The following is a 105,086-nucleotide window of genomic DNA, read 5'->3' on the forward strand; positions in this document are numbered from 1 at the left end:
CTCTATGTTGCGCTGGGGGCGACCGCCTGTGCCGCCATTGCGGCTTTGGTGATCTGGCGGCGCTCGACTGTTGGGTCGTCTGGCTGAGTCCAGGGAAAATATCGAATGAACGCAATACTTGGAGCTAAGTGAGAATGCCAACGGGATGCGACTGTTCTGTAGGCCAAATGGCCGAGCAGTCTAGAGAAAAGGACAGGCTCGGGGACAAACACGGGATAGTTTGAGCGATAGGACCAGTATCCTTGGACAGTTTTAGGCTCTTTGCCATACTGGGTGTTGGGCTGGGGATCATTATGGGCATAGCTTGGAGTCAGGAAGAGGATTTATTTCAATCAAGATGGGCTCAACTGGGAACGCAACTTACATCTGGAAGTTTATCAAAGAGTCTAAAATCTTTCAGATTGTGTCCATGCCGAGTGGCCCAGTAGTACATGTGATTAAATTTGGGTGAAGTAAAGGGAAATGTCAAATCAGACAGACAAGCCTGCCTCGCTCGAGTGTTTGCAACTCATCTACAGTATGTAGATCATACATACCTAGGTAGTTTAGACAGTGCTCAGCGCCGAACCTCTTGAAGGGCGAATCTATTTGTCGCATTACCCTCCATTCAACAACTGTCAGGGCCATGGGCTGAACGCCCGCAGGACCAACCAGTGGGTCCGTGCACTCTGCTTATCTTATCAGCCCAAGTGGCCTCCATACCTCTCGCGACGCGGGATTGCAGCTTCGCTGCCTCCCCCATACTATTCCTTAGGCAACTCTAGTTTTGAATCAACAATTCTTCGCAGACAATTTGAGCCTTCTTTTGCCATAGGTCGCGAGGACCGTCTCAACAACCTTCTACATGTGAGGCTTTCGCACAAACGTCTCCTGTATATAGCATCCTACGAGAAATAAATAACCACAGAATATTGTCTTACGAGGTAGTGTCCCGCAGGATACCTCAGAAGAGGTAGCGTCGCGTGTGGCTCTGCTCTGGCTTCCTGTACGATCAGATAAGGGGGGTACAATTGCGGCCAGCGTGGTCATCGGAAGCTGTTAAGTGTCTTGATCAGGATGCAACCAAGTAATCTGGCGTTCCCGTGCCGTGTCCTCGGGACGCAGTGGGAGAGTTGACATGTACAGGATGAAGGCATTCGCTTGGTTAAAAAATAGTGTGGGTATCATTATGTTTTGGTCTCTGTCGAAACCAAGTGACAGGTCCAAGACCCTGGCTCCCATTGAGCTAAGCTATGGTCTCATCATCAGAGTCAACGAAGCCGCCTCGGCGACGCTCTGTCTTGACCCTCTTGGCCGTGCTCGCGCGGCTGATGCGTGAGTTTCCTTCCTCGTCCTCGTCGTCCTCCTCGCCCTCATCGTCCTCCTCGCCCTCATCATCCTCCTGATCCGAGGACCGCGCCGCCGCTTCCCTCTCAGCCTGCTCGGCGCGCTTGATCCTGCGCAGTAGCACGTCATCGAAGTAGAAGTCATCAAGCGTGATTTGCTGGCAGAACGTGTCAGTCACCTCCACGGAGAGGGGGCGATGTATAGCGAGCGACAAGAGTGGACTTACCTCCACATTGCATCCAGGCACGGGGCACTTGGCCACCCGGCCTCTGCCGTTAGGCCCCCTGATGTACTCCGTGATGGCGCTCTTCTCGAACGAGTGCTTGCAGTTCCTGCAGGTGAACGGCTCCCGCATGATGGCGAGCGACAGCGGGCACCTAAACGACCTCTTCTCGCGCGCGATCTGTATCTCATCATCATCCTCCTCATCGCCGTCCTGGTCCCCATCCTCGTCAGCACCCTCGGCCCCTTGCCCGTCATCCTTGCGCGCCTCGAGCCTCGGGCGCCCGTCCCGGTCGAACCACCTCGTCGGGTCGGGCAGCGGGATGTCATCCGGGTTGTCGTACAGGCCCTCGTGCCACGACTGCCTGAAGTTGATGTATTTGTTGTTGACCGCGTACTTATCGTAAGGGCTGAGCCTGTCGTACTCGGCGGCCTTGGCGTCGCACGCCTCCTTGAGGACGTCCAGCGTGGAGATCCCCGCGACCTCGGGCGGGTCGGCGTCCCCTCCCTCGCCGGCCGCCTCCCGGTCCCGCTGTGCCTGCTCCGCCAGGTCCTGCTGCCGCGCTGTGACCAGCTCCGGCAGGTTCTTCAGCGTGTTCTTCTCGTCCTCCACCGTGGCCTGCATGTCGATCACCTCCCTCATGGCCTCCTCGATCCGAGTGGCCAACTCAAGAGTCTCCTCCTCCAGCTCACGCGCCGCGGTCTCGGCGGCCTCGGCGACGGCGGCGGCCTCGTCGGCCTCCCCGTCCTCGGCGCCGTGCTTCCTCTTGGCGGCCCTCGCGGCGACCTGGGCCGCCAGCTTCCTGCGGTTGGTCACCCGCTCATTGATCCGTAAGACACTCTTTGCGAGGAGCACCTCGGACTTGGCTATTTGTTTCTCGTATGTGTCGTTGACGCGGCCAGTGCACAAGTCGTTCAGCTCGCGCATATATTCCGGCGTGAGAGGACACGTCGGCGGCTCGTACGGTGGGAGGTCCAGGGAGTCCTGCTGGTTGTGCCGGGGTTGTTGCCGCGACCGGTTGCTCGCTGAGCTGCGCCCGGCGCGACGTTGGGAGCCCAGCATTGTGAGGTGTGAATCGGTGGGATGGCAGTTGGACGGCTTTGTGGTGGGCGACAGTGCAGCTTTCTCTGCGTCAAAATCTCGCCTTCCACAATTTGTCGCAGATTGATTCTTTGAGCGACAAAGGGACGGCTTCAGGAGGAAGATGCGATCTGGTTGAGCGTACAGTGCCACATTAGCCAGGTATCGCGGTGTTTCTCTATGTCAAGGCCGATTCATTCATGGGGCAGACGCGTCGGTCGCGTGGGTTGCATTAAAATGTAAGCACGTGTCGGCTGAGCAGGGATCTGGAGTTCATTGCCCGCAGGAGACGTCCCGCAGGAGCTCCCTAGCCTGTCCACCAGTACCTGGGCAGCTTTTTGAGTGGGTATGACATCAAGCGCCCAACTGTGGCTGTTGCAGCTAATCAAAGCCGTCTTTGTCGAAACTGCAACAGGCTTTGCCTGTGGGCATCAAGAACAGCCGGTCCATTCAGGAACAAGAGCTGCTGCCGTACCCTGCAGATAGACGCCAGGGGCTATTCTTAATGATAATGGTTTAGAGATTGACCGCTTTCAAGCGATCCATTCATTCACTGCCTTTGCACAGGTGCCACCAGTAGAACCAACCGTTTTATATCAACCGTGCAGCCATCTTTGCAAACATTTGTCCTCAGCCACAACTTCAACTAACAGCTAACCACTCTCCATACCAGCCTTAGCAACACCGCTCAGGATCAACAAGATGGCCAAAGCAACCTCAAATAAGCAGAACAACCGGGCGGACCCACTGTCCAAGAAGGACAAGAAGGTTGCCTCCAAGAAGGATGTCTCTAAGGAGGCAGAGGAAGCAGAGCCCTCGAAGGACCCGAAGTCGTCCCACTTGTGTAAGTGCGCCTCACCACATGTACAGACTGGGCTTCAGTCCGTATCGGAGCAAAGCATATACTTGCATACCAAGAACAGTCGCTAATCCTTAATTCGGAATAGACACCGATGACAACCCGGAGACCACGCTCAAGGGGACGGGCTTTAAAGATGTGGAGACGGCAAACAAGACCATCGAACTTGTCTCCAAGAGGAGCCTGACTTGTAAGCATCCCTCTCTTTCATTGGCCTTTCAACCTGTCAGCCTGTCAAGCGCAGATGGCATATACTTTTTCACCGTTGAACTATCCCACCCCGTGGCGGCCGCCTGGCCAGGCCGGGTGGTATGCATCTTGGATGGTCCCACTATCTGTGTCTATGTCTGTGTGTGGATTAGCCCCAAAGGTGTATAATGTCATTATCATGATGGGGGGATCTGAGGGATGGAGAGGCACAGCCCGCTAACCAGAAGCGCCGTAGACCAGCGCCAGACCATCAATACCATGTTCAACCGGGCCAAGCACCACCCCAAGAAGACGGATGATATCAAGGCAGCCCAGGCCGTGTTTGACAAGTGGCTCAGGGAGACGTACCCCAAGGCCAGGTCCGAGCAGCGCGAGTTCAAGCCCGTGCTCGCGAAGAAGACCATGGAGGAGGTGCTCCCGCTGCTGAAGCAGGCCAAGGGCGTCGACACCAAATTTGCCGAATTGTATGTTGCGCTTGAGCCCAGGAAGCGCCTCGCCAACACACTGGTGGACGAGAGCCAGCCGGGAGAAGCCGACTGGGACAAGGCGAGGGTTACCGCCCTGAGCGAGCTGGTGCCCGAGGGGAAGGATGTCATTGCTGAGGAGAGGCTGTGGGGTGAGGATGGGAAGCCGTCTACGTACCACTTGAGCCTCATTGCTTGGGCCTGGTCGCCCGCGACGGAGTATAAGCTCCTGAAGGCAGTTCGAGAGTGAGGGGCTCTGGGGTTGTTGGGTGGCACCGCTCCGAAAAGCAACAAGATGTGGGTGATGGCGGCTTGTTCCAGGAGTATGGAGTTGCGGACAGCCCGGGACAGAAACGACTCAGTAGCAGGCCTCGGGAGGACATGGGCGGCCATACTATCTTGGGTGAGCAGCCATGTATACTAGTACTATACTCGGTACACTACAGCATCTCGCTACACAGTACCCCCAAGCAACCCACCCATGTACCCAGCCAGCTGGGCGCCAGGCCACATGCAGCATGCAGGAATGTGTCTTTCTTTTTCCTGACAGCCGGAACGGTCGCGAGATGTGGCTTTGTTTGGATCAGATGAGGCGTGATTGCTTTGTCTCGTGTACCACATAACAACAACAGATATCAGAGTGGCCTGAATTGCCTGAGTGGCGCCCACGATGCGGGAGGCTGGGCAGTGGCGACCGTTGGTGGTCGATCGGGGTTGACATCTGTGTTCTATCTGGTACTGTGTGCATCCTACTCAGCACTGTGACCCCACTATTGTACCTGACCTGCGGTTCAGATCGCCCCTTCCAAACCCCAGTCCCAGCCTAGGGCCGCCCAGCCAGGCAGACTACACTACTCGGTACAGCAGTAGCTCCAGATCTGGACGACGTCTGCTCTCCATGACGATCGTCACCCATCGATCCCCCGCCAGCGACGGACCACGCTGCCACGATGTCAATCGATCCGTTTCCGAGGGGCATTCCGGCGGGCCCGTCCTTCGGTCAATGCTTTATACACCTGACGCTGTAATCAGCTCACTTTTCTTCTCCCCCTGCCCTGACTAATTCCGCGAATCCAGGCGGAACCACGGGAGAGACGACGAGTGATGAAATTGTTGGTCGTGTCCATCGAGCCCTTCGAAGCCCGCAGCACGAGACACGCACGTCCCTGCACAGTCTTCTGCAAATAGTGTGCTGCTCGCCATGCACGGCACAAATCAGCAGGCAAATTCCGCATAGTAGTGGATGCAGGAGGGAATTAATTAGGGAGCTGGGGAGGCACAAGGCGACTCTGCTACCGAGAGCTAGCCAGTTGGGCTGTTAGGCTGGTGGGCTGGTAGGCTGGCAGGCTGGCAAGCGTAGGCAGGAGGCAGGAGGTAGGCAGGAGGTAGGGTAGGCTGGCTCGCAGGCCGGGCCTTGCTGCGTGCCAGCCTAGCGTGGAGGTGGTAGAAGTGATTGTTCCATGTCTGCTGCTACGGCCCCGATCGCCCGGCCTACAGCACCTTGCTGCGATCATGGCCTATGCCCTTCACCGTCCGGCCATCGAAATGCGATCGCATTCCCGGACCCATTTCGCCTGCTGCTGTTCGACTTTCCCATCCCGTCGGCTGCCTGCATCCGTCCACCACACGTGCACTTGTACACACCCGTCCCACACGTCCGCCCGATTACCAGACGAAGCTCTAGCCCGGTCCACGATCACTTGTCTCGCCCGTATCTTCTCCTTTCTGTTCTCCCCTTTGGATCTGCTCTTCAAACTCTTAGAGTTGCGGGTACCGAAATGGCCTTGGCCTGTGATCTCGATCTCTTACGTGCACTACTCCTAAAGACTGGCCAGTTGCCTACCAAATGGTTCCCAATGTCTTCGTAGATTCTCTCCACGATCACTGCCTCCCCTTCGTCTTTCACCAACTTCAACCATTTTCACCGTATTGAAATCTGGAAGATGCTGTGCCGCCCCGAACAGGTCCCTTCTTCCTCCCCGACCCCTGGTTCCCAGTCCACAACCATGAACCCCTGGGAATCATGTGCTCTCGAGGTGGGTTTAGCGGCTTCTATTCATGGCACATGTGTGTGTATTAACACAAGTATCTAGTACCGCTTCACGCAGCAGAATGGCAGGTCAAGAGAGGCACAAGTTGCACAGTGCACCGAGGCATCCACAACCTCTGATCCTCTGATTTACCCCGGGCTCTACGCCCCGAGCGGCCTGGACGTCATGTCAGTCCTGTTCCGCATCTACGCCAGGCCGAACCCGCAAATCGACCTGGGCCCTATCGACTGCTCCGTCGCCCTCCTCGTCTGTGACCTGGCACTGCCCGACGCCCCCATCGTCTACGCCTCAGACCCCTTCATGGAGATGACCGGCTACCGCATGAGCGACATCAAGGGGAAGAATTGCCGCTTCCTGCAGGCCCCCGGCGGAAACGTCAAACCACACTCGTCCCGGAAGTACGTCGACCACAAGACCATCAAGGGGATGCGCGAGGCTGTCAAGGCCAACAAGGAGCACCAGACCGAGATCACCAACTTCAAGAAGGACGGCAAACCCTTCGTCAACATTCTCACCATCATCCCCATCCAGTGGGATACCCAAGAGTACCGTTACTCGGTTGGGTTCCAGCACCAGAAGGAGTAGGACAGCACACACAAAAACATGTCCTTTCTGATTCACATTCATCACATGCACGCCACGAGACACGAGCCTCTTCTCCTACCTCACTCCGAGTTTTTTTTTCTACACACCATTTCGGTGTCGGTGTCAAGCAGATTGGATAAACAAGGCAACAAAAACAGGTCGTCATTTTTCAACGGAAAGCATCCACAACGGCGTTACTGCTTCACCAACAGCTGCTCAGGCAGTTTGACCTTATGGAGGTAAACAAATAAAGGCAACAATGGAGTTTCAAGCGGGCGCATCTGCTCTGAGGCAGTTCTCAGCATCACAGCATACCACAACAGCATTCACGGGAGTTTACTAGGCAGGCCTATTGGGGTCACAGCATTTCGGTTGTTCCCATCTGACGGGACGGAGGCATCATTTTCTTTGCTCTTAGGCATAGTGCTATTAGGCTCCAACGATACCCATCTTTGTCAAATTTTTCACATCGTGTTAAATTGCTCGCGTGTAAAAGAAAAAGCGCGAGGCAACATGAAGTTTCATGGCGATGGCTTGACATCGGCACACGTCATCATCCGAGCTCTCAGATTGTAGGGATCAGATACATATATACAATTATCTACTTCTGTCAAAGATCCACAAAAAAACAAATATAGCTCGGGAAAAGCCATAGTCGCAATAGATTTCAACGGACGTGTCTGGGCAGGCTCTTAGACTAGCCACAAAAGTACAAACAACCTCTTAGACGGACCTTATCCCGAAAATCTATATATTTCTTCGGCGGGTCACACCACCGCGATGTGGTTCAAAGTCTCCAACGACGTGAATCGAGAGGTCTCAGGAGTCAGGATAATGATGAAGGTGCCGAGACAATTCGTGTCAACATTTGTCCCGCAAGTGGGTTGAGTCCCAACCCGGGCAGGGCTTGTTCAAACCTCCCCCCCTCCGATAAAGTTCGCAGCGGAGACGGTGTCGACATCACGGTGGATACAACACGGGGGCTTTCCGGTCCCAGCTCCCGCCGAGCCCTCCTGGACCGATTTGATGGATCGTGTAAGTGCGCGTGAAGTCTACACGAGATCTGATCCCCCACACCCCCTGAGGATGTGCCGTGTCGGCTCTTCCACCTGACACGTCGGGTAGGATCACAAATCATTGGCCGCCATCCGGCCACGGGTGCTCTTTTGCCCCGTTATCGCCCGCAGAACATGTGGCCCAGGACGCCGCGAGATCTGTCGGGCGTCGCAAGCCGCTTCCGTAATAAAGGGGCTCCGATAATCTACCTGTCGTGTATCGATGCGGCTGCTGGTCCGGCCTCCCATGAATCGTCGTGGCGCCTCAGCCACCGGATGCAACTTATTGCTGCGCCTATGATAACTGGCCATTCTGCCTGACTGCCTGCCTGCTTGTACATCATCCAGCGTAGAGCTCACGAGCATCATTGTTTTTCCTGACCCAGCCAAGGAATACTCGGCAGATCAGGGCGCTCAGGCGTTCGACGGAACCCCAGTGCATGGCCGCCTCTGCTGTCTTGCTCTCCGAACCCCATGGATAACACTCAAGTAGACTTCCGCGACCTCGTTAAAGTCATGCCGGGTCTCCAGACTGTTGCTTTTTGTCGGGGTGGGGGGAGCGCCATGCTCGCAGATCCAAAGCCTTGTCGCCGCCGGCGTTTTCACAAGGAGCCAGAGCCCAAGAAAGAGCCCCTGCTTCACCAGCACGTGCGTTTCTCTTGTCCACGGGTCCCCAAGATAAACTCGTACGGTATGCGACCATTAAGGTTTCGCTTGCTCACTTCAGAACAAATCTGACATCGGCTCTTTCGAATATGTCGAGTGCTGCGGAACGGACGGCATATATAGTTGCCGGACTTATACGGCCGGCTAAACAACCTCCTGCATCACTCTGCCGTCTATAACGTTGCGCGCATCTCCTCTCGTATCAGAGACAATCTGCTATACAATTACCAACAAAGGAATTTTGAGCAATGCCAAACCACTACACAGTATCATGTAGGCCCGCTATGGGAAGAGCGACGTCATCTCTCACTAGACATATGCGGAATACCACAGGTCAAGTCAAAGCGCAGGTTACCATCCGAGCGGTCGGACGAAACAACTCGCATGCATATGTAACCAGGGGAGAGGAGACAAGCAGGGGCAACTCGTACATGCACAACCGCGCACACCACCGAGCGAGCTACACAATGCACAACTAAGACAACAGCCCATAGTAAACTTTTTTTTCAGTTCCGAAGTCACAAGCCATAAATCCTCCGGCCCCCCTATTCGCCCCCTTGCTTACAGCTATCAGCTGTCTTGTCTTGGCCAGGATGCCCGCCAACCGCGGCCCGGTGCCCGTGAAGCTCTTCCGCAGGGAGGACGCCGAGGTCCTCACGCTGGGTCCCATTACCTGCTATGTCTTTGAGGACGGGTCTCGCACCGACAACCGCGTCGGCGCGGTGCTCTTGATGATCCCGCCGGGGGCCAAGGGCCCGCCTATGCACTGGCACCGCTTCCACGATGAGCTGTTCTTCGTGACGAAAGGTGTGGGGCCACTTGATGCTGCTTCGGGATGGGGACGTTGTCTAATATAAAGTGTGGCTTAGGGACGGTCCGCTTCATCGTCCCCGACGGTAGCATGGATGGTATGTGACCAGAAGCCCCTTGTGTAAGAGGACCCTTGAAGGACACGGATTGCTAATGTGGTTCCAGTCTCCCCGGGTGACGTGATGGTCGTCCCTCCCCGGGCCATCCACACCTTCGAGAACGCCTCGGGCACCGAGGAGGCTGAGCTCTATATGACTTCCACACCTGGACACTACATCGATTGTAAGTATCTGGCGTGAAATAGACAACATTGTACTTGAGTACCCTAGGGTAAGAGGCTAAATGACTGTAGATTTCCGTATGATGAGCCAGGCGACGGAAAACGATGAGAAACTGGATGAGGCGGATCAGTTCTATCTCATGGCACAGTTCGGTACTTTCCCGCCGGATATCCCATCAGAACCCTAATCTGTGGATCTCTGATCACCGGGGTCGCAACTTATTCGGTTGTCTCATATCCCGGGCCTAATGATACATGTTCTCTAAGACAAAGCTTATTACATGTGCGTCGAAGTCCAAGATGAAGCCATACGAGGACTCTGAATCCATCATGAAGGGGAAAGGGTGACAAGTCAGATCGGTCATAGGGCGAGGCAGCTCTGCCAATCGTGGTGAGCGTTTAGATTTCGAGCCGGGAGAGTGGATGCGTGAGAGGATAGCACACTGTAGACTTGGCCAGCCTAGCCCAGCCCCATTCGTCAGCTTCGATCCACAGATCAATTCTATCCCCAACTCTATCTAGGGCACGAATACACGAGTCACAGATCTCACAAATCTCTTGTACCGGCCCTGGTCGAAAACCTTCAGAAAGTATGACGAAACTCGGTGTTCGATGGTACACGTCCTCTCCTGGGAGAAGTATCTCATCAGCCAGAGGGTCGACCCGATTCTTAGGCACCTCTGCTAAGTCTCGCCGATCGTCGCCTGCCTGTGTCCTCCTCCACCGCCGAGCCATTCTTTTTCTTATTGGTCTTTGACTTGGAAGCCGAAGGTTCTGTCTTTACGTCATTGTTCTTCACCTTGCTCTTCTTCCGCGGCCGCTGATCCTCGTCGTCGTCATCATCAGCAGCGTCGGTATTGGACTTCCTGGCCTTAGACTTCTTCACAGGGTCTGGGACCTCGTCAGGCTCCTGCGCCTTCGTCATTTTGCCCCTCGGTTTCTTCGGTTTCTCCTCCGAGTCGCCGTTCTCAAGTGGCTCCTCTTTGATGCCTGGCGCGACGTTGCCGGTCTTCTTCTGTAGGCTTGGCGCGTAGCAGCTAGTCCGCCCTCCGACCGTGATGAAAGCCAGCTTCTCTCCGTTGGGAAGCGCGCTCGCGGTCTTCTTGCCCTTTCCCCATCGGTGGTTGAACAGCCAGTCATCGGGGAACTCGTCCGAGTCGGCGAGCAAGTCACAAGCTGTCTGACAGACATTCGTGATGGAATCGTGAAGCCGCTTGATCTCCTCGTCTGTGAAGTCGTCGCTGTACTGTTCTGGGTGAAGCCTTGCGTGGTACAGACTCTCATCGGCAACCCAGTTGCCTATGCCACTGATCATTGCTTGATCCAAGATGAAAGCCTTGAGAGGGACATGCTTCTTGCGCATCTTCTCCCTCAGATACTGCTCCGTGAACACGTCTTTGTTGACTACCGGGTCAGGTCCGTTCTCCACGAGAGGACTGGTCTTGCGAATTTGGTCACCGGGACAGTCGACGAGACGGACTCGCCCAAACCTAAATATGTCAACGGCCGTGTATACATGGTGGAACTTGTGTTGGAGAAAGCCAGGTGTGAAGATGCTGATGCGCACAGCATCCATTGGTCCGGATATTGTACATTGGATCACGAGCGGGTGGAATGCATAGCAAATCTGCCTGCTCTTCTTGCACTGGCGATCGCCCTGGATATATGCTTACCGTCTGGGATCGGTGAATGCTACGCGGACTGCCGGGCTGCCCTCAGTCTCAATCTGGAACTTCCAGTATTTCGGTGGCCACTGTTCTTCTTCCTCTGGGTTCATTTTCTTGTAGTAGTTGGTGTACGCGGTCCGATCATTCTGGATGTGGACCCAGCCTATGACTGTCAACAGGATTCTTCCTTGCTCAGTACTGTACCTGTTCTGTCACTTACCCGTCATGCCCAGGTGCATCACAGGGTGTGGCGCTTGATCAAGCTCAAGCCAGAAATATTTCCCTTGAGTACCAGCCGCCCGGACCTATGTGAGACTTAGCACCTTATCTGCGTGAACGGCATCGTGGCTCGCTCCCTTACCGTACGGCCCTTCAAGGCTTTCTCGAACTCTGGGCCGGACGTACCGACCTTGCCGAATACATTATTGTCATCGACGGCGGTGACCTTGGAGATTCTCTTTCCAACCAGATGCTGGCGGAGGAAATGTACACATCTCGCGACTAAACATCTCTGTTAGCAAATTTTGGAAATTCTATAGGACCAGAATTACTTGCCTTCGGCAATCTCAGGCATAGTGACGGTGGCGTCCTGGTGTTGTGGTTCTCAAGCCAGATTGATGTAAGCCTCATTCACAGGGGCCGACGCGGTTGGAGCGCGGCTTAGTGATGCATTGATATGGAGTCGGGTGGTCGCGGCCAAACGCCAACTCAGCTGACCGGCGCCCCACAAAAGCGGCTAGGGAGCTTGGGCCACCTTGGCTCCGCCGTCTTGCTTCAAAACGGCAAGAAAAAAAAAGTCTCTGCAATGGACCTTTTCCTTTCCCAACATCAAACCACGCGCATCGCGTGCGAAACTCGAGGTAAGCCAGCATTTTTCTTCTACCCCCCCGCCGTCTTCCTGATGACAACACCAAAACCGCAAACTAGAGTCTTCGACCTAAATGGAATGAGACCGAAATTGTAACGTCAGTCTGAACTTTCAGCACGACTTGCGCATTCATCAAACCACACTGCCAGTCTGCAGCATCAAGCTAACGCCTTGAAAGTTAGTGCTCGAGTTATCCTCCACGTCGACATGCCTCCGTGATCGTAGAACCTGCCTGCGTCGGGCCTTCGTCGAGACGGTATGTGGATGTTTTACTTTCCCCACGATCCTTTTATCTGATGAACATTTACTTTGCTTCGGCAAGTTGGAATTACCGACTGAGAATTCTTTGACGACAAAAATGGCTGTTTCTGATTACTGTCTTGGGATATGATCTTCTGTTTGGTTCTTGTTCTCGCGCGTCGTGCTAACTTGGAACCTCAGGCCCGACTGCCATTGCTTGTATGGTACGACCATCTCCTCTTCCTTCCTCAACATTCATCCTGATGAAACGGCACTGGGCTCCGAAATATTTTCATGAGCAGATATGCCATTTTTGCGACAGGCCTAGAAAACCTCGTCCACTGATTCGAATCGACACCATGGGCTGAAGCGACCGCGGAGCGTCCACCTTTGCTAACTTGGGTCAACACCCAGATCTCTGACAATGTCGGGCATGAATAGCCGTGGGCCGACGTGGGGATACTTGATGAGCCTCGTGCAACGGTTTCGTCCGGGCACTTGGGGCTCGCGAGGCCTTGACGAGGCATGATCTCAGTTACTAAAGACAGTACGTACATGCTTCCTTTCTTCCACATCTGTGACCCTTCTCCGTTTCCCTGATGATTTTAGATGACGAGTCTTATTCGGGTTTCCGATGCAGACAACATATTTAACCTACCATTCATGCATTTCCTGACAGAGACACTCAACTCGCACCTTTTGCACCCATACCTTCAAGGCGCAGCTTGCTGACATTCCTTGAAGCAGATAGTGTTTTTGCTCCCGCCTCTTCAGCTCCCAGATGATTTCATATGGTAGGTTCATCAATCTCTGTTTCCTTGTCGCCCAAGCCAAAGAGCTAGCCACTCTCTACACCTTAATGATGACCTGACAAAAAACAATGACAAGCATATGTCAGAGCTTTCGAGCGCAGATGATAACAGTCACTGCTGAACACCAGGCGCAACCTCATCTTTCTCACATGCACTGGATTAGATGGGCGCTAACAATCTCATCAGAAACAGTGATAATCTGGTGCATGCTGGCATCTATGTGAAGCTCTTGACATGTTGACTATGGTAAGCGACTACTTCTCTATACATCTCCCTCCCACCCCTGCGACAAAATGATGATCATAAAATTTTATCACGACGGTCTTCATAGCAAAATGCCTTGATGAAATCGCCTTTGACAGAGGCTCCACGAACTGATATCGCCACCTTCTACGTTCTCAGTCATTGTTGAAGCATATCCCTTGGGCACATGGCTGACAGAAACAGATCTAGGTACCACTAGTACGGGACATACCGCCCTCGTCTAGACACGAGTCCATAGGCGATTCTACGGCTGTCGAAAGCTTGTAGATATGTTGGGGCTGATTTTGACGTAAACACTCGTTGGCATGACGTGCTGGTTGCAGTCATCATCGCCGAGACTTGACTAGACTTAGAGAGAAAAAATTGAACATTTTCTGACTTGAACCTCTGACCTTCGCTGCAATCACATCTTCCTGGGCTAAGCAGACCCCCCCCCCCCCCAAAAACCGTCCCAACTCAAGCTGGCGACCACATAAACCTGGAATTCCACCTGAAATCATCCGGCAAAGTAGCGCATTGGGTAGGAGCGAAGTTTCGACTTACGGCGCTGTAAATCCCGTGTTCAGGTCAAACTGAGTCGGCAACCAGTAAAACATCAGCGATGGTCTGCAAAAGACGGAGGTGTTTTCTGACTCTTCGGAGGGTCTTTTTGCATTTTTTAATCTCTTTTTGCATTTTTTCCCTTCCACTCTCCACGATATAAATGCAATCGTAGCAGAAAGCAGGACCTGCAGCAGTGATCAAAGGCACTCACCCCTAAATCTTGCAAGAGTCTTCTTGACTGTCAGTGACTAACTACTACGGCATTTTGCACAGTTGGACGTATGTTGGCTGGCCCTGGGGCCTGTCCAAATTGACATTTTGAGCGACTGCTGAACGCTGGAAGAGACACTCTATCATTGTATTCCATAATTAAAGTTGTCTCTAGAGGATGTTGATTATGTACAAAATGCCTTGGAAGAGTTTGAAGGCCATCCGGCCATTCCTGTTTAATCTACGCCGTTTGCAATGCCAGAAAATCATGAAGAACGCTGCCCACCGCGTTTCCACATAGGTATACCCTAATCATCAATCATGTACAACCTACTCCCCCCAAAAGCCGTGTCACCACCACCCTCGTCTTTGCTCCCGACTAGTACGTCTCAGGCAGACCTGGAGACCAATTCGGGATCTGTGTCGAGTTGCAGTGGAACGTCCGGTCGTAGGCCTTCTGGGGCAGGATGCCGGCCTGCATCCCCCGCTTGTAGCTCCACTGCCAGTTGCCCTGGCTGGTCCACCAGGTCCAGTAGAACCAGCCCCAGCCCTTCTCGAAGCTGTCCATCTGCGCCTCGGCAAAGTAGAGCAGGAACTGCTTGTACTCGTCGCTGTAGTCGCTCGGGTTGGCGTTGGCGCTGGCGCAGGAGCAGGAGCCGTCCTGGGTCGGGCACTTGGGCGTCAGGGCGTTGTTGGGGTCGCTCGCGTTGCCGGTGTCGTATGTCCCCGTCCAGCGGTTGCCCCAGCCGACGTTGGTGAGGTACAGGGCGCAGTCCGTGTCGGCCTGCGACCACTCTGCCACCATCGTGGGGCCGAACCCGGTGCTCGTGTCCATGGACTGCTCCGTCTGCTCCGTCCAGCCGCGGCAGGCGTACTCGACCTTCTCGCTGTGGTTGAACACGATCTGCTGGCTGTTGAAGATGACGTACTGGTGCACATCAAGCACCATGTTGTCCCCGTAGCCCGTCATTTCCCCTTGCCAGTTGCCGAGCCCGCGGAAGCCGTCGCCAAACACCACGATGGCGTTCTTGACGCCGTTGGCGCGCACCATGCTGTACACCGACTCGGTCCATTCTATCACGTCGGGCGTGGATATCACCGTCATCTTGGGCTCGTTGGCCAGCCCGTAGTGCGAGATGATGTTATGGTACCGCTCCTGCCCGAAGAACTTGGACAGCCGGTCATGCACGTCCACCGACCGCTGGACGTTCTGTGCGCTGTTGGTCCCGTTGAACCAGCCTATCGCCCCTAGACGCCCGCTATGGTTCCACCCGTTCTGGCTCCCAGGGACGCCGTGCAAGTCGAGATTGACGCGGAGGCCGTACTTTCGCGCCCACTCGATCCCACGGAGAAGGTACCGCCATGACGTGCGGAAGACGTACGGGTCGTCGTCGTAGGTCTGGACAGCCCAGTAGGAGAAGGGTATGCGGACGTGGTCGAGACCTGCGTCAGCAATTTCGGCAAAGGTCGATTCGGTGACGAAGGATGAGTAGTGCTTCTCTAGGGTAGAAGCACAACTCGAGCCCAGGTGTTGGCAGAGGGTGTATTCATCCACAATCCCTAGTGTCTGAGGATAGTTGAACATATCCGGTGTGATCCAAGGCTCGAGCGAGAGCCAGCCTCCAACGTTGACGCCGCGAGCGGGTCGGTCTGCGTAGGATCCCCATTTCTCATTCAGAGCCGGCACAAGCTCGTTCGGGGCCTTTGAGTCGTCCCATTCCGAGTTCAAGCCTATGATGGGCAGATCGCCCACGAGGACATCTGTGTAGGTGACATTGAAATCGATGGTATCGTACCATTGAAATGGATCCAAGTAGTCCGGAGCACCACTGGGTACGCTGCCTTTCTCCGGTAAATTGCATTTTAGGCAGCTGGTGCTGGACCCGGAGCCCGAGCCAGACCCAGAGCCCCCGGAGCTTTTCTTGCTGACCACTACTGCAGCGATGACGATAATGAGGACAATGATGAATGATAACGCGGCAGCAATCACTGATCATGTTAGTCACGTAGGTAAGCATAACACAGGGGCGGACTTACATATTCGTTTTCTGGTCCAGAACCGCTTTTTGGGCCGCTCATCATCATATGCACCCTCTTTGTCGTTGTAGCCGAGATAACTGCTTGAGGTATTCGTTCCGCCGCCGCGGAGGTTGTGCCAGAATCCACCGGGCTTTGGCTGAGCCGCCGCGGGTGGTGCAGCGCTGGCAACCACTCTCTTTTGTCGTTTGCGTTCCCTGCGTTCCTGCCGATATCTCTCCTCATCGTCGTCATCTTCTTGACGACCGTCCCGTGGTGGCGCATATGTCCTGGAAGAGCGATGTTTCCTCCTTTCCCCCGAGTCTCTGTGGTGCCTCGAGTCGACTTCCCTTTCCTCATAAGGTGGAGGTGGCGGCTGAGAAGACCTGGATGCTCGTGTCCGGTGCCCTCGCGGGCTATCTGGCTCGACAAGTTGGTACTCATCCCTCGCGGCGCTGGCACGCTGCTCTCGTTTTCGCCTCTCGCGGCGCTCATGACGCTCCTGGCGCCGTCTTCTCTCGGCCTCCTCCTCGGCATCCCGGTTGGCGAAACCCTGGGTGTTGGCCTCGTTCAGTGCGGCTAGGGCATCCATCGACAAGGCCTGGCGGGAGCTATTGCCAGACCTTGTGCCATCTGAACCGGAGGCATGCTGGTGGGACCTGGAGTGACGGCTCTTGTGTCTCCTCTCACCAGACTCGCGGTGCTTGGAAGACCGCTCTGGAGCCATGGTTCGAGCACTGAAGAATGTGGCGTATACTCAAGTTACTTAAGTACTTGGTAGCTTTGCTGGAGAAAGTGTGCGGGGACTCGGTTAGCCGTCGGGAATGTAGGTCGACGGTCTACAGCAGTGGGTAGGAGGTAAGGTAGTGTTGCTGGTGTAGCAGTGCCAGCCCACCAAAACTGTCAGTGGCAGATCAACACATGCAACACCTGCAGCTGCAGCATGGCACATACAACTCAGATCTAATGTGGAACAGCACGGATGACGGACAGAAGGGAAGCGTGTGCTGAAAAATTAAATCCATTGACTGCCTACGGAGTGCTGTGGGATTTGCCTGGCTAAGCCTTGTGCTGTTTACGGGTGGCTGGTCTCCCAGGTAACTCTTGGATATTTAAAGAGGCTGGGAGCACCCAGATAGGTAGGCCAAGACCCACTGTGCATGTCATGCTGCAGCTGCCGAGCTCCGGGCCTGTCAGGCTGGCTGGCCGGGCCAGGTACCCCGGGTACGTACCTTCTCCAACAGCTAGGTGCTGCAAGGATGCGCCCCAGGAGCGACTTTCTGACCCGTCTGGGGATGCCAGGGACAAGGCCATATTGAACCCCAGATCGACTTAACCCGTATCTTTGAACCGCGGTTTGCCGAACCCTCGACCTCCAACGACACAGAGCCGCCACAATCCCGTCCATGATGGCGGACACGATCCTTCTTGGTAGATGCCAGGAGATTATGTCCACCCGTCATCTTCCTTTACATGTGCTGACGCGCCAGGACTTCTGCGAAAACGCTCTGACTGCTTTTCTCCCACAGCATTTGACACGATGAGGGGTCACTTGCCTCGACACTTGTTCACAAGGGCCGCGACTGTAGCGGCGGCTCCCTCGCGGAGCTGCAAGCCTTCATCGCCGAGCCATGTCCTCCCACAGAGGAGGTACTCGACTCACCCTCCCAATGCGAAGCTCAACCTACCGATTGACTACTCAACAACGCCTCTCCTGGCTCACACATCGCAGTCGGCCCTCAACAACCCGGAGTTGCCGCCCGAGGTTCGCGGGGGCACGACCAAGAAGATGAACCTGTTCCAGTCCATAAACGACGCTCTGTCAATAGCCTTGGCAGAGGACGAGAATGTGCTCTTGTTTGGCGAAGATGTGGCATTTGGCGGTGTCTTCCGCTGTTCCATGAAGTTGGCCGAGACCTACGGCGGCGATCGCGTCTTCAACACGCCTCTGTCGGAACAGGGCATCATGGGCTTCGCCATCGGATGTGCTGCCGAGGGCATGAGGCCTGTCGCGGAGATCCAATTTGCAGACTACGTCTTCCCGGCATTCGATCAGATGGTCAACGAGGCGGCCAAATATCGGTACAGGGACGGAGCATGTGGGAGACACGTCGGAGGCCTTACCGTCCGCATGCCGTGTGGAGCGGTGGGCCACGGTGCTCTGTACCACACGCAATCGCCAGAGAGCTTGTTCACCCACATTCCTGGCTTCCGAGTGATTGTCCCGCGCTCACCTCTGCAGGCCAAGGGGTTATTGTTAGCGGCAATCCGAAGCAATGACCCTTGCATCTTCATGGAGCCAAAAGTCCTGTACCGGGCAGCGGTCGAGCAAGTTCCCGTTGCGCCGTTCGAGCTGCCTTTGTCCAAGGCTGAGATCCTGAAAGAGGGCAAGGACTTGACCATCATCTCTTATGGCCAGCCACTGTACATCTGCCAGAGTGCCATCAAACAGGCCGAGCAGGATCTGGGCATCAGCATCGAGCTGGTTGACCTGCGGACTGTGTATCCTTGGGACAAGGACACAGTCTTCAATAGCGTTCAGAAGACAGGGCGGTGCATGGTCGTACACGAGTCCATGGTCAATGCTGGTGTTGGCGCCGAGGTAGCAGCAGCCATCCAAGAGGACCCGTCCACCTTCATCCGGCTGGAGGCGCCTGTCATTCGTGTTGCTGGCTGGAGCACACCCACCCCTTTGATTTTCGAGAAATTTAACCTGCCAGATGTTGCCAGTACGTCCCCCCCCCCCCAAGAAGACCAAGTCAATGATGCGGTTGGAAAAGCGGCTAACAATTATCAGGGGTATACGACAACATAAAGAAGGTCTTGGAATATTAGCATCTCTTGAGCAGCGGGGGCTTTGCTCCTTGGCCTGGGGGCTGGCATTTCTGGGCAAAAGCGCAATGCAGGACGGTTAATGGCAGCGCCTCGGTATAACTTAAGGAATTCAACCAAAAAAAGTAAATAAATAATGAAAATGTTCCAAATTCGACAGTCAAAATTGACAGGCTGATTCGAGGTGACAAGTGTGGGGATGCTGTGCCTGTCTTAGATCAGGTTTGGAGACGCTCGAGGAGAGCAGACAGTTCCCACCAGGCTACCCAGGTACCCCGCCACACGCGGATAGCACCCCACTTCAAGGGGCCAAGCGCGGCTGGGTGTCGTCAACGCAACAACGTCCTTACCCCTGAAACCAACCTGTCGCCTCCGAACGATAACAGCTCTTCTTCGCGCAGATACCGCACCATCGACTTTGGGTGCAGCTGTAAAGCCTGACATTCGTACTTTGTATCCCACAAAGTGGTCATCACATCCCCCCAACCGCCCATGTCTGAGAGTCTAGAGTGGGTGTCTTCCTTCGTTGGAGACGCTCCTCCGGGAGAGGTATGCCTCGCCATGTCCCTACGGTGCCATTGATATCCCGCTGACTTCTTGAAGCTTTCAGATGTCATCGCCGGCAAGTTGATGCCCTCGAACCCGCCCCGCGAGTGCCCGACACTAACGTGCCCGGTCTAGACATCAAGGCCCTGACCGTCTCCGAGCCCAGCATCATCAAGGAGCTCGGGCCGGCCTTCCAAAAGTATAACGAGGAGCAGTTCATCACAGCCAAGCTTCCGGGAAGCAGCGAGCCGGTCATCGTCAGCTCGCACAATTCCCTGGGGGACGGCCGATACTACGACGTCGAGAGCTCCACCAGCTTCGAATTCGACCATGCCACGCAGAAAGCTAGCGGTGCCCAGAGCCATTCTCTCGAGAGCGCGCACTCTGATCTTGTGTATGTGTTGGTAGCCACCTCGGTCGCAGGGCTGTGTGCTAATATGTCGCGGCCCGCAGCAAGTCGACCTTGAAGAGCTTGGGATCATACGTCAAGGAGCACTTCCCTAACGCAGCCTACGGGGTTTACCCCATCGAGAACGACTCGAAGCTGGCTGTTATCGTCGTGGCCAGCAAATACAGCCCCAACAACTTCTGGTGAATATTGCCTCTTCGACACGAGGCCAGGAAATAATGAAGACTAATGGAGAACAGGAACGGCCGATGGCGATCTCTCTACGTCTTCGACCCATCTGACAGCTCTCTGGAAGGCTCGATCAAGGTCGACGTTCACTACTACGAGGACGGCAACGTGCGTCTTCTGACCAACAAGGCAGTCACGGCATCTGTCTCCTCGGGTACCGGCAGCGGCATCGCCAAGGAGATTTCCACGGCGGAGAAGAAGTACCAGGAGGAGCTGAACAAGGGCTTCACGAGTCTGAGCGAGGGCGCATTCAAGAGCCTCAGAAGACAACTGCCGGTTACGAGGCAGAAGATCGAGTGGGACAAGGTCGCCAGCTACCGGTTAGGACAGGATATCGGCGGCGGCAGCTCCAGGCGGTGAGCGTGGAGCAGTTGTTGGGCCGAATGCAGTCCTCTGTCAACCTCTAGGCTCAGTATGGGATGTCCGGAATGGGCGTGCTAGATGTTCAAAACCGCACTTGGCTGTAGTTGGCGTGAGAACTATAGTTCGCCCTAGGCATCATAGAGAGCATCACAAGCGAGCTGGTTTGTTTGGGGAGCACTGCGACGCTGACAGGCGCTGCGTCGAATATCTAGGCAGGTGTGGTGATACGAATACGATCCCGAACTCGACTGCTCAGTTTCACGACTCAGCATTGCCTGCGCTTCGAGGTCTTGAAATTGTGGAATTGTGAAAGGGGGTTGTTCGGGGACTTAATACTGATGTCGTAAGCAAGTGGTCAAGTGTCAGCCGTGGTGCACGGCAGCATTTGTGGACGGCGATTGTCATCGGCCCCGTCAGCCTCGGGTCTCAACAAGGTGCCGTTGCCGCGACGGAGGAGCTCCTGTGGAGAAATGTCATGCCCAAACGGAGGGGGCTCGGGAGCCAAACGGGCAGGGTACGGTTCGTTCTGGATAAGAAAGGTTGATGAGTTGCCGTGTCTGGCCAACCAGCGTGGCTTGATTTGATGCCCGGGGCCCGCGATGCACCAGTGGGGAGCCCCAGGGTCCCTGGCCTGTGGACAGCTCACAGTTCCCATTTGTTAAGCTCAGGCTCCAGGGTTGGCATAGCGGACCCTTTCCCACTGGCCAGGCTGGCTTGGCTGGCTGCCGGATTGCGAACTGCCCCCCCTTCCACCGCTGGTCTAGAGGGTGGTCAAAACGGTGATAGTCTCCGTTCCGTCGCCGCCGGGAGACAGATTGAGCACTCCGAGAAGTAGAACCTACATTATCTTTCGATTCCCCATTCCCGTCCGCCTGCTCGGCCTAATCCACCTCACCGTCCTCGAGTTTTCTTTGCAGTCCCTGCAGTCTGTCGTCGCAGCTTCACCCCCGGACCTTCCCATTGGCGTTCTTCTCCAACCCCCTCTGCTGCTACCTGCTTGCCCGTCGCACCAGCTGGCCGTGTCGAGTTTCTCTCAACTGACCTTACCCCGACCTGTCGACGCAACCCTCCGAACTTTCTCCCACTCCAGCAGGTACCACCACAACAAACCTACCAAAATGGCCGACAAGGAGTTCACCTACCAGGATGTTGCCGAGCACAACACCAAGAAGGACCTGTTCGTCGTCATCCACGACAAGGTCTACGACTGCGCAAAGTTCATCGATGAGCACCCGTGAGTTCTAACCGTCCAATGTTGCCCGCGGCTCGGCCGCCGGTTCCCCCTCCCCCGGAACCCCCCAATGCCTCGGCACCACCGGCAGCTCAGGCTGACACGTGCTCTTGCGCGACACACAGCGGTGGTGAGGAGGTCATGCTGGATGTCGCCGGACAGGACGCAACCGAGGCCTTTGAGGACGTCGGCCACAGCGACGAGGCGCGCGAGACGCTCGACCAGCTCTACGCCGGCAAGCTGAAGAGACAGGTACGTCTGGACGATATCGACACACGGGGGAGGGCGAAGAGTCCCCTCCTCCGAGTCAGGTCTGGTCATCTGCTGACGAGTAATTGCTATCGTGCAGCCCGGCGACCCATCCCCCAAGGCCCCCAAGCCCGGTGCGGTCACCCCTGCGACGACGGGCGATGCCACCGGCCTCGGCATCGGTGTCTACGCCATCGTGCTCATCGGTGGTGCCGCTGCCTACTTCGCCTACCAGTACCTCCAGGCCCAGCAGGCCCAGCAGGCAGGCCAGTAGACGGGGTGCGAGTTGGAGGGGCGTTGGCGGTGTGAAGAGGTCCTGGACACAAAGTCCTGCCGCCGTGTGTGTGCCAATCCCTGGGGCGTGCTTTCACCGGTGGTATCTGTCTTATATACACTTGTGTTATTTTGGGTTCTCCTTGCAGGTAGACAGAATTCAGCCTCGACAATTTCGACGTTACGCCTTTCCTTTTAAGGGTGTTCTCCTACACTTCTGGGCTCTTCCTCAATATGTGACGGGATTGATCTGACTCAAGTCGCAATACGCGTTGTCATAGTGATGATGCCTCTTCAACAGGGACTGGAATTTGAACTAGGCTTTCACCAACACATATATGCAGTTGCCATAATACTTCAGGTGGGTGGAATACATCAAAACTTATATACTGCAATTGGAAAGATGCGTGCCTGCAGTCCTAATAATTCTTGGTTGTCTGCCTGTCTGTCCTATTGTTGCTGCCAATACTTACATGCCGCATTGGCCCACAAACCGTCTCTAGTACCAGGCCACGTATAGCCCCGACTTGCATGATGAACCATAATTTATGAAAAGTCACCATTCTACCACATAATTTCCTTACATATCTCCGACGCCATCAAGCCGGGTGGTCGCCAATCTTTTGTCGATCTCTCAGGTGCTGGCACCCACAACCAAACAGCAGCCCGCCAACGGAGCTAGCACAGCCCACTTCCTTATCAATTTCCACGGCGTAATCAGCCAGTTACTTTGGGGCCTGGAGCGCTTTGTCTCAGCCTTACGACTTCCCACCCCTTCTTCTTGCCTCCACATTGCGACGTTGACCTTGTCAGCGCGCCACTCAACCACAACCTCTCGACAGCGACCAGCGACCCAGTTGTTCTGTCATCTCGTCACTGCGTCGCCGCCATGTCCTTCCTCGAGCGTCAGCGAGCCGCGTCGGCCGCGGCAAGTCGCGGCCCGACCGTCGTCGACCTCACGGGCCCGTCCAAAAAGGCCGCCCTCGCACCTCCTTCTCCCTCCCCGTCGGTCGCATCCACGAGCAGCGCCCTCGCCGGCACCACCCCGACCAAGAAGAACAAGTCGCGGCCCGCCGATGGCGCCGACATCTTCTCGCAGCCCACGCTCACGGGCACGGGCATGGAGCTGGGGACGCAGATGGTCTACGCGGTGCACCACCTCAAGGAGAAGGACAAGGAGCTGAGCATCTACGAGATCATGGACCACATGTCGCGGCGGCCCGTCACGGAGAAGGACCAGAACGAGCTGGCCGAGATCCTGCGGCGCAACCCGCGCGTGCGCTGGATCCCCGACCCGAACCTCACCGAGCAGCGGTGGGACAGCGGCACCTACGTGCACAACCCGCTCATCCCGGGCGTGCGCAGCAAGGAGTCGCTGCTGGCGTACCTGCAGAAGAAGAAGGACGCCATGTACGTGCAGGTCAAGGACCTCGAGGACGGCTGGCCCAAGGAGAAGCTGTACCAGGCGCTCACCGAGCTCGAGAGGGACCACAAGGTGCTGGTGGTTCGCACTAAGAAGGACAACCACCCGCGCTACGTGTGGAGCGACGACCAGACCCTCTGGAACGAGGTCGACCCCGTCTTCCAGAACATGTGGCACAAGATCCCCATCCCTGCCGTCGAGGACATCAACCTCCGTCTGACACAGGTCGGTCAGAAGCCCACGAGCGAGGACCCACGCCTCAAGGTGGTTGCCGCCAAGGTGGAGAAGAAGAAGAAGAGGGCCTCTACGCGGCCCAAGAACCTTACCAACACCCATCTTATGGGTCTCTTTGACGACGGCAACAAGAAGAAATAGCACCTTCTCGTGGCTGAGGTAAGAAGCTAGGTAGTATCGGTTGGTCTTTCAGTTGCGTGCATCAATCATCATCATAAACGGCGTACCGGAGTGAATTTAAATGAAAAGAGAATAAAAAAAGTCGGGCGAATGGTAGATCTGGACGGGGCCCTCGACAGACTGTTTCGATTTCGGCCACTCATGGCGTACGGGCACACTGAGCATTGGTGGAACGGGGACCAGAACTCCCAGGGAGTCTTTTTTCTTTTGCTTTGCTTTTTTCGATACGAGGCTTTGCGGGGATGGGAATGGACTTTTCGCGCATACAGAGAGGCTCGCATACCCGAGTGTGCTTATACTAATCATCAATAAAACCACTGAAGCAATCTCGATGGCTGTGACATCGTGATCACAAATCAGAGCTGTTCATTCTCGGTGACGGGCCTACATTTACCCCTGAACTGGACTCCTCTCTTGACGACCAGCTCCCACATCACAGTATGGAAGGAACCCTTCCGATCTGCCAAACCCGGTCTGGCCAGGAAATGGCCAAGCCAAGACACACCCACACCTTTTCCCGAAGGGGCTTGACCATACAAATCAAACACACAAAGCACAATTCAACAAGCGCCGGTTAACCTGGGACACGAAGATCCCAGCAAATAAACACCAGGCAAAAAACTTTACTGCGCATCCTTGCCCCCCTCGAGCCGGATCCGATCAAACAACACCAGGAAGACCTCGGAGTCCTGCTGCCCGCCCACGCTGTACCGCCCCTGGACAACATAGCTAGGCGCAGCCGTGATCCGAGCAACCCTCTTGGCCGCCCTGTCCAGCGCGTCCGCCTCGGCCCGGGCCCGCGGGTCGTCCAGCACCGCGAGGAGCTCCCCGGGGCCCCCGCACAGGCCGGCCCCGATCGCCACCTCGGCCAGGAAGCCCCTGTCGCTGACGTCGCGGCCGCCGACGAACACGCCGTCGAAGAGGGCGTCCAGGGTGTCCCGCAGTGTGGTGTCGCTGTCGTCCTTTCCTCCTCCTCCTCCTCCGTCCTGGTCCCCCTCACGCTCCTCCTGCTGCTGTTTTTGTTGTTGCTGTTGCTTCTGGGCGAGGAGGAGGAGGATGTGCGAGTCGCGCGTGTTGCCGCATAGCCCGTCCCAGTTGAGGGACAGCCCCATCGACTTCGCCCGGTCGTTGACCCGGTCGAACCAGGCTGCGGCCCTCGCGGGGCCGAACATGACGGCGTAGTAGTCTTTTTTCTTGTATCCTTGTGAATGTATCAGCTCTTGGTCGACTATGTTAGACAATATTTTGCCTGGATAGGGGTATTGCCTCCTCAGTGTATTTTTTCCCTTCTTTCTAGCTGTCCTGGGTGAAATAACTGTGGTGATGATGGTGACATTGCTAGGTAGGGTGAGGGTGTGGGAATCTCACCTGATACCTTGGCCTCTGGATTTAGGTAGAAGGGGTTCCAGGTTACTTCGAAATTGACTTCCGGGTGTGCCTGCTTGTATATGTCTATCGCCTTGTCGAGGTTCTTCTTGCCGATGTAACTCCAGGGACAGACCGTGTCCGAGAAAGTCTGAATCGTGATGGTGAGATCCGGAGCCATGGTATCAGATTTTATACCCATGAACTAACTCAGTATCTGTAACTCTTTCTCACCCCAAGATGATACCAATCCCAGTATAAATCGTGATGAGGCTGCTATTGTCGAGTGATGGGCTGCTGGCTCATATGAGGTAAGCAGCAAATCCATGCACGACGTCCTGGCGGTTCCCTTGACATTGACAGCGAGCGGCCACAGAAAGAACAGCAGCACGGGGAGATCGAGGGGAAATAGGCCCAGTATATGTGGAGAGAGAGACAGGAGCCCAGGCACGTTTGCTTTTACATTATTATTTATTACTAGACAGCCCAACAATGCCCTAGAGAGCCACAGCATGGGTGCAATGCCGCATCACAGGCCCGAAGATTAGTAAACAGAAAACCGAGCCAGCGCCCGGCTACAACAAAACTAGCCTGGCCTCGGATCCTGGCCAGCTTCCGGTTCCGACCTCTTACATCTACTTGGCGGACGCAGTCTGTCTGACGAGGCTGGCTCGGCTCTCTCAACCCAGAAGTCGCTTGGGCGCCACTCGCTGATGCGAACAAGGGCTTCATCAAGCAAGTACAAGAAATATCTCCTGACCTCGTCTCACCGGCCCTCGATATATGACATGTCAGTGTCACACTATTGTCAAGCTGTATGTCAAGTACACAGAAGTCCCATTTTTTTCTTTCCTTGGTCATCGAAGCTATCGGACGTCTAATTGTTTTACACGTTACAAAATAGTAAAATAGGTAGTCACTTTTGTGTCTGCTGACCTGGAAAGCAATCAACCGTGAGCTCCAAACACCATCCTGTCATCGTCCTGTTGCGCTGCCACGCTTGTCCTGCCTTTTCGGTGCCCATTTGCCAGTCTAAAGGAGTGAAGAAAAGTGTACTCCCAGCCGAGAATCCTCATTACCACCCTCCACAGTCGATTCAAGTTTGCGCCGTAACTTCCGCATTATAAAAGAATAGGTGCAGATTTCCGCACCAATTGAACAATCAATGGGTACCCGCCAAAATTCTTTCTGGAATCGTCACTGTTTGACGGCCGAAAAGGGTTGAGAAAATACGAGCCGGTCTGCTGTCATGATTTGTACTTGCATGCCTGGATATGCAACCAAAGAAGAGGTTTCTATGCCTCTAGGCCTGTGCACGCACTGAGTGTCCTTCTGACATTCGTGGCTCCTCTCAGGCAGCCCAGAGTTCACCCTGGCGTGGCTTGTTGTAGTTTGCCGCACCAGGCTCAGCGCTCCCAGGTCTCTGCAAGCCCATGGCCGCGCTGTAGAACAGCTGCCCTTGTGCGGCCGGGTTGCTGGGATACCCTTGGTCAGGGTCTGGGTAGACGTAGCTGCCGTTGCCGTTGTTGCTGTGAACAGGCGATGCCGCAACATGTGAGGGGGAAGCCCATCCAACACTGCTCATGTGTGGGCTTCCAGCAGCACTGCCGGGTCCTTGCCCGTTCTCGATGCTCGGCTCCAATGTCGTCGGAGGCGCTGCTCCATAAGCCGTGGGATGCGATGTTGGCCGGACGTTGTTGGCGAAACCTGCCGATGTTGTAGATGTGGGGCTGCCGGTGTGCAGGTCGTTGCGCAGGTGGGCGGGCAAAGACGTGTTTCCAACATAGCCGTGTTGCATTCCGTTGGCACCCACCATCTCGGAGCTTGGTGACATGGACATAGTCCTTTGCGCAGGAGAGGGAGTAGAGATGGGCGATCCATGGTTGCTAACTTGATCACCGTCAGACCGGGCAGGACGTGCGGAGCCCGAGCGAGCCACGCTATTCCTGGCCAGGGCCTCCGCAGTCGCGCGGGCAGCATCCTCGACTGTGCCAGTGTGATGGTTTTGGTGGCGAGTGAGTGTCGTGCGTCTCGTGAATGTCTTTTGACAATCGGCATACGGGCACTTGTACGGCCTCTTACCCGAGTGGATCCGACGATGCCGCGCCAAAGAGCTAGAGTCGCTGAAGGGCTGTTTTGATTCTCGTCAGCTATTGAGGCTTGTCTGTCAAAGTGCCGGAGAACTTACCTTGCCGCAACGTTCACACATGTGTGGCTTCTCTCCCGTGTGCACTCGCTGATGAACGGTAAGAGCGGATCGCTGGATGAACTGTTTGCCGCAGTTTGGGAAGTCGCAGACATGTGGCCGCACACCAGTGTGGATCCGCTCTGATTTCAGTTGTTAGCATGGTCGCCGTGTCTTCAAATAACCAGGGCTCCGTCCGAGAACGAAAGGACGATGTGACGGAGTAGCGGCTAGCGGCCATGGAACAACCAAAACTCCACTTCAACACAAGCCAACGACCCTAAATCTGTTCAAGTTGCAAAGAACGCCAAGAAAATGATGGTCACATACCATGGCGGGCAAGATCACTACGCCTTGCGAATCCCTTCCCACAAGTGCTGCATGGGTATGCCTTGGGAGGTGGCTGGGCCGCTACCGCCTCGGGGGGCTTCGCATATTGGGGCATGGCGTGGGCAATATCGGGGGCCATGCCAGGAAATCCAATTGGGCCCATGTTGGGCTCGGGCATGTGGAGAGGGGCGTGCATCGCACTGGGAGAGCCATACGGCCGAGCGTTTTGCATGCTGCCGTTCATGGTAGGCTGCGAGTACCTCGAGTGTTCGGATCCGTGAGGCGAGTCGGCGCGGTCCATCGGAATCTGGGGGAGTTGCTGGTGAGCAGGCTGTTCTGGAGTGGATCCCTGAACACCTGGAATTGAATGCGTCGCTTGAACGCCGCCCTTTTGGTTCAGCATATTGGTAATGCCCATAACCTCACCGGGAGCTGGAGACGACATGATTAAGCTGGAGCCAGACAAAGGAGGCGAGTTGGACAGGCGTGACGCACGGTCCACGGGTTCGTCCGCAAGGAAATTGCACTCCCGCAGCAAGGAAATAAGATGTGTCTTACAACACCAGAATGTTTCGGAACCCGGTGGCTGTTGGTTGCAGGTGCGCTAGATGCAGGTCGCGAATCAACTGAAGCTGTTGTTAGTAAAGTTCGAGGCTGAGGGGAGGGGCGGTGAGACTGGTGGGCATATGAAAGGTGAATGGCGTCTCCCATGGCCGAGGTGATAGGTCGAACAGGAGCCGGAATGTGAATGTTTTAGAAGCCGTGACTGTTTGGAGTATATTGGTGAATGCCTCCAATTAGTGACAGCCGGCGTGCATGAGCTGCAACCCGGCTGCCACTTGTCCCCTAGTCTGTAGTCCGGCCCGGTGAATGTGTGCTGAACGGATCGATCATGACTTACTCAAGATGAACACACGAGACCACAAAGGTGTGTATCAGTTCGGCACTGGGCAGCAAAACGGGGCCTGTCGTTGGCGGTTGCTGACTGCTGCACGCGGCTGACCGGGCCCTGTCTGGAGACCCGTGAAATGCTGGGGGTGGGTACCGGATTGTCGTGCACGGATCAAGGTGCAGGAAGAGGCGCGTGTTGAATTAGTAGAGACGCGCTCTGTCCTGAACCAGCCTGGTTTTGGCAATTGCCTTGTCAGCTCAAATACTCTTTGAAATTCCGGCTCTGTCTCCCGCCCACAAATACGGTGACTGCTGGTGGAACTAGGATGACGTGGCAGAGGGCAAAAGATGGCCCTGCCGACAGGCCCGGAGACAAACTCTGTCCCAGACCTGCAATCTTGGACGGATATAGGCAACCCCTTTACAAACGCTGCAGGATGTTGACGCACCTAGTGTCTGTTTTCCACACTGGCCAAGGCCCGTTTGGATCTTGTCTATTCCGGTGCACAGTGTAGGGGACCAGTTTTACCTGCAAGGTCGGAGGATTCGGCGTGGGCAGATTTGACGCGCAAGGTGATGCGCGAGGTGCCCGCTGCCCTTCGCAGTTGCGCCCCGACGCGTTGATCAGGAAAGACTGTTGTGAGGGGATCCGTAGGGTCGATGGCAATGAAGGCCGAAGTCGTCGGAAGAGGCTGACTCAATACAACCCGTCCTCGATTACTGCCGACTGGAATTCGCACGGCGACTTTGATATCTCGGTGTCTACTCGGACGCGACAGGGCTAGTTGTGACCTCGGTATGGATGGTCCTGATGTCACCGTTGGAGTTGGTAGGATCTGTGGACGCGTAGGAAGCTCGAATCGGCGTGGCCGCTGACTGTCAAATTCTGCTTGAGCCGGTCAGCTACACTGGACCGAAGGGTTCAACACTTTTTTCTTATGGCACATGCGCAGGACTAATGCAGATCAACGGAGACGTGGCCAAGCGCAGACGCAGAGAACCGCTGTGCGATTAGAGCTCGTCACGATGTTGCTGCTTCAGGGTGGACTGCGAGGTCGGCAAGCCAGGGAGAGAGGCAGAGCAACGCAGCGCAGGCGTCAAGAGTCGGGAAAGGTGGCCGTCAAGGATGTCGGGGGCTCAGATAAACCGATGGGACGCCAGGAAAACTCAAATGGGAGGAGGCGAGGGATGGCCAACAATGATTGCACGACGGCTGGTCCAGAGTCCTCGATACTGTTTGCAGGCGCGGCGTTTGTTTGGGGCAACAAGATATCAGAGGCCTGCTGCTGCTTTCCGTGTCCCACACGTCCAAGCCAAAACAATGCGATAGTCCGATGCAACGCTCCCAGTTCCAGTCACAGTCCTGGGCTCTCGGTTGTGATGGTAACAAGGGCGGCAAGGCGAGGCGAGGCGAGGCCAGGCAAGGCGAGGCAAGGGGTTTCGAGTCGGTGAAGAACTTACGATGTGGTTGGTGATTTCGGTGGCTATGACGACGGCGATGTCTACACCCTGAACAAGGAGTGTGAGGTGCAGGCTGTCCGATGCTATGAGGCACAGACAGAGACGGGAGTCGGAGTCGGAGAGAGGAGCGTGTGGCGGTGGTGATAGAAGATATGACGCTCTGACGGGAAGGAGGAAGTTTTGGGTCGAGGACAAGGGGTCTTCTTAAAAATAAAATCGTACCTTATGGCCCTGGGCAGGTACTAAGGGCGGGCGAGGGCAGGTAGCTTTTTCCATGGTCCAACCCACTCACTCTATTTCACTTCCAGGGTTTCCACTCGACCATTGGCTGGGTAGCGGTCCTGTGTAAAGGACGGCCTCTGGTACAGCCCACCATGCCTGCACAGTACACTACTGCTTGCACCCTTGCCCAGGCTGCCAGACCGACAGGTCCGTTGAAACATCCCAACCTTGGGGGGCGCCCAGGTGTGTGTCCAGGTGTGCAGGGGGCAGCATCTGTACACAGCCGGTACTTGGGCAACCAGGGCTCCAGGGGGGGTGGACAGCAAGGCAAGCCCACCCAGCCCACCCAGCCCACCAGCATCGAACCCACCAGCCCAAGCACCCACCATGTGCAGCCCAGCCCACTCCACCCCTCGGCGCACAGGGCGCTGGGGAGCTCCTTCTCTTCCGCCCGCCTGCAGCCAGACCAGAACCGAGCCGAACCCTTTTCCCCCCTGCTGCTGCCCGTTGCCCCCGTTGCCCCCGTTGCCCCCGGCCCCAAGCCTGCCTAGCTGGGTAACTGACTGGCTGGCCAATGTGCAAATCGACGGACTGCCGGGGTTTCAAGTCCCTTCATCGCCCTTTTCTGCTGTGTGTCGTTGATTGCAGCAGACCTCCCGAGGTCCCTTACCCGCTCCACGCTCAGTCCCTCTCCGCTGCAGTCTGCAGTACGGTAATCGGGGCCACCAACACCGACGCAGTCTGGCAGCCCGTCAGCCCGTCAGCCCGTCCTGCTCCTGGGCATAGTTTCCCGTCGTTTGTTTGTTTGCCTGCATGTTTGCCTGCCTGCCTGTTTCTGTCTGTCCTGCAGATGAGTTGGCAGATCCTCCCAACTCAACGAGTCGTCAAGATTTGCAAGATTCGGTGTCCTGAGACGCTCACCCAAGGCTGGGGGCACCGGGAGCCAGAGCCATGCAGGCCTCGCCCAACCTTGGAACCTTCTGCACCACCAGCCAGGCCAGCCAAACCTTGCCCTTCGGACGACGGCGGACGGACGGCCTGCGCCTGTGCCTCTGCCAAGCCTCGACAACTCCAAGGCCAGAATGGCTGCCATTTGGTCCCTGTGTCATGGCAACAAACTCAATCTGCCAGGCTTCGAGATGAGCCAAGCAAACCGTGCTGTTCCGACTTGTGCCTACTTGCCGCCGCTCCTCGCCTCCTGCACCACCCAGCCCGCTGGTCTTGCCTCGAGGACCGGGGCACCGGGGGTCAGGACAATGGCGAAAACCTTCTTCAGGCAGACCCGGCAGGGAGCCATGTAGCCGACCGAGACCACCCTGCCACTACGGAGTACGGCACAGGGACCTGAGGGACAGCACAACTGCGTTTGACATCAGCGCTCAAATCGCCGCCAGGCTGCGAACCCAGCTTGGGAGCTCAGACTCCCGTCTGATCTACCGCAAGACAGCAGCAAATGTGTGATGTGATCAATCTCTCGCATCGCCTGTCTGCCATTACCGATGCAACCAGTCGGTATTTCTTGCATCACCGCCTGATGTCGATGCAGCTGCCCAAGTAGCGTCCGCGATTCTACACTTCAGCCAGCCCAATGCTGAGATGCTTCCCCTCTGTGCCCTGTGCACTGTGCTTTTCGACCAACGCTACTGTAACGACAACAATCTCCACCTCATACGGAGCCGGCGGCCCTGCCACGGTAGCTCCGTAAGTACTCGTGCGGTACTCGACTGCCAATTCCAGGAGCCTGGTCGGCTTCGACGGGCGAGAGCCCATTCGGCCGTACACCGTAACTTTGCCAGCGCGGGCGCCACGAGACATGGGCCATGCTCCAGTTACGTTTTGACGATTCAGATGTGCCGTAACCTTTCCCCATGTGGGAGGCCAGATGCATTCCGCCCTCGACTATCCTAGGCCATCATTCAATGGAGAACGCGGGAGCATGCAGATATGTGCTCCGTACGTCGATTTAAAAGCAGGCCCGCGCTTCGACTCACAGCAGACGCTCGGACGTCTGAGCAACTCAATTTGGTCTCGGAAACGGGAATGAGTATGGAAGTGAGGGGGAGCTGACGAACGGGGACATTAACGTGACAACGCTCGCCCCTGCTGTCCAGCCCTACCCTCAGTCTCACATACATTGAGCTGACCTGTCGTTCGCACGCCACTATTGCCCTACTCGAAAGCGAGGTCGAAGGTCGAAGGTCGAAGGGTCCTTGAGAGCTTCTTACGCGGCCTGTTGCGGAGGCCCGCATGCTGCCCATCATCGTAGCTCACAGTTGTCGCTCACGCCTTACCGCTACTTCAGACATCCTGACAAGCAGTGGACACGACGCAAAGGGGCAACCCGTCAAGAACCCGGCGGAGGAGATGAACTATCATCATCACACTTCAGGAGGCCCCCCCGGCCGCAGGGTCACATTGTCAAGGAGGGCAGTGGGGAGACTGCGCTGGCTTGTGGCTAACGCTTGGGGCAGTGACTGGGGCCTAAAATTGGCTTTTCCAGAAGAGGCAAGTTTCTGGAACCTTTCTAGAAGATATGGATCCTTCCAAAGACGGGGAGTGGAGCCGTCGCCCTGATCATCCCTGTCTCGCTAGTCGAATATGAAATGCGAGGCAAAACTGCGGTGGGAGCAAGGACCACACCAGCATATCAGATGTTCGCTGTCAGTGCCGCCTGCGCTGGTCTTGCATGCCACGAAGCGGTCAGGGGACCGACCGCCAACGTTATTCGATGACCAGAAGCGCCCAGCTGCAAAGATCGAGACGGATTCCAGCCCTTATTAGGAGGTAGAATCAGGGCCGGTCGGAAATGGCACAGGACGGAACATGGTGAAATCATTGCACGGAAGCCTGCTTTCGCGGTCCAGGTTGGCCCGTGTCACCCCTTAACCGGCAATGAGTACATGAACCTACTGATTGATTGTCTTGACGACCAAGTCCCCTGCAAGTCCGATTTCAACGTCGTTCCATTTCAGCCTCCCTGCCAATACATCCCACCAGACTCCTCGGATATTGACCTAAGTCGAAACCACAGGCATGGGCTAAGTACTTCCAGCTCCAATCGTTGCAGACTAATCTGCCTAGGTACCTAGGCCCGATTGAGGTCACACCTGAAAAATTGAGTCCACCTGCACTTCTCAACGTGCTCGTCTTTTCCGTTCAGGGAGTGAGGCTACCCCCTGCCCCAGCTCATTTGAAGGCCGGCTTTCCCGAGTTCCTGGCTCAGTCCCAAGAGCCACCTGAAGATCTCCGGCTAACGGATTGGACCACCCGGCAGTGCATGATATACAATACATGTACATCCAGGTACCAGGGCATGCATTATTCTCTACGAAATTCGGCTGAAACGGCAGGACAACTACGAGTTGTCTGCCATCGTCTTTGGCTTCCAGTCGTGCGTATACTAGCTTCTACGTCATGAGAGGCTCTGCAATCTCAGGCCGCGTCGTTTCTCTGATCACTCGTTGCAGTATCGATCAGGCAATGCCCGACCGTCATCTCGAACAAGGCACCAAGACAAGGGAAGGGGAGTGCTGTGAAGCCCAATCGGGCATCACACGTCACTCAAGGCAATCAACATTACAACCCAAATTTGGTTTCGTGCCCTTTGAAATTGGGAGGGCGCAGTTTCTAATTTCGCCCGCGCACGAAAATGTCGTTGCCCAACTAATTGACTGCAACTACAGCAAGCTTCGTTGCGCATCTGCCGTGCTCCCAATCGCCAATAGGCTCGCAACTCATGCCACGGCGTGGCAGTCGGCTCATCTTCAAACCATCTTCTATTTTTGGTTACTTCCCTTGCTACGCCGGATCTAGTAAGACTTGACAATAATTTCCCTCGTTAGTCGCCGTCATTTGCCCACCTGTCAGCCTGTTTGGATTCCAGGGCCACTCTGCCATACAAGATGCTCTTCCCGTCTGAGTCCAGGATCAAGTTGATCCAAATCCCTGATGATGGAGACGGATTACGGAGCTTGGCGTTGCAGCCGCAGCGATCACCAGTTGGCTCTCCTGGCCCGTGTCCCGGGCCCTCATCAGGGTCCATTATTTCTGTCGTGGAACGGACCGAAGGGCAACAGAGTAGCCGTGCTGAATGACCGACTGGCCCGGTCATTGAGGATCGATGTGGCAGACCACCAGCTGCCCATTGTTTCTCGGGCGAGTCGGCCCTCACACTCCTCTCCAGCCCTCAGCCCTGCGAACAGACATCCAGACATCAAAGCGCCATCTCAGCCCACAGACGCCGAGGGTATCCTGTCCATCTTCCCTCAGCTTCAGCACTGGCCGGCCGTGTTTCAAAGGGCGGCTCTCAGTCTGAATGTTGCAGCAGATCTCGAAACATAGATCTCGAGAGCTATGACTTTGAGCAAAACCATCTATTGACTCGTCTCCTCAGGCTTGTCCGCCTTGGGGCATAGCTCTCAATGACATCGTCCTGGCGCCAATAATTGCGTCAGGTATAGTTTTGACAGGTTATAAAAATCACCAGACAAGAAATAGAGCGTTGCTGGAAGCCCGTGCTCGACACACCTTTGGCTCCAGGCATGCATACCTAGGCAGTCCGCTCCTGCTTCAGGAACCTTTCCGGGTCGCAATTAGTGGCGTTGCGACTTCGCTGGAACACGTTTTCCCAAACGCGAAACATACCGGAAGCTTGCGTACTAGGTTCAAGGCCACAGAACCTACTTATCTACCGTAAAACGTGCTGGGACTCGGCGCCCTCACGTTAACGCCCGGTATTGTTTTTTCAACCATGTTAAGCAAAGCTCGAGGCAGTCGGTCTGGCAATGCTCAAAGTCAAGCAACATCCTGTTTGATTGGCTTGAATACCACCGAGAGCAGGCCACCGAAAAATATGGTGTCGTAGGTCGACATCCAATTGATCAGCACATTGACACTCATCCTGGGACAATAGGGGCGTCAAAGCTTCGTTGCTGGACCAAGAGGTGACTGCCTACCCAAGCGCTGGCCAGAGAACAGAGGCCTCATTTCAGAGCTGTTCGCATTGAATTGTAATTCGTCGGCGATTCGGTACTATAGAACACAGGCTTAGTGATTGCCGCGGCATCAAATTGTGATCAAGAACCACACTGTGAAGAGATTGACCGTTGTCATTTCGAGCGGCTTCGAATACGAGGATAGCCTAGGGCGGACTGTTCTCGTCTACCCCGATCAGCGAGACACATGCTTCAACTTGTTGCGCGACTCAAGGTGAGACTTGGGTCATGCCCCACGAGCTGGGACTGCTCCTCGTTCCCGGCTTCGGGCCACGTTCCGCGAGTGGGTCTTCTAGAAGCCGGGATCTTGGGGCGATGTCAGTTTGCATCAGGGGTGAGCGGGCAGTCTGGCAGTCCATTAGACTCGCCTGGAATTTTCGCCCTAGGCACGCTCACACACACCCGGACCAGGCAAGCCAGGGAATCGCAGACGCAAGCACACGCATTTCCGCGTACGCACGCCTCCTCCACGTTTCCCCCAGAGCCTAGTGTCATCAGTTCTGCTGCGCCTCGGGGACTTAACAGGGTTCCGTGTCTGATCAGAGATGAGAGATCGGTGACTCGGGCAGGCGGGAGGACGCAGTGTCTACAGGACGGCCAGAGCTTCCTTCTGGAAGGACTCCACCCTGGCCAAATTTGTGATCGATTTGTGCAGGATCGTAGAGATCATATCAGAGGCGAGCGCCGAGAACAAATAGCTTCGTCAGAGAATATTGGGCGAGTAGCTCACAGTCCGGAGTAGAGGCGCTCGTCGATGCTACTGCCAAGTCACGGCTCTTCACAGATTCTGTCAAAATGGTGCGAGTCCAGGAACCGGGAGGCGCGGTACTGCTACACGCAGACCCCCTTACTGTGTACTCTCAACAACGGCATCTTCAGTGAGAACAGGGCACGGGCGGATGCACGATGCATAGGCACCCGGCCCCACCCCCATGTCTATTCATGGCATCAAGCCTGGACGAACCTGCGATACAGGCCATATTACACATGTAAAACCAGCCGGGGAACCAAGCAAAGCCGAGGCCAAAACCCCAACCCAGGCGCGGGTGGAGTGACGCCACAGATTCCACTGTGAGGACTGCAGGCCGGTGTTCTTCTGGGAGTCAGTTGCCGGCGTGGCCGTTGACCCCGGGGCGGCTGATGTGCATCGGAGGATTATATGATTGTGGCAGACGTCAGAGGGAAAATGCCTGCTCGTTCCGCTGCGATTCGCTCCCCGAAATGGGGGAATGGATGAGGAAGAGGGGATGAAGCACAGACCGTTCCCTGTCGGTGTGTTCCAGCTTCTCTACGGAATTGCTCAACTTAGATGCTCGCGCCAACCCCCCCAAATCGTGAACCCAGCACCGATGCTGTCATGATGTTTTGCCTCACCATCAGCGGACACACACACCTCTTCCCACTCGTTCCCGTTGATCCACCAGAATTTTGACAGCAGAGACTCTCGGCCAACTCCCCCCGCCTCCCAGCATGCAGGGCCATCCCCGAGAACCATGGAAGCCGCTTGCACAAGATCGGTTTCAAGCCGCGCATCGCCGTTGACCGTTTGCACCGGCCCTCTCAGAGTTCATCTTCTCTCACGCTCCAATCGCGGTGTCGATCCCAGGGGGGTTGTATTCGATCTCGCGCCAGATCTGAGGTAGCTTTTCGTAGCGTCAAGTCACCTGTTGCCCTATCACCCGCCCCGGCCTACCGTGTGGGATCTTCACCGAGACCGTTGCATTTATTTTTCCCGCGCGAGAGCACCCTGTCGGCATATCGGACGAGTCGTCCTCTGATCAATGCTGGCGGGCGAGGCCGAGACGTGGGCGCCGAGGTCCAGTCCGCAGTTTCAGGGCAGGCGGGCGAGTTGTTGTTGTACTATTATAGATATTAACACATGGATTATTAGGATGTTGGATTCCAAGCCGGCGCGAAGCCCGGTGGAAAGCGGCGCAAACGAGTATACTTCTACCCCCACGTATTCTACTGCTATATGCGCGGTCCGGAGTTACTCACCTTGGATAGCGCTCGGGCGGCCCTACAGTATCAGCCCGTCTGGTTCGGGGCGTTCGCCTCGGCAAGAGTTTTGTGCCCGCTGAGATGTGTTCACTCGTCATCCGCATCGGAGCTTCACATGTGTAGCTATAGAGAATCGGCGCTGCCGTTTTTTGTGCGTCACCTCTTCTGTTCTGAAAACCCGGCCCACGGAGAGCTTTGCCGTGTGCAGGAGATCGAGCAGAAGCGCCCCCCGGCCCTGCGGTGTGTGGCCATGCTCACAGGGCTACATCAGGTGAACCGGGACGTTGTATACACCTGGCCCCTGAGACTGCAGTGGTGCGACTTGTAAAGCCAGGGTCAGCACCTTGGGGCCAGCGGAAAGAGTCTACAGAAAGAGGGCAACCGATGCCCCAACCCGGCTCTGGAGGGTCGAGATCGACCGTCAGATCTGGCCGAACTGTGTCGGTTCGTTGTCGACGGTGTGTGTGGGTCGTCACGACTTCCCTAGCCATGTGCCTGCTCATCTATACAAGTAACGTTACGAAGGCTCGGCTGCGGTCAGGCTCAATGTGGAGAACTCAATCAAGATCACTGGTTGGAACGATTCGAGATAAACCTGTGGCCATCCAGTGCGCAGGTGTGGCTGCTCTTCATGACCAGTGGTGGGAGTTGGGCTCTCGGAGCGCTTTCATCCAGTGGGCAGCTGTGATCTTCGGCCTGACTGCTTAGCTTTTCTGTTGGGCGAATATGCCCAGGTATGAACAGATCTAATACAAGAAGTTGAGTAGCAGCATAGACAAACAAATACACATTCCCTGGTGGCCTGCGAAATGCCTCGCGGCAAAAGATTCCGATGTATCCATTCCCAAAGTTTTGACTTGACCACCACTTCTATAAATCAGTTACACCTTTTCACCCACACGCGCGCGCGTCGACGTCACACGCAAACAGGCCGATGCCCGCATAGATCTGGCTGCCACACCCTCCGCTTCACAACCTCACAGGCTCGGCCTGTCCACCCACCCACCGCGGTGGTGCATCACGCCGACCCGTTCACGTCCAGCTTCCCCTCCGTCTTCTCGACGTAGTTGACCAGGTCCTCGATGGTGCAGACCTTGAGCCCCCACCTCCTGGCGAAGGCGATGCACTTCTCGCCCCTCAGCATGCCGGGCTCCCTGAATATGGCCTGGCCCTCGACCTCCTCGCCGTCGTCGACGAGCTCGCAGATGACGCCGGCGGGCTCCTTGCCGGCGAGGCGGCAGAACTCGGTGGCGGCCTCGGTGTGGCCCCTCCGCTGCCTGACGCCGCCGGGGCGGGCGCGCAGGGGCAGGACGTGGCCGGGCCTGCGGAAGGAGGCGGGCTTGGCCTGGGGGTCGGCGAGGGTGCGGCAGGTCAGGGCCCTGTCGCGGGCGCTGATGCCGGTGGTGACGGAGGGGTCGGCCGAGTCGACGGTCAGGGTGTAGGCGGTGGCGCGGGGGTCCTCGTTGTCGCTGACCATCTGGGGCAGGTCGAGCCTCTGGGTCAGGTCGGGGGTGAGCGGCGCGCACACGTAGCCCGAGCTGTGGCGCACCATGAAGGCCATCTGCTCGGCGGTGATGTCCTGGGCGGCGATGATCAGGTCGGCCTCGTTCTCGCGGCCTGGGTCGTCTAGGACTACTATGAACTGGCCATCGCCTGCGACGGGGGGGTAAGAGGGTCAGTACATCGGGTGTGGTGGTGGGTGGGCATGTGATTTTGTGTACGTACGAAAGGCCTTGATGGTGTCGGGTATCGAGTCGAACTCGGACCGGTCGAGGGTTGTGGACGGCATTATGGATCCCATGAAGAGGAGAGGATGGTGTCGCAAGGGCGTGAGGAGATCAATTGGAGTGGTGGCCGCCCTTGTAGTCCGTCAAGCACAGCTGGGCAGTCGGGACTATGTCGGCTTCCTCGGTCTAGTCCGTAGTGGTCGGTCGTGAGTCGTTCGGGGCGGATGTGGGAAGACGGTCGGCACGGGGAAGGGTTCTATGGGTTTGAGTGCGGCTCAATCAGGTCGGCAAGCAGTGTTGAAACCAAAAAGAAGAAGAGAAAAAGACTCGCTATGTATGTGTAATGGTAATTTGCAATACTGTGTCGTGACATAGATCCACGAGTGGATGTTGTGTCGTCTAGATCATCAAGTGTTGCTCACCATCAGCCAGCCAGACTGCCAGAGTGGACAGCCCCGCGAGACCCGTTCCCGTTCCCGCTGCCGCGCCCGACTCGAGTCGACTCGCCTGGAATCGGCTGATGAGTGAGCATATGGGAATGCTTAGGTCATCGCGTCATTCGACAATGCCGAAACCTTGGAGGCACAGAGCCTCCGTGGACACCTGTTCTTCGCCTTTGGAGGAGTCAGGCTATGCCAGTGCCCATTGCCGAGCCAGTTTTCCTGTCTCTTTGGTTTCGTCAGCAATGGTGAGCCGCATCAAACCATCCCCTCCAGCTCCCTCGGAGTGCCTGGCAATCTGCCTGCTGGGCTGAAGTGCAGTGGACCCCTTGCCGTGACGACCCTGCAGCACCTGCAGCACCTGCAGCACCCGTTCTGCCGTTGCAGGGATCGGTACCGTACCCGGACCGGCCAAAAGTTACGGAGTACAGACGTTGAGGCTCTGACTTCATCTGCACCTGCCCAACTACTCTCTCATCACCTCACCTCCGTCCTCTGCATCGTCGACCCTCCTTTCTGGCAGGCCTGCACATTATACACGTATGCATAGATAGCCTCACACGCACCAATATGGCGCCGTCAAGGGCACCCGTTGCCATGTTGCGACAGCTCCGTCAGGCTCGTCCATCACCTTCGCGTCTGCTGCCGCTCCGTTTCGTGGCATCATGCCGCAGTTTTCAGAACAGTGCCCCTGATGCCAGTTCCAACTCCGGGCCATCCTCCTCGTCATCACAGTCCTCGTACTCGTCCGTGAACGCATCCGAGGTCGCCCACTTCAACGAGCTCGCCGCCGAGTGGTGGGATCCCCACGGCTCCTCGCGCATACTGCACCTGATGAACCCCCTGCGCCACGACTTCATCCGCGACTGCCACGCATCCGCACCAGACGCCCCACAGCCCGCCCGAAAGCTCCGCTACCTCGACGTCGGCTGCGGCGGCGGCATCTTCGCCGAGTCTGCCGCCCGCCTGCCCACCACCGAGTCCGTGACCGCCGTCGACCCCACCCCCGAGGTCCTCAAGGTCGCACGCCTGCACGCCGCCAAGGACCCGTCCCTGGCCCCCAAGCTCAACTACGTCGCCGGCGCCATCGAGACCCTGCCCTTGCCGCCCACTGCCGAGGCCAAGTACGACGTCGTCAGCCTGTTCGAGGTCATCGAGCACGTCGACAAGCCCTCGTCCTTCCTGGACCGGTGCGGCGAGTTTGTGCGCCCGGGTGGCTGGCTTGTGATGAGCACCATCGCGCGCACGTGGACGAGCTGGTTCACGACCAATTTCATGGCTGAGGACGTGCTGAAGATCGTGCCCAAGGGGACGCATAGCTGGGACAAGTACATCAACGAGGAGGAGCTGAGGAATTACTTTGCCAGGAAGCACGGCTGGAGCCACCCGAGGGTCATGGGTGTCGTGTATGTGCCCGGCCTGGGCTGGAAGGAGGTCGCTGGCAGCGAGAAGGTCGGCAACTACTTCTTTGCCGTGAGGAAGGACCTCTGATGCTGAGAGACTACGCGACCCGCCGCCCTGTCGAACATGATGTCGGCGCTGGAAACCCGAATCAGCCGCCAGCAGCAACGCAGGAGACCGCAGGTAGCATTTCTCAGTTGTGTACGCACGCACTCTGCTCGTCATATGAAATTGCTGGCAGAGTTGCCCGACCTTGAAAGCTGGCTGCTTCAAGTCTCTCTCTTGAAGCCACCTTCCACTTACATCTTCATGTTTGGATGCGATGGCAGATGCGGCGCAGATGACGTAGACTTGAAGCAGCCAGGCGCCGAGGACGCTCCCCAGCAATCAGAAATACCTAAGTAAGACTGCCCGGGCGACTCCAACCATCTCGGAATGGACCTACATTTGGGGGCCTGTATGAGCCTGTTGGTTGTTTTCTTGCTAGTGTCAGTGACAATGCCAACAGCATCGCCTCGATTTCTAAGCACTCAGTCGATCAATCGTGCAGGCAGGCCATGTATCACCAGCCGCGTTTCTGTGATCCGGATCAAGATCATTCGGGACTCTAAAAAAAAAATTCAACAGTTGCCAGCGAGATCCGACGCAATCTGGTCGAATTAACCGAATTTCATACATCTTTTTATTTATTCAGCAATCGCCATTGCCGTCCGCCACGATAGGCCAAGCCGGGCGCTTCCGGTCGCAAGTCAATCTTCCTCCGTCTCGGCAGATCGGCAATCTCGGAATGCCAAGCATGGACGACCCGGCGCCTTGGAGAGTTTGAGCGAGATCCGAGTCCATCCTCATTACCAACCGTTGATTAACGATGGCATGTAGTGTAGGCAGCGACCACGGCCCTGAGATCACAGACTAGGATCACATGGGTTTGAGCCTGGCAGAATAAGGTAGTATATCTAAGTAGCCTTGGTCAGACTAACAAGGTAGCGTGGCAACTAGGGAAGACGAACCGTACCGGCATAGGTCGGCCTTCGCGTCTCGCGGCTCTCGCCTTTATACGCATCATCATTGCTCATCCGTTATGCCAAGTCCTGTCAGTGGCCATCCCTACCCCATCCTGACACAATCCACAGACATGAATTACACCATTTACCTACAGGGCAGTACCACATCTTTTTCCACGGCCAATTGGACTGACCCACCGTTCATCGGCAACAGGATCGGCAAGCTGCCGCTTAAATCCGTTGCAGCAATGGGCGCCATGCCCGCCTTCCTGCCCTCCCGTCCATCCCCGCCCGGATGTGAACAGCAAAAAAAGGGGATGACGATGTGTGCCGGATCGAGTACCCAGTCATACCTAAGTAATGATCCCTGCCAGGATCCAACTAAGCAACAAGAAGTTGCTCCACTCTGTATAGATACGGCCCGTCGCCGCTGCTGAATTATGGGGCATAGACAACCTACTTCCGAGGAATGCGCCGAGATACCAAGACTGAAATCTTTCTAGATATTGAAGGGAGACAGCCTTCAGGGCAGAAAGAAAAACAAAAAGGCCTTCAAGGACACTCGCATTTATTGTTGTTGTCGCATTCGTGATGGTAGCGATAGGCGACGTTGCTGTCAGCCCCTGAGATCAGCGAGTACCGCAGTATCGTATGAGACGGGCGGATCGCCATCGCGCCACTGGGGCCCTGCTTTCTTCGGTCTTTGGATGTCACCAACGCGACGGCGTTAAGAACTCTGACAAATTGAGCATCCGTTGTTCACTCTCTACCGGACTCTGTATATACCTAATTCATCGTTTACACCTAAGGGGACAGACAGCCAATTGAAGGTTAAGTCCACTCACTCACCTGATCTTGCCCCCGCAATTCAAGCAGCATCAACGACTGCTTCAACCAGAGCCCTTCCAACCGCCTGCCCCCTGGCTGGGCCACAGTCACTACTGGGAGATGGCCAGCGAACGAGCTGCCGGAAACGACACCGCCAGCAGCGGTCTCGGACGGCCCGATGATTCAAAAAGCATTGACGAGCTTGAGAAGGGCTCGATCGAAAAGGCTTCGGTCGACAGCGAGGAGGCGATTGTCGAGACGGAAACCGCAGATTCCGCAAACGGCGACGGGGCGCGGTTCGAATCCATCAGGCCAGCAACAGGCACGTCGGCCGACGCCAGAGCCACGGGGCGGTCCGCGGCGAGGACCCGCTCGTCAGGCAACTCAATAAGGTCGTCCATGAGCCGGGTGCGGTCGCACAACGGCTATGGCTGCGACGGCGACGACTATGACGAGCCGGGCTCGTCGGGGGAGGACTCGGGCGGCGACACGGAGAAGGGTGGCCGGGCCGCCGGGGAGGCGCGGGACAGGGACCCGTTCGAGGTCGGCTTCGAGGGCGGCAACGCGGACCCGTGGAACCCTCGCAGCATGGGCCTGGCGCGCAAGTGGGCGATCGTGGGGCTCACGTCGCTGGGCAGCTTCTGCGTGACGTGCGCGAGCTCCGTCTACACGTCGACGTACGCGCAGATGGACGCCGAGTTCGGGTGCTCGCGCCTCGTCGCCACGCTGGGCCTCAGCATGTTCGTCCTGGGCATCGCCCTGGGGCCCATGTGGAGCCCGCTGTCCGAGTTCTACGGCCGCCGGCCCATCTACCTCGCCGCCTTCGCCGTCTTCACCGTCTGGATCATCCCGACTGCCGTGGCGCGCAACATCGGCACCGTCATCGTCAGCCGCTTCTTCCAGGGCCTGTCGGGCAGCGCGTTCCTGAGCGTGTCCGGTGGCACGGTCGGCGATCTGTTCACTCCTAACAAGATGCATTACCCGATGATCATGTTCACCGCGGCACCATTCTTGGGGCCCTCCTTCGGTCCTATGATTGGGGGGTTCATAAACTCCAATGTAAACTGGCGGTGGACTCACTACATGCTTATCATTTGGGCGTTCCTGATGTGCCTGGCTCTCGTGGTGACCGTGCCGGAAACATATCGTGAGTTCCATCCAGCTTATTCAGGGCAGCCACTGAGACTGACAATCACGTTTTAGACCCAGTCGTGCTGCGCAACAAGGCCAGGAAAATCCGCAAGGACACCGGCGACGAGCGCTGGAAGGCCCCGATCGAGAAGACGAACAAGTCGCTCTTCCGCACCGTGGGCGTGTCCCTGCTGCGGCCCTTCCAGATCCTGATATTCGAGCCCATGGCGCTGATCCTGAACCTGTACTCGGCCATCCTGCTGGGCATCCTCTACCTGTTCTTCGGCGCCTTCCCCCTGGTGTTCCAGGGCACCTACGGCTTCAACCTGTGGCAGACCGGGCTGACTTTCCTGGGGATGCTCGTCGGCATGTTCTTTGCCGCCCTGATGGGGCCGCTCTGGGTCAAGATCCGCGCCCGGCTGATCGAGAAGAACGCCGAGCTCACGGGCGTCGAGGGCAAGGCGGAGCCCGAGTATCGCCTCCCGTCTGCGATTCTGGGGAGTTTCCTGGTCACAATTGGCCTGTTCTGGTTCGGGTGGTCTTCTTACCCGTGGGTACACTGGATCATGCCCATAATCGGCTCAGGCATCTTTGGCGCAGGGGTGAGTCGTTCAGTTTCCCCATTTCCCTTTGTATGATCACCTCCTACTTGGGCATGCTATTCGTCTCCTCGTGTAACCGAGACTGGGCACGACCTCGATCATCGTGGTCAGCGTCGTCAGGCCTCGGTGCCTCAGCCATCTGTGGCTCAAGAGCCCGTGCGACTGTGGCACACCAGGGGTTCAGAGACAGACAAGATAGACGGGGCCCCAGCGTAACACTATCAGCCATGATTGTTCGTCAGGGGCGGCTTGCCACGCCGTTCCCTCGCATGGTGTCTTTCTTTCCGCCTGGTCTATGATCTCGCATTCTGCATAACCGGGACGCTGCGACTAACCGATTGGAAACCTGTCTCACAGACGCTGCTTGTTTTCTCCGGGACATTCAGCTACTTGGTACGTAGTATCCTTCCATGCCCTGAATCCTGTTCTACACCCTGCCGATCATCCCCCGTCTCGCCCACCGGGCGAGGAGGAGATGACACCCCCCCCAGATTAGCATGCTACCCAAAACCACGTTTGACGTTGCGTCCTCCTCTGTGGACCCCCAAGAACAAATGTTGTGCGAGGGCAGCCCCGGGGAACAATTGGACGACGTACGAGGATGGCTTCAAGTTTCGCGGGGGGTCGCTAACGTCACACGCGGTGGGATTTCAGGTCGACGCCTATCCTCTCTACGCGGCTTCGAGTTTGGCCGCAAACGCACTGGCCCGGTGCTCTTTCGCAGCTGGTAAGTTTGAGCCGTCGCACACGGGGGGCTGGGATGGGCGCGCGGCCGGCCAGCCAGCCAGCCATCTCAGCCAGCCGTCCCCGTCCCCGTCCCGTCCCAGCTCACACAATACACACCCCTCCTCTCCCGCTCAGCTGGGAAGCCCCTCGATGAACACTCCCCCAAACGAGCCGCTGATACGACGTGGGCGCGCGGGCGGGAGACGTGTTCGTCTCCCTATCGATGTCGTCGATACGACCTACCTACCCGCGAGCAGCAGGAGCATCAGTGGTTCGTCCCTATTTTTGTTCCTGACACAGTTCTGACTAACACGTACTCTTCTTCTCTTTTTAGCCTTCCCCCTCTTCGGGCTTCAGATGTACGAGAAGCTTGGTAATCAGGTCAGTAGCAGTCTCACCACCAGACGAATTATGTGCTAGCACTCCTCTTGGGGAGACACGGTGAATCAGTGCTTGCTAATACGAGATTTTGGTCATAGTGGGCGACGTCGTTGTTGGCGTTCTTGACCGTGGCCATGCTGCCCTTCCCGTACGTATATGCTCTTCCTGCCCTATTTGTGGTTCACCGCCCTTCCACTCCCAGCCGTGTCCCCCTGTCTGGGCACGCTTCTAGAAACTATTTGATATTACTTTGGGCTCTGATGCATGGTATTGACATGGATGCAGGTATCTGTTCTACAAGTTTGGGAAGCGGATTCGCGCGCACAGCAGAATGGCGACAACCGACTGAAAAGTGACGTGTATGAGATGGTTTCATGTTGAGATGAGTGTTGGATGCTAGATACCCCATTGCTTTCAAACCATAAAAGACGATACTTGATAGCCGGCTTATACCCAGAATATATGGCCAGTATGGCCGGGGTTGGTCCCGCTTGGTCACGCTTCAACGCCGCCACTTGCGGGCCTCGCAGGCTATGAATCGGCCCGGCGGACAAGAGTTGACGGCGACCCCAAGTCAAAGAAGCAAACCGAGACAGGCTTGCCGCTCCCGCGTGCCCATGAAACCAGTTCCAGGCCTTAGCGTGGAGGAGATGACCACAGTGTACCCAAGAACAGCCGCCGGGCTCCCAAGGACCAGGCGTGGTGTGCCTTCGCCAAAAGTCCCCTCCAGCACTTACTGGGCCGGCCGACGCTTCATGCAGGCTTTACATGCGGTGTACCCCAAGGACAGAGCACGAGTGTCTCTGGTCCAAGAGAGGTGTTGCCGTGGAACTGTCCTGGCGTCAGCTTACAGCAGAGCTGGCGGACCTGGGTGCCGTTCTTATCCGAGACCCTTATCCAGCTGATTGCGCAGGTGGCAAATGGACTCGAACTTGGCTATGGAATGCGCGGGTCCAGATATAGGTTGTTCTGCGACGAGATCGAAAATGCAACACGCACAATCTCGGTTCGGAGATCCCCAGCTGCTGCACGTAAGAGATCGATCACGTCCTGGCTGTGGGCCGCGGACGGGCTAAACGTCGCTCCCTCGCCAGGGCAGGAGGAGAGAACGCCCCTGGAGCAGATCAGCGGCGGGGCCACCCAATGAGATGAGCCGGGGAGCGATTCCTTATCCTGACCGACCTTACGTGAGGTCTTGTAAGACAGTCTGGCTCGGTGGTGGCCTCTCAGGGAGTGGATAAGGGTTGGGCCAGACCAGGCCAGAGGGCAGAAGGGGTGGCATGAGATAGACGAGAGGAACGACATGAAATCCACACAGCCAGATGGCATCTGCAAGCCCGCAGCCATGAGTGAGTGGTGTTTGGTGGCGCACATGCGGGCGTCCGTGATCTATTGAGCTGTTGTAAGAGGCTTTATGCACCACCCCAGATGACCCAAGATGAGGCGCTCGCAGGGGAGCGCAGCGTGATGGGAGCAGGATGCTGGGCGAGGGTTTGTTCAGTGGTACGGCCACGCACAAGACTGACGATCTGTGTCTCAAGCGGCCGGGGTCTTGGAGGGAGATGGGGGAAACAAGAAACGAGGGACGAGGCTGCCTGAGCCTGAGCATGAGCCTGAGAAATTCAAGGAAATTGCTGGGATCGCGACACGGGAGTATTCTGGTCAGAGCGAGGTCGCAGATACGACTCCCATGACGGATACGCTCTGGCGTGGTGAACAGGAGCAGCTGGAGCTCGCCTACTCCTGCCTCTTGCTGGCCAGGAGAGAGGGCAGAGCTGGGCAGGGCTGGGTGCTCGGTGCTCGAGCGTCATGGTTGAAGAAATGAGGTGTGTGAGGATGTGTATGTAAGTGCGTGGGTGCATGGGTGCGTGGGTTGTGTGGTGGGTACTCCGTGCTCCGTACATGGGCCCACATTGTGATATGCCCAAGGTTTCACCGTGTCTTGATGACGGCGCAGGAAGCCAGCTGCTAGCCAGCCAGCCAGCCAACCAGCCAGCCAACAGCAAGATCCGGGACTTCGGGCAGGTCGCCGACGGTTTGTAGAACCCCAGAAAACACACACTCAAGACAGAGGGCCACATGGGCAGCAGCAAGGATGGCTACCTGGCAAGCCTGGTACTTGCTGGTGGTGCCGTGGAGTTGGGCGGTGGTGGCGGTGATGGCGGTGATGGCGGTGGTGATGCTGGGGATTGGAGATGGAGGCTGATGAGCAGCAACATGGAGTAAGATGCAGCCTGCTATTGGGCTGGCCCGAGGCACTGTGCAGGACTGTGCTGGTGTGGTGCTGCGCTGCGCGGTGCAGTACGATGTGCAGGTCAGGATGGGCTGGATGGGCTGGATGGGTGAGTCGAGCTCTGATGCTCCCCCGTCCTGCTCGTGTGGACGCCATACGCTCGGCACCGGCAGCTGGGGTGTGATCCGGACTGACTGCCAATATCGATGGCCTGCTGCAACTTGCCACTCACTGCCGTCAGCCAGGCACGCATGGCTACTGACTGGACGTTTGTTGTGGAAAGTCGTAGTCAGAGCTGATGCTTGCTTGGGTCGCAGGTTGCAGGGAGCAGAGGATATTGTACAGTACGGTCGGTCCTGCTAGTCCACAGCATTACTACAATATGTCTTAGTCCCAAGTCGAGCTGGCCGGTGAGCTGGGAAGGCACTTCCCTGTCCATGTCTGTGTCCTGTGTGTCCCTTTTAGTCTATAGCACCGGTACTCCCCACTCAAGTACACGAGAAAAGATACCACAGTACATATGTACACGCCTAGGTACAACCCCGACCCGATCCAGGCTGGGCCAAGCCCTGCACCCCCTCCAGGCTTTTTTTCCCACCCCGCAATTACCAGTTTTGATGCAATGCCCACTCCAACGTTTTCCTCCACTCCCCCTAGCGCCCATGGGTAAGCAAGCAAAAGAAGAGCAAGACAGGACCAGGAAAACGCAGCTCTAGAGAGGCGAGGCACATGCACAAGCACGAGACGATTGCCAATCTACTTGCCTAGCGCAGCAACCGGGACTCCCGACCAGAGGTACTGCCGAGGTGTCTTCCGGCAATCCGCACGACTGACTACACTTCGATCACCGCGACCGTGACCGCGACTCTGCCATTCCCGACAGCCAGCCAGCACTCGGTAGCCCGAACCCGGCCGACCGAACAAGCAACAACACCAACACCCACCCACCCACGAACAAGCGCCTGCGCCCGCGCTCGCGCCTGCGCCTCCCCCTCCCCCACCAAGCTGGGCCCGTCTGCGAGCAACGCCATGTGCTGAAGGAGGACCGAGGACAGGACGCGTGCCTCTCCTCTTCGAATTTGCAACCATCACAGCCAGCCAGCCAGCCAGCCAGCCAGCCAGCCAGCCAGCCAGCCAGCAACAGCGTCGTCTGTACACTCACTCGCCTCCCTCCTCCTCCTCCTCCTCCTCCTCCTCCTCCTGCTGCTGCCGCTCTGCCCCACCCCACATTCTTCCACCCTTCGTCCCCTCCCCTCCACCCAGGTCGCCGATCAACCTAGCGCTGCCATATGCAACATTCAATATAAGTCGACGGATAGCTGCAGCAGACAACCCCTCCTACCGCCACCCTCTTGCGAGCACGACACACTTCATACAACCTCGTCTCGTCCCAGACAGCCAGGATCCTGTGCCCTACCCGCCAACCCTGTGCCTGTGTCTGTGCTCGTGCCTGTACTCCGTACTCGTGTGCCTGTGCCTGTCCTGTTCTGTCCTGGTCCTGTCCTGCCCCGGTCCCTTGTGTATTGTGGACCCACAAGGCCTGCCTGTTTTGCAATTGCAATTGCCATCGCGACGCTGGCACCGACTGCGAACGGTGTGAACTGCGACCGCCAACTGCAACTGCAACTGCATCTGCGACTGCGACTGCGACTGCGACACTTCCCGCGTCCGCCGAATCCAACGACCGCCAGACAGACCTGCCCACCCCTGTCCCGCCTGCCCTGGCTTTTGCCCTCTCCAGTGCGCGAACACGGTGCCGGTCGCACAAGGAACGCCTCTTTTTACACTGGCCTGACTGGCTGCAAGTCCATTGGAGAGCTGGCCCTTGTCGTCGTAGCCGTCCGCGGAGAATACGAGCGACGACTGCGCTGCCATTGTGGTCTCTCGCGCCTCGACTTGCCCGGACTTCAGCTTCCCTCCTGCGGCAAGTCCTTCTGGAAGCTTGCGAAGCGATCGACGCCAATACTGCGGACGAGCACAAGAGGCCCTCCCGCCCCCAATACGGCCACAGTCCTAGACATCCCGGCACGGCATCTGCCTCTCTTCTTTCGCTAGACCAGGGCTGAAGCGGACCTTCGGCCCCTTGGCTTGCCACACGTTGCTTCCTTGCGTCCACGTACCTTGCGTGCTGCGTAGCGGCAGCGCAGCGCATTGCATCGCAGCTCGTCGGTGCGTTCCAGAGAAGAAACGGAAAAGCAGCTGGGCGTCTGAGCAGGCCGGGGTCCCTGTGACAGTACTTACTTCGGCCGCAGCTGATCCTGGTGCCGTGCAACCACCCAAGGAATTCCTGCAGGAGTTGAGCACATCTTGCCGTCCAGACCACTTGCTACAACCGGATCAGGTAGCGCGAGTGGTTCCGCAGAGAGGTCGCCGGCCTTGCAGCGCCGTGCCGTCATTACGAGCGTCTAGCTCTGGGCACCCTCCCCATTAACACGCCCGCACATATATATGTAGCTGGTACACGATGCCGGAAGAAGTCGATTCCAACGGAGGCGAGGTCTCAGATGCCATGTCTGAGAATGAGCATGAGTACGACGACAACGACGCCTCCTACAAAGACGACGACAAGATGACTGAGAACACCATAAAGCAAGAGGTCGGCCCTGACGGCGAGGTCAAGAAGAAGTACGACCCCAAGGACCCTCTGCGACCGAGGAGGAAGAAGGCGAGGAGGGCTTGCTTTGCTTGCCAGAGAGCTCACCTTACTTGCGGTATGCCCATGAGCCCGAAACGTCACCAAACGAGCATCAACTTCCGCGACTGGCTTCCCAGAGGCTGTCCTGCCCTTCCCCCCGGCAGTGCCCCTCACCAGAGCCTCGCGACCAAGTGTATGTGGATGAGACTGACTTCCTTTGCGTGCAGGTGATGAGCGGCCTTGTCAGAGGTGTATAAAACGTGGACTAGCGGACCATTGCCAGGATGGAGTCCGCAAGAAGGCCAAGTACCTTCATGATGCACCGCCAGAAGCCCTGAGGCCGGTTCTGGGCCCAAATTACAATCCCAACGCACCCCAGAATCGGCCCAACGGGCATCGCCACCCGTCCAGCACCGGGTCTGAGGCGTCTTCCAACGTCAGCAGCTTCTTTTCGCCAACAACCGCCACCAGCTCATACCCTCTCTTCTCACCAGGGTCCGCGCTGGGGTCAATATCGGAAGGCATGACCTTCAACAGTCAACAGTCCCCCGTGTCGCCCACCTTTCAGCCACCGAACCCCCCGCAGATGAGCGGCCTCACCGTCCCTCAGGTCTCAGGGGATATATCTGACATGACCTCGGCCTTCTTCGACCCAAGCAATCCTGCACTGTACAACTTCAACCTCGAGGGCCTGAACTTTGGGAGCCAGTATGGTGCCATGGAATTCAGCATGCTCAACCACATGGCCTCCGGTGCTGCTGACACGCCGCCACGGGAGCCATCCTTCTCCCAGGCTGGCGCTGGTGAGGCCAACTTTACGGCTGGTGCTTTCGGCAATGGTATGCAACATTTTGATGGCGGTATGATCGGCGATATCCTCTCCATCGACCAGTCCGGAAACCCCCTATATACCCAAGGCAACCTCCAGCACGGTCTCCCTCACGCTTACGCCATTGCTGCAGGCCCAACAAGTTTACAAAGCCCCAGCACCGATCATGACAGCCCCCAACCTAGCCACGGCATCGGATACGAAAGCTCGCCAACAGCGACCTATCACAATGGACCAGGGCCGCAGGTGCTCGGTCCTCAGAATCGTCCAAAGGCAAAGCCCGGAATGCCCAAGGTCTTCCCGCAGCCCCTGCTTGGCAAGCGACAACGGGACCCGTCGACCATCTACGACACGGTCAAAGAGCCATTCCAATACGTGCATAACTTCCACCGGCTGATGGGCTTCTTGCAGAAGAGGTTCCGGACCAGCAACGATAAGCTGGTCCGCATCGCCGTGGCACTGGCGAGCTTCCGACCGTCCTTTATCTCGGTCACCCGCACGCTAAACCGAGCTGACATGGTGTTCATGGAGAAGTGTTTCCAGCGGACACTGTTCGAATACGAAGACTTCATGCACCATGGCTCCAGCCCCACCATTGTCTGCCGTCGGACTGGCGAGATTGCTGCGGTGAACAAGGAGTTCACTGCGCTGACGGGCTGGCCCAAGGAGGTGCTCCTAGGGAATGAAGTCAACATGAACATCAACACAGGCGGCAGCGGCGGGGCGTCGGGGGCGACCACCGATACCCTCACAACCCCGAAGCTGGGCAGTCTGAACGACCAGGCAGACAAGAGCAAGACCTCAGGGAACGAACGGCACCCGCTCTTCATAGCAGAGCTCATGGACGACGACAGTGTTGTCCAATACTTTGAGGACTTTGCACATCTCGCCTTCGGTGACAGCCGGAGCAGCGTGATGAGAAAGTGCAGACTGCTCAAGTACCGCACGCAGCAGAGCATCGACCAAACGGCGAGCCATCCCAGCATCAACGAGTCGCCTCCAAAAGACCCAAGGACGATGTTCCTCAGCAACAGGGTCGCCAAGATTGACGGAGAGCACGGGATTTCGAGAATTGCCAAGGACGGCAAGCTGGAGTGCACTTATTGCTGGGTCATACGAAGGGATACATTTGATATGCCCATGATGATTGTTATCAATGTGAGTGCCCCTTTCTGTCCCAGTCTATCTGACAGGCCAAGCAGACAAGACAGGCTAACACACACGGCTGCAGTTCCTACCATGTTACTATCCTGACCAGCATCCGCACGGCCTGGCGGTATAGGTTGCCACGCATTTCACGATTGTTGGCAGGAAACGGCGCTGCAAGGAATTCGGATCTGGGTCAGAATGCGCTATACGACAGTCTGGGGTGGAGTTATGGGTGGTTTTTCGTTTCGCGCCCATCACCGCACTAGAGAGTGACCAGGGGCAGGGCAAGAGCCGATCACGGTCACAGTCCCACAGCAAAAGGAAGAGGCTCTCTGGCCTTCTCGGCACAGAACAAGAACTACTACTATACCCCGTTTGCTTTTTCTGTTTATTGGGCGGCATCCTCGGAAGCGATGATTCATTAGAGAGGCTAGTTCATATCGACGCGGGCGATCGACGTGGTCGCGGTCCATTCCACGAAGCTGAATCAAGCCGTCAAAAAGTCCCTGAAATCTACTGCCTGTGCTGCCGTGTCTGTTGTCGTGTGCAACCCCAGAGTATCCTGGGCCCTCCGGGATAGCGTGGGGAAGTAGAGGGGCGAGAGCTGCTGTGGTTAAGATTATGGCTGGGGTCAGTACTGTGTGACGACGGGACACGCGCTGAGTGAGCGGTTAAGCTTAAAAGATGGCTGGCTGATGGGCGGGCAACCACGCAAGAGCGGCCGTCAATTTTGTTAGATGCGACAGATTCAGCAAGCCCCCCCCCCCCTGTGACCAACGAGAACAAAGGTCTCGGGTCAAAGTGTTGAGGATGGGGGCCATAGTCCAAACACATACGTGTGTGTGTGTGTGTGTGTGTGTGTGTGTGTGTGTGTATGTTTGTACCTAGGCATGTATGTGTGCCTGAAAGCAGCAAGTATCTTTTCTTCCTATACTATTGGCATGATATGCGCAGAAAGAATGTGTAATGCTGTGTGTATATGCAGCACTATGTGCCTAATATCCGGTGCTGCGCCTACCTACCCTACCTACCCAGGTACCTTCCTCTTACAACAAACAGGCTACGAGCACTTATCTTATCAGGTATTACTCACCCCGCCAAAAGCTGCCTTCCAGCGCCTTCTGCTGCGGGCGAGTCGGACAGTCAGACTGCCCAGGCGGGCAGATAAATATACGAGCAACGACCGAGCTATTCCTGTCACCTCTTGCAGCCGCAGGGCAATTATACGACACGCACACGCAGTCTCTCGATGTCCCAGCGCTCTGTCTGAATCAACGCTACCCCCTGGCCCGTTCTGCAACGTTCTTGATCATATCACATATCACATTCTGCCACGATCTGGTGCGACCTGAAATCTGTGTCCAGCAAGTTGGGGCCCCTCCCCTGCCTGTGCGTGCGCGTGCTGTTCCCGCCTGCGTGTCTCCTGGAACTGCCCGTCACCGTCTTGTTTCTGCCGTCGTGCGTCGTGCGTCCTGCAACAACAAGGGCGCTCCTCTCTACCCTGATCGGGCAATCCACGCGACCTTTGAGTGGATAGAGCCAGGAAAAAGCAACTCGCTCCAGCCATGGGAAACACGAGGCCTCTGGTGGTGGGACCGGCGGCCGGGCCGGAATCTCCATTCCCTCTGCAGATGGAGGGAAAGGTCATCAAGGGCTTCGGCCGGGGCTCCAAGGAGGTGAGTTGCCCTGCGTCTTGACACATCTCGCTTTGACTCTATTTTTTGCTTTCCTCGTATTCCCGCCTGCTTGGGCGCAACGGGTGTCTCGCCCGTGCTGCTTCGCTGCGTGCGTATCGATCGTTCTACTGCCATTCTACATACACTACGCGATGTATGAGTGCGCTGTCCCTGCAGGGGGGGACGTATGGGGAGCCCAGGAGGAGCGGCACCAGCCATGCACAGCTTGCAGCAAGTGCGGCAGCGGCAGCGGCAGCGGCAGCAGCAGCAGCAGCGGCAGGCGGCAGGCGGCCGAAGGTAATCAATCCCAAGATCGCGGCGTTCGCCAGGTGCCGATCGAGGGAGGGCATGGGGGGGCGGGAGGGTTGGACAATCTGGTCGACCCGGGACCGAAGAGGAGGGTGGAAGGGCCATGAGATCCTGACGGGCAGGACCATTGCCATTGCCATTGCATGAGAGGCAAGGTAGCCCAGGGCCTATCGAGGCATCCCAGGGGGGGTCTGGGTCTTGGGGGGGACACACGGCCGGTCAGGAGTGCAGCAGGGCTTCCAAGGCAGTGGCCCACCACACACGTACTACGCCCACATACATGGCTCGTACGTACATGCGTGCAGTCAAGTCCTGCAGAGTCTTGCACCTCATGCAACTACTCAACGCACCGCCGCACGCCGCACAACACACCCTCGCTTCTGCTGTCCTCCCGGCTCCTCCCTCCTCCCTCCTCCCTCCTCCTGGCCCCCTGCCCACCCCCCCACCCCTCCTCCCACACCCCAGGGCTCCTCCTCCTCCTCCTCCTCCTCCCTTCCCCGCTAGCCTGCCGTCCGCTGTGTGGTCTACATCCATCTCATGTATACACTTCGTCCCACCAGGTTCCCATGATCTAACCCCAACGCAGCTGGGCATACCGACGGCCAACCTCCCGGTCGACGCCACCGTGACCCCCTGGATATCCGATGCCAGATCCGGAGTCTACTTCGGCTGGGCTGCTCTCCAGCTGGGGAAGGACCATCCAAACTACAGGCCCTCGGATTCCTCCTCGTCGTCCGCGGGCGAGGGCAAGGACAAGGGCGACTACTCCATCTTCCCAATGGTCATGTCGATCGGGTACAACCCCTTCTACAACAACACAGTGCGCAGCGCCGAGGTGCACGTGCTGGACAAGTTCGCCGCCGATTTCTACGGTGTCGACATGCGTCTGCTGATCACGGGTTACATCCGCGACGAGAAGAACTACGAGGGCCTCGAGGCCCTGATCGAGGACATCAACACCGACTGTGAGGTCGCCAGGAGGAGTCTCGAGCGGGACGCGTGGAAGCCCGTTGGTCAGCAGGCCGGGACGCTGGACGCCTCGTGGCTCACTCGATAGACGGGCTGTTCCTTTTTGTTGTAGAGAGATGACACATTTATTCGGGCTTAGATTTGGTAGACACGGGCGGATAGATCTAGGATGGGGAATGTCTGATGAAAATCCATGACCATGACTGACTGTGACTGCCCATACACTGCTCCCTCCCTTCTTTCCCTCATTCCTCCACTCGCTCTTCTCACCTCGGAACCCAACCCCCATCCACAGCCCACACCTTATTAGAGATATACCCATTTTCAACCATCAGACAAACAACACCCGCAATCTCATCCGGCCGCCCCAGACGCCCAACAGGGATCTTGGCCTTGAGCTCCTCGTCCCTCGCCCCACCGCCGGGCAGCATCGTCGTCCCCTCGATGAGCGCCGGCGCGACGGCGTTGACCGTGACCCCCGAGGACGCCAGCCGCGGCGACAGGAAGTGCAGCATGCCGTGCAGGGCGCTCTTGGACGAGGCGTAGTGCGCGCCCACCACGCCGCCCGTCAGCCCCGCGACGGACGAGTTGTAGATGACGCGCCCGAACCCGGCCTCAGCCATCCCGGGGGCCACGAGCCTCGTCAGCTGGTAGGTCGAGAGGGTGTTTACGCGCCAGGTCTGCTCGAAGACCTCGGGCGGGACGGCCTCTAGGGTGCCTGTTGGGCCCGAGTCTGGGAGGTTGTGTTAGTCAGTTTGTTTGTTGATATATGTGTGTAGATATATATACACGCATATCATATATGTGAGGTAGAGACAGGGAAGGGAAAAAAAAGACAGATGACTTTGGACTGGGCTCGAGGTGGTTCGCATATGGATGATGCGTGGGTGAATACACGTACGGCCCCCCGTTGTCCCCGCATTGGCGAACAGGACGTTGATCGGAGCCCCGGCGGCGGCGACGGCCTCGCGGTGGAGCCGGTCCACCGCGTCGGACGAGCCCAGGTCCGCCTGCAGCCAGGCGACCTTGATGCCCGGGCTGGCCCGCCTGATCTCGTCCGTGATGCGCTGCGCCTTGGAGGCGTTGCTGTTGTAGTGCAGCACCAGCGTCTTGACCGTGTACCGCGGGCTCGGCTGCGCCAGGCGCAGGGCTGTGGCCTCGCCGATGCCCCCGCTTGCGCCTGTGATGAGGATGTGCAGGGCGTCCATGTTTGTTTGGTTTGATGTTGTTTTGTGAGAGGTGATCACGGCGGAGGGGGTGTTGGTGGATTGCTGCGTTGCATCATGTCGTGATGTGCACCCCACATACTTCCCATCGGTCTTTAGGAGGTTATCACCGTCTGTGACCGTGATGCCTGTCCAACGAACCCCGTTGGCGTACACCAAGAAGTACACCTGCATCACAAGCCTCTTGGATAAGAACCAAACCAGCTTGGTCAATCCATGCTAAAGTTGATTACCTTGTGACGTCGACGCCGTTGACCTTGCGGTCCTCCTATATTAATGGCGGGAAAAAACGGCCGAAAAAAGTATGAGATGTTCGTAACGTTCGACTTCGTGGCTGAATCAGCCCTCCCCTTATACCACCCTCCGCGTAAACCCATATTACTCCGATATTGAGGTGGCGTCCTCCGGGCGACCGCCCCCCGGCCCCCTCATAAACTCAAAGTAATCTAAAAGGCTTGAGCCCAGCCCAACTCATACCGACATCTTCATCGCAATAGTCTTGTGCGGGTCATACCCCTTGACCTCAAAGTCCTCGACCTTCCAGCCGTCGATGCTGCCGCCCTTCTCCCTCTTGATCTCCAGCTCGGGGAAGTCGCGCGGCTCCCTCTCCAGCTGCACCCTCAGCGCGTCGACGTGGTCGGCGTAGACGTGCGCGTCGCCCATGACGTGCGTGAGGCTGCCGGGGACGAGGTCGCACACGTGCGCGATCATGTGCGTCAGCAGCGAGTAGCTGGCGATGTTGAAGGGGACGCCCAGGCCCATGTCGCAGGACCGCTGGTACAGCTGGCAGTGGAGGTGGCCCTTGGGCTTTGCGGCCCCTGCCTGCTGCTGCTGCTCCTCGCCACTGCCGCCCTGCACCGCCGCCGCCGCGGACTTGTTCGGCCTGGGGTAGGAGACGTAAAACTGCGCAAACATGTGGCACGGCGGCAGTGCCATCTTTTTCAGGTCGGCCGGGTTCCACGCGCTCATGATGATGCGCCGGTCGTAGGGGTTGTTCCTGAGCTTGTGGATCACCTCGGCCAGCTGGTCGACGCCCTGGCCCGTGTAGTCGGCCCTGGCGTCGACGTACTCGGCGCCAAAGTGCCGCCACTGGAACCCGTACACGGGGCCCAGGTCGCCGGCCTCGCGGTGGCCCAGCCCCACGCTGTCGAGGTACTCGCGCGAGCCGTTGCCGTCCCAGATCTTGACGCCCTGCTCCGACAGGGACAGCGACGACGTCTCGCCCGCGATAAACCACAGCAGCTCCGCGAGGACGGCCTTCTGGAAGACGCGCTTGGTGGTGAGGAGCGGGTAGATGGGCCTGCCGTCCCTGTTGAGGCTGAATTTTAACGGCCGCGGGGCAAAGATTGAGTATGTGCCTGTGCCGGTCCTGTGGGTACTGGTTTTAGCAGGTGGGCATGGATATTATATGAGTTGCGGGATCTCATACCTGTCTGGGCGGTGCTCTCCATCGTCCAGAATTTCGCGAACGAGGTCTAGATATTGGTATTCCTCATGTCTCCCCGCTGAAGTGCCGTTTTGTTTAACGGCCGCTTCAGCAACAGAGTTAGCAACCGGCTCAGAAGATGCCGTCATTTTTCAATGATTTTGAATGAAGATCCAAAGAATTGAGGCTTCGACTCTGCAAAAGTGGGAAGCTACAGCAAAATTGTGTCTGCGTCGACGGGAGGTGAGAAGCATGAAAGTGCCCATTAATTGGGAGACGCGTCTTTGGGTGGCCGACGCGTCAGTCAAGGGTTAGGGTCAACAGGTTACCCGCGCCATCAGCAGCATGTTATCAAAACCAAGAGGACTGGACAAGAATACCCAAGAAGGCTGGATTTTCTTCACTTGGCGTTTCTCAACTTACCAGGCCCTAAGCCAATCTTGGTCTTAATAGCCATTCAGGCAAGCGCAATAACGACTCGGTTCTTCAGTGTACAAAATTGAGATGTACTTGTACAATCACACTCCAAATATTCTCCATCGGAGTCGCGGCCCGCTCTCTGTTTTAATACCGACAGGGCCAGCGTGGTGCGGACATTCAGCTGAGCAATATATGCTGTAAGAGATGCATCATACTGATCGCCACATGGGGAAGACATGAGGGGGCTCGTAACACTGTTGCATTGACGGCGTGCATACTTTTTGACAGTGCTACCGTTGCAGATTCGCAAAAGATTAACTGAATAGTCCCGTTTCGCGGGCCGGTCCAACATGACATATCAGAATGCCCAAGAGCCAAGTCACGCCGGCTCACCAGTCCCCGGTGCCTGGCATTCTGCAGTGTCAAAGATGCATGAAATCAGGGGAGAAGAATTCATACTGTGTGCTCTCATGCGGTACGACCCCTCCTCTGCCTCGAGAATGCCAGCTCCTCAGGCCGCTCTGGATCGTGGCCGGTGGCACCATGGCTCATAGTGATATCTTACCAACGTCTTTGAAATCATGAATTCGCCTCTTCCCCTCCTGACACCGACTTACTCCTTCCACTCATCTCTGCCAAGTTTCAGGATTTCAGCTTGTTCGACGCACCAGAACTTGGACGGGGCCTTGCCCTCGCCAGCCGCACGCGCAGCTGCTACTGCAGCTCTGCCGATGAACTTCTGATCTTGGCCTGTAGGACGAGTTAGCACGGCGATAGTCCGGTGGCGAGGGGTGAGGGGTGAGGACAATGAGGGAAGATACTAACCAAGTGCGTCCTGGAGCCCCTGGCTGACTTTGTGCAGGCTCCCCATGAGGTCCTCGAACATCTTGTTCTTGGGTTTCTCGCGCTCGCCGAGGATGGCGCCGGGCCGCAGGATGATGGCCTGGTCAAAGTCGAGGGCCTTGATGGCGTCCTCGACGCCGACCTTCATCTTGGAGTAGGGCACGTAGCCGCTGAGGAGGCCCCGGGTGCCGGCGCTGGAGATGTAGACGTAGGTCTTGACGCCGGCGGCCTTTGCGGCCTTGGCGTTCTCGATGCAGAGGTCGTGGTCGATCTTCCACTGGTTCTGGATGCCGCCGGCCGCAGCCCGCGTGGTGCCGACGGCGTTGAAGACCACGGAGGGCTTGGGGTTCAGGGAGGAGATCAGGCCGCCCCATTTTGACGAGTCGGTCTCGACTACTGCCTCGAGCTTGGCCGACTGTGCGGGTGGCGCGCGCCTCGAGATGGTCTTGACGGATGTGAAGGCCTCGGATGTGAGGAGAGTGTCCAAGATCTTGGAGCCGACGGCGCCGGTGCAACCGAATACTGCTGCTGTAGTCATTGTGCCGGGTGTGAATGATGTTTGGGTATCGAGAATAAATTTGAAATCAACACGGTAAATGTTGTGGCGGATGATTCGAGAGTCAGTTGTCTTTTCTTGTAGCGGTTGATCAAGATAAGAAGAGCACAGGCATGTGCCTATGACGACTTCAGCACCGCGGCGAGGTGCGTCTTAAGGTACGCAATAGGCAGGGCCAAGTCTGAAATTCCAGCTGATCCGGCGGAGCTGATCCGGCCATCCCGGCCCCGAGGTCATTGACAGCCCGCCCACAGCATCTTGTACAACTTGTACGAGGTACCTGCCTACCTCCTATGTTTTAGGTAGGTAGGCATATGATGTTTGCCCTACAAGCAAATGGAAATTTGAAGACCACGATATGCCAGTGCTGACCCAATTATTACTGTCGTTACCACTGAACCCGATCCCTGCACTTCTGGTTTAAGGTTCTGACCTCGGCTCCGATCCTACCTAGATACTCCAGGCACAAAAGCCACCCACTGCACTTCCGTCATCGCCTGCTTGCCTGCCAGGCACCGGGGTTTACGTGAGCTGCGACAGCTTTCAGTGGGAGACTGCACATCCCACCTTTCTTCATCATAATCCTCTGGAATCATTCCTGGACACTCCTGACCCAAAAGACATGCTGCGATAGACCCCAGAAACTCTCCCTCTCCCTATCTATCTATCTGTATCATTTGCCACAATATCAGCGACCATGGCGACGCAGTATGAAGGTGAGCAGAGACAGTGAATGAATGCATTTGCATTGCGCGCCGAGTTCGACAGGGACACTGACCAAAGACCCTCAAAGTCGAGCACGGCATCAAGGAGGCGACCCCTCCCAGGCGCCGCAGACAGATCGACATGTCCTCGTTCAGCTCGCAGCTGCACCAGCTAAGCGACGACCCCTCCGCGCCCGACGCGCAACGGCACAACCCCCACGCGGTCCCGACGCCCGTCGAGATGGCCGGGCTGTTCCGCCTGGTGCAGGACCAGCTGAGCACGCTGGCCCAGGACGCCCCCGACGCGACGAACCGGGACTTCCTGCAGTCGCTGTTCGACGGCCTGGAGAGCGACATCATCAACCCGCCGCGCGAGGTGGCCGGCGTGTCGCAGGAGTTCCTGGACGCGCTGGAGCGGGTGCCCAAGAAGTCGCTCAAGCCCGACGACGCGTGCCCCATCTGCGCCGAGAAGTTCCTCGACGACAAGTACCCCCTCATCGTCGAGCTGCAGTGCCACCACAGCCACAGGTTCGACTTGGAGTGCGTCGGGCCCTGGCTGCAGCTCAAGGGGACATGCCCCATGTGCAGGACCGACCTGACCAAGTACGACCCGCGCAGGAAGGACACGTCGGACAGGATCAGGAAGATGTGGGAGAAGGAAGGCAAGCCGGCCGAGGACGACGATGAAGAGGACGACGACCCGCACGGCTTGTATAACTAGAAGGCGTGGCGCTTTGCGCATGGACGGTCACATATATGCATAGAAGAGCGTGGCGCTGAGGGTTAAAGGTAATGCATTTAAAGACTCTTATGATGGGAAACCCCCATATCTCCATGCAACCCAATCGAAATCCCAGCGGCTGGCAGGGGGTTTAACGACACATCATTACGCCGCTACTGAAAAAGCCCAAATCCACGTGACGCTTCCACGCCTCCATGCAACCTCGGCGCGAAAGGACCACGCGACACATTCGCCCCACGCACAGGGGACGAATCTACACCTTGCCCTTCTTCTCGGGGCTGTGCCCGTGGCTCGACTTCTTGGTCTCGTGCCTCGCCGTGCCGTGCATCTCAGGTCCTCCCTTGTCCCCGAGGGGCTTCGACTTGTCGTGGTTCGCGCCGCTCGTCTCGAGCGGGTTCCCGCCGCCCTCGCCCTCGGCCTTGGCCTTGGCGCCCTCGGGGCTCGTGGTCGAGGGGTCGAACGCGGCGCTGGACTCGGCCGCGTCGTGGTCGGTGCCGCTCTTGCTGCCCTCGGTGGACTTGGGCTTGAGCGACTCGCGGTCCTGGTCGTCCTTGTAGGGGAGTTGCGGGCGGGGCGAGCTGTGGAGGCCCCTTGTCACGGCGGCCGGCGAGAGGAGGCGCTGTTGGGGGCTGATGGTCTGTGGCCGGGCTTGGGCTGGCGCTCGCAGGATGCTGCGCATTGAGCGGAGTGATGATGCCATGTCTGTGGTCTCGGGGTGCTATGGCTTGGTAGATGCAGGTTAATTGACCTCGAGGTGATGTGGCCAAATCGAACCAGTTGTGTATCAGAGGTGGATGTTCTTTTCCGAGTGTGAAGGAATGATGCTTGAGAAATTGGAATCCGCAGAGCGATCATCACTGAATGGTGAAGGAGGTCTTACGTCATGGTGACCAGAGGTTCCTACGCAGTGACGATGACCGTCACTCGCCTTGTACTTGCATGCCTAGGCACCTTAGGCAGGTAGCTCTGAATGCAGGCAATGTAGATCCGAGCTCAGACTTATACGCATTCTCTTTTTGGTACGCCTAGTCGTTCACTCGGATTGGAAATGATGAAAGTCTACTACAGTAGATCGTGTCCTGGCCGCGAAGACGGAACTAGCTACCCTGAGCCGAGGCCATAGAGATTTGTGACCAAAGTAAATATTGTGCAGTATTCCTGCAATTAATGACTCTTTTTGAGAGAATTGCCGTGGATTTATTCGAGTTGTATTCCGTGGAATGAGAGGTATTCTGCGCCTGTTTGGGAGCATAGTCCATCTGGGGAAACTCAATTCTGAGCGAGCGGCGCGGCCCGCAGCTGTCAAAATAAAATGCCTGACCCAGACACTTGGTTGCACTTAGACGAAGCAGAACCAAAGTCTGGAGCTCAAGCCTTGACGCCCCGCCTCAGTCGTTGAGAACAAAATGGGAGGCCCAAAGCAGCCCCTGCCAAAGAACTGGCCCGAGGGCTTCCCATATCTCACCTCGCCCGCCTACTCCCCGTCCCTCTCCAAGGCCCAGCTGCAGTCCTGCCGCACCAAGCCACCCGCCGCCACCAACGACGAGGTGCTCCGCGAGATCCCGCGCGACCTCAAGCTGGGCCCCTGCCCCCTTGTCAAGATCACCCCCATAACCGACCCCCGCCACCCCGCCTGCGGCCAGTGCGGCCTCTTCGCCGCCCGCGCCCTGCCGCCGGGGGGCCTGATCCTGCCGTACCTGGGCGAGTACCACCCGGCCGACTCGGCCGCGCACGCATCGTCCGACTATGACCTGTGGCTGGACCGGGACGCGGCGGTCGCTGTCGACGCGGCCAGGATGGGCAACGAGGCCCGGTTTGTGAATGACTACCGCGGCGTGCCTGGAGCTGTGAAGCCTAATGCTGAGTTCTGTGAGGTCTGGGACCTCCGGAGGGGCGAGAAGGGGATGGCCGTGTTTGTCTTGCCCGTGGGCAAGAAGGCTAGGGGGAAGGGTGGTGGTATTTCCAAGGGAGAGGAAATCCTCATTAGTTATGGGAAGGGTTTCTGGGGCGAGCGGCGCGGCGAGGCCCAGGAGGAAGAGGCTGGGGGTGAGTTTGAGGTTGAGACTCAGGTTGATGGGCCACAATGAACTGTTCTCGACAATTGCTTGACGGACCGCATATACTTGCGCACATATCTCCGACGCTACGACACACCTTTCGACACTTCTGGAGGCGCAGTCTTAGCAACCTCGCTCTGCACACGATCCTGGCACGGGAAAGGTCCCTGGCTTTCTTCACAAGCTCTGGCCAATGGACATGTTGAGCCTTGCTCATTACATTTCCGGGTGAGTCTTTTGCATTATCTCAAAATAAGGGCGCTCATTCCCAATCGATTGATATATGTACATTGTTTCTGCTCATCTAAGTGGCCATCACTATGGCTAACATCTTGGCTACATCAGGCGAGCCGAGACCGGTCACCGCATCCCAACCAGCGACTGCTGGCCAACTCGCGTTTGGTACGATCTATTGACTCTGTCAGCGACATTATATTCATTTCTTGATTTGTTTCAAGTGTGAAGTGTCGAGAAAGAGGGAAAATAAGAAGGGACTGCCGTACCTTGGACCCGAGTTCCGGTGGGAACGGTTGGCCAAAACCGCTTTTGCCATTGCAACCTACGGATGCGCCAGTGGTAATATCATTCATTGCAGACAAGCCAGCGCCGTACAACCACGGGTTAATGAATCCCATGGGTGGTTTGTTCTGCGCGATCAACGCCGCGTTGACCTGTCCTACCATGCCCGCCCAAATCGGCGCGGCCGCACTGTTGGTCACCACTTATCAGCTGTCTCCTCTTCTCGAGTATGCCCGCGCTCCAGAAATGGAGCAGATGCCACATACCTTGTACCAGCAAACCCGACCAGGACGGCCCCCTGGTCAGCAAAGGTTGCGTTGAAGCTCTGCGCGCTGACGTCGGGGAACCCGCGGCCGGAGGGGTTGAAGAGGCCCTGGAACTGGTTCCCGATGGTGCCGTTCAGGTACGCCGGGACGGCCTGGTCCTGGTACGCGGGCCTGGCGAAGCGCTCCGAGAAGCCCCCGGACGAGAAGGACAGGGCTCGCTCGGGGTTGGTCCCGCGCGTGCCGCCGACGGCGGTCACGAAGGGGCAGGTGCCGGGGAAGACGGCGTCGAACTTGGTGCTGTTCTTGCCGTCGTTGGACACGCACGCGTTGCCCGGCCCGCTGTCGCCGCTCGCGGCGAACATGGTGACGCCCCTGGCGCCCAGCGCGCCGAACTGGTTGCAGATCTGCTGCACGTACCCGTCGGGCAGGGACTGCTCGTTCTCGCCGAACGAGGTCGTGATGGTGTGGGGCAGCTGGTCGTCGGGCAGGGCGAGCATGGCGTCCAGCCAGATGAGCCATGGCTCCGTCGAGTCCCCCGGCACGTTGCCCAGCTCCGGCTGGATGGGCCCGTCGCCCGTCACGGCCGTCACGATGTTGGGCACGGGGCTGGACAGCGTGGCTGTGTATTGGACGTCGAACTGGAGCTCCTGGTTGCTGTCCTGGTTCTGGTTCTGGTCGGTGGTCGCGTTGTTAATGCTCAGGAACGAGAAGTTGGTCGGCGGTGAGGTCGGGTCGACATTTTTCACAAAGAGCGCGAAGTCGGCGAACTTGGGGACCTGGTTCTGGGAGGCGTACACGCCCAGACCTCGTGCCTTGCTGACCGTCAGGTTCGACGGCATATTGTACAGAGCACGCACGCAGGCGGGTGTGATTGTGGTGTTACATGATGGGTCGACCTGAGCGGCAGCTTCCAATTGGGCCACGCGCTGTTTCGTGCCGGCAAAGCCTCTCGTCTTGAGCCTGCGAAGTTCATCAGGAGGCAGAGTGTCGGTCGCATCCTCAGAGGCTTGGGGTGTCATGGGCTGGTGCATCATCGGGTGCGAACAGAAGCGAGTGGTAGGGGTGATGAGCGAGATATCGGATCGCATCTCTTGCGGAAGAGAGTATCTCAGCGTCCTCAGCACCTCTTTGCCACTACCCATATGTTTGTACCAGGCAAAGTCGGAGTCCAGCATGCGATTGGCCTTCTCTACAGTGGCTGTCACCCGAATCCAGTGCTTGTCGTCCCTGATATCAGAAGGATCGATATCGTTGCCCACGAGCCAAGCCTTCACCTTCGCAGCCGTCTCGCTATCGGGGCTCAGCATAGCCTGAGCCTCAGCCCTGGTGAGATGCTTGCGGTAGCTCTCATGGCCAGGCGTGGACACGGCGTAGAGCTTGTCCTCGACATGTCTGCTCCGGTCAAGGGCGATCGACAGCTGGAACCGTTGTCCTGGGTCGGCTGGACGGGAGATCGCCCACGGCGATGGTGCGGATCTGAGATGCTCGACTTGGACCAGGGTATAGTCCAGTGCCAGACTGGGTGTTACGAAGAAAACGAGTGCTACGCCGAACAGTGCAGACAGCATGGTGAAGGAGTGTGAAGACATTGAGATTAATTCTGGCGCTGGACTGCTTCGCCAGGCGGGCAGAGCATTTTAGAAATCCATCGGTGAAGTATGAGGGCTCTCATGTCTTTGTATCGTAGTCCTCACACAGGAGATGAAGCGTCCGCGAGTAATAAGCTCCGGGGCGCAGTTGCATTGTACAATGCCTAAGGGGCAGGACTCCAGAAACGTCCGGTTTGGGGAGACTACTTGTGTGGTGAGGAGACACCAGGGCGGGTTCGCAGTACCATCCGATCCAGTGGATCAGTTGAAACGTCTCGAGCCCTAGGGAGTCGCAAAACAAAGGCAAATCAGCGCAGTATATACGGGTGGTATCCCGGCGGCAGAAAGCTTATATCCATGTCTAAACCATCCGACGTACTGTACTAGCCTTGGGGGAGGCGCGTGGACTAGGAGACAGAGAGCAAGTAAGTACCAAGTATCTAATGCTGCAGCAATCCCGGCATGATCCGTACAGCGTGTGGCTTATCAGCCGCTTTCATGCCATCATGATCTTTTCTAGGGTATCTGGTGACGGGAGCATATTAACTTCACTACTAGTTGAGATTTGCAGGCGGGTTCTTCCAGGAAAATTGATGATGCGGTTGCACAGTCCCGATAAGGTTCGTGGTGTCTGGAACGACTGTCCTGGCAGCAACTGAGATGCTTTCGAGAGATGAAACCCGCGAGAGGTAGTTCTGGAGATGCATCCCCGGCAAAACTGCGGATGGTTCTTGGCCTAGACTAGCATTATGACCCTGAATTCGAACACGATTTCTATTCAAATAAAATAGCATCCAAAAATGTGGAATGCAGACATTACGTATCTCCGCAAGCACTGATTAGCGGCGGATCACAGGAAGGGATGCGATTCCACGACTGGCGACACTGCACTAGACAGGGGAACTGCTGTAGTTACTGGCAGGTTCCAGGGGAGGGAGGAGTGCAAAAAGATGTCGAGTGAATAGTGCAACGCTCCGCATTTCTCAATCGTAGAGAAAGTTACGAAAGAGTCCATTCCTGAGTTGTTCTGTGCACGGGGCAACACACTCACTCACTGCAGCAGCTGAAGGCCCCAGTCCACCGCTTATGTAAGACGGCAGCCCAACCCACTTTTCGTGCCAGCCGCCGAATTACGGTCGACCCGACCTCCCCATCCCCCCCAGGCCGCACGCCAGTCTCAAACATTCACCTGGATCATCACTTTTTCCCATCGCCGATTGCTGTCATCAACCGTCTCCCCCAGGTACGTCTTGCTTGTCCATGCGGTCACCTCCCATCATGCACCCTGCCTCCATCCCATGATCAAGCATCCACAACCTACCTGGTCACTGGCACACCACTCTCGAGTGAGCCAAGATGACATTGTTCATGCCTGTGTATCAATTAGTGTCGCCGCAATGTCAAGAAAAATTATTCATCTCGAATTATCCGAGCCTTGCCGCCATCATCCGTGTCCACTAGCTAACATGTTTCCATCCATCAAGCGACGTCGCGCCCCCGTCCAAGCCCATCTGACGCGTTGACAAGGTCACTCTCGACTGCGTCGTCACTTGATCGGGTGCCAGGCCGTCTTCGTCGCGTCGTCGTCGAGTCTTGGCCGAGTCTCTGCCGGCTTGTCGTCGAGTCCGTCCTCGTCGCCACGCGTCTGCCAAGGGTACCCCGTCTGCCGCTGATGCAAACGTTCCAGTCCGCCATAGCTTCCAGGACTTCCTGTTTCCCAATGGGACTGGCCCATGCTGTAATTGTCCAGAGTTGACCGCCCTGCTTCTATTCCATCCTGTACATGCGAAGCCCTCGGATCCTCTCCCGGACCCAAGGGCTTCCTCAACATGGATAAGGACATGATGTCCGAGGAGCCCGCCGGCCCCGAGGTCGAAGCTGTGCCAGAGGACATCCAACAGCAAGAGCCCCAAGAACCTCATCCATCACAACCGCTTCAGCAGTACCCATCTCCGCGGGTCGAAGACTCTGATGCCTCTTTCTTCCAAGCTGACCGGCAGCTTGACCAGCCGCCGGATCAGCACCATGCAGAACCCCCAACCCCACCCCAGCGAGCATCTCGCCCTGATGTGAATGCAGAGGACCTCCAGCTGGGTGGTCCGGGCGAGGACCAGATCCAGCAGCTACAGCTTGCTGCCCAGATGTCCCAGGCCATCTCCGGCGTGGTCGGCGGTTCGAACCCGGAAGACGATGACTTTGACTCCCAAGAACCTAACCTCCAAAGCCTCCAACAGCTTCAAGACACGCCGGAAGCCCACATGCAGGGCCAAGCGCATGGGCTTCCCGAGCTGCCAGAGAACATCCAGCCCGGCATTCAGCAGGATCTGCAACAGAGTCTTCAGCATGTCATGCCGCACCCGCACCCGGACGGCCAGCAGGAGCCTCAGCTGTCTCAGCATGGGCAGCACGCATCTCATGCACACCATGCCCAATACATGGACCCCCAACAACAGCAACCCCACCTCGGTCCACCTGTCCCCATGGGGCTTGGCCAACCTCAGTACGGTGTCGGTGATGTACCACCCCGAAAGAGATCCAAAGTCAGCAGGGCTTGTGATGAGTGTCGAAGGAAGAAGGTCAAGTGCGACGCTGCATCGGAAACAGGTGAGGAGGCTTGTTCCAACTGCCGCCGCTCAAATGTGCGATGTCTTTTCAGTCGAGTTCCACAGAAGCGCGGACCGTCAAAGGGTTACATCAAGGAGCTGGCAGACCGGATCCACTCTATCGAGGGCAAGCTGGGAGGACAGGCCGCAGCAGAATTAGCCGGCGAGCTGGCTGCATTACCGAGGCGAGACCTCGCCGACACTTATGCTGCGGCTGCGGCGGCACATGCAGACGAGTCTCGAAAGCGACCGTACGCTCACATATCCACCGAAAACTTCTCTACGCCCTCCCCAGTCAGGCAGACAGGGCCGCCGTCCGAATCACGCCCTGCATTCTCCCAACAGGCATCTTACTCTGCCAACAGCTTGGGTCTCAAGCCTCTTCTGCCGAGAGAGAGTCCCAGTGCGACGCCGCCGCAGCCTCCTAATGTGGAACCTCTCCAAGAAGAAACACAGTCTTCACAATCTGACCATCTTTTACCTGGGGTTCAAGATGACGCCTTCAACGCGTGGGTTCTTTTAGTAGCCTCATGTCTCCGAGTTTGTTCTGATAATCGATTACAGATACCTGGCCATTGTACACCACGTCTTGCCTTTCCTACCCAGCTCCAAAGACATTCTGAACTCGCATCTGGCACAATGCACTCCCCACCTGCGTAATGCGTTCATCGAGGCCCTCAATTCCGCTATTGGGTCCTTCGCCGTCCGCGATGTGCAAGGCAGCCTAGCCCACGCGAATCGGCTTCTGGCAGACTTCGAGGTCGAGGGCGGTAGAAAGTCGCAAGTTGCTCCTCTTGTACACCTGCAGTGTCTGATCCTCATGATCATCAACACTGATAATGTTGGTCCGCTCTCGCTTTCTGGAGAACACCAAGGTCCACCCAAGGCTTCTCTCCTGGGCCGAGCCGCCGGTGTAGCCTACACAATGTCCGTCCCACAAGAAGCCATCGCCTCAGATGGTCTTTCCGACGTGGAGTCAGATCAGTGCATCCGGATCCGAGCGTGGTGGACACTGGTCATATTGGATCGATGGAATGCTCTCTCCACAGCAACTCCCCTGACAATTTCGGGCGATACGATTGTACTGCCTTCGAACCTGAAGCCGATCGTGGGCGAGGCAAACTTCCGTTTCACTCGTGAGTACTCACCCTAAAAGCTGAGTAGATGGATAATGCTAACATTCCCAGTATTGTCGTACATCATGGGGCACTGGGTGCCTGCATCGGTACTTGCACCTACGAATACGACCCCGGGAGCTGCCGCCAGGGCCGCTGCCACTTTCCACCTAAACATGGAGATGTGGCGCGCGCATTTCCCAGGAGACATACATCCGGACGTGGAACCCATCCTGCACCTAGCGTACTGGCACTGCCGATTGCTTGCGTTCCTATTCACACCATCGTCGTTGCTGACAGATGTTCTTTGGGCTGTCAAAGAATCTGTCGGGCTTCTGACCACACACTCCCAGATGATAAGCCCATTAAATCATCATTTCACGTCCTTGGTCGCGTTGTGTCTATTGGAGCTTGCAAATATCAAGGCTTCAGAGGGGGAAGCCAAGGAGCTGCTACATCAACTTTTGGAGGCAAACATCGCCCCGTCGAGTTGGGATGGGCCGATTCGAAACAAGATTCGGGACAGCATGCGCCCCCTCCCCAACGACTCTGTCGAGGCTACTGCCAGCCAAAGCCTCCAACATCTCGCCGACCTCGCTGCCGCGGAGGCTCCGCCGGCTGGTGTCAGTAACGGCACAAATGCGCCTGTTGCAGCTATGCAGACGGATAATGGAGATGTTGAAGACGTGCCGAAGTTCCGCACCAGCGACACATACGAAGACCTTGGTTTCGACCCGCGACAAATGTTGTGCAGCGGCTACCTCAATGCCATCGGCCAGTACCCCTCTTGAGACGAGGAATACTAAAGCTTTATCCAGAGACGTGTCTGGGAATCAGCACTCTGATCCCGCTTGACTTCATTTGACGGGATGAAGTGCACGGCCTCCTTCATGGGCGTCAATTAGTTTTCCCTGAATGATGTGGTCATGTACCTTTGGTCACTTCAAGCACGCTTAGTGTTTTGTACCGGCAATAAAAGACTGCCGTTTCATGAAGACTTATTGTTACATTCTACGGGTTCAACAGCCCCGTTCCAAGAAGCCCAAAACAAGCTATATTTCAACACTTTCACAGGTCCACAGCTCATATAGCTCATCATCAAGGGGTTGGGCATCAGTGACTGGTTTGACAAGGCAAAGCATAGTAATGAGTACTACTAGTCTTCCAAGACAGGGAGCGACCACTCAGAAGACGAAGAGTCTTTGTATGATCTGTTTTTCACTTCGAGACAAGAACGCTATGTGAGGCTCATTTTGGGCCCCTCTGATAAAGACTTTGTATACGTTGAGACACCCGGTCATTCGGTATACTGTGACAATAGTCTCTCGGCCTTGCACCCTGCGGACTGATGCTTTTGCTTCGGCCCAGTCACCTCTAGATGCGTCTTAAGGATTTTCAGAATGCAATAATAGCTTGATAAGTAGTCCCGTACAAAAGTTGTATGTGGTTTTGCTTCTATTCCGTATGTGGTTTCGCTTCTATTCCGTATGTAGTTTCGCTTCTATTCCGTATGAGAACGGATATTCGCACCCACTAAAACGGCTGGTACACCTGAAGATATACCCCCAGTGCGCCAATCTTAATCTATACCACTACACACTTCCTCACCCCCCCATTATAGCTTCTAGTCTAGTAGTTTACTACTTCTTACTTTATCATTACTTAGGGCGGTTTAGTAAGTCTTTAAGTACTTAAATCCCTTTCTAGGTCTCCTTTTTATTATTAATAAAGTTAACTTATAATAACTAATTAATAGTTTTATTAACTTTTATATAAAGCTTTTTAACTATTAGTTTAAATATTAATATTATTATTATTTTAACTATTAATAAATTAATAAATAAATAGTTAAGATTATTAATAAAAAGGTATTTAATAAATAGATAATTAAAGTTATAAAAAGTACTTTAAATAAATAGTTAAAGTAATATTAAATAAAGCTCTCTAATTAATTATAGCCCTTATAGAGCCCCTAGTAGCTAGCTTATATAGGTGTACTAGCCGTTTTAGTGGGTATAAATATCCGTTCTCCTCTATATATATCTGAGGATATACACTAGTTAACTACATTACATTTACACTAAGGCCAAAGTATTTACATTTACATTCCACTGGTGAGCCCAGTGTGTGTAGTATAGTGAGCGGAAACCCTGCTTAATTGGCCCAATAATAAAGCATCCATCAAATAAATAGACTAACTACTTCAATCGCTTTGACCACGGAAGGAACAGCACAGGAAATGTCACAAATGAAAGTGCAAAGGTACCAGGGATTAATGGCCCGACTGTCTCAACACGGTAGGAAGCCGCTGCGAAGGAAACTATGGCAGGTACCGTCGAGGTCAAGGAAATATAAACTAAGAAGCTCACAAAAGTTTTGGATCGGTAGAGGTGATCAATGATTGGGTCTTGAAGCTGCCCAGTCACCTTTTCTGAGGATGACAGCAGCCTGGAATTTCTTTGCAAAGCCTCTGCTAGGGTGTTTGATATCGGATATGGAGAGATCATGGCGGGTCCAGGGGAACTCGCTGCTGAAGATTGGCTGATGGACGTTATTCTCGGCTCTTCTTGAGACTAGGGTTAATGACTTGTGTGATGGTCTGGCCCTGATCAACGATTCCAGTACATGTTTCACTCACCTAAATACAATTGGATGGCGACAAATACGGGCTGAGAAAGTAGGAGTATTGGAAGTAGTTGACCGAAACCCATCTCACGCTCAGCTGATTGTATTTCACTCGGGATATTTGCCTTCGAAGATATGTAAAAAGGCTGATACGTGCCCCACGCTAAGGTGAATGCGAGGAGGAATACGGTGAACATGAAACACTCAAAGAGCTCCATATAAGCGACTAGGATGACGTAGGCGATGGTGAGCATCCAAAACTTGGCCCTCGTAAGCCGGCTTGGTGGTTTCTGTAGTGTGCGCCTGGCGGTCTTCTCTAGGAAGCACTCCAAGCGAGCTCTGCCCCAAAAGCGCACCCACTCCCGGCTGCTGTCGAATAATTGGGAGATTTTCCAGATAAAGGCACCGAGGAGGGATGCATATGATATCCAATAATCGCCTTTTCCATAATACCCGTACAAGTGTGTGCCCCAAAGACAACGAACGGGCAAACCTGAAAAGAATCCCCATCTGCTGTACAATTGCCATTTCTCTGTAGTGGTCGGGACCAGGGCACCGAGAAGGAGTCCAAGGATTAAGATCATGACGGTCATGCGAATAGCCTGTAATGCCTTGCTTTTTTTTAGTCGATCTCGAAGTACTGACAAGGACATCAGATGAACTGTGGAGCTGAGCCAAGCCAAGTATATGACGTTGTTCCAATGGTAGATGCTTAGGTTCTGTCCCCAGGCTTGAGTGTAACCAGCGATAAGAATGGCCAGTCCGGTGAGAAGCTGCTGATCGCTGAATACCAAAACTAGCTCCACGAAAACTACCCTCCATCTGTCGTTCGGTTGCTTCCTGCGAGCGAAAAAGATCCTTCGGTCAAGTCTGCGTACGATACCGTCAGGCAAGGCACCGAACCAGTATGCCCAGAGGATGAGAGCCAGAACTAGATATGCAGACACCACGAACGCCGTGAGTACCTTCCCAACATGTCAGCAAGGACTCGGGAATTCCTTGGATACAACTTACTCCGTGTCCAGATATGTCAGGATTGGGGTAGATCGTTAATTTGCAATGGGTAAATGATGTACAGTCTTCCGCGAAAGAATTAAATGTTGTGAGAATGGTGACAAGTATCAATTTGGGCGGCTCGCTGGGATGGTACAAAATGCTGATGGAAGTCTCCGTCGACGCCGCCGCCGCCGTAGTGCCGAAGACGCAATAAATTTCTGTTGTTGAGATGGTATCCATGGTAGTGGATACTGGTATGTTTGGCGACGTGGACATTTTCTTCTGCACAAAGCTGTTGGCCTGATGCACTGTGGAAATTGTTCCTGTCGGAATGGCAAGGTTGGACGCGTGGAAGAAGACTGGGGATTCCGTCTTACCTGAAATCCGAGACGATCACTTGTGCTCTAAGAGTAGGCAACAACTTGAAGGATTCTTGGACAAAGTCATGTGACATAATTTCACCCTATAGACAGGACTGACTCCAACTCCCCCCTCCATTACCAGTGATAACGTCTGAGCTTATCGGGCGCAACAGTTGCAGTGATACATCCTTCAGGGGTCAATATCGAGCTGAGGTTGCCTTCATCGCATTGATAATCAGAGGTTGTGCTTTCTTAGGTTGCACGAAGATTTGCCAGATGCATCTGAGCCTAAATACTTCAACTGAGAGCACCAGCGCCTTATGGGAACATAATTGTGACTGAAGCAACCATTACAGCGAACGTGACGTTGTTGCCACGAACCAGGGCGTAACTACTTCTTATTCATGGCCGAGGAGACGTAACATACGTGCCTCCAAATGGGAGTATACATACTGAATGATCACGATGAGCTCTATAAAATAGAACCACGGAGGAGGCGAAAGCCCGGAGTGCACTTTATCCTCCCCTAGGATCAGGTGCACATTTTAGAGAGCTGGCGGCCTGTGGCAGACTGCGGAAAATCAAACCGAAGAAGGCCATAGGCGTTGAGTCGCAGCAGCACTAAAAGAGCTTTCGAAATCGAGTCTGCTCTTGGTAGCTTTTCAGCGTAGGTTCTGAGGATGGAAAAGCCTCTTCCTCCTGAATCTCGATTCCTCTGGTGGGAAGTGGGTTGTGGAATTTGCATTGTCCACTAGAGACGCCTGTGTTAGCACGCGGTTGTTGGAAGGCACGGTCGGGTCTGGCTGACTAAGCTAACTAATACTTATACCCGCTCCTTCTAAGCGCTAAAAGAGATTATAGACTTCTCTCTAATATTAATTAATAAACTATTATTTACTTAAATAACTTATTAAGTTATAAACTTAATATTACTTAATATATTTTTATTTACTTATTTTTATTAATATTTATTAATATTAAATTTTTTTATATTTAAAAATTATTAAAATATAATTATTATAAAGTTAAATTATTAATATTATTTATATTTTTTAATAAATATTATATATTTATATAACTTATAATAATTTATTATTTTTATTTTTATTTTTATATTAATTAATATTAACTTAAAATTATTTAAATTAATTTAATTATTATTTAAAATACTTAATTTTAATTTTAAATTTAATTTATTATTATTATTTAAATTTAATTTAAAAATATTTTAATTAATAAATTACTTAAAACTAAACTTTTACTTTATTAATTTTAATAATATTATTATTAATATAAAAATTAAATTTATTATTAATAAAGTTTTTAAAAATAATAAAAATAAAATAATTAAACTTTTATTATATTTTTAATATTATTTATTTTAATTTAATAATATATATTATATTATATAAAAGCTTTTATTAACTTAAAAACTTTAAAAATTATTTTAATTAAAATATTAAAAATTTAATTATTTATTTTTTTATTAATTAATTAATTTATACTATAAAAATAGTTTTAATTTATAAAAATACTTTAATTTATTTTATTAACTTTAAATAAAGTTTTTATTAAAATTTTAATATTTAATTAATTTATAATAAAATTTATAAAATCTTTATTTAAAAATAATAAAATTAAAAGTTCTTTTTCTTTATAATATTATTTAATAAAATAAATAATATTATTAATAATCTTAATAATTATAAAATTTTAAAGTTTTTAATATTAAATTTAAAATATTAAATATTATTATTTATTTAAAAATTAAGTAATTAAAGACTTATTATATTTTAATTTTTAAAAAGTTAGTATTAACTAATATTAAAAGTTTAAAAGTTTATATTATTTAATATTAACTTTTATTAAAGAAATTTAATAAAAATATATATAATATTATTTTTATAACTTTACTTTTATTAATTATTTATATATAAATTATAATAAGTTAATAAAACATAAGGAAAAATAAAAAGGAAAAAATAAACTATTATTAATTAAATAAAAATAATATAGTAGAAATCTTTAATAATAATAATAAAAATATAATATTTTATATTAATATTTTAATATATATAATAAAACTTTTATTATTATTTAAAATATTAATAAAATATTATAAATCTTTAATTTAAATACTTTAAAATATATAATAAAATATATAAAAATTTTAGCTTATTTTAATTATATAATAGAATAATTATTATTATTAATAAAACTTATTTTATTATAAAAGATATTAATATTATAAATATTTTTATAACTTTTAATAAATTAATTATTAAAAATACCTTTATTAATATACTTTATAGTTAAGAATTAAAAATATTTATTTATTTAATTAAATTATAGTTTAAAATTAATTTTATTTAAATATTTAAAAATTAATTTTATTTAAATATTTAAAAATTAATATTTTTATAATTAAAAATAATAAATTAAAGATAATATAAATAAAATTTTATAAAGGAAATTTTAAAATTTAAATTATTAATAATAAAAATATTAAAACTTTTTTATTATATAAAAATTTTATAAAGTATTTAAATATAATAATATTAATAAAACTTTTATTTAATAATTATATATTAATATTAATATTATTTTAATAAAACTAAAAGTATTTAATTATAAACTTTATAAGTTTATAAAATCTATTTAATAATATTTAAAATTATTATTAAAATAAAATTATAAATATTATTTAAAATTATTTATTTAAATTTCTTAAAATACTTCTTAATAAAATTATTAAAAGGTTTTAATACTTTATATTATTTATTAATAACTTTTAAAATATTATTAAATCTTTTTATTAAAAGAAAATTATATTTTATAATTATTAAAACTTTCTATTAATAATAAAAATATAATTTAATATAAAATTAAAATATTTATTTTTAATAATAAAAGTAAATATATTAATAAAATTATAATTAATTTATTTTATTAATAAGAAATTATTTATTAAAATCTTTACTATATTATTATAAATTAAATAAAATATTTAAATAATATATATAAATAATTATTATTAATATTAATATTATAATTTATAATAAAATATTCTTTATATTTTAATTTAAATATATTATATATTTAATTTATTTTTATAATTATAAATTATATTTAATATTATTATATTAAATTATATTTTTAAAATATTATATAAAAAAACTTAATATTAAATACTTTTAACTTTATCTTTATCCTTATTATATCTATATTTTTATAAAAGTTTATAAATTAAAAATAAAGTTAATAAATTAAATTAAAAATATATTTTATTTAATTTAAAATAAATAAAATTAATTTTATATTTATATATATTACTTTATAAAGTTATTATTATTATTATAAATAACTTTATATAATAAAAATATTAATTTATAATTATATAATTAATTAAAAACTTAATTAAAATAATTATTAAATTAATAAAATAATTTCTTTAATTAATTATAAATTTATTTTATTACTATCTTTATAATTACTTATAATATTATTTAAATTAATTATTAAATACTTTTTAAATATTAATTTTAAAGGTTAATATTTATAACTTTTATAAAAGTAAAACTAATATTTAATATATAAAATTAACTTAATATTAATTAATATAAATTTTAACTCTTTTAATTTAATATTAATTAATATTAATAAATATTAACTTTAATAATAATAATTTAAATAATTTAACTATTATAATTATTAAATTTATTATATATCTATTAATATTAATTAATATTAACTATAAATTACTTATTTTTATTATTATATTCTTAATTATTTAAAATAATAATATTTTATAAAACTATATATAAATTATAAATAGTTTATAAAAACTAAATTAATTTATTATTATAAAAAAGAATTATATTTTATTAAAACTATAAAACTTAAATAAAAGTTTCTATTTATTATATTTAATATATTATTAACTTTTAATAAATATATATAAAAATATAATATTAAAAACTTTATTTATTATAAAGTTTATTTAATTATTTAAAGTTTTATATAAATTTATAAAATTAATTATAATAATATTTATAATTTAATTATTTAATATAAAATATTAAAATTATTATTTAAATTATTTTAATAATTAAAATAAATTTTTAATAATTTAATATTAAAATAATTTATTTTATAAATATTTAAAATATAATATTTATATATATTTATTATTTAAATATTAAATATTATTTAAAAATATTATATTTAAAGTCTTTTAAACTTTATATAATTTAAAATAATTAAAATAAAAATAATTTAATAAACTATATAATAAATTTATTAAATTTTATATTTAAATTACTCTTAATTTATATATCTTTTAAATAATAATATTATTATTACTATTTATATTAATAATATTTTAATTATTAATTATTTTAATAATATTATTAAATTTAAAATAATTCTTTTAAATAAATTTAAATATATTAATATAAGCTTTTATTAATATTTTTAACTTTAAAATTTATTAAATTAAAATTAAAATCTTTATTTTTAATAAAATTATACTAAATATATACTTTAATAATTTAATATACCTAATAATAATAATTACTATATTTTAATAAATTTAAACTTATTTTTAAAATAAAAATAATAATAATATTTTTATTAACTTTATAATATATTAATTCTTTATTAATTTAATAAATTTTTAATAATAAATATAAAAATTAATTTTATTTTTAATAATTATTATATTAATATTAAATACTAAATTAATAAAATAATATTTTATAATTAATAAAAATATCTTTTATTATATTAAATAAATTTTAAACTATTAAACATTTTATTTTATAAAATTATATTAATAAAACTTAATATATTTAATAATACTTTTATAATATAAATTTAAATAATTTTAAAATATTTAAAAATTAAATATAACTTTTAATAAATTATTTATTATATAATTATTAAAGTATTAATTAATAATTATTAAATTAATTTATAAAATTGAATATATAATTTATTTATTTATATCTTTTATTATATTAAATAATTTAAATATTATAAAATTTAAAGATTTTATATATTAAATATTTATTTATATTTTATATTAATAATTAATTTATATTAAATTTTATTTAAAATATTAAAATTACTATTTATTTAAAATATATAATTATTTATTATTATTTTATTTAAAAGAATATTAAAATATTTATAATATTAAATATATTTTATTTTATAAAAATTTTGTAAATATTTATATAAAAGTATTTTTAAAGTTTATATTATTAAGTTTTATTATTTATTAAGTTTATTAATTTAATTTTAATAAATTTAAAATTTAATATTAATAAATATTAATAAAATAATAAAAGGAGTTTAATAATAAGTTTATTAATTTAATAATTAAAATATTATATTATTTATATATTTTAAATATTTTTTATAATAATAATATTATTAATAAATAAAAAGTATATTAAAAAGTATAATTAAATCTAACTAACTAAACTAATTAATACTTATATCTACTCTTTTTAAATATTAAAAGAGATTATAAACTTCTCCCTAACATTAATTAATAAACTATTATTTACTTAAATAATTCATTAGCGGTAATGAGTGCCGCTTTTCAATGATGAGATCGCTAATCTTCTCAGCCAGGTTGCAGGTCTGAAGCGTTCCAATTCTACTCGACTTGTATAGTTGATTCGCCGAGAACGACGATGTCCTTGAGTCCATCAGTGTCTCAGAGCTGGCCATGGGAGGGCAATGCGATGTGCCTGGTGATACCAAGCGTCACAATAGTCTCGCAACTGAGTTACTGATTTACACTGAAAAATCACCATTAAGCAAATATTATTCTGTAAATGAAGAAAAAGAATGATATGTACAAAACCGATGTTTACCTCACCATAAGCCTCTCGAGCCTTCTTTACTGTGCATTTGGTAAAACGGCACGCTGGCCATCCTTCATTTGAATGCTGGATTCAGGTCCAAAGTCGCCTCACCCAGCATCGCTTGAGCAACGATCTTTCCACCTTGAACACAACGTCCTGGAGCACTCGATAGAAAAACATGGAGCTGCACAGCTACCAAGGTAAGCTTTCTAGCCCGAGAACCATATGTATTTCAATGTCACGTTTCTCTTTTGTGGGTTTATCTCTGTTTGGTCGACCGCAATCTACTGTTCCCGGCATTGTATATCATTTAATGTTGGTTCTCTTGAGCGGCTCCTTTTATATAAAGAGACCGCCTACAGCGGCGTGCGAGTATATAACTACAGAATAATTCAAAAAAGGGACTTCACAGGGAGACCAAGTTGTGTGTCGCGATAATCCATACACCAACTTTTAAAACGCCCTGTCCATCGAGAGCATAGCCCAAGGATTGGCCGGACCCAGCTTGTTCAGAAACCGGTACTTCGAGACAGGTAATAGGCAGACAATAGGGTCCAGGCTGTACAGTTCAGCAAAGCAATAAATGACCCACCACCATAGAGACTCGAGCCAGCAAACCATAACTATGCCACGGCTAACCACCGGGGCATCGAATTAGCTTTCCACCTAGTTCATGCTTTGCAACGGGGCTTCAGGCGGCAGCTAAAGAAAACAAAACATCCGATCCATCGCGCACCCCCATCTCGCAGATAATCAATACCACACAAACTCAAAAGCCCGAATGCAACGCTGCTTCTTGCCGTGGTGTAGGCGCCGGCCGGCTCCCACCACTGCCGCCGGGCAAAAACGGCTTGCCCCAGCTCGCGGACGCGGACGCAGGTGGTTAGTCAGTCAGTCAGTCAGTCGCAGTCATTTGATTAAACCCGGCAGCTTGGATATGGCGGCACGCTGGGTGGCATCCTGGATGGGCGGGTGGGTGTGTGAGTGCTGGCGAGGTTGCAGCCCAGGGCATATAGTTGCCCGCCCTATAAACGGGCACCCCGACACATGACGACCGGTGGCCTTTGAGGCAGGCAGTCGGCCTGCAGGGACGGCGCTCATCGGTGCCGTCGTTACATTTACAAGGGGCACTTGTCGATTCTTTCATCTCCGGTGCAACGTCGAGGCAGGCGGCGTGCGTATAATCATCCCACGGCTGCCCATTGAAAGCCCCCCACCGCCGCGCGTCCGTGATGTTGGGACGCCCGCCGCGATCGGCTTTTCGTTCGGTTTTAAATTTTGTGACAGCCTCGCACAGCATAATTGAAGCCATCGCCCACACGTGCTGCCTGAGGCTTCAGCCCAGGAGACCTCGGGACAAGCTGATTGGGCTTGGGCGTCAACATGCTTCAGCACACAGACGTCAGGGTTTTCCCACACAAGTTGGGCTATGGCGGCTTTGATATCGGAAAAAGCAAGATTATGAATGGATACTACCACACTAGAGAAGTTCCAGGCTGGCTCCAAGACAGACACTGAAATCGAAAAGCAACAACTCCAAGCCAGCCGCAGCTACTTAGTTGCTTAGCAGCTCCAAAGTGCCGATGCACCCCCACAAGCCGCAGTAGCGCCGCAAGACTCCCCCGGCCCTCGGAGGCATACTTGCTTCTCCTGGGGAGGCAAGCCAAAACGTTTACAGGGTCGGTCAGGGCGGGGGGAACCAGCACGACGCCCCTAGTAGTGAATAGTCGATGCGGGCAGACTAGTGCTCCTCCAGTTGGCTGCCCTCCCATCAGCCTAGCACCTGCAGTGCGCTGACTGTTTGGGCACCACCCTACTAGATGATGATTGGACAGCACGATCGTTACAGGCTGTTCAGCAGAGCTCGAGCCGGGGAGCTCTTGGCTCTAAAACGTGGGATATGCAGCTAATATGCTGTGATATATCTTGTGGCCTATTGACCCCTTCAGCGAGAATTAGACCTAAGTCATGATCTTGTGTAGCACGATGTGACTCCTGATCGAAAAGCTTGATATTTTGCTACCTTAGATTTGAGGTGCTACCGGCTGGTCGTCTGACGTCTGACGACCGGTCAAGCGCGGCCGCGACCCCGAAGGAACTCGGGGCAGATAGAAAGGAGATACCCAGAGGGGTAGAGAGGGGGGAAATGTGGCCACAGCTGATTCCCAGGAGTTTCAAGGAGAGTCAAGACGACCTCTTAAAACCGGGCGCCCAGCAACGGGTCTTATGTTCATCTATGCCAGTGCGAAAACGTCCACGCCAACGGAGAGATGGGACAGCGGACGTCGATACACGCGTAGAACACGTGATATCTGGCAGGTGCTTGCTTACCTCTTGGCAGTGCGTTGCAGAGTCATGACTCCGCCTGGCGGAGCATTTGCTGCTTGTGCACCATCTTCAGCAGACTAGCGAGGTCCCATCGCATATCCAGACGGATGACGGCACTTGCAGTCTTGTGGGGGTGGAACCTCGCTCATGAAGACTCTGGCGGGTTGGAAGCCTCGCCCAACAGCGGAGAATGGACGCTCCCGGATGGACCACCATGGGAGATCCTGGAAGCGACTTGTGGTCCGGCGAGCAGCCCCAATTTGAACGACTGCATGATGAGAGAGCGTGGCCACATAGGCAGAAAATACCACCTCAGGCTCGCCGCACGAGGCACACTGCAGCAGGATGGCGCAGACAAGCAGCCTCCGTCGCACACCACAAGTGCACCCTAGAGCAGATCCCTAGCAGGGCCAGGTGTGGCACCACGAGTTTCTGGGCCGGCCTGGGTGCACGTAGGAGGTATGCTGGGACTCGAACGATCCAAGTGCATGAATGGAAGGCGTGCCTGCTTGGACCCGGATGATTGTCTAGCCAAATCCTTCCCTTTGCCCGCCTTCGGTGACGGACATGCCCGTGGCTTAGCAGGTAGTCCAGACCATGCCTGGGCAGAGTGTGCTCGCCGAGGAGCTAGGAACTGACAGCCTCCAAAGCTACGGAAAAGCTCAACTCGAGCTTCTGCAGCATGCGCGCCAGTGCGGAAAGAGGCGTTGGCGGTGGCGGGACGTGGATGAGGTCCAGTCGGCGTGCTCGTGGGGGGAGGGGAGAGAGTGGGATGTTCTGGGACAGAAGAGATAAAAGATGTGTGTGTGTGTGTGTGTGTTGGTGTGTGCAAGTGTCCAAGTGGCAGGAAAGAAAATTTCGACAGCGGCTGCAGGGAAAAGCTCCGAGGTGGCCCAAGCTCCCAAAAAGCCTGCAGGTGGCACAGCAATGAGAGCAGCAGCAGGGCCTTCCCGAGGGGCCCTATGTCATAGCGGGGTTCTCCGTGGGCGGGCGTGGGAAAGTAGCACACGCCAGAGCAGCAGCTCAGCAAGCCACCTACCCAATCCAGATCTTGACCAGAAGGCAAGGGCAGGCTTGCATGTCTCCCATGCCTCACAGTCTGACAACCACAACAGCCTGACAGCCTGACACCCCTCGGTGATGCGCGATAACCGAGGGCAGGCGATGAGGGTGGTGGGGTGAGCCTTACACGCCCCCTCCATTGGCCTATCCTCATCCATCCATCATGTCCATCCATCCACCACGCCTGCACGCTTGCGATGGACCTGGTTCGCCCTGCCAGCCACCCGCGGGGCACAGATCGCCCACGATGCATGCCACCAGCTTCCCCACCAGACCAGCCTTCCTGCCATGCAGCAGAAGCAGCAGCAGCAGCAGCGACAGGAGAAGCAGCGGCAGGGAGAAGTCGCCATGCGCGGGCTGAAAAATACAACGCACATACTGTATAGGCACCCCTGCCTACAACGCAGACAGACAGAGGTTATGATCCTTCGAGCATTAGGATGAACACCTCGCTGGTTGGAGTGGTGTGACACGAGCAGGACCACGGCCCCTCGCCCCCTCCGCTGCTCTCTCGTGCCCCCGGGGGCGAAGAGACCAGTCCTCTGCATGATGCGACTTGCGGCGCCCGCGATAGGCTGGCCCAAGGCTGGCCATAGTTTCCTGTAGCGATGCGGGATATTCGCGGTTATTCAGGAGAGCCAAAGAGGGTATCACCTGCGTCACTGGCAACCCGCATGCATATCACCTGCATGGCCTGCGTAGCCCCGCTGCACGCAGGAATGCGGCGCAGAGGGCAGGAGGGGCAGCCGGCGCAGGATCAAGAGAGACAACAGTCAGACAGACGGACGAGACAAGACAGAGAGCCGAGCCTGCACGAGGTCGTCTTGGGGTAGGTGTGACAAGCAGGGCAGGCTTCTAGAAGACCGGATGGAAGCGATGGTTCGGGGAGGGTGTGAGGGCCAGGAAGTTGGGGCCCGTCGCATTGGGGACTCTTGCGCAACAGCGAGCCTCGCACTTGGTGGTTGGCTGATCCCACCTGTCCCAGTCGTCTTACACCTGCGCAAGCAATAAAACACACGGTCACGCACCAGCAGATCCCAAACTGGCGGGCCGGATCTGCCGCTGCCCTCACCACCACCACATAGCTCGTCCGGAGAACAGGAACCAACACGGTCGTGTTCCGTCATGACCTCTAGAGCCGGGCGCCCGGAGCAATGGGCGACTACATCCTAGCGAGGATGCTATGGTTTCTGTTTTGGCCACTTGCGCCCCGCCATTGTGTGCTCTGTCTTGGCTATCGCTTCGCTGGAAATCAATGGAGACTACCCCTCGTATACAAAGAGTGACCCAAGACTTGCTTAACCGGCGCCTGGGCTGGGCTGGGCAATACGAAACAACCCACGGTAAATTTGACATGGGTCTCATTCTCCCTGCTCATAGATGGCCCAGGACTTATCCGATCGAGGCCGACGCCAGGACGCAACGGGAAACCCCATGAGAATCCTGCGTGGCCCACAACTTTGTTGTCCCTGCGGCTCGATTTCTCCGTGGCTGCCGCGAAATGGGCAGTGTCTGCTCCCGCCAGGCCATCGTTTGATGGTCCAAGGATATGCCCTCAGCCGTGAACTCTCGTCTCTCCCGTCGTGCTTTCTCTGTTGTGCATTGGTGGAAGACCAGAAGGTTGCCGGACATGCCGCTTCAGACTGTTGTCAGCGTCACGAGCCTCTTGCGTTGGCAGGAAGAAAAGGAACTAGTCCCTTGCAGCCATACGCGCCGGTGACAACAATACGCTGTAATAAGGCCCTGCAAAGTTGAGTTCGTCCAGTTCTCAGGGACCGCATCGGCAAAGCGCTCTGGTACGCAGTGCTTTACCAAGGCTGTCCGTCGGCTTCCTGCGCCTCGGCAACAAATCGTACTGGCGCGCGTAACACGATCGGCACCGCGTCGCTCGGCACCGTGCCGCTTAACGGATCGGCGCAAGGCCATTGCCCGCGTTGAACATCAGCGTTTCAGCCATGGTCGGCCATGTTACGACGTGCCTATCTCAATGTTTCTTTTTTTTTTTTGGTGCCATCAGTCCACAATGTCGCAGGTAGCGCCTGGTCCCCTTATTTTTGTGAATCTATGTCATCTCGTATATTTTACGATGGCCCGGGGTGACGGATAATGGTAAAGATAAGTGCTCGCAGTGTCGGCCGACATGGGTGTACTCTGCCGATGTGTACACATGCTGTTGATAGATTGTTTGTTGAAGAACGAAGTGAAAGCTCTGAAATTGTAACTCCGTCTCTTAATCCCACTCGCCGACACGCAGAGGGTGTCAAGGCAGCCCATATGTGAGTTGGGTCTGGAGAATTCATCTTGTCGCCAATACACTTGCAACACCTCTCCAAGAAGGCTGACCTGGTCGAGCCGGACTAAAAGTTTAGACTTGAGTTCATCCAAAACGACTTCGCCGAAGAGGCTAATCCATATCACTCGTTAGGTTATAACGCCCAGGGAGCCTAACAATGGTAGCGTTGAGTACTTCTATGGCTCTGGTCCCAGTACAACCGGCCGTGTGCAGTTTGCCACGATGATTGATACTGGGGGCCAGACGGAGCACATAGAGACCGCTGGATTTGTGAGTGAAGTATATGGCCCTTGGCAATACCTTTGGCCATGGAACCCACGTCGCCAGCAACATTGGGGTCCGGACAGTCGGCATCGCGAAGAACGCCACTTCGGTCTAGATGGAAGCGATCTGGGGGCACCGGCAACGTGACTTTGACACAGGTGCTAAGCATTAGCCCTCCCGTCTGCCTGGCCAAGGTCTGTGTTCAGGCTAACCACGAAGCGGTCAATCCTGCTGTGATAGACCTGTCCTTCGGAAGACAGGTGTTGTTCGAGTTCGAGAGCATGGCCAAGCTGACCAGCGCGGCATACCGCCACGCGGTTCTCGGAGTAGCGGCAACGGGCAGCGGACAACGACATCGTTTCATACAAGCGCAGAACACCAGGGAAGATCCCCAACTCCTTGAACGCTGCCACGTCCGACGAAGCCGACAAACTTGCCTCCCAGTCGAATCGGGGCTCTGGGTGTTGATGCTCGTGCTCCGGGTTCTGATATACATTTTGCATGCGTGAGAGGCAAAACGTCAGCGTGGTTCAACGGCACGAGCATGCCGACGTCACATCTAGCAAGTAAGTGTTGGTGGCGTGTCTCGGGACAGTAAGCGCGGACGCGTCGAATGTATATGTTGCAGCAAAATTGTAGATGATCAAAGATATGGCGCTCAATACCCGGGGATCTCCTAAATTGTTGATCATTAAAGCAACAGCGCTCCATCAGAGATACGCGGATCTCGACTCGAAACGCCCGAGGACAGACAGGAGGAAGAGCGAGGCCTGGTCCCGAACCTGTTGAATTAGTTCGCTTTAGCCGGCGCCGGCTCGGCGTACGGCACCGATTGCCCCAACCAACGGGTCAGTCATCGCTTGGAGTTGCTTACCAGTTGACATCATCTCGCTGTTTAGACGAGGGCGTGTTGATAGATCGATTTTAAGGGCCAAGCAGCTACACAGAGGAAGAGACATCAAAGAATGCAGGCCACGGTTGCTTCAGTCGGACCACTTACCGACCGGTAACTTTTGGGACGGACTATCAATAGTCTCGCACCGTGGCGCAATGGTAATACATGGACCCTGACTGGAACCGCTGGGCAGCATGTTCTCGAGGCCAAACCACGCAGTGGCTCGCTGGACAAGGGGCAATCGCATCGGTATGTAGAGGGAGAACAGCTGTGATGTCCCAAGGTGGATAGAGAGCCATTGGGCCGTTCGCCCAACTGAGATTGGACAACACGCATGCCGCGGCAACGTCTCGTGGCCCTAACTGATCCATGCATTTGCACACCTGCCAGCAAAGAGATGGCAGGCGGAGCAGATCAAGCACCACAGCATTGCGGCTAGGGTGAAGGCCTCCATTCTGCAACCCAAAGGCACTACCAGGTGAAGATCTACCCCGAAGGATCGAACACGCTTCCGCCTCGCACAAACATCCGGGCGGCAGAGAATGTGCTACCCCGGGACTAAGAGGAACAAAAGGACGCAATCCTGGGGAAATCCAGGAACGCCGCGTGAAGGAATGGTTGGGCGATCAGAAGGAGGCTCAAAAGATCGGGGGTCTAGTATCCGGCTTATAGCGTTGAGGTAGTCGGTGGCCGTGGGAGCCATTGGCTGAAATGAACGACGACGGGCCTTGCGAGGCGCGTGTGAGCAACCCCAAGTGCTGTAAGCGCAGTAGTGCGAGGAGCGCAGCAGCAGCGAAGCGCATGGGGATAGCTTGCATTGTACCACGCTGACCACGGCGGGAGCTTGGGTTCCGCGGGAGGACTTGTTCCACAGGGCACCATCCTCCAGCTGCATGTGCGATCCTGCTGGAGCATCGTCACACAGCACTCGAGGACAGGCACATGCTTCTTCCCCCTGTGACAGCCGTGGCCGAGCTGTCCGCGCGTCAGATTAAGAATATTGGGGGCCATCTTGTAACTGTGAAAAAGACAAAAAGACCATCCCTTGCAGGAGACGTTGGGCAGTTCGGGTGTGACAGGACGGTAGTCTGACTGCAGGGATGCTCAAACCACCTCGCCCGGCCCTTGCGGGAGTGGTTCGTCCAGGGGTGGTGTCCAGGCGATCGGAAAGATTCGGGAGCGCTCTGGGGAAATCGGGCTGCATTGCAAGGGTGTTTTGCGGAGAGAATCTGGGGAAAATGGAGTTTGGGACTCAATGCCGACGTCAATTGACCATCTGTAATGGAGAATGTGCCTTTTTGACGCCCAAGTTCTGTCAAACATGTTCCAGAATGTGGTGTTGATGGAAGTTGATGCTACAGGCAGGGCACCCAGCCCCGGGCGAAAATGGGACACTGAGCAGTGCCGTGCTGTAGCAGCCGAGATGACGGAAGCTGCAGTGCTCTCTCTCTCGGTCCCGTTGCGAAATAGGGCCCAGAGCTTCCCACCTCCGGCCGAAGGTACGTACCTTTGGGGGGCACATTTTGGGGCAAAACACAACTCAGCAGCCCACATGCACCTGCTGTTACCAGGCTCCGATTTCTCGACATCGGGGCTTTCTTTTGCTTCGTGCTCCGTCCACGCAGCTGCTTCCTTCCTGCCGCGTCCTGCAGCCGCCCATCAGCAGCCGCCTGCAGATGGGAACAACGTCGGTGGCGATCGACAAAATCTTGTTCGGGTGCAGGGTGTGTGGGCACTTGCAAAATTTTACAACTTCGCCAATGGCGCACAGCTGGTGCTGGGCCAAGTTTCTGGTGCTGGCGACCGAACTTCGCTGCGGGTGGAGTCTGTCTGATCCCGGCCGACGGCGCCAGCAGGGCTGTTCCGTGACAGTTGGCTTTCGGCCCTTTGTCCAGGGCAGGCATCCCAGACCTGTGCCGCCAACCTATGGGGCCCGGGCGGTCATTGCTCATCGTCGCGAGGTGTGGAGACCAATCCGTGCTTTACTGATTGGGTATGTGTTGACGGTGCCAGGGGGCCGGCGATTGGCCCGAAATAATCCCATGAACCGAATCAGTTGCTGAGCATTGTTCCCACCCGTCGTCACCTTTGATACATTCGAATACAGCCCGTCGTCGTCTTCGAGATGATGATGATGATGATTGATGACTTGTCAGATGGAGACCTCCGAGCTCCTGTCAAGGATCTTTGCTATGGTGCACATACAGGCCACGAGGTTTCACCCGGTGCACCGCATCGGACCCCGAGAGGTGCACCTGGGCCCTTCCAAATCATGAAGCTGACGCAGGAGCCTCGCTTGCATTCCAAAGCGGCGTGCTCAGCCATAATTGTCAACCTCCCAGCGCTTGAGGTACGTACTGTATGCCTTGCCTCGATGCCGGATGCATCTTGTCTCGCTCCAAGAGTTGCAGGTCGACAGGCCAACGTCACAAATGATCTTGCATGTCCCCGAGCGTTGAAACTTTGTCGACGGCCTCAGCCGCCGCCAAGTTTGCCGAGCCAAGGGACAAACGTAGGCCGCCTCGTCCCGTACACGCAAACGTCTGCAATATCAGACGCCAATATTGTCGTGACGCCCTGGTTCCTCAATTTCGGGGGTTCGAAACGAAACATGTTGCCCGGTAAAATTAGAAAGGCCAGATACGCTTCACAGACTGCCGGAGTATCAAGAGGTGATTGTCCTCGGCGCCAAGGTGCTTGTACGTGTCCCTTGAGAGCATATGTCTCGGTGAAAGGTTCGGGGGTGAACAGCATCACATCGTCGAGCGCGGGCTTGCGTATGAGTCGTCCACAACCGGCGGCTGTGTTTCATGCCGGCCTCTGGGCAAGGGAATACTGTGCCTGTGTGGCAACGGGGGGTTGGTACATTAATAGCGGTTCTTGGCTCCCAACGGGAGCAATCTATGTCTCGACTCGAGGAGGCTTATTTCGCCAGGTTGAGATCTCCGGAAGACTGATCCGAGCTGTATATTGGCATCTTACACGACGAGACCATTCCAGATGTCTGACCGAGAGGGCAAAGCTTGGCTAATAAACATCAGCTGGCAGGCGCATAGTGCACACGCCTCGGATATTTGGAGGGCGGTTCTGATGTGTACCGCCAGGCATTGGTTATCTTGCGAGATGCTATAATTATTCCACGGGCCATAGAGAATCTGGGGCTGGTGTGGAGTGCTTGATTTCCGTGATTGCTGTGATATTTCTGATCGTCACTGCAATCTTGGCGGGAGATTGCCTCTAGCATGAGTATTTCGTCGTGTTGACTTGACAAATTATCGGTTCATGAGTCCCCGTCTCCCAAGTGTCCAGCGTCCCCGTCTTGCTGGGAGACGGATTGAGCATGTACCGGCCAGATAAGAGCGGTCTGGGTTGAGGTCGTAGTGGTTATTAGCGGGATCCTCCTGGAGCTGCAAGGGCTAGCATGGAGCCCTGACGGAAATGCTTGGTGAAGATTGCGTTGACTAGCACCATGCAGGACAGCTGGTGAACCGCATATCGCTGATCTTAGCTGCTCCAGACTGAGCATGGCCGGTATTGTTGCTATTGTTGTCAGACGGGGCCATGGTCGGATGTGCGGGTAGGACATGCCCGTCGTACTGTGTACCTAGGTAATAAGATAGCACGACCCAACAGGCACGGTAAGTACTTTGTAGACTCGTGGCCGGCGGGTCATGATGGAGCGTCCATTGTAACATGTTCGTGGACTAAGCCATGGAAGTTCATAACACACTACTCATTCAAGCAGCGCCGCAAGATGGCCCGAGTGCAATGCTGTCAAAACGCACACAGGCGCACAGCACGCAGGACGCAGCAGGCAGCACACACAGTACAAGCAGGCCAATGAGCCACTGGATGGATGCAGACGCGGGCGCTGCGGCGTACGGAGTACCATGCCGGAAGAAGAAGCTGCAGTCCGCCGCAGGAGACAAGGCGAGGACGCCAGGGTATCCTTCGCTGGGGTGGAGCTAGGTCCAGCGACCGAGACGCGGGATGGCAGGGCCCAGGAGCTCTGGTCAGTGTCGCGGATAGATGTCGTCAAAAGACCACAAGATTAACTGCGATCTGAGTCAAAAGGCGGAAGACATGGACGGGCTGGATCTTGGATGTGGTGGATTGCATTTTGTTTCGAGACAGTAAGCACTTGGCAGGTGACACTAAGTGACCCCGTGCGGACGTGCGAAGAGCGGTTCGGGAATGCAACCTGAAGTCAGAGTGAGCTATTCAAAGAATGGTGTTTTTTTGTGTCGGTGTTGACGACACTGGGCGTGTCAAGAGGGTCTGCTGCGACACAGTAGGAAAAGGACCCCAGGGACCCAAGGGACCCAAAGCGAGAAGAGACCTAGGCTAGATGCGGTCTTGATGGGCGCTGCAATCGGGACTGGCTAGGCTGGAGGAGTAGAGTAATCCCATCGCGTATTCAGTTTTTGCTGGATTGGCCTGGTTTGGTTTTGGGGACAGACCAAGAGCGAGAGACACAGCGAGCCGCGTGAGGAACGGCGGGCCAGCAGACCACAGGCAGAGGCCGGCCAGCACAGGCCAGCAGCCCAGACAGAGCATGGGGTACAGGCGGCCACTCTGCCACTGTGCAAAGCAGGGCCTGCGAAGCTGTGACGATGCGACCCTGGACCTGGCCAAACGTGTAACTCTGCACGGGTGCATCCTATCCCATGGGCAGCCCCAAGCCATCCCAAGACAAGACTGGATCAAGAGGAAGAACCCTGCAAATAATGGGAACCCCCAAATTTGAGCCGTACAAGGCCTGCAGGCCTGGCTGCTGGTCCCACACCCAACGGCGCGGGTACTGTGGCGGTAGCGGCAAGCGGTTCAGCAGTCGCAGCCGTCGCAAGTCGCAGCTGGAGGAGTTGCAGTCGTAACCGCAAGTGACGAGTGGACGGACAAGCCACACACACACACACACACACACCCGGGCAGGGCTGGCAGCTCGGGCAGCTCGTCGAGGATTTCCCGCCCCGTCTTTCGCCTAGAACAGGCAATGAGAATGACGGAGCCGACTAGCATGGCCCTTGGCTCGAACTCTGTTGTGCTCTCGGCACCCGGCGGCTATCCCACTTGCAGCCATCGCGTCGGGGCGCAGGCAGGACTGACTTGATTGACTGACTGGTGAGTGGCCTGGGATAGCTGGACTGGATGGATACAGACAGTCCGTCAGTCAGTCATTCAGTCAGGACTCAGGACAGTATGGCCGATTGTTGTACGTACGGATGGATGGATGGATGGAGATGTAATAATGGAGCCTGCCAGGGCCCCAGAAGACCAAGAAGACCAGACGACCACGACACAAACAGCAGCTATAGTAGCCACAGCACGGAGTACCTAGGTACCTCGACACGGATGACCGCACCTAGCCTAGACCAGGCAAGACAAGACGAGACAAGCGTGCTGGGCCTGGCAGGACTGGCCGCCAGCGGGATCTCCAGGGTACTGTGGTATCTCGATTGTACACCGGCACCTGCCCACCCACAGCAAACCTGCCCTGGCCCTGGATCCGAACCTGGGCCAGGAAGCCGAAAAAGTCGAGCCGGGTCGAGTCGAGGTTTCCCCCTCTGCCGCGACCCAAGACCCAGGAGGCACACACCCCCAAGTCAAGGTCCCAGGTCCCAAGTCCCACGCCCGTGTGTTCGCCCACGCCCACACCCACGCCCACACCCACGCCCACGCCCACACACCCTTGGCACCCACCCCAACCCACCCACTCCGATCATGGTGCTGGTTCCATTCCCATTTGCATTTCCATTTGCATTTCCATTTGCATTGCCTTTTGCACCTGCCAATTCCTTGACACACACTCTCACACGCACGCGCACCCTCTCGCACCCCGTCCTCTGCTATCCTGCTAGGGGGGGCGAGGAACCTGAGAGCGAGCATTCCCAGGCCCCAGTCCCAGGCCCCAGTCCCAGTCTCCAGTCCCCAGCCTGCACCTGCACCTGCACCCAGCAAGCAGGCAAGCACGCACGCACACATACACACACACACCCACCCCTCCTCTCCAAGTCCCCAAGTCTCGTTGCTCCCACCACCCTTCCCAGCCAGCCCCGGCTCCTACTCCAGTCCCACCTGCCGCCGCCCGTTGAACAATAAAACGGTCCTTCCTCGCCCTCGACATCGCCTCCTTCCATCTCGCGCCCTCCTTTGTTTCCTGTCCTTTTCCCACCTCCGCCACCCTCATCAGCCTTGTCCAACTTTACAAGCTCCTTGTAACCTTTTCGTCGGTTGACGTTGGGTCAACGTCAGAGGACTTTGCAATCCTCTCGACTTCTCAACCCCGACTCCCGACTCTCCGGGCCTTGTGCATCGCCGGCCGTCCTCTGCCCCGAGAGACGTGCATCAAACTCACCCTTTTATATTTATATACAGTCCCGTGTGCTAGTGTGTTTGTACCGTCTATATATACGACGCATACACACCTCTTACAGACACTCCACCCTACATACATACACACACACACACACACACACACTTGTATATATCTCCCCAAACCTACCTCCCTACCTACCTATCCCTCCCCCGTCGTACAGCCAGCTCTCTCGACCGACTCGAGCCGGCCAAGCCTCACATCCACGGTCCGGCTTCTCCCAACCACGCAGCCACCGCGCTTCTCGGCTAAAGGGAATTTGATCTTCACACTGCCAAGTGACCGACCACACCGCGCGGCGCACTGACTCTTGACCACCCGAGCAACAGCAGCAAGAGCAGTCCAGTCCAGCCTGCTTGTGTTATAAAAATACACACCCACGCCCTGGCACAAGCCTGATCTGATCTGCCTTGCGCCTAGACTCTGCGCACCATCGCATCATATCGCACCCACCTGTCTTGGCTACCTAGGTAGCCGAAAGGAGGACCCGCGGCCCCCCATCGTCATTACCTGGCCTTTCCCAGGCGCGACAGGCGATCCAGCTTCGAACCTCACTCATCACCTCTTCGATCAGCTCACCAACCGGCTATCCGATGCATCTCACACATCTCACACCGCGCTTGTGAGCCTCCATATCCCCGTCGTCCTACCCGAGTTGAACAACATCCTCCGCCTGCAACTCGCACCAGTCTGAGCCAGACGAGACAGACAGACACACGCGCTCCATTTAGACCAATCTCCACTCAACCCTGCTGTTGTCCTTCTTTCCCGGCGTTTGCATCAATTTGGAGTTTTCCGGTCAGGATCACAAAAAGCCACTTTGCCAGATACCCCAGTCGAATGTTTCTTTAGACACGATACCAGACTTTTCTTTTTTCCAAATCCTCTTCACACCCGCGCGTCCAGCACGTGCACCCTTCGACATCAACTTGGACTTTCAGACCTTGGCGGGCCAGATTGTCAGTCACCTGCTCGTGGGCTGCTGCAGGTGTCATCCGAACCCCACCATTTGACAGCATCTGCAACCACGCTACCTGCAGAGCCTCATCGGTATCCAACCCCAGGACGGCCGATCGCACAACAGTTTTAAAAGACAACACATCAACAGAGAACATCATCGAAATGATAATAGACGGCGAGAAGTGGGCCTGCGAGTCCTGTGTGCGTGGCCACAGGGTCAGCAATTGCCAGCATGCGGGTGAGCAACGTCCGCGCAATACCCGCGCAAATCCCCGGCCTACGATTGCTCGCCGCGACGTCGAGCGAGCGAGCGTCGCGTTGCAGTGCAACATGCGCAGGTTGTGCCAATCTTCCATGGGAACGGGCCGCTAACATTAGGTTTCCAGATCGACCCCTGCAGCACATCAACAAGAAGGGACGGCCAGTGTCCCAGTGCTCGCACTGTCGCAACATGCGCCGCTCCAAATCAGCCCACGTCAAGTGTGACTGCGGCGAGAAAACCAGCAAATGTGTGCATTTGCAGGCGACCGTTGATGGTCACAGGGAGAGCTGCTGTTGCAACCACGGTGGTCGCTGCACCTGCTCGCACAAGAAGGAGCAGAACCAGCTCGACACAGTACCCGAGTCCGATTCAGAACAGGAGCTCAGCTCCGGCGCAAACGCCAAGGCGACCAAGCTGGTCCGGAATCGCCGGTCCAGAGCCAGCACCCAGACCTCAGACGGGATGTTGACCTTCGATGAGAACGGTCACCACAAGCCGACCTACAAGCACACCAAGGCGTCCCAGAAGTCTGGTCCCTACCAGCTCACCCGAGCGCACTCGGCGCAGAGCAGTGGCAGCGGTGGCAACTGTTCCATGGAGGACCTCGCCAATGACTCGTTAGCAAGCAGCAGCGCCAGCATCCCACAGGCGCAGGACCATTGCATGTCCAACTCCGAAACAGCTTCACCCTTGTTGACTGCTGTCTCGTCGGTCCCTCACTCCAACCCCCAGCTCCCTCCCCTGGATCTGTCAAACGTCAATGGCTGGGCCTCGGGTTCTTTCATGCCCGACAATTACGACTTCTTTAGCAACATGGACGAGCAGCAGCAGCCAATGTTCAGCGCTGGGCTGAGCCAGCCTGACGTCGACTGGAGCCACATTGGCCTTGACTTTGCTAGCAAGGACTTGGGCACCTTCGCACCGTCCAGCTACAGCCAGGCCCAGAGCTTTGCTGGATTTGAACAGCCCCCTACGCTGACCTCGGGCGAGGTGTCCGAGGTTGACGATTTCATCCGCGACGAATTTGACCCCATTGGATCCTTCACCCGCACCAACACATCGAGCACAGGATTCAGCCTCGGGACGGACCAGGAGGGCTTGCTCGGCGCCATGGAAATAGGCAACACCGACTTTGACGAATTCAGCAAGCTGGCGAAGGACGGGAGCAAGTTCGCCGCCTCCGCAGCGGCGCTTGTTTCGGACGATCCCGCACTGGCCGCCATCACTGCCTCTGGCGTTGCCGGATTCGAGAATGACCCGATATTCTGGATACCCGATGCCCCCGACTACAGTGGGATGACGGCCGTCAACGATGGTTCAGAAGTGAACGGGCCCAACTTCTGGGAAGTACAATAAGACGGTGCGGGCTAGTCACGGACTCGAGCGAACAAACTGTGTTCGCTGAACACGACCGACTGAAGGCCCTACATGGTTGGATTGGCGTTTGGGTACTGCGTTCATGGGGCTTAGTGACACGCATCGGTGCGCTTGTTGGGAGCAAAGGGGACATTTCCAAAGAACAGCAAACATGATGCGCACACGATCGGCCTTGGATGAGCTTCCTCACACGCACGCGGATGGCCACTGCGTCGACGCTGCAGCAACCGCGCCCGGATTAGTGAATTGTGGATGTTTTGATGCGCAGGCCTGTAGTGCATCAAACCCAGTGGCGATGCCAGCAAGAGAGGTTGGTTACGGACCAACAAGCCAAGCGGGAAGCAAATGCGCGAGCGATATGACCCGAGATGTATAGAGATTTGACATCCTGCATATAGATGGCTTGGTTGGCTGTAGATAGATCTGAGCCCTGTCGATTTGATCAGACAGTTGCAAAAAATAAAGTAAAATTTCAAAGTACATGTTGATATCTCTCTTCCCGCCGTGCCGCCTGCCCGCCCGCCTGCATGCACGTCTACCCTGTACCTGCATAAGTCTTGAGCAACGGGCAAGCAATCCTGCACGTCTGTTGGCGACGCAAAGTAACGTGTGTATGTACCTCGTGCATTCGGCCTTTTGGCTCGCCAACTCGCTTGCTCTACCGCAAGGGTCCCACTTTTCCCTCACGGCTGTATTCCGCCTGCCGTCTGTAAATGATATGGACGGCCGAAGCCTGCAAGAATCGTGGCCCGCTCCAATCCGACCAACCCGCTCGCCCTCGCCCACCCACCGCCCACCACAACAAAACAGATGACCATGACACAGTCAGAACGGCGTACTTTTACCTTGCTACCTACACACACACACACACACATACCGCGGTAACAACCCCAAATCCAGACCGCCCATCTGGGCGGTGCTCCAGGGGAGGGGCACCGACCAGCCCGCCCATGCCAGATGACGCCATTTGGTAGCAGCGCAGGCGTACCCTCGGAGGGGCGGGGGGGGGCCCTAATGAACCAAGTGGTCGTTCCTTCGTCGCGTTGTTGGCTGGGTCCTGTGTCCTGGGTCCTGGGTGGCAGGCCTGCCCTGCCCTGCCCTGTCCTCCGGAGCCGGCCCGATCGCTCGAATCTCTCTCTATCCCCCCCTGGCCGGGCTAGGCGGCCAGATTTCGCCGTGGTCTATTCCCGGTGCGAAAGTGGTATCCACTTGCCCTACATATTGCCCTGCCCTACTGTGTCTATCTCTGGTTTATTACACACGTTTGTGTGTGTGTGTGTTTGTGTTGGGACGAGTACCGTGTCTGTTGTCTGTCTGTCTTGCTTTCCTTTCTCTTTTTTTTTTCCTTTCCCACCAGGACATCTTCCGAGAGGACCCTCTCCTCCTTCCTCCTCCCTGGATCCCCGGATAGACTAGTATACACCACAGTATGGGGATGGAGAGAGATCTGCGGTGGCTCCTCTCTCTCGTCTGGTCTCTTGTCAGGGCCAGTTATTAGTCAAGTCAGTCAGATACTCATGTCAGTACACAGTAGCTCTTGTCAAGCCCTGGCCTGGGCCCGGGGCCCTGTCTGTTCGCATCTCACTTGCGCCTCCTTGCTTGGCGGGAGGCTCGGTTTGGGGGTGGAGCCACCACCAATTCCGCCCCCCTCCCAAGGGGGCAAGCGAGCAAGTAGGCAGGTCTTCGGCGATCGGGGGGTGTGTGCGCCTGACTTGTTGACATGACTACTGTGATTCACATCTCACGGTGGCATGTCACCGTGCACAGATGTCCTCTGCACGTGGGCGAGATTGGGTTGTGGCCGCCGGCCAGGTACTACACTGCACTGTACATACAGTAGGAGGAAGGCCGGAGTTTCCTTCCCGCGGCGGCTTCGGTATTCCTCTTCGCGTCACCATGCACACGTTGTGTGTGTATAGACAACAACAGGTCCGCAGTCCTCGTCCAAACCACCCCCCTCGGAGACCCGGGATTCGGCCGGAAAATCTCGATCTCGAGGGGAATCTGCCAGCCCAGCCCAGCCCAGTCCATAACAATCAATGCCAACCACAGCCGTCAATGGCTGGCTGGCTGGCTGCCACGATTGCGAGCTATCAGGCTGTTTGCCGAAAGGGGACCGAAGGGGGGTTGAGTGAGTGGGAGGAGGAGGAGGAGGAGGAGGGGCGGGACCCAGGCCGTTGGTAACAAGATGATCCTTCCGGCTTGGGGCAAGGAGGGCCGGTTATGCATGCATCTTGGGCAGCCAGCTATAGCGCAGTGTACTACGTAGTAGTGCTGTTGCAGCGCCAATGTGGAGATTTTTGTGCCCTTCCCTGGCGCTGTGTGGGCGGTGGTGATGGCTGGGCTGGGCTGGGCTGGCAGGTTCTGTGGGCAAGGAGGCCAAAAAAGCAAGGAGTGGACGAGACGGCCCACTTCTGTTGGATCCGTCCCGAGGTTGTTGCTATCGTGTCAGCAAAGGGGGCGACAGGGACTGAACGATGACGACTCGGGCGCGTGATCGATCCCAATAGTCGGCTCAGGCTTCAGACGACGGACCAACCCCACAAAGGCGGCTTGGTACAGTATGTTTGTTTGCCCCTTCATTCAGTGAGGCGTGGGGGGGCGTGCTTGAACTGCGATGGTGGGACCACGCCCGGGGCCACTTTCACGACAGGGACCAAGTCAAATCAGTCGTCAGTCAGTCAGTTGATCCTCGAGTGCCGCGAATCGAACGTGCATTCATCTTGTAGCCTAGGAGCAGACAAGACAAAGGTCCACCGCATCTCCACCCTGTGATTGCGGCTCCAACGCTCCGCGCTTGTGAGCCTCACTCATCACCTGGTCAGCATTCACCTGCCCTCACCTGCCCTCAACATGGACGCTCAGCCTGGCAGCATGAGAATCCCCGTACCAAGCCAACGGCCCCTGAATTCAAGATCCTCCTCCGGCCACGGTCGAACATGGCGGCCGAGCGAACGAAACACTATTTCCACTCTTGGCCGGCCCCGCTGCCGAGCATTCTCACTTGTATCCCGTAGCACCTCCTCAAGACCAAGTTACTCCGCCTAAATGCACCTCAGAACGCCATTGCCAATGAGTCGCCATGTGTACATGTAAATGTTCCTCCCAATCGTGTATATGAGTGAAAGCAAAATGCCGGGTATCGTATATTTTCCAGGCCTGTCTCCGTTCGCCCCACCCCCTAAGAAAACAAGGGAAAGAAAGCCAAAGACGCCAAATTTACAGTTTGGGGTATCGGGCGGCAGGCGACCGTACACAGTTGTGAAAATGAGTTGGAAATTGTTGTCCGAGTGTCGGGGTTCCCAGGCGGATCCGATTTGGAGATTTTGGCCGGCACGTGGGGGCCGGCGGGTGCGAGGGCTTTTCAAGCCATGCTTGCCCTGGCGGCGTTGATCTCGTTGGCATGCAGCTCAACGTCTCGGAGAGGCGGAGCGTCTTTGGCTTTCTCCTGCGAGGGCAGCTCCAGCCTCTTCCTGAACCAACCGCCGCGCTCCCACTGCCCAGCCTTATACACGGCATCATTCCGAGTCTGATCGTCGATTATGCCAAACAGCAGGCTTTCGAGCCTTTTGAAGTCGATGGGTTTCAAAATCCAGCCGTCAAATCCTGCAGACATATACGTCTGTTTCTCACGCTCCAGAAGAGAGGCCGAAACCGCAAAAATCGGGATTCTACCATGATTCGAAGAAATGGAAGAGAGATACTGATGCTCGCCCGCGTGTTCGATCTCTCTTATCGTTTTGGCTGCTGTTAGGCCGTCCATTATAGGCATCTGCGGCATGTGTCAGCTTGGAATACTGTCGTTGCGGACACGAAAGAGAGGGACTGGTGGCCTAAGGACCTAATGTACTGCCTATGCGTATCGTGATGTTTCCGTCGGGAATCAGCGTCGAAAATCTTACCTGCATGTCCATGAGAACCACGTCAAACTCAACGGCGCTCTCCCTGTAAGCTGCAGCGCAGTCTTCTCCATTCACAGTGTGGTGTACCGTATGGCCGGCCTTCTCCAATCGCTTGCGCAGTATCTTCATATTGATGGGGTCGTCCTCGGCCACCAATACTCGTAGTTTGGCCGACTCCGGCTTGCTTGCTTTGTGGACATTGCCATCAATCGTTGTCGCGCCTGAACCGGCCTTACCCCTTGCAGTTGGCGCCGCATCTGACACCTCAAACAGCACTCCCGAGGTCTCGCTAGGCTGAACAGGCGCTTCCGGCTGGTCTTGATACTCGTCTGGAATCTTCACAGGTCGAATTGGTGTTTTTGTATCGGTGATGAAGTCGTAACCGACTGGGCCATCGGGTCCGTCTTGACTGGCTGCGACTTCTGAGTTTTTGTCAGGCGTTGAAATCGATCTCATCAAGCCACCAGGTCTGCCAAAAGACCGATTCGGACTCATGGAACGTGAAGTAGTGTGTCGTGGACTGCCACTGTAGTAGGCACCTTTCGAATTTCGTCGTTGTACACTGGTTGATTCCGACTCCGGCTCTCCAATGCCCAAGGGTGTCTGGATGGCGTCAATGAGTCTGTCGGCGTCGCTTTTGGAGCTCTGTGCACTTCCCCGACTCGTCCCTGTCCGGTGACTATCGAGGCTGACATTGTCGTCGAAGCTCCTCTTCGCCGTCAACGCTTGTTTGTGGAGGCTGGTGCTTCCACGATCAATGAGCATGACTTCACCGTCCCCGGCTGGCGGTCGCGTTGTCGATACGGAAGCGGCTGACCCCGTGACTGACGTCGTACCAGGCACCCCGCTATCTTGTGACCCCGGTGAATCGCTTGGCGGCATCTCGAATGAAAGCTGGATCACGAATCGGGATCCTTTGCCTGCCTCGGATTTCAGACGCAGCTGTCCATCCATATTGCGAACAATACGAGCCACTACCGCGAGTCCCAAGCCCAAAGTCTCTGGTTTCTCTTTGGCGGCCTCCGGTTCGTCTTCCGAGAGATTGACCTCTTCGGTCGACACCTGTTCCAGTTCGCGAAACAGCGCGTCTAGCTGCGAGTCGCTCATCCCACGTCCCGTGTCTTGCACAATAATCTCCACGCGTACTCTGGTCTCTTGCACTTCGGCAGAGTAAACCTCAATTTTGACGGAACCCTTGGAAGTGTGCTGTACCGCGTTGGCTGTTACATTGGAGACAGCCTGGCGAAGCCTCCTTTGATCGCCACAAACATATTTCGGCAATCCTGGGTGCTCCACAACTTCGTACTCAATGCCCTTTCTCTTTGCATCGTTTCTGAATGGATCTGTCGCCTCTCGGACACAGGCGATGAAGTCAAAAATCTCGTCTTTGACAAGATTGTTGCCCTCCTCCGTCTGGGTCAGATCAAGGAGATCATTGACTGATACTCTGTTAGATACATGCCATTTGTACGTGAATCCATACGAAGTCATATCATGGGGTCATAACGTGGGCGTATACTTACTGACGTAAATGAGTGATTTCGAGGCAGAATGTGACCTGGCGAGGTTGTCCCTGGTTTCCTGATCCAGACTGCCCTCGAGAGCTATTTCCAGATAATTGATGATGGCGTTGAGAGGTGTGCGCACCTCGTGCGCTGAGTTGGCCAGCAGGAGTTTTGTGAGGCGGCTATTTTGAAGAGCGGCTTCCTTTTGCCTCCATACCTCGATGAACTTGCCATAGACAAGGCACAAAACCGCGGCGGTCTCGATCTGCTCTTCAGACCATTCGCGGCATTTGCCAAGGATAGTCTCATGCCACACTTGGAAGCTCTTCCTCGGCTCGAGATAATTCTGGGTTCCCTCCTGAATAATCTTTTCGTAGGGGTTTCCTGCCCATTTCACCTCCCGCACCTGACCTTTTCTGAAGAATGTAATAAAGTCACTGCCACCAACGCTGAGCGGAACATAGAGAAGACCCGCGATGAAGTGAAAGCCCGGGGGATAGTGTAAGTCTGGGAAATCCACTTTGATGTCCTGTGTGGTCAAGACTGAACTGAACTTGCGCAATCTCAGGTACTCGAGCATAGCGAGAGCCTCTTGCGAATGATCAACCCTCCCCATGAACTTGGTTTCGCCCTTGATAGAAAGCATACCGAAATCCGCGTCGAACAATTTCAGCAAGTCGTCGGATGATGCGATGATGTAACCTGAGGGGTTTTTGTCGGTAGGTACAGTGTTGATAAGTTTGCGAGCCTGGAGCCTCGATGCGTATGAAAGTCGCTCAATGTTCCGCGAGACAGTGTCTCCAACAAGGCGGCACATCTTCCTGATCGGGAACGACACGCGCATACCCTTCGTCCCGTATGAGTGGCAAGCAATGAGCCCCCAGAGTTCGTTGAAGGCGTTAATTGATATTGACATGGACGAGCGCACCTCCATATTTGCGAGATATTTGATATGGATCGGTGACATGGCGCGAAGGTACGAATGTGTCATGTCCAGGGGAACATCTAGATCTTCCTTTGAACGGCAGACAAGTCTCGCGGTCTCCTGGTCCCGATCGTAGAGTAGTCGCACCTTGTTGAGCTTATAGAGTTCCCGAGCCTGCTTGGGGATGTCTGAAGCAGGGAAGTGAAGGCCCTTGTACAGGTCCTTCGTATGCACAGGGTCGACAAGTTCCGTGACCACTTTTCCATTGAATGACGCGTCGAACTGATATATCATAACCCGGTGAAAGCCGGTCAACTCCTTGACTATGCCCACAAGGATCTTCAAGAAGCGGTCAAGGTTGGTCGCAGATGCAAGCTGCTCTTGAACCTGCGACATGATGTCGAAGACCTGCATGGCGCCCGCCTCGCCCCTCCGCTTGCGAGCGCTTCTCAAAACTCTGAGCGGCTTGCTGGAGATCTCGGTGCTCTCCGTGAGCTCATCCATGGTGGGGTTCGATCGAAGTGTATCTGCTGGAACATCCGGGGTCCTCTCGTCGTCTGGCCTCAATGGGAATTCATGGTCGTCGTCCAGCTCGAATTCGCAAATGATTAGGTCGGGGTGGGCTGAGTGAGAGTGAATAGCGCACCATAATTTGATGGACCTGGAAAACGAGTCAGCCGGAGCATCAGATGAGGCACGGTCAAGTGATTGATGGTCCATCGAAAGGGACAAACAGTAGCACTGGGACCGTCGAGCGGGTATCTCGGTGAGTGCCGAGGTAGTGAAGAAGACCGCAACGGAAGTGTGGAGCAGGTCAGACAGCGATTACCTCTTCTTTGGTGGCCGAATGGACATGCTGAAGACCTCTGGGCCATTGACAGCTGGGTCTGCATCCTCGTCTCGGATGAAGTCGATGTGGTCTAGCAGGTTGTCGGCCTGTTCCTCAGTGAGGATGTCCGTGAAATTGTTGAGACGGAACAGTTCGAGGGGGGTGTAGCCGATGATGCGCTTCGAGTTCTCGCTGGCATATCGCACGGTGAACCGCCCATCGGCTTCCTCGCGTATAGCAAGCATGAGGCCGAAGCCTTGGACAGCCCCCGGGGCGTGGATGGGCTCGTCCTCGCATCTCTGCAAGGTCCCATCCCGCCCTGTGATGACCAAATGGCCTTCGTCGGTCATGACATGCTTGAAACGTGAGGTCACGTAGCCATCAGGGGGGATGTCAGGCTGTCCACCGGCCGAGTCTCGCCCAATCGAGCTTGCAGCCATACCTAAGCGCATGTCCCCGGCTGGTTCGGATGCCTCATCCTCAGAATCGTCGCTAAACAAGTTGAGGGTGGCTGATCGGTGTCGTTCGGCGTCGGCCTGCACACTGGACCTGGGACCCGTGGTGTTCGACCGTGCCCTGCGGTACGGATCACCCTCTTGATGAGCCGCGAGATTCAGCTGAGCCGAAGACAGAACGGAGTCACTCGTTATACTACCGGCGCGCCTCACTGGCGTCTCTGCATCAAACCGGGAGCTGCCACTTGCATGGGATGGCCCGGCGCCCTCGGGTGGTGGCATTCGCGGGAAGTACTCGCCCGAGGTCCTACTCGACGGGGCGACACTGATGACGGAGCGTATTGGAAAGACGCGGTCGCCCGGGTCTGCCTGGCTGCCATGACCAGTGTGGTGGTCAGACGCGGCACTCAATGTCGAGTGCACGCTGGGGGTTTCCAGAGGTGGATTGCTGCCGAACAGGGGCACGGAAGTATCGATGGTGGTTCGAGGGGGGGGTGCAGCTTGTGAGGGGGTGGAGCTGCCGGGACGGGAATCTGCTGTGGCTCTCGGTTCGGGATCTGGAGTAGCGTCTGCCTGTTCGATGGGCTGCGAGCTCTGAGATGTTTCCGCCGAAGTCTGTGAGTGACCCGCGGCCTCATCTCGACCCGAGTCCATGGCCGGCTCGCCCTTGATGTTCAAGTGGGAGACCTAGAAGCCTCGTACAAAGAGAGGGCCGTCGAGCGCGGGCGAGAGCGTGACCGGCGTGCAATGCAGGGTGGTGGGGGCGGGCGGCCGAGATCTCGGGAATATCGTGACCAGGTCGCGGGCACGGTCACAGCGTCTTGTACTGGTAAAATTGTGAGGGTGCGCAACTGGCAAGACATGATGACATGGGGACATACATGGGGGATTTTGCGAATTCTGGTCTCCGACATTGGGCCAATGACCTGCAGGAGCACTTTGGCGCTGCACAACCACGGCCTTGGGTTGCGCGTGCGGCCGGGCAGGATAGAAGGCAGAGGGAGTCTCTGGATGATGATAGCCCCAGGGCTGCGTGTCTCGGTGGAGGAGTGCAGAATATGGTGATCAAGGAGTGGCGGAGGGATCCCTTTCAATGTGCTTCCACTGTGGTGAGAACTGGGCTCCGGCTACAGCGCAGCGGTAGCAACAACGGCGGGTGGCGGCGGCAGCAGCAGCCAGAGGAAGCTTCCTCGGGGATTGTGGGCGCGCGGGGCGGCGGCAGGATGCAACTCGCAGTGGTGTGTGGGTGCGAGTGCGGTGTCTGATGATGGGAGAAGTGTCACGGTGTCTTGCCAGATACCGATCCGAGGGGTCCAGGCTGCCAGGTGAGGATGGCATCGAGCATGGTCCCTAGGAAATGCTCATCTTTAGCTGCTACAGGAACGGGTACGGCATGCGTGGGCGTCTGGCGTGGGAGGACGGTGGCGAGGTGGGACGGGACGCAGAGCAGAAGCGAAAAGGGCCGGCTGCACAATGGGAGAGGCAAAAAGAGTGGAGTGGCCCTGGCTGTGGACGGGGCAAGGCAAGGAAGGTTGCAAGGCCCGGGATGGGGGTTCCTGAATGACGGGCTTGGGTGGGTCTGGCGGCCGAGTTCTGGATTTCCGGGGTTGTCAGGTCGCCTTCGTGTTTTCCCTCACTTGTGGCAGACATGACAAGAGAGAGGCAGAGCAGAGAGACAGGCAACAGGACAGGCAAGGAAAGAAAGGGGTGGGTCCTGTGCGTGTGCTACATACCTACGCACTGCAGTCGAGAACACAGACGCAGAGACGGCGGACCTCGTCCCTCGCATTACTGCTTCAGGACAAATCCTGCAGCTGGTGCTAACATGTGTACACGGCAGATGCAGCAGGCGAGGCGGGCAGGCAGGTGGCAGGTTTGGCCCCAGTGCCTTTCGTCATTGGCGATCGTTGCTCCATCCGTCTCGGAGCAGGGGTGAGGGGGCAGGTGGGGGTGCGCCAGAGGGCTGGCCTGGCTTGGACGGCAGGACGGGTGCATGGAGGGTCTTTGAGTTCTGGGGAGGCGCCTCTTTGTGGTACTGCACTGGT

The 105,086-nt window shown here is 54.1% G+C and overlaps 27 protein-coding genes across 27 annotated transcripts; 15 read left to right on the forward strand and 12 right to left on the reverse strand.

Annotated features, from left to right (window-relative positions):
* Nucleotides 1–1,225: 1,225 nt before the first annotated feature.
* Nucleotides 1,226–2,611, reverse strand: KVR01_000492 (SUMO ligase MMS21; the record flags this gene model as incomplete). Its single annotated transcript, XM_044783066.1, has 2 exons — nucleotides 1,226–1,483; nucleotides 1,553–2,611. 2 exons carry the CDS (start codon nucleotides 2,609–2,611, stop codon nucleotides 1,226–1,228), a joined length of 1,317 nt encoding a protein of 438 aa, XP_044650441.1.
* Nucleotides 2,612–3,331: 720 nt separating this feature from the next.
* KVR01_000440 (uncharacterized protein) lies at nucleotides 3,332–4,412 on the forward strand (the record flags this gene model as incomplete). Its single annotated transcript, XM_044784082.1, has 3 exons — nucleotides 3,332–3,473; nucleotides 3,577–3,678; nucleotides 3,934–4,412. 3 exons carry the CDS (start codon nucleotides 3,332–3,334, stop codon nucleotides 4,410–4,412), a joined length of 723 nt encoding a protein of 240 aa, XP_044650389.1.
* Nucleotides 4,413–5,653: 1,241 nt separating this feature from the next.
* Nucleotides 5,654–8,586, forward strand: KVR01_000864 (uncharacterized protein). The gene is made up of 3 exons (XM_044788063.1): nucleotides 5,654–6,198; nucleotides 6,256–7,833; nucleotides 7,924–8,586. The coding sequence occupies exons 1-2, from the start codon at nucleotides 6,106–6,108 to the stop codon at nucleotides 6,796–6,798; spliced, it is 636 nt and encodes a 211-aa protein (XP_044650813.1). The 5' UTR covers nucleotides 5,654–6,105; the 3' UTR covers nucleotides 6,799–7,833; nucleotides 7,924–8,586.
* Nucleotides 8,587–9,112: 526 nt separating this feature from the next.
* KVR01_000043 (uncharacterized protein) lies at nucleotides 9,113–9,797 on the forward strand (the record flags this gene model as incomplete). Its single annotated transcript, XM_044783447.1, has 3 exons — nucleotides 9,113–9,326; nucleotides 9,495–9,611; nucleotides 9,682–9,797. 3 exons carry the CDS (start codon nucleotides 9,113–9,115, stop codon nucleotides 9,795–9,797), a joined length of 447 nt encoding a protein of 148 aa, XP_044649992.1.
* A 482-nt stretch (nucleotides 9,798–10,279) lies between these two features.
* KVR01_000419 (uncharacterized protein) lies at nucleotides 10,280–11,850 on the reverse strand (the record flags this gene model as incomplete). The annotated part of the gene is made up of 4 exons (XM_044788625.1): nucleotides 10,280–11,099; nucleotides 11,283–11,422; nucleotides 11,638–11,777; nucleotides 11,832–11,850. The coding sequence occupies 4 exons, from the start codon at nucleotides 11,848–11,850 to the stop codon at nucleotides 10,280–10,282; spliced, it is 1,119 nt and encodes a 372-aa protein (XP_044650368.1).
* Nucleotides 11,851–14,353: 2,503 nt separating this feature from the next.
* On the reverse strand, nucleotides 14,354–17,230 carry KVR01_001047 (uncharacterized protein). The gene is made up of 2 exons (XM_044781966.1): nucleotides 16,251–17,230; nucleotides 14,354–16,202 (listed from the first exon to the last, which is right to left on the reverse strand). Exons 1-2 carry the CDS (start codon nucleotides 16,954–16,956, stop codon nucleotides 14,593–14,595), a joined length of 2,316 nt encoding a protein of 771 aa, XP_044650996.1. The 5' UTR covers nucleotides 16,957–17,230; the 3' UTR covers nucleotides 14,354–14,592.
* Nucleotides 17,231–17,769: 539 nt separating this feature from the next.
* KVR01_000734 (uncharacterized protein) lies at nucleotides 17,770–20,604 on the forward strand (the record flags this gene model as incomplete). Its single annotated transcript, XM_044782214.1, has 4 exons — nucleotides 17,770–18,958; nucleotides 19,743–20,001; nucleotides 20,061–20,198; nucleotides 20,256–20,604. The coding sequence occupies 4 exons, from the start codon at nucleotides 17,770–17,772 to the stop codon at nucleotides 20,602–20,604; spliced, it is 1,935 nt and encodes a 644-aa protein (XP_044650683.1).
* Nucleotides 20,605–21,725: 1,121 nt separating this feature from the next.
* Nucleotides 21,726–22,361, forward strand: KVR01_000728 (uncharacterized protein; the record flags this gene model as incomplete). The annotated part of the gene is made up of 3 exons (XM_044791845.1): nucleotides 21,726–21,841; nucleotides 21,964–22,090; nucleotides 22,188–22,361. 3 exons carry the CDS (start codon nucleotides 21,726–21,728, stop codon nucleotides 22,359–22,361), a joined length of 417 nt encoding a protein of 138 aa, XP_044650677.1.
* An 888-nt stretch (nucleotides 22,362–23,249) lies between these two features.
* Nucleotides 23,250–24,158, forward strand: KVR01_000595 (transcription factor TFIIE subunit TFA2; the record flags this gene model as incomplete). The annotated part of the gene is made up of 1 exon (XM_044793851.1): nucleotides 23,250–24,158. The coding sequence occupies one exon, from the start codon at nucleotides 23,250–23,252 to the stop codon at nucleotides 24,156–24,158; it is 909 nt and encodes a 302-aa protein (XP_044650544.1).
* Nucleotides 24,159–24,820: 662 nt separating this feature from the next.
* KVR01_000967 (uncharacterized protein) lies at nucleotides 24,821–25,764 on the reverse strand (the record flags this gene model as incomplete). The annotated part of the gene is made up of 2 exons (XM_044781495.1): nucleotides 24,821–25,398; nucleotides 25,566–25,764. 2 exons carry the CDS (start codon nucleotides 25,762–25,764, stop codon nucleotides 24,821–24,823), a joined length of 777 nt encoding a protein of 258 aa, XP_044650916.1.
* A 365-nt stretch (nucleotides 25,765–26,129) lies between these two features.
* Nucleotides 26,130–30,731, reverse strand: KVR01_000590 (uncharacterized protein). The gene is made up of 7 exons (XM_044794097.1): nucleotides 30,430–30,731; nucleotides 29,418–29,854; nucleotides 28,979–29,200; nucleotides 28,573–28,703; nucleotides 28,078–28,509; nucleotides 27,751–27,890; nucleotides 26,130–27,693 (listed from the first exon to the last, which is right to left on the reverse strand). Exons 5-7 carry the CDS (start codon nucleotides 28,493–28,495, stop codon nucleotides 26,914–26,916), a joined length of 1,338 nt encoding a protein of 445 aa, XP_044650539.1. The 5' UTR covers nucleotides 28,496–28,509; nucleotides 28,573–28,703; nucleotides 28,979–29,200; nucleotides 29,418–29,854; nucleotides 30,430–30,731; the 3' UTR covers nucleotides 26,130–26,913.
* Nucleotides 30,732–37,894: 7,163 nt separating this feature from the next.
* On the reverse strand, nucleotides 37,895–40,054 carry KVR01_000649 (3,4-dihydroxy-2-butanone-4-phosphate synthase RIB3). Its single transcript, XM_044785135.1, has 2 exons — nucleotides 39,372–40,054; nucleotides 37,895–39,299 (listed from the first exon to the last, which is right to left on the reverse strand). Exons 1-2 carry the CDS (start codon nucleotides 39,445–39,447, stop codon nucleotides 38,665–38,667), a joined length of 711 nt encoding a protein of 236 aa, XP_044650598.1. The 5' UTR covers nucleotides 39,448–40,054; the 3' UTR covers nucleotides 37,895–38,664.
* Nucleotides 40,055–40,383: 329 nt separating this feature from the next.
* KVR01_000082 (hexaprenyldihydroxybenzoate methyltransferase) lies at nucleotides 40,384–41,304 on the forward strand (the record flags this gene model as incomplete). The annotated part of the gene is made up of 1 exon (XM_044784101.1): nucleotides 40,384–41,304. The coding sequence occupies one exon, from the start codon at nucleotides 40,384–40,386 to the stop codon at nucleotides 41,302–41,304; it is 921 nt and encodes a 306-aa protein (XP_044650031.1).
* A 1,862-nt stretch (nucleotides 41,305–43,166) lies between these two features.
* On the forward strand, nucleotides 43,167–46,235 carry KVR01_000874 (uncharacterized protein; the record flags this gene model as incomplete). Its single annotated transcript, XM_044784825.1, has 7 exons — nucleotides 43,167–44,193; nucleotides 44,250–44,779; nucleotides 45,137–45,172; nucleotides 45,434–45,506; nucleotides 45,840–45,886; nucleotides 45,985–46,034; nucleotides 46,172–46,235. 7 exons carry the CDS (start codon nucleotides 43,167–43,169, stop codon nucleotides 46,233–46,235), a joined length of 1,827 nt encoding a protein of 608 aa, XP_044650823.1.
* Nucleotides 46,236–48,720: 2,485 nt separating this feature from the next.
* KVR01_000645 (uncharacterized protein) lies at nucleotides 48,721–53,465 on the forward strand. Its single transcript, XM_044785838.1, has 3 exons — nucleotides 48,721–50,830; nucleotides 50,982–52,741; nucleotides 52,815–53,465. The coding sequence occupies exons 1-3, from the start codon at nucleotides 50,584–50,586 to the stop codon at nucleotides 52,863–52,865; spliced, it is 2,058 nt and encodes a 685-aa protein (XP_044650594.1). The 5' UTR covers nucleotides 48,721–50,583; the 3' UTR covers nucleotides 52,866–53,465.
* On the reverse strand, nucleotides 49,533–50,515 carry KVR01_000605 (uncharacterized protein; the record flags this gene model as incomplete). The annotated part of the gene is made up of 4 exons (XM_044794610.1): nucleotides 49,533–49,606; nucleotides 49,907–50,106; nucleotides 50,149–50,318; nucleotides 50,393–50,515. 4 exons carry the CDS (start codon nucleotides 50,513–50,515, stop codon nucleotides 49,533–49,535), a joined length of 567 nt encoding a protein of 188 aa, XP_044650554.1.
* A 417-nt stretch (nucleotides 53,466–53,882) lies between the features above and the next one.
* On the forward strand, nucleotides 53,883–55,889 carry KVR01_000715 (riboflavin kinase). The gene is made up of 2 exons (XM_044784270.1): nucleotides 53,883–54,408; nucleotides 55,304–55,889. The coding sequence occupies exons 1-2, from the start codon at nucleotides 54,298–54,300 to the stop codon at nucleotides 55,772–55,774; spliced, it is 582 nt and encodes a 193-aa protein (XP_044650664.1). The 5' UTR covers nucleotides 53,883–54,297; the 3' UTR covers nucleotides 55,775–55,889.
* A 63-nt stretch (nucleotides 55,890–55,952) lies between these two features.
* On the reverse strand, nucleotides 55,953–56,894 carry KVR01_000234 (uncharacterized protein; the record flags this gene model as incomplete). Its single annotated transcript, XM_044782885.1, has 2 exons — nucleotides 55,953–56,419; nucleotides 56,588–56,894. 2 exons carry the CDS (start codon nucleotides 56,892–56,894, stop codon nucleotides 55,953–55,955), a joined length of 774 nt encoding a protein of 257 aa, XP_044650183.1.
* Nucleotides 56,895–57,383: 489 nt separating this feature from the next.
* On the reverse strand, nucleotides 57,384–58,487 carry KVR01_000840 (thymidylate synthase; the record flags this gene model as incomplete). Its single annotated transcript, XM_044791626.1, has 2 exons — nucleotides 57,384–58,281; nucleotides 58,342–58,487. 2 exons carry the CDS (start codon nucleotides 58,485–58,487, stop codon nucleotides 57,384–57,386), a joined length of 1,044 nt encoding a protein of 347 aa, XP_044650789.1.
* A 1,965-nt stretch (nucleotides 58,488–60,452) lies between these two features.
* KVR01_000611 (uncharacterized protein) lies at nucleotides 60,453–62,764 on the forward strand. The gene is made up of 2 exons (XM_044789758.1): nucleotides 60,453–60,873; nucleotides 60,951–62,764. The coding sequence occupies exons 1-2, from the start codon at nucleotides 60,855–60,857 to the stop codon at nucleotides 61,580–61,582; spliced, it is 651 nt and encodes a 216-aa protein (XP_044650560.1). The 5' UTR covers nucleotides 60,453–60,854; the 3' UTR covers nucleotides 61,583–62,764.
* KVR01_001001 (uncharacterized protein) lies at nucleotides 61,857–62,303 on the reverse strand (the record flags this gene model as incomplete). The annotated part of the gene is made up of 1 exon (XM_044792447.1): nucleotides 61,857–62,303. The coding sequence occupies one exon, from the start codon at nucleotides 62,301–62,303 to the stop codon at nucleotides 61,857–61,859; it is 447 nt and encodes a 148-aa protein (XP_044650950.1).
* A 245-nt stretch (nucleotides 62,765–63,009) lies between the features above and the next one.
* On the forward strand, nucleotides 63,010–63,690 carry KVR01_000241 (uncharacterized protein; the record flags this gene model as incomplete). Its single annotated transcript, XM_044794528.1, has 1 exon — nucleotides 63,010–63,690. One exon carries the CDS (start codon nucleotides 63,010–63,012, stop codon nucleotides 63,688–63,690), a length of 681 nt encoding a protein of 226 aa, XP_044650190.1.
* Nucleotides 63,691–64,385: 695 nt separating this feature from the next.
* On the reverse strand, nucleotides 64,386–66,013 carry KVR01_000068 (uncharacterized protein; the record flags this gene model as incomplete). Its single annotated transcript, XM_044788907.1, has 2 exons — nucleotides 64,386–64,389; nucleotides 64,446–66,013. 2 exons carry the CDS (start codon nucleotides 66,011–66,013, stop codon nucleotides 64,386–64,388), a joined length of 1,572 nt encoding a protein of 523 aa, XP_044650017.1.
* Nucleotides 66,014–67,208: 1,195 nt separating this feature from the next.
* KVR01_000952 (uncharacterized protein) lies at nucleotides 67,209–71,173 on the forward strand. Its single transcript, XM_044783917.1, has 3 exons — nucleotides 67,338–69,146; nucleotides 69,202–69,773; nucleotides 69,825–71,173. The coding sequence occupies exons 1-3, from the start codon at nucleotides 67,864–67,866 to the stop codon at nucleotides 70,541–70,543; spliced, it is 2,574 nt and encodes an 857-aa protein (XP_044650901.1). The 5' UTR covers nucleotides 67,338–67,863; the 3' UTR covers nucleotides 70,544–71,173.
* A 19,170-nt stretch (nucleotides 71,174–90,343) lies between these two features.
* On the forward strand, nucleotides 90,344–90,658 carry KVR01_000847 (uncharacterized protein; the record flags this gene model as incomplete). Its single annotated transcript, XM_044792930.1, has 2 exons — nucleotides 90,344–90,469; nucleotides 90,584–90,658. The coding sequence occupies 2 exons, from the start codon at nucleotides 90,344–90,346 to the stop codon at nucleotides 90,656–90,658; spliced, it is 201 nt and encodes a 66-aa protein (XP_044650796.1).
* Nucleotides 90,659–92,088: 1,430 nt separating this feature from the next.
* Nucleotides 92,089–95,905, forward strand: KVR01_000701 (uncharacterized protein). The gene is made up of 2 exons (XM_044789687.1): nucleotides 92,089–94,024; nucleotides 94,173–95,905. Exons 1-2 carry the CDS (start codon nucleotides 93,949–93,951, stop codon nucleotides 95,402–95,404), a joined length of 1,308 nt encoding a protein of 435 aa, XP_044650650.1. The 5' UTR covers nucleotides 92,089–93,948; the 3' UTR covers nucleotides 95,405–95,905.
* Nucleotides 95,906–96,636: 731 nt separating this feature from the next.
* Nucleotides 96,637–104,708, reverse strand: KVR01_000726 (uncharacterized protein). Its single transcript, XM_044791008.1, has 5 exons — nucleotides 103,923–104,708; nucleotides 102,587–103,867; nucleotides 100,851–102,418; nucleotides 99,328–100,766; nucleotides 96,637–99,197 (listed from the first exon to the last, which is right to left on the reverse strand). Exons 2-5 carry the CDS (start codon nucleotides 103,693–103,695, stop codon nucleotides 98,790–98,792), a joined length of 4,524 nt encoding a protein of 1,507 aa, XP_044650675.1. The 5' UTR covers nucleotides 103,696–103,867; nucleotides 103,923–104,708; the 3' UTR covers nucleotides 96,637–98,789.
* Nucleotides 104,709–105,086: the final 378 nt, after the last annotated feature.

This window comes from Diaporthe batatas, assembly GCF_019321695.1.
Source record: "Diaporthe batatas strain CRI 302-4 chromosome Unknown Contig00001, whole genome shotgun sequence".
NCBI lineage: Eukaryota > Fungi > Ascomycota > Sordariomycetes > Diaporthales > Diaporthaceae > Diaporthe > Diaporthe batatas.

Coding starts and splice junctions, on each gene's coding strand:
- KVR01_000590 (XM_044794097.1), bottom strand. CDS start 28,495: ATGGGCATTACCAATATGCTGAACCAAAAGGGCGGCGTTCAAGCGACG. Junction 27,891..28,077: donor TAGTGATCTTGCCCGCCATG/GTATGTGACCAT, acceptor AACTGAAATCAG/AGCGGATCCACACTGGTGTG. Junction 27,694..27,750: donor TGTGTGAACGTTGCGGCAAG/GTAAGTTCTCCG, acceptor GAATCAAAACAG/CCCTTCAGCGACTCTAGCTC.
- KVR01_000701 (XM_044789687.1), top strand. CDS start 93,949: ATGATAATAGACGGCGAGAAGTGGGCCTGCGAGTCCTGTGTGCGTGGC. Junction 94,025..94,172: donor CAGCAATTGCCAGCATGCGG/GTGAGCAACGTC, acceptor TTAGGTTTCCAG/ATCGACCCCTGCAGCACATC.
- KVR01_000645 (XM_044785838.1), top strand. CDS start 50,584: ATGCCGGAAGAAGTCGATTCCAACGGAGGCGAGGTCTCAGATGCCATG. Junction 50,831..50,981: donor GAGAGCTCACCTTACTTGCG/GTATGCCCATGA, acceptor CTTTGCGTGCAG/GTGATGAGCGGCCTTGTCAG. Junction 52,742..52,814: donor CCATGATGATTGTTATCAAT/GTGAGTGCCCCT, acceptor ACACGGCTGCAG/TTCCTACCATGTTACTATCC.
- KVR01_000864 (XM_044788063.1), top strand. CDS start 6,106: ATGCTGTGCCGCCCCGAACAGGTCCCTTCTTCCTCCCCGACCCCTGGT. Junction 6,199..6,255: donor GGGAATCATGTGCTCTCGAG/GTGGGTTTAGCG, acceptor ACAAGTATCTAG/TACCGCTTCACGCAGCAGAA.
- KVR01_000952 (XM_044783917.1), top strand. CDS start 67,864: ATGGATAAGGACATGATGTCCGAGGAGCCCGCCGGCCCCGAGGTCGAA. Junction 69,147..69,201: donor CAAGATGACGCCTTCAACGC/GTGGGTTCTTTT, acceptor AATCGATTACAG/ATACCTGGCCATTGTACACC. Junction 69,774..69,824: donor GGCAAACTTCCGTTTCACTC/GTGAGTACTCAC, acceptor TAACATTCCCAG/TATTGTCGTACATCATGGGG.
- KVR01_000649 (XM_044785135.1), bottom strand. CDS start 39,447: ATGGGATCCATAATGCCGTCCACAACCCTCGACCGGTCCGAGTTCGAC. Junction 39,300..39,371: donor CGACACCATCAAGGCCTTTC/GTACGTACACAA, acceptor CCCCCGTCGCAG/GCGATGGCCAGTTCATAGTA.
- KVR01_000726 (XM_044791008.1), bottom strand. CDS start 103,695: ATGGACTCGGGTCGAGATGAGGCCGCGGGTCACTCACAGACTTCGGCG. Junction 102,419..102,586: donor ATTCGGCCACCAAAGAAGAG/GTAATCGCTGTC, acceptor CTCGTTTTCCAG/GTCCATCAAATTATGGTGCG. Junction 100,767..100,850: donor GAAATCACTCATTTACGTCA/GTAAGTATACGC, acceptor ACAGAGTATCAG/TCAATGATCTCCTTGATCTG.
- KVR01_001047 (XM_044781966.1), bottom strand. CDS start 16,956: ATGGCTCCAGAGCGGTCTTCCAAGCACCGCGAGTCTGGTGAGAGGAGA. Junction 16,203..16,250: donor CTGGACCAGAAAACGAATAT/GTAAGTCCGCCC, acceptor TAACATGATCAG/TGATTGCTGCCGCGTTATCA.
- KVR01_000715 (XM_044784270.1), top strand. CDS start 54,298: ATGGGAAACACGAGGCCTCTGGTGGTGGGACCGGCGGCCGGGCCGGAA. Junction 54,409..55,303: donor TCGGCCGGGGCTCCAAGGAG/GTGAGTTGCCCT, acceptor ACCCCAACGCAG/CTGGGCATACCGACGGCCAA.